The sequence below is a fragment of the Acomys minous genome (genome assembly GCF_964271855.1).
Source record: "Acomys minous genome assembly, chromosome: 13".
NCBI lineage: Eukaryota > Metazoa > Chordata > Mammalia > Rodentia > Muridae > Acomys > Acomys minous.
This window is the reverse complement of record NC_140495.1, coordinates 90,539,004-90,664,482: the sequence shown is the minus strand read 5'-3', so window position 1 is coordinate 90,664,482 and position 125,479 is coordinate 90,539,004. Positions and strand designations below refer to the sequence as shown.

General features: G+C 45.3%; 2 protein-coding genes across 5 annotated transcripts; one reads left to right on the top strand and one right to left on the bottom strand.

Moving 5' to 3' along the window:
- Window positions 1-1,690: 1,690 nt before the first annotated feature.
- SLC25A16 (solute carrier family 25 member 16) lies at window positions 1,691-23,418 on the bottom strand. Its single transcript, XM_084751984.1, has 9 exons — window positions 23,160-23,418; window positions 22,166-22,258; window positions 20,355-20,488; window positions 17,788-17,851; window positions 11,638-11,759; window positions 9,744-9,810; window positions 8,176-8,338; window positions 6,585-6,653; window positions 1,691-3,962 (listed from the first exon to the last, which is right to left on the bottom strand). Exons 1-9 carry the CDS (start codon window positions 23,287-23,289, stop codon window positions 3,806-3,808), a joined length of 999 nt encoding a protein of 332 aa, XP_084608110.1. The 5' UTR covers window positions 23,290-23,418; the 3' UTR covers window positions 1,691-3,805.
- Window positions 23,419-37,298: 13,880 nt separating this feature from the next.
- Window positions 37,299-125,198, top strand: TET1 (tet methylcytosine dioxygenase 1). 4 transcript variants are annotated; one of them, XM_084751921.1, is made up of 15 exons: window positions 37,299-37,338; window positions 38,517-38,696; window positions 41,202-41,341; window positions 43,288-45,272; window positions 59,487-59,540; window positions 84,249-86,454; window positions 91,672-91,762; window positions 92,300-92,393; window positions 104,314-104,525; window positions 110,052-110,202; window positions 110,525-110,620; window positions 112,435-112,524; window positions 114,990-115,127; window positions 115,501-115,804; window positions 119,143-125,198. In XM_084751921.1, the coding sequence occupies exons 4-15, from the start codon at window positions 43,386-43,388 to the stop codon at window positions 120,030-120,032; spliced, it is 6,213 nt and encodes a 2,070-aa protein (XP_084608047.1). In that variant the 5' UTR covers window positions 37,299-37,338; window positions 38,517-38,696; window positions 41,202-41,341; window positions 43,288-43,385; the 3' UTR covers window positions 120,033-125,198. The 4 variants fall into 4 exon arrangements, with proteins under 4 accessions (XP_084608047.1, XP_084608050.1, XP_084608049.1 ...); XM_084751924.1 differs by lacking the exons at window positions 37,299-37,338; window positions 38,517-38,696; window positions 41,202-41,341; window positions 43,288-45,272 and adding an exon at window positions 58,069-58,920; XM_084751923.1 differs by lacking the exons at window positions 37,299-37,338; window positions 38,517-38,696; window positions 41,202-41,341; window positions 43,288-45,272 and adding an exon at window positions 58,069-59,266.
- Window positions 125,199-125,479: the final 281 nt, after the last annotated feature.

Genomic DNA, 125,479 nt, shown 5'->3' with positions numbered 1-125,479 from the left:
TCCGCAGACACTGCTTTTGTAGAGGACTCTGGTTTGAGTTTCCAGTACCACATCTGGCTCCTTCCCACTGCCTATAATGCCAATATGGAGGAGCTGACGCCTTCCTCTAGGCTCCAAAGGACTCATGTACATAGTGGACACACATGTTCACAGGCAAACACACACAAAATACATCTTTTTTAAAAGTCTAAGTAAAAAATTATTTTAAAAGAAGCCATTTTGGGCTGGGGAGAAGGCTCGGTGGTTGGGAGTACTTACTGTTCTTCCGGAGGACTGGGGTTCAATTCCCAGTACCCACATGGCAGCTCACAACTGTCTATAACTCCAAAATCTGACTTCCACAGACATACAATGCACATAAAATAAAAATAAAATTTTTAAAAAATGAAGCCATTTCATAATTTTAACATTCTTTTGTTTGTTTGGTTGGTTTGGTTTGGTTTTTTGAGACAGGGTTTCTCTGTGTGGCCTTGGCTGTCCTAGACTCACTTTGTAGACCAGGCTGGCCTCAAACTCACAGTGATCCGCCTGCCTCTGCCTCCCGAGTGCTGGGATTAAAGGCATGTGCCACCATGCCTGGCTTATTTTAACATTCTTCTATTCTGGTTTTTGTGCATGTGTTCCGCCCTGTATGGACAACACCACAAGTGTGGACACCAGTGGTATGACACTCAGCGCTTTCTAAGGCTCTTCACTTTATGAGGCAGGGAAAGTCTATTTTCCTAAATCTGGCTATTATGTGGATGCTAGAAATATGAATGTAGGTTATATAATTGTTTATTACCTGAACCGCCATCTCCCTAGCCCTCCCATTCTGGTATTTGTTTAACGTTTTTCTCTACAGGGATGCAAACATTTGATTTTTAAAATTTATTTATTCTTTTTTTTTCCCCACAGACAGGGTCTCTGTGTGTTGCCTTGGCTGTCCTGGACTCACTTTGTAGACCAGGCTGGCTTTGAACTCACATCGATCCACCTACCTCTGCCTCCCAGGTGCTGGGATTAAAGGTGTGCACCACCACGCCGGGCGCAAACATTTTTTTAAAAGGTATTGGCCTGATCCAGGGGTACGTATCTACACTCCCACCACAGGAGAGCCTGAGGCTGGAAGACTGAGTTTCAGGCTAGCTTCAGTTACATAAAGAGGCTGTTTCGGGGGCTGGAAAGTTTGGCTGCTCTTTAAGAGGTCTTGAGTTCAATTTCCAGCAACCACATGGTCGCTCACAGCCATCGATAATGATGAGATCTGGTGCTCTCTTCTGGTCTGCAGGTGTACATGCAGGCAGGATGTTGCATACATAATAAATAAATCTTTAAAAAAAAGAGACTGTTTCAAAAAATAAAGGCGGGAGAGACGGCTCTTTAGTCAAGAACACTGGTTGCTTTTCTCTAGGTCTCCCATTCCATTCCAAGCACCCACATGACAGCTCACAAGCATTTATAACTCCAGTTTCAGGGGATCTGGTATCTTCTGACCTCCTTGAATACGAGGCATGTCTGTGGGGCACAGACATATGCTGGCAAAAGACTCATTCATATAAAGTAATATTAAATAAATAAAAATAAAATATAACTAAATACATCTGGCTGGGGATCCAGTTCAATGGTAGTGTTCACCTAGCATGTGCAAAGCCCTTGGCTTGATCTCAGGTCCCACAGATGATAAATAAGTAAAAGAAACCATCAAAACAAGGATTTAAAAAATTACTTTTAATATCTTATGGATTCTGTAACATAGAATGCAATTTCTTATTTTAAAAAATATTTTCAGTTTTTATTGATAATATAATTGAAATACTTATTTTATAAATTAAAATTACCTCAAGACTGAATGGAATAATTAGCTACAGTGTGGTCCAGAAATTAAAATATACAAAAGAGCTTTATAAACAGATGTATACCCACTCCTGGTACATGTACAAATCACAAGGAACATATTTATTTTAAAGTAAAGATTATAAAAATGAAAATAATTCATTCAATTTTTACCAAGACATGATAAGAAATCTTTTTTTCCCCCTGAGAAAGGGTTTCTCTGTGTATCCTTGGCCATCCTGGAACTCTCTTTGTAAACCAGGCTGGCCTTGAAATCAGAGATCCATCTGCGTCTGCCTCCCAAGTACTGGGATTAAAGGCGTGAGCCACCACACCTGGCATGACAAGAAATCTTTACAGGGGGGGAAAAAAAGCAGAAAAAACTTCTGCAGCTTAGTTTAGTAGCTTAAAGGTCACATCAGTTCTACAAACCTCTACCTCTAAGGACAGACGGGTGACTGCTTCTACTCCATGTGCCATGCTTACAATGAAAGAGGAAAGGTGCTCTAAGCACAGTGATCAGAATTCTTATATTCTAGACAACTTTCTGTAAAATGTAACTATCAAACAGGTTTTATATTTACACCTGGGAGTATAACACACTAAAGCTCACTTTACATGGAAGAACTTGCATCTTGACGTAATACCTCAGAAACATTGCTTCATCTATCTATATTCACGGTCCATTTAAATTTTCCAGTATATACCACATTATTTAAGACAAGCATCTACAATGTTGCCCTCCTTTTAGGAGCAAATATGTTTAATTTTTATTATCACTGCCTTTGAGGAATATAGTGGCTTTTAAAAACTCATGAAAATCAAAGTACCTGGTAATAGCATTTGAACAAAACCTGATAACTTCGTTTGTTGAATCTCTCCTTTTAAAGTACAACACTAATTTTACTGAGAAATGAAAGACAGCTGGGGATGTAGCTCAGTTCTACACCCCTTGCCTGGCATTTACAAGGTCCTAGATTCAATCCCCAAAGAGTAAAATAAAAATAAAGAAAATGCTTTTCAGACCAACGAAGGAAAAGGTGTCCACTATCAGCTGGAGCAGAGTTAGGAGAAGAAACATAACAAGAACTACTTGTTGCTGGGTATGTTTTCCGGAACGTAAATATTCAGTTCTCATTGAGCTGAGTAAAATCAAGGCTGCTGATCTTAATAGCATGTTAGAAGGCTGGAGATGCAGTTCAGAGGTAGAGCCCTTATCTTGCAGGACAGGCGAGAGACCCTGAGTTCACTCCCCAGCACAAGGAAGGAAGGGCAGGGTGGGGTGGGGTAAATAGGGAGCGGTGAGAGGGCCACTGGCAGTGTGCAATGAGTATGCGTGAGTTTGATCCCAGCACCTCGTTAATATAGCTCAGTGGTGTGCGCTTGCACGCTGGGGATGCGGCTTAGCAGTACAGCATGTGCTTGGCATGCAAAAGGCCCTAAATTTCATTCCAGTTCCTCCCCCACCTCAAAAACCACAATCACAACGAAAGGTTTGGAATAGTACAGTACAACTAATGGCAATCCTTTGAACTCCAATACGAGCTTTCTTTTCCTTCTACTTTAAAATTACCAAACAGGGAAGCACTGTCAGCCCAGGTGGCTCTTCAGGGCTCTAAGGTATAATGTTGGCATTGAAAAGTATGTTAGAAGAGGCATGGTGGCCCGTGCCTGGAATCTCAGTACTTAGGAGGCAGAGGCAAGAGGATTGACACAGTCTGGGGCCAGCCTGGACTCCACAGTGAGTCCCAAGCCAGCCAGGGTGTCATATGGAGATCACATCAAGGATTAAAAAAATTATGCTAAGTACTTTTGATCTATGATTTAAAAACTGGAAGAAATCAAGTACTAAAACCCCAGCGGCTCCTGTGTCAGGGCAAATGTCCTCTTCAAGTAATGTTTCCTTCACAATTAAGGTAACATATATATATATTTCCACCCCCCTCGGAGAATTTACTGAGGAAAATAACCACAGATCATAATTTTTTTCTTAGTTAAGGTGAAAAACTTGCTTCATAAGTTCGTAGGTTGTGAAAGCCACAGCTTGCGAGGGAATGCAGCGGATGTAGTTCAGAGATAAGCCACGGTACAGTCCTTTCCGAATCCCATGGTGCCCGTACACATACTTCATGGTCTCCCGCATCGTGCTGAAAGGCAGTGGGGAAGATGATGCACAACCACTGTTTTAAATTTAATTACTTTATTCAGATTACATCTCAATTGTTATCCTATCACTTGTTTCCTCCCGTTCCTTCCTCCCTGCCACTTTGACCCTTTTCCCTTACCCTAGGTCTAAGACCCAGGGGGACCTCCTCCCCCACCATATGGTCATAGGCTATCAAGTCTCATCTGGGTAGCCTGCTTATTATTTCTTTGAGTGCCACCAGGGCTCCCCACCAAGGGGAGGTTGTCAAATATGGGGCACCAGGTTCATGTCAGAGTCAGTCCCTGCTCTCCACCCAAGTGTGGAGAATGCCCTGTCCATTGGGTAGATCCAAGATCCAAGTAGGGGTTCAATGTTTACTACTTGTTTGTTTGTTTTGGTTTTTCCAGACAGGGTTTCTCTGTGTAGCCTTGGCTGTCTAGACTCACTTTATAGACCAGGCTGGCCTCAAACTCACAGTGATCCACCTGCCTCTGCCTCCCAAGTGCTGGGATTAAAGGCATGCGCCATCACGCCTGGCTCAATGTTTACTACTTGTATTGTCCTTGGTTAGTGCAAAAGTTTGAGCAGAACCCCCTGGGCCCGGATCCACCTGTCACGATGTTCTTCACGTAGGTTTCTAGGACCCTCTGGATCCTTCTATTTCCCTATCTCCTGTATTTCTCTTACCTAGAGTCCCAGTAGAATGTCCTCACATCTGTCCCAATCTCATGGTAAATGAAGACTTTCATGGGACATGCCTTTTGGGCTAGTGCCCAATTATAAGTGAGTATATACCATGCTAGCAACCATTTTTGAGGCATCAAGACAACCTTAGAGCCCAGAGAAGCTCTGTTTATTGGTTGGTTGGTTGGCTTCTATGACAGAATCTTGCTCTATAGCATAGTCTGGCTTTGCACTGTAATCTTCTGCCTCCCAAATGCTGGGGACAGAGGACTATGCCACCAGCCCCAGCTCATAGTAGAATTTTTTTCTAAAGATCTATTTATTCATTTAATATATATGAATGCTCTGCCTGCATGTATACCTACATGCCAGAAGAGGGCATCAGATCACATTATAGATGGTTGAGAGCCACCATGTGGATGTTGGGAATTGAACTAAGGACGTCTGAAGAGTAGACAGTGCTCTTAGCTGCTGAGCCATCTCTCCAGCCCACCATAGTAGCATTTTTTGTTTTTTGTTTTTTGTTTTGGTTTTTTGAGACAAGGTCTCTCTGTGTAGCCTTGGCTGTCCTGGAGTCACTTTGTAGACCAGGCTGGCCTCGAACTCACAGTGATCCGCCTGCCTCTGCCTCCCAGGTGCTGGGATTACAGGCGTGCGCCACCACGCCCGGCTCATAGTAGCATTTTAAAAAGAGGCTTAACTGGCTGTGGTTCCTCAAACTTGTATTGTTAGAACTTCAGAAGCTAAAATGGGAGTTTAAGGCCAACATGAGCTACAAAGAGAGATTCTGTCTCAAAGAAACCAATACATATTTATATATATAAATATATACATACAGGGCCAGAGAGATGGCTCAGAGGTTAAGAGCACTGACTGCTCTTCCAAAGGTCCTACTTCAATTCTCAGCAACCACACCATGGCTCACAACCATCTATAATGAGATTTGTTGCCCTCTTCTGGCCTGCAGGAGTTACATACAAGTAAAACACTGTATATAATAAACAAATATTTTTTAAAAATATATATTTACATATATATGTATATATGTGTGTATACACACACACACAAATGAGTCCAGGTGGCACCTGCCTGTACACTTAGCACTTGGGAGATGGAGACAGGTGACCAGAGATTCAAGGCTAGCCTATGCTAAAATAAATGAGAAATTTGAGACATGGCCTGGATTTGGCTCAGCAGTTAAGAGAACTTCTTGTAAACTGGGCATGGTGGTGCACGCCTTTTTTTTTTTTTTTTTTTTTTTGGGTTTTCGAGACAGGGTTTCTTTGTGTATTCTTAGCTGTCCTGGACTCGCTTTGTAGACCAGGCTGGCCTCGAACTCACAGCGATCCACCTGCCTCTGCCTCCCGAGTGCTGGGATTAAAGGCGTGTGCCACCATGCCCGGCTTGGTGCACGCCTTTAATTCCAGAACTCGGGAGACAGAGGCACGTGGATTGATATGAGTTCAAAGCCAGCCTGGTCTACAAATCAAGTTCAGGACAGCCAAAGCTACACAGAGACCCTGTCGAAAAACAAAAAACGAAAACCAAAAAGACCAAACTGTTTTTTGTTTTTTAATGTAAAGTTAGACAAAGTGTGGTGATACACACCTTTAATCCAGCAGAGGCAGGTGAATCTCTAAATTCAAGACCAGCCTGGTCTACAAAGTGAGCCCATGACAGCCAGGGCTACAACTCTGTCTCAGAAAAACAAACAAGCTGGGCAGTGGTGTCACATGCCTTTAATCCCAGCACTCTGGAGGCAGAAGCAGGTGGATCACTGAGTTTGAGGCCAGCCTGGTCTACAGAGTGAGTTCCAGGACAGCCAAGACTGCACAGAGAAACCCTGTCTTGAAAAATCAAAAAAACAGAAACAAATACTACTAGTACTACTACTAATACATTTCTAAAGATTATGAACAGTAGATTTCTGAACACTTACAGGCACTTTTCAAACTCCGGCAGGACTGTCCCTAACTGCATTCTCCGACGAGTCACATCAAATGGGTAGCTAAAGAAAAACAAGAATTAAAGGCTTAAAATAATCTCACATTTCCTACTTCACAACCATTGAAACAAAAATCTTAAATCCACTGGGCAGTATAGAACTGGGCAGGTGGAGGCAGGAGCATTTGAAATTCAAAGCAACTCAGCTACATAACAAGTTTGAGACCAGTTTTGATTACAGGAGACCCTGGTCTCGGGGTGGGGTGGGGTATTGAGAAAGAGAACGTTAAACTTTGAGTCAGCTTTGAGGAGAGGGAGGTCTAGAGGCCAGGAAGAGGACTAGACCATCAGGAGATGGTCATGAGTCCACAGAAGACGTGTGCTTGCAGCCAGGTCTCCACAGCAAAGCAGACACCTCTCTCCTTTAACTTCCCAGATAGCATCAGCTTCCACCTGAGCATGCGATCTACTTTCCCAGGGCAGTTCTTGCTCTGAGCGTCTTATCCAGCTGACGCTGGCTTTACTTGTCCCACCCTGGACTCTGCTGACAGCACTCCTCCTGCCAGGACGTGTCCTTCACCACCACAGAGGCTTTCTGATTTTCTTTCTCTGAAAAGTCCTGCTGCTTGCTTTCCAGTCACTTCATGTCTCAGTCTACTCAATCTCTCTTGGTCTAGAGAGATTTCTTGAAACCACCTTTCCAATTTTGATATAGTAATGTATTTATTATAATGTCCCCTCTAGATACTAGCATCTTTTAGGTTTTTGTTTGTTTTTTGTTTTTCAGTTTTGTTTTTCAGTCAGGGTTTCTCTGTGTTATCTTGGCTACCCTGGCCTTGCTTTGTAGACCAGGCTGGTCTTGAACTCACAGCAATCGCCTGCCTCTGCCTCCCAAGTGTTGGGATTAAAGGAGTACACCACCTCGGACAGACTGATACTAGCATCTTTAAATACAGTTAAACACTGAACTGTTTCAATAAAGAAAAATAGGACTAGCAAGATGGCTCAGTGGTTAAGAGTGCTTGCTTGGACTGGAAAGATGGCTCAGAAGTTAAGGGCATTGACTGTTCTTCCAAAGATCCTGAGTTCAATTCCCAGAAACCACATAGTGGCTCACAACCATCTATTATGAGATCTGGTGCCCTCTTCTGGCATGCAGGCTGAAGACTACATAATGGATACATCTTTAAAAAAACTTTTTATTGCAAAAGGCTCATACACATACATACACACACACACACACACAGACTACAAACCACATTCACTAAATTCTTGCGGGCAAATTGGTTAGAACAAATCAATGATCATATGTAAAGTAAGTGATTCTCTTGCTGTTTTTCAAATGAATCCATAGGAAACTGGGAGGATCTAAATTAATGTGATGTAATGGCATGTAATTACCTATAATATGCTTATAATGAAAGTGTATCTGAAAAATGGATTAAATTAATACTTATCAAAATTAAGTTATATTTTATGAGAGGTTCTGCTCTCCAATTATCTATTAGAAGAGAAAAAATGATCAATGATGTTAGACATGAGGGACATAGAGGAAGGGACTGGAGAGCTGAAAGTGAAACACTTACGATATCGTCTGTGCTATTGCTCCAGCAACACCACCACAAAGCAAGTTTATGTGAGTTTTCAAAACTAAGACATTGGGGTTGTCAGACGAAGGTCGGCCAAGCAGGGTGGGCGCATAGGAAAGCCCAACACTCTTCAAGGTGCCAAAGGTGAAAAAGGAAACACCTGAAAAGAAACAAACTCACCATGACATGACCCGAGAAAAAGAACTTCCTGACATGTTAACAAGTTAGTTGAAGAAATAAATTATGCATTTCCTCATCTAAGACAATTGCCTTAATATATTTAACTAATACTATAAATACTAATTCAAAGACATTAGCACTCATCAAAAATGACAGCATTGGTTCTCACACACTAATGTACCATGCACTCACTAAAGGAGCAGAAGTGAAGACAATTTCATACCATATAGGAACAGAATTACTGTAGTAATAATAGTTTAAAGTGACTGGAATTTAAATTCATAAATCATAACTTGGTAAGGGGTTCTGAGACAGAGTGTCATTGTAACCATGGCTGGCCTGGAGCTCACTATGTAGACCAGGATGGCCTTAGCCTCTCAAGTGCTGAGATTAAAGATAGGCACCACTACACATGACCCATAATTCTTAATTTTTATATACACATGTACACAATAAGTAGATGTAATCAGAATATTCTTAACTATAAAGACATAGAAGCCAGGCTCAGTAGAACACAATTGTCAGCCCAGCACTTGGGAGTCCCAAATAAGAGGATCTAAATTTTAAGGTCATTTCTCAAGGCTAGACTAGGGTACATGAAGCCCTAGTCAAAACTACTATCTATCTGTTTGTTTATTTATTTCTTATACAATGCTCTCCCCGCGTGTACACCTGCACACCAGAAAGGCCACCAGATCACGTTATAGACGGTTGCATGCGCCATCATGCTGGCCCCTGGACTTCTTTAAGGGCAGCCAGTGCTCAGCCCCCAAACCTGAATTCTTTTTTTTTTTAATATTTTATTTAATTTTAATATATGTGCATTGGTGTGTGGGTGTCAAATTTTGGAGTTACAGACAATTGTGAGCTGCCATGTGGGTGCTGGGAATTGAACCCGGGTCCTTTGGAAGAGCAGGCAGTGCTCTTAACCACTGAGCCATTTCTCCAGCCCCAAACCTGAATTCTTAACAACTTAAGTGTTCATTAACAAGACTTTAACTGAGTCATACGTATTAATAAAAAGGCATAAAATTGCATTTCTACTCAGTGTACCTAAATAGCAAACTTTATATAATGGACTTAGTGACCATACATGATTTATAAGTCTATCTTCATCATTAAGTAAAAAACATTTTCAGATAGTATCTTTTCATGTTGTCACTTAAAAACCACGGGTGACATAGAAACACAGTAGGATGCTGCCAAATTTTATTTTGCTTTGCGTTGGTCTGCTTTAGGTTTGAGTTGGACTCTTGCTCTGTAGCTTTGGCTGGCCTAGACCTTGCTGCATAGACAAGGCTGGCTTCCAACTCATAGAGACCTGCTTGTCTCTGTGTGCCAGATTAAAGATGTGCATCGCCTGTCTGGCCCAACTTGACTCATACCTGCATATGGAGCCATTCCTAGTATAGTAGGCATCAGCCCTCTGTAGAATCCAAGGAAGCCACCTTCCTTTGAATGAAGAAAACAGACGATTATATCATACTCATTATGATAAACACCACAGACCAAAAGCAAGTGACACCATGGAAACTGCCCTAGATTCACCTCAACACAAGCATGGGCATCTCAGGCTTACTATCACCAGCTTCCTCCCCCCCCCCCCCATGGGCATCTCAGGCTTACTATCACCAGCTTCCTCCCCTCCCCCCATGGGCATCTCAGGCTTACTATCACCAGCTTCCTCCCCCCCCCATGGGCATCTCAGGCTTACTATCACCAGCTTCCCCCCCCCCATGGGCATCTCAGGCTTACTATCACCAGCTTCCTCCCCTCCCCCCATGGGCGTCTCAGGCTTACTATCACCAGCTTCCTCCCCTCCCCCCATGGGCATCTCAGGCTTACTATCACCAGCTTCCTCCCCCCCCATGGGCATCTCAGGCTTACTATCACCAGCTTCCTCCCCTCCCCCCATGGGCGTCTCAGGCTTACTATCACCAGCTTCCTCCCCCCCCCATGGGCATCTCAGGCTTACTATCACCAGCTTCCTCCCCCCCCATGGGCATCTCAGGCTTACTATCACCAGCTTCCCCCCCCCATGGGCATCTCAGGCTTACTATCACCAGCTTCCTCCCCTCCCCCCCACCATGGGCATCTCAGGCTTACTATCACCAGCTTCCTCCCCTCCCCCCCACCATGGGCATCTCAGGCTTACTATCACCAGCTTCCTCCCCTCCCCCCATGGGCATCTCAGGCTTACTATCACCAGCTTCCTCCCCCCCATGGGCATCTCAGGCTTACTATCACCAGCTTCCCCCCCCCATGGGCATCTCAGGCTTACTATCACCAGCTTCCTCCCCTCCCCCCCACCATGGGCATCTCAGGCTTACTATCACCAGCTTCCTCCCCTCCCCCCATGGGCGTCTCAGGCTTACTATCACCAGCTTCCTCCCCCCCCCCCATGGGCGTCTCAGGCTTACTATCACCAGCTTCCTCCCCTCCCCCCATGGGCATCTCAGGCTTACTATCACCAGCTTCCTCCCCTCCCCCCATGGGCATCTCAGGCTTACTATCACCAGCTTCCTCCCCCCCCCATGGGCATCTCAGGCTTACTATCACCAGCTTCCTCCCCTCCCCCCATGGGCATCTCAGGCTTACTATCACCAGCTTCCTCCCCCCCCCCATGGGCGTCTCAGGCTTACTATCACCAGCTTCCTCCCCCCCCATGGGCATCTCAGGCTTACTATCACCAGCTTCCTCCCCCCCCCCCATGGGCATCTCAGGCTTACTATCACCAGCTTCCTCCCCCCACCCCCCATGGGCGTCTCAGGCTTACTATCACCAGCTTCCTCCCCCCCCCCCCCCATGGGCGTCTCAGGCTTACTATCACCAGCTTCCTCCCCTCCCCCCATGGGCGTCTCAGGCTTACTATCACCAGCTTCCTCCCCTCCCCCCATGGGCATCTCAGGCTTACTATCACCAGCTTCCTCCCCCCCCCCATGGGCATCTCAGGCTTACTATCACCAGCTTCCCCCCCCCCATGGGCATCTCAGGCTTACTATCACCAGCTTCCTCCCCTCCCCCCATGGGCGTCTCAGGCTTACTATCACCAGCTTCCTCCCCTCCCCCCATGGGCATCTCAGGCTTACTATCACCAGCTTCCTCCCCCCCTTCTCCTGTGCTGCTGGGGATCAATGCAGGACTGACTTGTGCAGCGTAGGCAAGTACTCTGTCACTAATCTACAGCCCTTACCTAGCATCATTAAGTCCAAACAGAGGAAAGGGTAGTTTCCTAAATATAAAAGGACAAGCTATAAATTTGAAAGTGGGGTGAAGTACCTTTGCGTAAATTGTCTTGAATGCATGGACGATCCCTGAATAGGTGTGCTCTCCTTTCACCTGGAAAGCTAGGCGCACCCTAACCACATCAAGGGGGTAAGTGCAGATAACCGCTGTCATGCCTGAGAAGAGTGGAATCATAAGTGTAAAAAAAGGGATATGTACATGTACAAATGCACACCTTCCCTAAAGTAACATTCTCAGTATTATAGAAATGGTGAAACCTGGGCTGGAGAGATGGCTCAGCGGTTAAGAGCGTTGTCTGGTCTTCCAGAGGACATGGGCTCAATTTCCAACAACCCCATGGTGGCTCACAGCTGTCTGTAACTCCAAGAGCTGACAGCCTCACACAGACACATACTTGGGTGGTTGGTTTTATGAGACAGGACCTCAGTATACAGCCTTGGCTGGCCTACAACTCAGAGATCCAGCTGTCTCTGGCAATGAGTGCTAGGTTTGAAGGTGTGTGTCACCAATCCTGGAAAGAGTTTTAACAAAATCATCAAGTTCCTCTCACTGTGAAATCCTGCTGTCAGCACCAAAATGGTAAAGCCCAAACAGATCACGGGTTTGTTTGTTTGTTTGGTTTGGTTTTTTGAGACAGGGTTTCTCTGTGTAACCTTGGCCATCCTGAACTGGCTTTGAAGACCAGGTTAGTCTTGAATTCACAGGGATCCTCCTGCCTCTGCCTCCTGAGTGCTGTGATTAAAAGCTCGTGCCACCACGCCCGGTTAGGGGGTTTTGTGTTACTAGATGTGAGATTAGTAGTAAAAATGATTGTAGGCCAGGCCACGGTGACATACATCTTTAGTTCCAACACTTGAGAGGCAGAGGCAGGTGGATCTCTGGCCAGCCTGGTCTACAGAGAGAATTCCAGGACAGCCAGGGCTATACAGAGAAACCCTGTCTCGAAGTTAAAAAAAAAAGTATAAATATTGGTGAGGTGGGAGGTCAGCACAGTAGAAGCCCTCACCAGCACAGGGCCTGACACTTGTCCAAAGGGAAATTGGGATTTATTTTGACCCCACAGGCATTGGGCATGAGCCAATTCTTAGCTACCATGTTTTCAAATTCGTCTGCATGAAATTTGGTGAAGCCCAACTTTTTTGAGATGTGGGTTTTCTGGTGGCCAGGGAATTTGGTCTACAAAGAGCCTTAATCACATGTTCCTTATCAACATAAGACCTGGCCAAAGTGAACCTGGCTACTGTGTCCTGGGGCTTCCCGTGACCCTGAATAGCTGCTGTTGGGAGCCTCCGCACAGGACAACACCCCGTGGAAGCGTATGATGTAGGAAGGGGAGAACTGCACTTGAACACTAGCGCCAGCTTCACAACTCTTCACCAGGTACTTTTTGGTGCTAATATGGATGGCCTCAGGGCCTCAGGGCCATCCATATGAAAGAAAAAGTAGATTACTTTGTTATTAACTAAATAGAATGAAAAAAATATAAACATCCAGCATTCCAGAAGCTGAGGCAAAAGTTACAAGTTCCAGGACACCATGAGCTACATAGTAAGTTCTAAGCAGCCTGAGCTACAGAGAAACCTTGTCTCAAAAAACAAAACAGTCTGGTGGTAGAACATGGAAGCATTTGAGAGGTGGAGGCAGGGAGACAGGAACAGGGCATCACCCCCATTTTCATAAACAGTGAATGTGAGACCAGCCTGGGCTACAAGCCTGGCACGGTAGCTATAACCCAGCAGGTGGAGCTCTTTGAGTTTGCAGCCAGCCAGTCTACATAGTGAGTTCTGTGTCAGCCAAAATAAAATGGAAACCAGAAAGAGGGAAGAGGAAAGAGGGCAGCAAGATGGCTCGGAAGGGTAAAGAGCCTGCAGCACAAGCATGGCACCCTGAGTCTGATCCCCAAACAGCATGGCAGGAGAGAACCAACTTCCAAAAGTTGTCAGGACCTTCACATGTGCGTGTATGACCACACACACACAAACATTAAAAAGTAAAGGGCCAGTTAGAGTACAACAGGTAAAGGCACTCGCAAACAAGCCTGACAAGACTTCAGTCTTCAGGGGGCAAAAAAACAATTCAAGCAAACTCTCCTCTGATCTACACACACACACACACACACACACACACAGAGAGAGAGAGAGAGAAAGAGAGAGAGAGAGAGAGAGACATGTAAGGATGTGCGTGTGTGCGCGCACATACACACACACACACACAGATGCAAGGACACTCACATGCACGTATACAAATGTAATTTTAATTTTTTTCTTGTTTTTTTTTTTTGGTTTTTCGAGACAGGGTTTCCCTGTGTAGCCTTGTCTGTCCTGGACTCACTTTGTAGACCAGGCTGGCCTCAAACTCACAGCAATTCGCCTGCCTCTGCCTCCCAAGTGCTGGGATTAAAGGTGTGCACCACCACGCCTGGCATTTAATTTTTTTTTAAGTTAAGAAAACATATCCTTTTACTTTGTGTTTATCTTTTGCTGTTTGATAGTATCCTGATATTTAGCCCTGGCTGGTGCAGAATTCTCTATGTAGTCTAGGCTGCCACCAAGTTTCAATGATCCTCATGCTTCAGCCTCCAAAACACTAGGATTCTAGGCAGGAACCACTGTGTTGGCAAAATCTCTAGATTAAGAAACATCAATAGGGCAGTGGGGCATGGTGGCGCTCGCCTTTAATCCCAGGACTCTGGAGGTGGCAGGGAGGCAGGATCTCTGTGAGTTCAGGCCAGCCTGGTCTACAAAATGAGTCCAGGATAGCCAGGACTACACAGAAAAACCCTGTCTCAAAAAACAAAACAAAAACTCAGCAAACAAAAAAGGACTGGAGCAATGGCTCAGAGGTTAAGAGCACTGGCTGCTCTTCCAGAGGTACTGAGTTCAATTCCCAGCAACCACATGGTGGCTCCTAACCATCTATAATGAGATCTGGTGCCCTCTTCTGGTGGGCAAGCACACATGCAGGCAGATCATTATATATATAATAAGTAAATGAAATCTTTACAAAATAAATAAATAAACCTCAGTAAGGGCTAGAGAGATGGCTCAGAGCTTAAGAGCACTGGCTGGAAAAAAAATAAAATAAAGAAAAAAGAGCACTGGCTGTTCCTCTAAAGGTCTTGAGCAACCATATGTTGGCTCATAACTACCTATAATGAGATCTGGTGGCACTCTTTTTGGCAGAACACTGCATAAATAATAAATAAATAAATCTTTAAAAAAAGAAAGAAAAAACAGAAAAATAAGCCTCAATAGTAAGCTTTCAGTGGTTTTTCAAGACAGGGTTTCTCTATGTAGCCCTGGCTGTCCTGGACTCACTTGTAGACCAGGCTGGCCTCAAACTCACAGAGATCCACCTGCCTCTGCCTCCCAAGTGCTGGGATGAAAGGCGTGCGCCACCACGCAGCCACTCCCAGCTTTTAATAGTGCACAGTCCAGGCTGGCCTCCAACTCATGATCTGCTTGTCTCCGCCTCTTCAGCATATCCTACTAGCATGGAGCACACAATCACAACCAGTGGAGCTGTCTGTTTATGTTTAGTCTTCTGCCGCGGCCCAGGGGTATGGAGGTCAGAGGATAATTGCAGCAGCAGGTTCTCTCCTTCCACCGCATGGATCCTGCATATTGAACTCAGGTTGCCTGGCTTGGCCGCAAGCATCTTTACCAGCTGAACTGCCTATCTTGCCCAGGGTTTAGTTTTTGATCCTCCTCTTTCAGAGCCAAAGCACTTACTTCTTGTTTACAACGCCCCCATCCCTGGTCTCTTTCCAGCTATAGAGTCAATGCTCAAGAATTCAAGTTTGAGCCAGGCACACACCTGGTCTACAAAGTGAGCCCAGAACAGCCAGGGCTATACAGAGAAACCCACCCTGCCCCCCAAAAAAGGGAGGAGACTGGGTTGGTGGAATGACTCAGTAGATAAAGGCACTACATGCCAAGTCTGACAGGCTGAGTTCAACCCCAGGGACAGTAGGATAGGAACCTGCTCTAGGAAGTTATCCTCGGAAGCCTGAAACCTCTGGTCTCCTGTCTCTCAGTGTGATAGCTCTCATACATACGTTCTCATACCGCTGTGATGTCATTATCCCTAAGTCCCTCACCAGGTGCTAAATAGATGGAGCCACACATTTTGAACTTTCAGCATACAAATTATGAGCTAAATAAACAACTCTCTTGTGTTTATAAAGGACCCATCCTCCAGTATTCTGCTATAGCAACAAAGAGAGCATTACAATGCATTAGAGATATTAAAAACTAAGCCACAAAGCAGAAGAAATTCCTTAGCTGTTGGGGAGAGTCCAATGCTACCGTGTGTTCTGTGGAGGTAGATGAGTGCTGTTTGTTTGAGACAGACCTCACTATGTAGCTCTGGCTGTCCTAGAACTCACAGAGATTGCCTGCCCCTCTTCCCCAGAGCTGGGATGCATTTCTTGAAGTTGAAACATACGTATGTTCTGACTATTACAACCTGGGTCTTGGTTTGTGCTTATCTGTCTGAGTTGGGAACCGGTCTCATATGCAGACCTCTGCTCTCTAGCCCAAGGCTGCAAGCACACCAGGCAATTACTTTTTCACTGAGCTGTGTTCCAGAGATCTATGTTTTCTGAACTGTATTTTGATACACATACAAACAAAAGAACCACACAAGAGTTGGGAGGCAGCTGGGATGTGGAAACAGGACATGGCTCACTGGGGTGGGATTCCCTTTCTAACATAAAGTATGAAAGACAGGCATGATGGCTCATGTCTACACCAGCACCCAGGAGGCTGAGGAGGGAGGATCTCTGAGAGGTTCAGTCCTTCTCCCTCTACATGGTGAGTTTCATGCCAGCCTGTCTACATAGGGAAACCCTGCCTCAAAACAAGCAATAGTATTTGGGAGAACCAGGATTGCTTTAATGCTAGTACTTGTGAGATGGAGGCTAAAGGATCAAAAACTCAAGATCATCTTTGGCAACACAGGAAGTTTAAAGCCAGCCTTGGGCACATGAGACCTGGTCTCCAGAAACAACCAAGCAAGCAACTAAAGCATTTGGTTTGCTTTTACTTTTTCCAGTAGTATTGGCCCCAAGCATGCAAAGTCAGCACTCCATCACTGAACTACATCCCCAGCCCTAAATACAGCATGTGGATAAGACCCGCTCCTTCCTGAGACTCTAATGCACAGTGCACAGCAATTCTAACAGTCACTGGGCTGTATGAGGTCATCCTGGCACTGCTGCCCTCTCCTCTCTGGCAACTTCTCTGCCAGCCCAGAAGGTATCCAACCCCTACACTCATGTTCTCACTATTTGGCCATGGCTGGTCTGGAAATCACAGAGAGCCCCTCACCTGCCTCTGCCTCCCAAATGCTGGGTTTAGAGGCCTGATCTCCCATACCAGGCTCATGATCTAGCTTTTTTCTTTTTTTTCTTTTTTTTTTCTTTTCTTTTCTTTTTTTTTTTTTCTTTTTTTTTTTTTTTTTTTTTTTTGGTTTTGTTTTTTGTTTTCAAGACAGGGTTTCTCTGCGTAACAGCCCAGGCAATCCTGGACTCACTTTGTAGAAGAAGCTGGCCTCAAACTCACAGCGATCTGCCTGCCTCTGCCTCCTAAGGCCTTTTCTTGTGTTTAAGTGTGTATGTGTCTGTGTGTGAGTGTGTGTGTGAGAGAGCAGGTGCCCACAGAGGTCAGAGGCATTGGATCTTCCTCAAGCCAGGCTACCTGTGTGACCTGAAGTGGGAGCTAGGAACCTCACTCTGGTCCTCTGTAGGAGCAGAAATAGGGCTGGAAGGATGGCTTAGTAGTTAAAAGCACCAACACTGGTATCCTCTTCTGGCTTCCATTGGAAGGTTTATACAGATACACAGACATAGACACACACACATACATACACAAATAAAAATAAATCTTTAAGCCGGGCTTAGTGGCTCATGCCTTTCATCCCAGTACTGGGGAGGCAGAGGCAGACAGATCTCTGTGAGTTCGAGGCCAGCCTGGTCTACAAAGTGAGTCTAGGACAGCCAAGGCTACACAGAGAAACCCTGTCTCAGAAAAAAAACAAAACAAAACAAACAAACAAATAAAAAAAAAACTAAAGGAACAGGAAGAACTCTTAGTTGCATAGCCATCTCTCTAGCCCCTAAAATTAAGCACCTTAATATAAAGAATTTATTTAACAGATATAAAATATACCTACTCATCTTACCTGCCATGGATCCAGCCATTAATCTGTGCACATGACCAGAAACTCCCAGCTTTGTAGTAATGAACTAGAAACAAAAACCAATGCATTGAATAAGATTCTAGTCTGTGTGTTAAAATAAAGTTAGAAGCTGGGCATGGTGGCGCACGCCTTTAATCCCAGCACTCAGGAGGCAGAGGCAGGTGGATCGCTGTGAGTTCGAGGCCAGCCTGGTCTACAAAGTGAGTCCAGGACAGCCAAGAGTACACAGAGAGACCCTGTCTCAAAAAAACCAATAAATAAATAAATAAATTAATTAATTAAATAAAATAAAATAAAGTTAGAGGGAGGGAATGGAAGATGGCTCAGAGTTAAGAGCACTTGATGGGTTTAATTCCTAGTACCTACATGGCAGCTCATAACTGCAGTTCTAGGGGATGACCTCTTCTGGCTACCATAGGCACCAGACATGCACAATATACACACATGCATGCACACATGCATGCACCAAAGCAAAATACTCATACACCTAAAATGAAAATGAATCTTTAGCTGGGCGTGGTGGCGCACGCCTTTAATCTCAGCACTCTGGAGGCAGAGGCGGGCGGATCACTGTGAGTTCGAGGCCAGCCTGGTCTACAAAGTCAGTCCAGGACAGCCCAGGCTAACACAGAGAGACCCTGTCTCGAAGAAGAAAAAAAAAAAAAAGAATCTTTATTTTTTAAAAAGGGAGGGGGGCTGGAGAGATAGCTCAGTGGTTAAGAGCACTGGCTACTTTTTCAGAGGTCCTGAGTTCAACTCCCAGCAACCACATGGTGGCTCATACCCATCTATAATGTGATCTGATGCCCTCTTCTAGCATGCAGGTGTACATGCAGATAGAGCACTAATAAAATAAGTAAATAAATAAAAAGAAAGGACAGTTTTAAGGGGAGAACATATCTTTAATCCCAGTACTCAGGAAGCAGAGGCAGGTGGATTTCTGTGAGTTCAAGGCCAGAGTGATCTATGGAGTGAGTACCAGACAAATTCTGAATTAAAAAAAAATATTTTTTAAGATGTATTTATTAGTATGTATACAAGGCTCTGCCTAAATTGCATGTACACCTGTAGGCCAGAATAGGGCATCAGATCTCATTACAGATGGCTGTGAGCGCCGGGCGTGGTGGCCTTTAATCCCAGTACGCGGGAGGCAGAGGCAGGCAGATCATTGTGAGTTCAAAGCCAGCCTGGTCTACAAAGCAAGTCTAGGACAGCCAAGGCTACATATAGAAACCCTGTTTTGAAAAACAAACAAACAAGCCGGGCGTGGTGGTGCATGCCTATAATCCCAGCACTCGGGAGGCAGAGGCAGGTGGATCGATGTGAGTTTGAGGCCAGCCTGGTCTACAAAGTGAGTCCAGAACAGCCAAGGCTACACAGAGAAACCCTGCCTGGAAAAACCAAACAAAAGCAAAATAAAGTAACAAAATCCTAAACTGAGGATATAGTTCTTTAGTGAAATATTTGTCTAAGATGCTCAAGGCTCTGGGTTTGATCCCCAGAACAGCAAAATATGAATGTGTGTGTGTGTCTGTCTGTGTGTGTGTGTGTGTGTGTAATTATATATGCTATGTTTATTAAATATATCACATATAGTTTTTTTTGTTTTGGTTTGGTTTTTGTTGTTGTTGTTTTTGAGACAGGGTTTCTCTGTGTAGCCTTGGCTGTCCTGGACTCACTTTGTAGACCAGGCTGGCCTCAAACTCACAGCAATCCGCCTGCCTCTGCCTCCCGATACTGGGATTAAAGGTGTGCGCCACCACACCCGGCCCACACATATAATTCTTATGTCAATTTAAAATATATAAACATAAGAATATAAATATATAACTATAAAAGAAACACCACACTGGTACTCTCAGAGAACTGGAGAAATGAGCATGATGCCCTCTTCTGGCCTGCAGGGGTACAATCAGACAGAGCGCTGTCTGCATAGTAAATAAATAAATTTTTTAAAAAAGAAAAGAAATGAGGAGACTCTCAGTTGGGAAAGTGTTGCCACACAAGCATAGAAGCCTGCACTGGATTCACAGCTCCCAGACTTTGAAAACCACCTGTGTTAGCTGGGCGGTGGCGCACACCTTTAATCCCAGCATTAGGAAGGCAAAGGCAGGTAGGTGGATCTCTGTGAGTTCCTGGCCAACCTGGTCTACAAAGCAAGTCCAGGATAGCCAGGGTTACACAGAAAAACACAGTCTCGAGAAAAAGAAAAAAAAAAGAAGAAGAAAAGAAAAGAAAGAAAATCAACATAGAGAAACCCTGTCTCAAAGGGGGAAAAAAAAGAGAGAAAAAAACTAATTTTTTACAAAGATGCAAGGGCTACAAGATGACTCAGCAATAAAGGCTGGTGCCCCCAAGCCTGACAACCTGAATCCAATATACATAGGACCCACATAATGGAAGAATTCCACAAGCTGTTCTTTAACCCCCAGAGTGCACCACAACATGTATACACACACACACACACACACACACACACATAAATAAGAACAGATTTTTAGCACTAAACAGAACACTCAAAGGCACGAAAGAGAGAAGAAACCAATTACCGTTTTATAATGCTCAAACGCCATGAACTGGATTGCACCATAGGGAAAGATTCGAATCATCATCGCGCCATTCCCCTTATACAGTCCAAGGTAGCCTTCTTTTTGGGGAACAGCACGCAGTGTGGAAAGTACTCCTATTTATGACAAGAGTTTAGAAGAAAATCACTATTAAAGTAATGAAGACTATCTAACTTTGAGCCACGCATATCCTGTCTTGGCTGCTTTGTCTTGTGCTTTTTCTGTTAGTATGTTTTTACTTATTATTGTACACCTGTTTGACACTGTGTGCACACCGGCTGAGCTCACAGGCAATCCCACTAGCCTGCCCTCAGGGTCTTGCCACCGGCTTACATCATCACCTTCAGCCACTGCTGGGTGTGCTGCCAGGTGTGACAGGACCCACCTGCCACCCCAGGTCCCTCTCGCTCTCTTTCTCTCTCTCTCTCTCTCTCATGTCTGTCTGTCCACATGGCCAGTCCTCTGCCTCTACCTCTCCTCCTGAAGGCCCCAAAGTTTCTCTCTTTCCCCTTGCCCAGATAAACTTCCTTATACCAGATTACAGCATGGCTGTAAGCACTATTACAACAGTGCTGTGCTCATGTATGTGTGTAAGTCAGTATGTCTCAATGTTCCTTCCTCTAATAAATATACCTAAATCCAACTTTCCATTAAAAATACTGATAGAAGCTGGGCGTGGTGGCGCACGCCTTTAATCCCAGCACTCGGGAGGCAGAGGCAGGCGGATCGATGTGAGTTCGAGGCCAGCCTGGTCTACAGAGCGAGTCCAGGACAGCCAAGGCTACACAGAGAAACCCTGTCTCAAAAAACCAAAAAAAAGAAAAAAGAAAAAAAAATACTGATAGAGCTGGGCATGGTGCCTCACACCTTTAATCCCAGCACTTGGGAGGCAGAGGTAGGTGGATCTCTGTGAGTTTGAGGCCAGCCTGGTCTACAAAGTGAGACCAGGACAGCCAAGGCTACACAGAGAAATCCTGCCTCAAAAAACCCCTCCCAAAAAACTACTGATAGAGATTACTAAACCATCACTCATAATGAAATTTTATTGAGAAATTACATAATTTCTTTCTTTCTTTTTTCTTTCTTTTTTTTTTTTTTTTTTTTTTTTTTGGAGACAGAGTCTCTCTGTTTAGCCTTGGCTGTCTTAGACTCACTTTGTAGACCAGGCTGCTTCGAACTCACAGTGATCTATCTACCTCTGCCTTATCAGTGTTGGGATTAAAGGCGTGTGCCACCCCCAGATAAATAGATCTTAAAAAAAAAAACAAAAACAAAAATAGAATGACCTTGATCTAGTGCCTCCACCCTCGTGCTGGGATTATTAGCATGCAACATCATGCCTGACCACAAACAATGATTTCTTTTTTTTTTTTTTTCCCTTGAGACAGGGTCTCTCTGTGTGTATCCTTAGGTGTCCTGGACTCACTTTGTAGACCAGGCTAGCCTCGAACTCACAGGGATCTGCCTGCCTCTGCCTCAATTTCTTCTTTTTTTAACTATTTATTTATTTTATTTTTGCAGACGACTGTTTTGCCTACATGTCTGTATGCATTACATGACTGCCAGGTGCCCAAAGAGTTCAATAGAGGGTATTGTATCCCCTGGGACTGGAGCCAGGGATGGTTGTTAGGCACTGGGTGGGTGCTGCCCTGTTTGAGTTCCTGAGCTGACTTCCTTTAGTGATGGACTGTGATACAGGGGAGTAAGCAAATAAACCCTTTTCTCACCAGCTTGCTTTTGCTCTTGGTGTTACAGCAATAGAAACCGGGACTAAGACAGAGTCGGTAACTCACCTAAATGTTTGTAATGGTGGTTGTGAGCTTGTAATAAAACCTTTACTCGATCCAAAGGGGCAACTGTGGTTTTGGCACAGCATCCGGCAATACCTAAAAGAAAATGGAAGGTCAGGAAGAAACTGGAGGCCACCTCTTCCTAAAGGGAAGTCAGCACAGCGCCTAGAGCTCAGTTCCTACTCCATGGGTAGAGGCGCTTAGTAACAGCGTTAGGCAGAAGACTGCCCCCCCCCCATTGCCTGTGTCTTCCAAACAGCCCTAAGAGCACACAGCAATGTAATACCCAAGGCCTGGAGAGCAGAGGGCAGCTTACCTAACTGGGAAGTTCTATTTGAAACTCTTCTTCTAGAAATGTGTTTTTTCATTAAAAACAATCTCTGCCCACAAAATCAACCAGCCACTTATAGCGCAGCAATTATGCATGCCGTGCCTACGCGGTTGCACTGGCCTGCAGGTATGTATGGACACGGAGGCATGCTTGTAGGAAGTTCACAGAGATGTCTGAGCTGTCAGCCTACCAACAAGGATGGTTCTAGACTGATCGAATAAAGGATATGGTGGCACATACCAGCATGAAGTGGGGGCTACGTGAAATATCCTCATATTATCCCGCCGTCACTCTCTCCCCGCGCACCCCCTCTCTCTTTCCAAGGGGGCGTGAGCCCAAGTTGGCCTCACCTCCAATATTTGTTTTCCTTTTAAGCAAACAGCAAAATCCAATGCTACACTGTCATTCAAGTTGTCACAGAAAGGGGTGCTCACCGTCCCACCTAAAGGATCTTTTTCTTCTCTACCATTGGGAACAGGTGCTTGGTTCAATGGAGGGAGGACTGGGGGAAGGATTAGCCCCGGCTGCAGCCGCTGAGATAAACGTCCAGGTGACTATGGCAGCGGGAGAAGCCCCGGGCTGTCACCCAGGCCGCTGGCTCTGACCCGCTTGCGGCCCGGCTTCACCACCCAGCCCCGGGTCCCAGCAGCTGACACCGACACCAACCTCCAGCCAGGAAGGAACGCAGCCAGTAGAAGTCTCGGCGCGAGGTCGGGCCTCCGCTCCCTGCCGCCTGCGGCACCGCGGGTGCAGGGTCGGCCGCAGCCGCCAGGGCCGCCGCCGCCGCCGCCGCCATCGGGACCTGCGCCACGTCCCGAGTCTCCGCTGCCAACTTACAAAACACTGGGCAGCACCATGGCTGGAGCCGGCTCTGACAGGAGCCCCGGCCGCCGCGCGGGCGGGGCCAGATGATGCCCAAGGCGCGGGGGCGCGGAATGATGACGCAGGAGCTGGGTCCCAGCCAAGAGGGTCTAGCGATCAAAGCGGAAGTGGGCGTCACCTAGGGGAGACGGGCGTTCTGCGTCCTAGTCTTCTGTCTGAAGGTTTGCGGGAAAGTTGGTCCTTCAAGATTGACCACTTCTTTATCCAGACGAGGTTATTCAGGCCGACAGCCTCGGCACTCAGGATTCTGTAGCAGGAGGGTCAACTCTAGATTACGGCCGGCTTGGGTATCTTAGTGAGTTCCCGACTAGCTGGGGCTGCAGAGAGAGAGAGAAAAACTCTGTCAAAGTGAAAGCGAGGCCAGCAAGATGGCTCAATGGCTAAAGGCACTTGCCAGTACGCTGGACGGCCTGGGTTATCTCCAGACCCGGCTTAGTTGAAGGAGACAATTGATTCCCACAAGTTGTTTCTCAGACCTCCACGCATGCACTGCTTGCGGGCGCACATACTATATAATAAAGGTTGAGGGCTGCAGAGATGGCTCAGGGGTTAAGAGCACACTTGTTCTGGAAGAATACCTGAGTTTGGCTCCCAGCACACCGTGGCTCACAAACCTTGCGTAACTTCAGTTCCAGAGAATCCTTAGACTTTGTGGGCACCATGCATGCATGTGATGCACATACATCTAGGCAAAACATATACAAAATAAGTATGTGTGTGTATGTATATACATACATATATATATTTGTTATTTATTTATTTATTTATTTATTCTTTTTGTTTTGTTTTTCGAGACAGGATTTCTCTGTGTAGCCTTGGCTGTCCTGGACTCGCTTTGTAGACCAAGCTAGCCTTGAATTCACAGTGATCTGCCTGCCTCTGCTTCTGGGGTTCAAGGCGTGTGCCACCACACTTGGCTGTTTTTTAACATTTATTTTAATTTTTTTTGGTATTTTTTTTGTTTTGGTTTTGGTTTTGTTTTTTTGAGACAAGGTCTCTCTGTGTTAGCCTTGGCTGTCCTGGAGTCACTTTGTAGACCAGGCTGGCCTTGAACTCACAGCAATCCGCCTGCCTCTGCCTCCGGAGTGCTGGGATTACAGGCGTGCGCCACCACGCCCGGCTTTAACATTTATTTTAAATATTTATTTTGAGCTGGGCCTCTGGACTGCTGGGATTAAAGGCGTGTGCCACCACGCCCGTCCAGGACAGCCAAGGTTACAGAGAAACCCTGTCTCGAAAAACCAAAAAAAAAAAAAAAAAAAAAAAAGAATAAAGCATTTTTAAAAATAAAAGTAAAGGGGGCTAGAGAGGTGGCTCAGAGGTTAAGCACATGGGCTGCACTTCTGGAGGTCCTGAGTTCAATTCCCAGCAACCACATGGTGGCTCACAAGCAGCTGCACATGCAGGCAGAACACTGTATACAAAACAATAAATAAATAAATCTTTAAAAAATAATAAAATAAAATAAAGAACTGGGCGTGGTGGCGCACGCCTTTAATCCCAGCACTCCAGAGGCAGAGGCAGGTGGATCACTGTGAGTTCAAGGGCTCCCTGGTCTACAAAGCGAGTCTCGGACAGCCAAGGCTACACAGAGAAACCCTGTCTCAAAACCCAAAATAAACAAACAAAGAAACAGATAAAAATAAAAAATAGCCAGGCAGGGCACATGGCTATAATCCTAGCACTTCAGAGGCAGAGACAGGTGGATCTCTGTGAGTTTAGGCACGGCTTGGTCTACAGAGTGAGTTCCAGGGCAGCTAGAGAGGCATAGAGAAACCCTGTATAAAAAGTCAAGTTGTTAGACTGGGTCTAGGAGCGCATGCCTGCAATCCTATCACCCTGGAGGTGGGCTCTGGAGCTGAGGCCATCCTCAGCTGGGTAGAGTTGGAAACAAAGTTGGTCTTCATGAAATCCTCCCAAAAGAAAAGAAACGTCACCAACAAAACAAACAAAAATAACTCTCAGAGGCTGGCCTGTATTGGTCACTGTCTTATAACAGCCCCTGGGGCTACCCTCTGATCCCCCTAATTCGTATTCTTTCTAGAAAACTTAATTCCTGGCTCCCCGTTCTTTCTTTTTTTTCTTCTTCTTCTTTTTTTTTTCTCCTTTATTAATTTATTCTTGTTACATCTCAATGGTTATCCCATCCCTTGTATCCTCCCATTCTTCCCTCCCCCCTCTTTTTTCTTTTCTTTGTTTTTTGTTTGTTTGTTTGGTTGGTTGGTTGTTTGTTTGGTTGGGTTTTTTGGGGTGTGGGGGGTTTTTTGTTGTTGTTTTGTTGTTGTTGTTGTTGTTTTTGTTTTCTTTTGTTTTTCAAGACAGGCTTTCTCTGTGTAGCCTTAGCTGTCCTGGACTAGCTTTGTGGACCAGGCTGGCCTCGAACTCACAGTGATCAGATTGCCTCTGTCTCTGGAGTGCTGTGATTAAAGGCTTGTATCACCATGCCCATTTCCGGTTCTTTCCAAGAATCTCTGAACTTCTATCTCTCACCACATCAGTCCTGCCTTGCCAAAGCTCCTCATTCAACCACAACTACTCCACCCACACCACTGCTGTGTGTGTGTGTGTGTGTGTGTGTGTGTGTGTGTGTGTGTGTGTGTGTGTTGTGTGTCGTGCCCCAGGCATCAACAAAAGCAGCTCAGCCTTATCTGGCATTCTTTTCTTTTCTGAGACAGACTTTCTCTGTGTAGCCTTGGCTGTCCTGGATTCACTATGTAGACCAGGCTGGCCTTGAACTCACAGCAATCCGTTCGTTAGCTGGCGTTCTTATCCACTTGCCTCTTCCACCAGTCATATCCCACTCTACCCCACAGAAAAACAGGAAATTCTTAGGAGCCTGCTGCTTTCTTCTCCTTCAACCCACTGTATTCACAATCTCTCTTCCTTTCTGTTTTATTTCCTCTCCTTTTCTCTCGTTATCCTTGCCTGACGAGGGACCCACTACGTAGGCTTGTGTGGAGGTGCTAGCAGGGTTATGCAGCTTCTTAGACCCTGTATCAAAAGCCCACCTGCCTCCGTTTGGAGAAGGTCATCCTCTTTGACCAAACTTTCGGCTTCGGAAGGGATATAAATGGAGTGGGACAAGAGAGGGAGACACCCACATGGCCAAGCAGATCAAAGTGGTGATTGGTGGAGTGACACAGGTTGCAGCCAGAGCACCCTCACGTCCACGACCTAGAACTAAATACTAACTGTGGCCCGGGCTGGTGCTGAGTCTGAGATACTTCTGCCTCAACCCTCCATTGGGTGCTTTCTGTGTCTCTTTCTGCTGTGTCTGTGTGTTTCTCCCACTCTGCCTCTGTGTGTGTGTGTGTGTGTGTGTGTGTGTGTGTGTGTGTGTGAGAGAGAGAGAGAGAGAGAGAGAGAGAGAGAGATAGAGAGAGAGACAGAGACAGAGAGAGAGAGAGAGAGAGAGAGAGAGAGAGAAACCATTGAACTCAGAACCTAGCAAATGCTAGGCACTTTTTTTTTTCACTCTATTTGCATGAATGCCTGCATGACAGAAGAGAGCATCAGACAGAAGAGGGCATCAGATCTCATTATAGATGGTTGTGAGCCACCACGTGGTTGCTGGGAATTGAACTCAGGACCTTTGGGTAAACAAACAGCCAGTGCTCTTAACTGCTGAGCCATCTCTTCAGCCCCTAGGCAGACACTTATAACCTTCATCAAAAATTTCTTTTTTTATTTTGTTTTGTTTTGTGTTTTTTTTAAAAGATTTATTTATTATGTATACAGTGCACATTAAATCACATTATAGATGGTTGTGAGCCACCATGTGGTTGCTGGGAATTGAACTCAGGACCTCTGGAAGAATGGTCAGTGCTCTTAGCTGTTGAGCCATCTCTCCAGCCCCCTTGTTTTGTGGTTTTGTTTTGTTTTTTAAGACAGGGTCTCTCTGTGTAGCCTTGGCTGTCCTGGAATCACTCTGTAGAGCAGGCTGGCCTCGAACTCACAGCAATCTGCCTGCCTCTGCCTCCCGAGTGCTGGGATTAAAGGCGTGCGCCACCACGCCCAGCTTCATCTGAGTTTCTTTCTTTTTTTTTTTTTTTTTTTTTTTTTTTGGTTTTTCGAGACAGGGTCTCTCTGTGTTAGCCTTGGCTGTCCTGGACTCACTTTGTAGACCAGGCTGGCCTCAAACTCACAGCGATCCGCCCACCTCTGCCTCCCGAGTGCTGGGATTAAAGGCGTGCGCCACCACATCCAGCCCTGAATTTCTATCTAGCATCTAGTTCGATTTAAACCTAAGTATATCATTTATTCAGCTTTCACTTTTCCACAAATAGGAACGTTGCCTTCTGTCCATAAAGGAGGAAAATCACAAACCCAGTTGGTCTCCCTGCTCTCGATTGTAGTCCTGGCTGTCCTGGACTCTCTTTGTAGAACAGGCTGTCCTTGAACTCACAGAGATCCTCCTGCCTCTGCCTCCCTGAGTGCTGGGATTACAGGCATTCAGCTAATGCAACTATTTATTTATTTATTTATTTATTTTTGGTTTTTGAGACAGAGTTTCTCTGAGTAACCTTGGCTGTCCTGGACTTCCTTTGTAGGCCAGGCTGGCCTCGAACTCACAGTGATTCTCCTGCTTCTCCCTCCCGAGTGCTGGGATTAAAGGCATGAGCCACCACATCCGGCTGGAATAATGCAACTTTTAAAAAGTATTTATTCAGCCAGGCATGGTGGCACACACCTTTAATCCCAGCACTTAGGAGGCAGAGGCAGGCGGGTCACCATGAGTTCGAGGCCAACCTGGTCTACAAAGTGAGTCCAACACAGCCAAGGCTACATAGAGAACTCTGTTTCAAAAAAAAACCAAAGAAAAAGAAAGAAAGAAAGATCAAAATAAGTAAATAACTAAAGCTTCTGATGCTCCTGTCTCTACCTCCCATAGGCTGGTCTTACAGGCATTTGCTGCCACATCCTGATTTAGGCATTAATTGGGAGTGGAGTCCAGGCCTTCACAAATGCCAGGCAAGCACTCTACCAACTGAGCTGTACCTCCAGCTACGATAACCAATTCTGTCAAAGACCTAGGTCAAGGTGATGTTATGAACAGTCTTAGCCTCAGCTAGTGAGCTGAAACTTACTATTGCGGATAATGAGAAGCTGCTGATGGCTACTTTTGGAAAAGTTCATCAGAGAGTAACAGAGAGGATGAGGAGGAGGCAGACATCGACAGACCTAGCACCAGAAAAGTTGCTTAGGAAGAGTCCAGTGATCCCAGCAAAGGGATCCTAGGGCAGAGTGTAGCGGAGCATTCTTTTAATTCCAGCATTCTACAGGCAGAGGCAGGCAGAGCCCTGTAAGGTGGACTCTGATCTATATAATGAGTTCAGGGCCATATAGAGCTATAAAGTGAGACCATGTTTTTAAAAAGTATGTTGGAGGGCTGGAGAGATGACTCAGCCAGTAAAGGCTAGGCTCACAACCAAAAATAAAAAGTATGTTGGGGACTAGAGAGATGGCTGAGCATTTAAGAGCACTGGCTGCTCTTCCACAGATTCTGAGTTGAATTCCTGCAACCCTATAGTGGCTCATAACTATCTGTAATGGAATCTGATTCTCTCTTCTGGTGTGCATGAAAACAGAGCACTCAGCCGGGTGGTGGTGGCACATGCCTTTAATCCCAGCACTTGGGAGGCAGAGGCAGGTGGATTGATGTGAGTTCGAGGCCAGCCTGGTCTACAAAACAAGTCCAGGACAGTCAAGGCTACACAGAGAAGCTCTGTCTCAAAAAACCAAAAAGAGGAAAAAAAGAAAAAGAAAAAGGAAGAAAATAGAGCACTCATAACTCATCTACATAAAGTAAATAAATAAGTCTTTTTTTTTTTTTTTTTTAAACGCTGCAGAGATGGTTCAGAGGTTAAGAGCACTAACTGCCCTTACAGAGGTCAGGAGTTCAATTCCCAGCAACCACATGGTGGCTTACAGCCATTTATAATGTGATCTGATGCTCTCTTCTGGGCTGCATGTGTACATGCAGGCAGAACCCTGTATACATAATAATAAATAAATACATCTTAAAACAAACAAACAAAAAAAAACCAGAGATTTACACAGCTCCAGGTGTTCAGGTTATAGTTTACTCTGTCGACTTCCAATCATTAGGAACCCTGTCAGTGAGAGCCTCAGCAGTAAGCAGCTGCTAGCATTAGCAGATGTTCATCATCACCTGGTCCTGTTCCAGCTGCGTCCTGGGCGTCAGAATCCTTGGAGCTTGGTGGCTAATGCTGTAGCTCTCTCTTCAGGCCTGGGCCGCAGCTCGGCTGAGCAACCCTGAATCCTTTTTGCAAGCAGAGCCTGGAGTCTTTTTTGCAAGCAGAGCCTGAAATCTCTGCTCTCTACCTTCTCCTTAGTCCTCTAGGACTCTTCAGTTGTCCTCTGTCCTCTGAGTGTTACAACTCCACACACTTCTGCCCTGCCTTGCTCCTCTGTTAGTGTTCCCAGCTTAGCCCAACCTACTATGATAAACACCAGAGAGAGAAGAAAGAGAAAAAAAATAAAACAAAAAAACCAGGGAGGTTGTTTGGGCATGGTGCACACACCTATAATCCCAGCAACTGGGAGGCAGAGGCAGGCAGATCTCTGAGTTCGGGGCCAGCCTGGTCTACAAAGTGAGTCCAGAACAGTCAAGGCTACACAGAAACTGTCTTGAAAAACAGAACAAAGCCAACAAAGAAAAAACCTCTTTGGGGGGGGGGCTTGGTTTTTCAAGACAGGGTTTCTCTGTATAGCCTTGGTTGTGCTGGACTTGCTTTGTAGTCCAAGCTGGCCTCAAACTCACAGTGATCTGCCTGCCTCTGCCTCCCAAGTGCTGGGATTAAAGGCACACACCGCCACGCCCAGCCAGGGGCTTACTTTCTACAAGGGCTGACTTCAAGTTTTCTGTGACCCTCTGTTAACCTTCTTACTGTGTAGACAGCAAACCAATGCCATTTTGTGTTCACAGCCGGAGGACTTGACACCCCACCCGACCCCCTGGAGTTTCCAGGAAGAGCCACAATATACAGCTATCACCTGCTCCTAGAAGCTTGGGGGGGGTGGGCAACCTACAGGTCACAGTGACCAGTATGCCCTGGTTCCCTCTTAGCTCTGGTTCCCCAAGCCAAACAGCCTGAAGGACAACTTTCCTATACCTCTCTGACGTATCATATAACAGCAAGGCTTGGAAACACCCCTCCCCCCCACCTCCTATAGTTTTTCCTTTAAAAACCTTGTTTCCCTAGCACTAGGGACTGCCATCTTCCCTCCTCACAAGGATGCTGATGGTCCAGGCTCTGAGCTTGAAATAATGGAGACCCTGTGTGATTTGCATCCAGCCGATTCCTGGTGGTCTTTGGGGGTTTCACAACTTGGGTATTACAGCTGTTGGGACTACAGGTATGAGTCATTATACCTGACTGCCTTATTAATTTTCCCCCTGAAACCCAGACAGGATTTCTCTGTGTAATAGCTCTGGCTGTCCTGGCCTCAAAAGATGTGGGCCACCACGTCCAACTTTTAATTTTTCTTTCTTTCTTTTTTTTTTTTTTTTTTTTTTTTTTTTTGAGACAGGGTTTTCTGTGTGGCCTTGGCTGTCCTAGACTCACTTGACTTAATTTTTCATGTGTGGTGGTGCGAGTCTGAATGCCAGGCAAGCACTGAACTAATAAAGACATGTACCACCACATCCAGCATATGTATACATATATGTGTATATTTAAGACTAGGTGTTTTAGGCCAGGCATGGTGGCACACGCCTTTAATCCCAGTGCTTGGGAAGCAGAAGCAGGCGGAGCTCTGTGAGTACAAGGCCAGCCTGGTCTACAAAGTGAGTCCAGTACAGCCAGGGCTACACAAAGAAATCATCCAAACAACAAAAGGCTCACAATTGTAATTCCAGCACTTGGGAAGGCAGAGGCATGCTGATCTGTGCAATGATGTGGCCAAAATTTTTTCAAATATATTTTATTAATTTATTCACATTACATCTCAATGGTTATCCCATCCCTTGTATCCTCCCATTCCTCCCTCCCTCCCATTTTCCCCTTATTCCTCTCCCATATGACTGTGACTGAGGGGGACCTTTTCCCCCTGTATATGCTCATAGGGTAGCAAGTCTCTTCTTGGTAGATGTGCCCAAAATTTGTTAAGTGTTTTATGGTTTGCTCTTCCTCATCCTAGTGATCACCTGCAGGGAAACTGAGGCACAATGCTATGAATCTGCTGAACCTCAATATCCTGTCCATCAATCAAATCCCACTTGAATTCACGAAGATCTGCCTGCCTCTGCCTCCCAGAGTGCTGGAATTAAAGGCGTGTGTGCCGCCACGCCCGGCCTCACAGCTGTATTTTTAAAAAACAGACCCCCGGCTGGCTTCAAAGTTTTTGATGCACTTCAGATAAGTTTGGAACCTGAGTGGTAGCCTTTTTAGGGCTGTGCCCGTGTGGTTCAGTATCAAATATAAGGGCCTTTGTTCCAGACCAAGTCACTGCACTCCCAGAACTGCAGGAGTTTCCTGAGTAAAGTGAATGTCTTTAGTTATTCCAAACAATCTTGTTAATTCCTGGGGAGTTTATGTTAAAGAGATTCAGGGTGGGGCATCCGTAGCTTGTAGGGAGGCCTACTCTGCTGAGGGGCAAACGACAGATGTTGGATTTGAACCTTTAGTTTTATCTATCAGCTTCCTGGGAAGAAGGGGACCCCTTACAAACCTTGAGCAGCAAGATTTTCTGAGTTCCTGAGGCCAGGGGATGAGGAAGGCAGTGTGCTCACGGAAGCTTCCTGAATCATCACACTTCCCCTTTTCCTTTGTCTTCATCCTTCCAACAGTAAGTAAAGCAGGCGGACCTTCCTACCAAATTACTAAACTCGAGATGGGTGGTAGGTAGGGGGTCCCTTTTTTTTTTTTTTTTGCCTTTCAGAAATGGAAATCTGGTGGTGGTGGGAGCACACGCTTTTAGTCTCAGCACTCGGAGGCAGGCTGATCTCTCTGAGTTTGAGGCCAGCCTGATCTACACAGTGAGCTCCAGGCCAGCCAAGAGCTATACAGAGAAACCTCGTCTTTAAAATAGAACAACAAGCCGGGCGTGGTGGCGCACGCCTTTCATCCCAGCACTCGGGAGGCAGAGGCAGGCAGATCGCTGTGAGTTCGAGGCCAGCCTGGATTACAAAGTGAGTCCAGGACAGTCAAGGCTACACAGAGAAACTTTGTCTCGAAAAACCAAAAATAAATAAATAAATTAATTAATTAAAAAAAAAATAAAATAGAACAACAAAAATAAAAAAATAAAAAGAGGGACCATGTATGTTTGTGTGTGTGTGTGTGCGTGTGTATGTGTTCTGTAGCCAGCCATCAAAGGATGGATTTCTGAATCCCACTTGTCTTTTGACCCCCAAATGAATATTCTGGCACCCCACCCCTCCTCGTCATAAATGCAATAAATAAAGATGTAGAAATGCTTTTACCCAGTAAGCCATCTCACTGGGCCAAAATTCTGCCTTAAATGAGGAGTGAGGAGGCTGAGGCTAGCAGATTTCTGCAGATTCAAGAGCATCTGGAAGCCTGGTGGTGGTGGTGGCTGCGCACGCCTTTAATCCCAGCACTTGGGAGGCAGAGTCAGGTGGATTGCTGTGAGTTTGAGACTAGCGTGGTCTACAAAGCAAGTCCAGGACAACCAAGGCTACACAGAGAAACCCTGTCTCAAAAAAAAAAAAAAAAAAAAAAAAAAAAAGAGCATCAAATAGTGAGTTTCCACTTTTCTTCTTTCTTCTTTTTTGTTTTTGTTTTTTTTTTTTGGTTTTTTGTTTTTGTTTTTTTCAAGACAGGGTTTCTTTGTGTAGCCTTGAGTACAGGCACTTTTTTTAAAAACGGGGTTTCTCTGTGTAGCCTTGACTGTCCTGGACTCACTTTGTAGACCAGGCTGGCCTCGAACTCACAATGATCCGCCTGCCTCTGCCTCCCCAGTGCTGGAATTAAAGGCATGCGCCACCATGCCTGACCCTAGGCACTTTTATTTTTATTATTTTTTATTTTATTTTTTGGTTTTTCGAGACAAAGTCTCTCTGTGTTAGCCTTGGCTGTCCTGGACTGACTTTGTAGACCAGGCTGGCCTCGAACTCAGAGTGATCCGCCTGCCTCTGCTACCATGCCCAGCAAGTAAAGGCACTTTCTGCCAAGCCTCATAACCTCAGTTTCATTCCTGAAGCTCATGTGGTGGCTTAAAAATAAGTTGTCGTCTGACCTCCACACAGGTGCTCATGCACTTCAATTCTCCAAATACCTAAAACAGTGTAGAACTTTGTGAGTTCGAAGCCAGCCTGGTCTACAGAGTGACCTGGTCTATAGGGTAGTCAGGGCTTCACAGAGAAACCCTGTATTGAAAAATCGAAAAGTGGGCTGGGAGCCAGGCGTGGTGGTGCACATGGTGGAGCATGAGTTTAATCCCAGCGCTCAGAAGACAGAGGTCTACAAAGTGAGCGCAGGACAGCCAGGGCTGTTACATAGGGAAACCATGTTTCAATAAACAACAACAAATATGTGGCGGGCATGGTGGCCACCACACTAGACTTGAGCATCTTGGTAAGGACATGGAACCTGTCTCTGCAGAGAAGTCTAATTGTGTAGTACACCACCCAGGTCATGGGTGCTGGATTGCTTGGTGGTTGGGAGAAAAGCCACGGATCTGGTCACAGAAAGAGCTATCAGTGCTGAGATGCTGTAAGCTGAGAAAGCAAAATGTGTTGGTTGTTTTCCTTCATTTGACCAGGAAATAACCGAAAATCCTAACTGTTGATAACTATTGTAAACAGAGCAGTAACTTCCTGCATCTTTTTTTTTCTCCCGAGAGAGAGTTTCTCTGTGTAGCCCTGGCTGTTCTGGACTCACTCTGTAGGCCAGGCTGGATTCGAACTCACAGAGATCCACCTGCCTCTACCTCCAGAGGGTCATGAGTTCAATTCCCAGCAAGCACATGGTGGCTCACAACCATCTAAAATGTGATCTGATGCCCTCTTCTGGCAAGCAGATGTTTGTGTAGGTGGAGCACTGTACACATAATAATAAAATCTTTTTTTTATTTTTTGATTTTTCGAGACAGGGTTTCTCTGTGTATCCTTGGCTGTCCTAGACTCATTTTGTAGACCAGGCTGGCTTTGAACTCATGGCGATCTGCCTGCCTCTGCCTCCCGAGTGCTGGGATTAAAGGCGTGCGCCACCACACTCGGCTCTAATAAAATCTTAAAAAAAAAAAAAGAAAAGAAAAAAGAAAAATGACAATAAAAGAACCCGTGCTGAGCTGGGTATGGTGGCTCATGCCTTTAATCCCAGCACTCGGGAGGCAGAGGCAGGCAGATCGCCATGAGTTCAAAGCCAGCCTGGTCTACAAAGTGAGTCTAGGACAGCCAAGGCTACACAGAGAAACCCTGTCTCGAAAAACAAAAAACAAAAAACAAACAAAAAAAGAACCTGTGCTGAGCCAGATGCAGTGGCATGTTTATGTGATCCCAGCATTAGGGAGGCAGAGGCAAGTGGATCTCTGTGAGCTCAGGGCGAGCATGATGCTACAATGTGAGTCCAGGACAGGTAAGGTTACACAGGGAAACCTTGTCATGAAAACCAAAACCAAAACAAAACCCCAAAAAACAAAATTCAACAAGAAAGGGGGGGAAAAAAAAAGGCCAGGTTTCCTTTGTTCTGTTCTGAGCATCTCACTGAGGCCTCAGTCCTCAACACTGAGCAGCACACTGCTAGGATTTCATTTCTGACCTCCAGTCAAGTTCCTTTATAATTCCAACATTGGGAAGGCTGAGGCAGGAAGACTGCTGACTTTGAGGCCAGCCTGGGCTGTATGTACATAGACCCCGCATTAAAAACAAAACAATAAGCCAAATGCCTGTAATCCCAGGACTCTAGGAGGCAGAGGCAGGTAGATACGAGCTGGAGACATGCCAGGATAGCAAAGGCTGCACAGAGAAACCTTGTCTCAAAACAACAACAACAAAACAAAGCAAAACAAAAAAACTTAAAACAAAAAACAGCTGGGCGTGGTGGTGCATATCTTTAATCACCTGCAGAGGCGGGTGAATCGATGAGAGTTTGAGGCCAGCCTGGTCTGCAAAAGCAAGTCCAGGACAGCCAAGGCTACACAGAGAAACCTTGTCTCTGAAGACCTAAAACAAAACAAAATTTAAAAACCCACCCTAAAACAACAACAACAAAATCCAAAAACATACTTGTGCTAGCCGACATGGAATCTGTACCCTCTCAGTGAGAAACAAATTTTATTATTTCATATAGCTGGTTCTTGTTCAAGAATAAATTTAAATGATTTTATTAGTGTATGGTGTAAGGTTGACAGTTTAAGAATACTTCTTTCCTTGGGTGTGGTGGGGCATGCCTGTAATCCCAGCACTCGGGAAATCATTGTGAGTTTGAGGTCAGCCTGGTCTACAAAGTGAGTCCAGGACAGCCAAGGCTATCGAGACCCTGTCTCAAAAAATAATAATAATAATAATAATAATAATAATAATAATAATAATTATTATTATTATTATTATTATTATTATTATTATTATTATTATTATTTCCTTGTTCTGGAGGCAGAAGCAGGTGGATTGCTGTGAGTACAAAGCCAGCCTGGTCTACAAAGCAAGTCCAGGACAGCCAAGGCTACAAGAGAAACCCCACCCCAAAAAACAAAACAACAAAATTTCTTGGGGTTGGGTGGAGATATGGCTCAGCGGCTAAGAGCACTGACTGTTTTTCCAGGGGACCCAGTTTCAATTCCTAGCACCTGTATAGCAGCTCACGGCTCTCTGTAACTCCAAGACACCCCCACACAGACAGACGCAGGCAGAACACCAATGCACATGAAATAAAAGTAAATTATTAAAAAATCTCTCGGAAAATGATCCAGGCACATTATTTATTTATTTTGGTTTTTCGAGACAGGGTTTCTCTCTGTAGCCTTGGCTGTCCTGGACTCGCATTGTAGACCAGGCTGGGCTTGATGAACTCACAGGCGCAACCGCCGCCCGATCCAGGGACGTTTATGAAGTGCTCATAACACAAGGCATGTGTGGTATGGAGGAAGAGTGTTGAGGCCCTGGGCCTTGGACAGCCTTCTTGCCAGCAGACTGGAAGTAGGTTAACCTTGTCTAAGGACTGACAGACCTGTGGAAGAAGTGACACCTATCTCAGACTGGCATGTGCCTAGCTCACTGACTCAGTTTTGGTGGCAGGCCTAAGCAGCTTCTCAGCGCGGAAATTTCCCCTTTACCGCGCACCTTCATTTCCTATGACGTGGTTAGGACAACTAGTGAATCCTCTATCAAACGGGGAAATAACGATATGGAAGACTAGTCAGAGTTTCTCATATTGTTTGTCTTTGATGCTGAGGCTGCTTTGACACTGCTCAGGCTCAGGTATGGATTTTATACCACACCTGGATGACCCTTCTTGTTTCTGTGAACATTTATTAAAATGGATCTAAAGAGATCCTCTTTTACTCTAGGAGTCCCATCAGGAGAAAGGTGGTGGCCAGTAGGTTTCAACACTCCTTTTGCCCTAAGGAAAAGGGGAGGGAATGTCGACGGAATTTTGGGAAAGGGGAGGAAGGGGTGGACAGACAGGAGGAGGAAGGGTCGAGGGACTCCAGCTCCGGTTTGCGAAAATCCAGCTCGCGTTTTGCCTCTCGCTCAGCGGTTCAGGGTCCAGCAAAGGCTGATCCCCCAGCTACACTCCTTGAGGTCTGTCCTGGGGAGACCGCTGCTCTAGGGGGCTGACCTGGCCGGGAATTGCCGCGCACTCTGCTCCTACAACACTTTGTGCACGCTGCCACGGGCGCTTCAACTCCAGGATCTGTACTCGCCCCAGGACACCCTCTTCCCTTCCTAGTCATGCACCTCTACCTGCCTCTCCACCGGGGACATTTGCGGCATAGTAGCCCACCCCGGGTGCTCGGGCCCTGACCGTGCCGGGTGGTAAGTGTCCATCCTAGGCCCGCTAGCACTCCTTGGCGCACGCCGGAGCCCCTGGCTCCATAGTTGTGCGGATGGAGACTAAGTGGAAAGTTTGTCCAAGGGCTGGTGCAAGCTTAGACCAGGGGCTACCCACGCTCCCCTGGAGTCCTGGGGCAGCCTAGGGTGAGTTGGGGCGGCCGCGGAATGCAGGGGTGCGGGGAAAAGGGCGATAAGACTCTGAGGCGGGACGGAGGTTCGGGGGGCGGATCTCGACTGAGCTGGGACTCCGTATCCAGCGTTGCCCTCTGTTGACTCGTGTGGGCCGACTCCGCGCCTTGACCCCCTGCCCCGGGCCGCTCTGGGAGTTTTGTGGCGGGTGGCTAACAATGCTCCCGGCGGGGTGTCCTTACAAGAGCTCCCCAGAAGCTTAGCCCAAGCTCGAGCGGGTTTGCACTGGGACCCCAGTCTCGGGATCAGCTGGAAATCTTGTGGAGGAAGCGCAAGTGTGGCTTCTGGGAGGTCCCTGAGCGGGTGTTCTCCGAGCCATCCACTTTGAGAAAGTGCGGGGGTCTCAGCCCGAGGAGAGGCGAACATTTTCCCAAGTTGCGGAGTGGGAAGTGCGAGCCGGAGAGTGCCTAAGTGTCTCCCGCCTTCGAGATCCCTCCCCATTCCGGGCAGGGGACTGCAGTAAGAAATACTGGGGTTGCTGGGGCGCCACTTGGGGAGTGCAGGCGACCTGGAGGTCGGAGAAGTTTGCCCCGGAATTGGGAGGGTCAAGAAGCAAGAACAGGGAAGGAGGATGTGGATGTGTTGCCAACGACTCCTATGAAAGTTTTTGGAGTGCCACTGGGTCTAGGACCCTGGAAAGGGAACTGAGGGTGTGTGCGCGCCGCAGCAGGGACGAGTGCCGAAGACCAGCCGTGCTGCACGTGAGCTCCGAGGTCCCCGCCCGGGCTGAAGGGACCACCGCCTACTCCGCGGGGCAGGGAAGCAACCTCTCTTTCTCTGTCGTAGTGCGCTTGCATTTTGATAATCCTAGTGCTCGGGATGAAAGACAAGCGGATCCTCCGTGAGTTTCGGGCCAGCCTGGTCTACATAGCGAGTTCCCGGATAGCCAGGGGTGCATAGTGAGACCAGTTTTACCAGCTCCTTTTCCTCTTTCTCTCTCACCTCCAGTGTCTCCCCACTGTAATTCACAGGACCCAGTCAAGAAAGAACTGTCAGGGTCCAGTCACCCTTTGTGAACCGAACTGGGTCCGTTTCTGACCCAGTAAAAATTGTGTCTCTAAGAAGACAGATGATGCTGGAATAAGGATAAAGATTGCCCCCACCTCGCCCCACTATCTTTCCGAGTGAATCAATCGTCTTGAGTAGCCCACGTAAGTCTCTTGCCTTGGTCCCCAGGGCTCGACCTAGGCCTTTCAATAAGCTGCTTTTCACCTCCTAAAATGACTGGTTAGTGAGGAAATGATTAGCACAGGGTGTTGGCTTGATGGGGGGGAGCTGCACGCTCACCCGGATCTATTGGAGGAGTGGGGGCGCTATAGAGCAGCCCCCTCAACCCACTCATAAAGGTATTGGTTTCTTTAGGCCAGAATAATTTGGGATGGATGCTTTTTTTTTTTTCTTCTTCGAGACAGGGTTTCTCTGTGTAGCCTTGGCTGTTCTAGACTTGCTTTGTAGACCAGGCTGGCCTCGAACTCATAGCGATCCGCCTTCCTCTGCCTCCCGAGTGTTGGAATGGATGCTTAACTAGATACTTAGGTACTTATGACTACAGTGCAGCGGCGTCCGAAAGCTTAATGTTTGTAGATCAACCAGCATTATTTAATAATTTTTTTAAAACCTCGGATTATACGGGCTTTGGTTTCTGTTTTAAAGAATCAATTTCTCACTCTACTCCCGGCTGACTTGAACCTCACCGGCAGAAGCCATCCTCGAACTTGTGACTCCCTCGGCTTTAGTCCACTGAATACTTGAGGTTACAGACATGCACCATCCTCCTGGGTATGGTTTTGTTTAGAGCGGCTTCCCCTGTGTTACCCAGGGCCTCCCGGTGGTGATACTCCTGCCTCGTTTAGCCTCCGGAGTTCCCAGCTGTGACTGCAGATTTTATAAACCTTGATTGATTATTTAGTGTAATGTCCATGTTTTCATTTCCCCAAATTAAGGGGTTTTAATTGGGTCCTTCTACCTTTCGTTCTTTCTTTCAGTCTTAAACAAAATTATGATTTCAATTTAAAAGCATCTGCAGCAGTGCTAGGATACAGTCTTTAGTAAGGCTGGACTTAAGTGCTGTGGACTCGACATTTTAATGAGTTAAGTAGCTCTCAGAGGCTTGCTTCCCTGGGAGCGGTGGGTGAGAGGTGTGGAGACACCCTCCCTACCCTTTGTCCCTCCTCTTTCTGCAACCGTTTCTTATCTAGTTCTCCTTCCCCTCCCCCACTTTTGGGACACATCCTTCCTGTCTCCATGCCTTCCCCCCCCCTTGTCCCGTTTTTTTTTCTTTCTCCCCCCCCCCCCCTTTTACCTGTAGGTCGTTTGATTCTCCCTGTCTTCTCACTTCCGTTGTCTTTCTCATTCTCACATTCCTGTGAATTCTTGGCTTTGCTCAGTCATTTGGATTTCTACCTTTTCTCTTTTTAAAATATATAAAATACTGTTTTGTGTGTGTGTGTGTGTGTGTTTTTTTTATATATATATAATCTTTTTCCTGTTCTTCTCACCGTTGTGCTTTTGGAGGGACCTCTTTACCTCCATTTTCCCCTTTCCTCTTCCCTTTGGGCTCTGTTGGCGCCCCCCCACCCCCTCGCCTCTCTGTGGGGTGTCAGGGGTGTTTTACATATGGAAGAAGGCTGCTGGTAAATCTGCTGGCTTTCTGCCTGTTCCCTGAACTGCCTCTCCAAGTGCGCCATGCTTTCACATTTCCTGTGGTAGTATACAGTCTAGGAACAGGGAGCAGTTGCTGGCCCTTCTTCCTTTTTACGAGGAAGTTAGTTGTGGGGGAAACCAAGCCCTGCAGCCCCCCCCCCAAAAAAAAAAAGAAAAGAAAAGTTTTAAGTCTTGTTTTTTTGGTCAACAGAAAAAGCTCTTAAATTCTCTGGGACTAAGCGAAGGGACTGAAATCAGGTTGCAAGTAGCTCTAGGCATGCAAATGACACTTTAGCTGGTTGGTGTTTTGGAGAGAGGATTTCTCTGTGTAGCCTTGGCTGTCCTGGACTTGCTTTTAGACCAGGCTGGCCTTGAACTCACAGAGAGCCATCTGCCTCTGCTCCCAAGTGCTGGGATTACAGGCATGGGCCACTGCGCCAGGCTGCAAATGGCACACCAGGCTGGCCTGGAACTCAACAGCAATCTGCCTGCCTCTGCCTCCCAACTGCTGGGACTAATTGTGTGTGCCACCACACCCTGGGAGACTGGTTCTAGGATGCTGCTGTCAGTATTGTAGTTTACAGACAATTGGTATTGTTTAGGAAGCTAGCCTTGTGAGACAGGAGTTTCAGCTGGACAGGGTGGCTTGAAACTCATGCTGGAAAAAAAAAAAAAAGAAACTCATGCTGGGTCATGAATCTTCAATTCCCCTGCCTCCTAATCCCAAACTAGCTTTTCATTTTTTAGGCAGAGAGAATGAATCCTTTGGGGGGGGGTGTTTCTTTCTTTCTTTTCTTTTTTCTTTGGTTTTTCGAGACAGGGTTTCTCTGTGTTAGCTTGGCTGTCTTGGACTCGCTTTGTTGACCAGGCTGGCCTCAAACTCAGCGATCTGCCTGCCTCTGTCTCCTAAGTGCTGGGATTAAAGGTGTGTGCCACCGCTCCCGGCTGTTTGCTTGTTTATTTATTTATTTATATTATAATTAATTAATTAATTTTTTGGTTTTTCAAAACAGGATTTCTTTGTGTAACAGCTCTGGGTGTCCTGGACTCTCTCTCTGTAGACCAGGATGGCCTGGAACTCAACATCCATCCACCTGACTTTGCCTCCAAAGTGCTGAGATTAAAGGCCTGTACCACCACCATCCGTCGACAGGTCTCTTTTAAACTTTCTTTCTTTCTTTTTTCTTTTTTCTTTTTTTTTGGCTTTTTTTTCTTTTTTGTTTCATTTATTTATTATTTGTATAGTATTCTGCCTACATGTGTGCCTGCGTGCCAGAAGAGGGCACCAAATCTCATTATAGATGGTTGTAAACCACCATGTGGTTTAGGGAATTGAACTCAAGATCTTTGGAAGAACAGACAGTGGTCTTAACTTCTGAGCTATTTCTCTAATCTCCAATTTTTAACTTTCTTTTTTCTTTTGGTTTTTTGAGACAGGGTCTCTCTGTGTTAGCCTTGGCTGTCCTAGACTCACTTTGTAGACCAGGCTGGCCTTGAACTCACAGCGATCCGTCTGCCTCTGCCTCCTGAGTGCTGCAATTTTTAACTTTCAAAAGCGGATCCCAGGATACCTTTTGGTTTATCCAAATTACTGGAGGACATTCATGAATTTATTTATTTATTTATTTATTTATTTATTATTTTTTGGTTTTTCGAGACAAGGTCTCTCTGTGTAGCCTTGGATGTCATGGTCTCACTTTGTAGACCAGGCTGGCCTTGAACTCACAGAGATCCACCTGCCTCTGCCTCCCAAGTGCTGGGATTAAAGAGGTGCACCACCACCTGCCTTATATGTTTCGATGTGTTTTCAGTCCTGCCGTCTTGATAGAAGATGAAAGCATACTTCAACACTGTTAAATATGTAGATATCAGAATAGATGTCATTTCATAATAAAAACAGTTATTAAAATAATTCATTGTGCCAGGTGTGGTGGAGCACTCAGGAGGCAGAGGCAGGCAGATCTCTATGAGTTGGAGGCTAGCCTGCTTTACAAAGTGAGTCCAGGACAGCCAGGACAGTTATACAGAGAAACCCTGTCTCAAGCAAAACAAAACAAAACAAAACATAAAAACTAAAAAGACAAAAACAAAAATATTCCTGGCTTTCTGAAAATAGTTCTCACAGTGTATCTGCGGATGTTGGTACATGAGTCCTGGTGTCCTCAGAGCATGGAAGTGTCAGACTTCTAGAGCCGGAGTTACCGTGCTCCTCTGTGGGTGCTGGGCAAGCACAGGTCTCCCGCAGGATGAGTACACTGAAAAGTTCACTAGACTCCCTGTGGTCTCTTTTCTTGGTTTTTTGGGAACAGGGTTTCTCTGTATAGCCCTGGTTGTCCTGGAACTCTCTCTGTAAACCAGGCTGGTCTCGAACTCAGAGATCTACCTGTCTCTGCCTCCTGAGTGCGGGGGCTAAAGGCTTGTTGCACCACCGTCCTGCTAAAATTTGTTTTTATTTGTATGGGTGTTTGCCTCTATGTATGCCGGTGTACCAAGTGCATGCCTTGTGCCCAAAGAGGCCAGACAAAGGCATCAGATCCACTGGGACTGAAGTTACAGACAGCCACGAGCCACCATGTGGGTGCTGGAATTGAGCTAGGTCCTCTGCAAGAGCAGTCTGCGCTCTTCTTCTTCTTCTTCTTTTTTTTTTTTTTTTTGGTTTTTCGAGACAGGGTTTCTTTGTGTTGCCTTGGCTGTCCTGGACTCCCTTTGTAGACCAGGCTGGCCTCGAACTCACAGCCATCCACATGCCTCTGCCTCCCGAGTGCTGGCATTAACGGTGTGCGCCATCGCCGCCCGGCTTTTTTTTTTTTTAAATCTTCAAGACAGGGTTTCTCTGTGTAATCCTGGCTGTCCTGGACTCACCTTGTAGACCAGGCTGGCCTCGAACTCACAGCGATCCCCTGCCTCTGCCTCCCAAGTGCTGGGATTAAAGGTGTGCACCATTGTGCTCTATCCGCATAATTTTTTCTTTTCTGGTTTTTCGAGACAGGGCATAATTTTTTCCTTGGCAGTAAACATTCTCAGTTTCCCAGTTATTAATCTATCTTTCTAGTAGAGTACAAAGGACTAATAATAATTTTGTTGTTGTTGTTATTTTAGACTAAATCCTCACGTGACCAAGATCGGCAACACTTCCAGATTCTCCTCAGAAGGAAGACTTTGTAAAGGACCAATGACTCTGTGTCCTGCAGCCTTGCATGTTCTACTCTGCAGCCATGTCTCGGTCCTGCAATGCAAAGCCTTCCAAATCCGTCAAAGCAAAGCTACACAAAAAGAAAAGCTGCCTGACGAAGAAGAAGACATCAAAGCAGGCTGCCAAACATGGGGCATCAGGGAAGCCCGTGAACCCTGGGAAACTGAAGCAGGTAATTCAAGGAAGAGATGGTAAGAAAGAGACAGAAGACAAAACCCCCACGCCGGCCCCAAGTCTTCTGACAAGAGCCGGGGCTGCCCGAATGAATAAAGATCGCTCACAAGTCCTTTTTCAGAACCCAGAATCCTTAACTTGCAACGGGTTTACCATGGCTCTTCGAAGGACCTCTCTTAGCTGGCGGCTCTCCCAGCGCTCCGTAATTACACCGAAACCTAAGAAAGTGCTACCTTCAAAGGGTTCTGAGAAGCAGCAGTGTAGTCATAATACCCAACGCGATACGGAGATGGAGTACTCAGAAAATGGTTCAGTCCCCAGCCAGGATGCCATCATGTCCGCAGACACAGAGAGGCTAACTGATGAACAGAACACGTCTTTAGTTGAGGATGAGAGCCAAGAGATAACCCAGTCTTGGCCTCACAGGGTAGAAGATTCCCAAAGCTGTCCTTCCGCAGATGAGAACCCTGCAGCGGAGCACCTTTCTGGGCCAGCGGAAGGAACACACTGTGAAGGACCGCTCTCTCAGGAGACAGCAGATGAAGTGAGCGCTGCTGCCCCTCAGGAGCGTGCCCCCTCGCCCCAAAGATCAACTCCCGAAGTCATCTCCCAGAATAACACTAGCAATCAGTTAGAAGACTTGGGGTCACAAGAAGAGCCTGTGAAACCATCTGTCCCTTCTCTGAATCCTGCGGAACAGGAACACAGTTGCTTTCCCGCCTCCAGCTCTTTTAAGCTTGTACCGGAATTGGACCTTAAAGCTTGCATGTCTCTTGATGGCTCTATATATCCCACAGCTCTGATAAAATTCCTCTTGGCGGGCTCACAGCCAGATGTCCTGGATACTAAACCCCAAGAAGAAACCCAAGAAGAAACCCCAGATCAAGGAGGATGCCACCCAGATCAGGTTCTGGTGGCCACTTCTGTCCTGGGACCGGCTTTCAGTACGAGCCCACCACAGTGGGGATTTCCTGGTGCTAACTTAGTTCCTGGTGAGGACCTGGCCAAGGTCTCAGACTCACCAGAGGGTCTTGGTGCTATTACTATGCTAAACCAACAAGAAATTACGGGTGCCGATATGGGCGTTTCCCCAGACCTGCCTATCTTCCTTCCCTCACCTCCAAACACAGTTGCTACCTACAGTAGTTCTTCCGGGCCCGAGCCTCACACCTCTGCCTCCTGTGGGCTTGAGGTCCAAGGTGCTGTACCGATTGTAACTTTGGACTCAGGACACACATTCCAAGCCCCGCCCATCTCGGCGTCAAGTTCAATACCTCCAGTAATCGCTGCAAACACGATACAAGCTGAGAAGTTGTGTGCAAGCCCTTTTCCAGCTAACACACATGGTTTTACAATTGTCCCCGCGGAGGAACCCCAGCACGCGCCGCTGGATCTTACCCAGGCCTCTCAGGCTGCTCCCGGCAAATTGGAAGGAGGGATTTCTCAGGTCAGCGTGACCAGCTCAGCTGATGTCAAAACCACAGGGATGCCTGGGCCACTTCCACAGGCCAGCGCCTCTTCTCGCCCATGTAAATCTACACCGCCAGCTGCGGAGAAGAGGAAACGCAAGCCCTGTGGGGTCTGTGGGCCCTGCCAGCAGAAGGCCAACTGTGGCGAGTGTACCTACTGCAAGAACAGAAAGAATAGCCACCAGATCTGTAAGAAGAGGAAATGCGAGGTGCTCAAAAAGAAGCCAGCGGCCACCGCACAGGGACAGGTAAGGAAGCAGCCAAGGACATGAGCATATCTCCTCGTTCTCGGTGCACCACCCGCAGCCTGCCCCCACCGTATAATCCCTTGTAAAAGCGGTTCGTCTTGCTATTAAGAACTTGTGCATGACGTTTTGTGGTGGAGTGATGCTGAGGATTGCATCTAGGGGTTCCCCTAAGCTAAGCAAGTTTTTTTTTACCGTTACCTGCTCTCTCAGCTTTTTTCCCCATTAAAGGTTTATTTACTATGTATACAATGTTCTGCCTGCATGTCCGGAAGAGGGCACCAGATCTCATTACAGATGGTTATGAGCCACCATGTGGGTGCTGGGAATTGAAATCAGGACCTCTGGGAAGAGCAGTCAGTACTCTTTGTTTTTTTTTGATTTTTCAAGACAGGGTTTCTCTGTGTAGCCCTGACAGTCCTGGACTCGCTTTGTAGACCAGGCCTTGAACTCACATCGATCCACCTGTCTCTAACAGTTAGTACCTCTGAGCCATCTCTCCAGCCTCTTACCTTTAAGCTTTCCGTTTTTCTCTTGCCATCTATAGCTTAGGTTGTTTGTAGCTAGCCAAGGATTACTCTTATGTCTAGTCCTTCTGCACTGGGTGGCTCAGGACTGCCTGAGGTGCCTGTGTCAGGGCACACTTGCATGCACGTGGTGCATAGGAACTCATGCAGCCCTGCACGGTGGCGCACACCTGTAGTCCCAGCACTCAGGGAGGCGGGGACAAGTGCATTGCTGTGAATTAGAGTCTAGCATGGTCTACAAAGCAAATCCAGGATTGCCACCTGCCTCTGCCTCCTGTACTGGGACTAAAGGCATGCGCCACCATGCTCAGCTAGAACCAACTCTTGAAGCTTCTCCACTGACTCCACAATGTGCATGTCAGGCTTGAGCACATGTGGGATTGGATTAAGGGTTATTGTGAATTGAGGCTAACCCGGACAACATAGCAAATTCTAGGATAACCTAGGCTACAGTGTGAGCCCTTTGCTTCTCAAAAGATTATGAACTTTAAAAAAAATTTTTTATTTATTATTACATATATAGTGTTCTACCTGCATGTACACCTGCAGGCCAGAAGAGGGCATCAGATCACATTGCAGATGGTTGTGAGCCACCATGTAGTTGCTGGGAATTGAACTCAGGACCTCTGGATGAACAGTCCAGTGCTCTTAACTTCTGAGCCATCTCTCCAACCCTGTTGTTTTTGTTTTTGTGTTTTTTTTAACTTATCTATTTTTCCATCGGTGTTTTACCTACATGTCTGTCTCAATGAGTGTGTCAAGTCTCCTGGAACAGAAGTTCCAGACAGTTGTGAGCTGTGATGTGAGTGCTGGGAATTGAACCCTAGTCCTCTGGAAGAGCAGCCAGTACTCTTAACAGCTGAGCCATCTCTTCAGTTGCCAAGATAGTGAACTCTGCCCCCCCACCCCCCAACAGGATTTCTCTGTGTAATAAATAGCCCTGGCTGTCCTGGAACTTGATTTGCAGACCAGGTTGGCCTCAAACTCTCAGAGATCCGCCTGCCTCTGTCTCCTGAGTGCTGGGATTACAGGCGTGCACCACCATGCCAGGCTGTGATTGTGGACTTTTTAAAAAAGATTTATTTATTTATTATGTATACAGTACTCTGCCTGCATGTACACCTGCCTGCCAGAAGAGGGCACTAGATCTCATTATAGATGGTTGTGAGTCACCATGTGGTTGCTGGGAATTGAACTCAGTACCTTTGAATGAACAGACAGCGTTCTTAACCTCTGAGCCATCTCTCCAGCCCCCTGATTGTGGACTTTTAATTGCATTAGCCTTTTAACTTTTCTAGACTTAAATTACCAGTCTCAAAATGCTGGCTTCCTCTCTGAGACTTCAAAAAAGGGACAGACATTGAGCCAATCCTGTGTTGATGGGCATTGAAAGTGTTTCTCCCTGGCTGGATACTTTTTGTTTTTCGAGACAAGGTCTCTCTGTGTTAGCCTTGGCTGTCCTGGACTCGCTTTGTAGACCAGGCTGGCCTCGAACTCACAGCAATACGCCTGCCTCTGCCTCCCGAGTGCTGGGATTACAGGCATGTGCCAACCACGCCCGGCTCTCGGCTGGATACTTAATGGCACAGGCACATGTTTAACCCTAGCACTCAGATGCTGAGACAGGAGGATTGCTCTGTGTTTGAGGCCCACCTAGGTTATAGCATGGCAATTTCTAAAAATACCAAAGGTGGGGAGGTGGTCAGAGAAGATAACTTTTGTTAAAAAAAAAAAAAAAGAAATCTTGGAGACAGAATCACACTGTTTAGACCAGGCTGGGCTACAATTAGCAGAGATCTCTCTGTCTCTGTCTCTGTCTCCTGAGTCCTGGGATTAAAGGTATGAACTCTCTCAAACAGCCAACAATATTCAAACCAGTTCTCACACATACGCACACACACACAGACACGCACACACGCACGCCAGTTATGAATAGATCACAAATACATCTCTAATACAATGGAGCTATCACTTGCTGGGTGGCTCTCATGTGCTGCTGAGCCTTGCCATTGCAAACTCACTTATCACCTGATAAGTGATTTGCTGTCTTTCTCAAACCCCTTCCCTGTTGGCTCAACAGCTTACCATCTATCTACATGATTATCTGCAATACAAAGCCAGCGATCTTTGCTGTCTCCTTCATCTGTGTTCTGTTGCATTACAAGGTCTAGTTTACTGGTTAAAGTCCATCATTAGAAGAAGCTAAGGCAGGAACCCAGGGCAGGAACCTAGAGGCAAGAAGGAAGCAGAAACCATTGAGAAACACTGCTAACTGGCTTCCTCTTCGTGGGATGCTCAGCCTGCTTTCTTTTTCTTTTTCTTCCTTTTGGTTTTTCGACACAGTTTCTCATGTATCCTCGGCTGTCCTGGAACTCTCTTTGTAGATTAGCCTGGCTTCAAACTCACAGAGATCCGCCTGCCTCTGCCTCCCAAGTGCTGGGATTAAAGGCGTGTGCCACCACACCAGGCTGTGCTTTCTTTAACCTGTACTACCTCCAGCCACTGTATTTCCTGGGGTGATATTCTGTTGCCATTTTATGCAGTCTTCACTGCTCCAGATCCCAAACCAGCTGTTTATCAAAGGAAAGTTAATTTCTTTTAGGGGGAAAACTGCAGCTAGAAACCTGGATGATAAAATATTATTGCAATGTTAGAAAGTTGTTATGGGGGCCAAGCAGACAGCTCAGCAGGTTGCCTCCACACCTGACAATTTGAGTGCTGTCCCTGGGACCCACATGGTAGAGCCAAGGTCCTCTGACCTCCACATCGGCACCAAGATGTACAAGCCAGCTTTACCAGTAAGTAAATGCAATAAAGTCCAAAAAGTATTACTTGGTGTTTTGAGACAAGGGCTAATGTAGATCCAGCTGGACTCAAATGTACTATCTGGCTTAGACTGGCCTTAATTTTCTGATCCTCATGCATCTACTCCCCAAGTACAGGGGTGGGTCATGACCCCTCTGCACTGTTTTATGAGACAGTGTATCACCATTCTGCATAGGTTTGCCTGAAACTAAATAGCATTTCCCTTGCCTCAAGATCTGTCTGGCCAAGCATGGTGGGAACACCTTTAGTCCCAGTTCTCTGAACGCAGAAGGAGTTCCCAGGGAGCCAGGGCTACACAGAGAAACTGTGTCTCAAAAAACAACTAAAACAAAGAGAAAGAAAGTTACATAGGGGACCAGGTGTCTGGATAACAGGCCAGTAGTAACCAGTGTTCCTCCAGGACCTCTGGCTTCAGTTGCTGCTCTGCCTTCCTTTTTTAAAAATTTGCTTTATGTAATTTATGTGTGCTGGTGTGAGGGTGTCAGATCTTGGGAGTTACAGACAGTTGTGAGCTGCCATGTGGGTGCTGGGAATTGAACCTGAGTCCTTTGGAAGAACAGGCAGTGTTCTTAACCATTGAGCCATCTCTCCAGCCCCCTGCCTTCCTTTTATTTATTTTATTTATTTACTTATTTTTGTTTTTCGAGACAGGGTTTCTCTGTGTAGCCTTGGCTGTCCTGAACTCGCTTTGTAGACCAGGCTGGCCTTGAACTCACAGCGATCTGCCTGCCTCTGCCTCCTAAGTGCTGGGATTAAAGGCGTGCACCACCACACCTGGCTTCCTGCCTTCCTTTTATAATGGGTTGTGATTGGACTGTACAAGCCGAATAAACCCTTCTCTCCCTCTAAGTTGGTTTTGGTCAGCATAGTATCACAGCAATAAAAAACAAATAGGATGCTTCCCAAAATGTTCAAGTGTTATGCTTGGTCAGGTCATTAAGCAGCAACTTTCTGGATTATATTGTAAAGTGCTATATTGATTACACTGCCATCTCTGTTGTTTTGGTTTGTTTGTTTGTTTTGGGATAGAGTCTCACTGCATCACCTTGTGTGGTGTGGAACTCACAGATATACTTGCCTTTCGTATACTTAAATTAAAAGTGTGTGCCACCAAGCCACGGTGATTACTTTTAGACAAATTCTCACTGTAGCTTTAGGCTCTTCTGTAAATTGCAACATAGCCCAGACCAGTCTCAAAATGACAAATGCTCCTGCCTCAGTCTGTGTATTACAGGCATAAGCCAACATACCCACCCAGAAATATCATTTTGATGGCTCAGATCAGATCAAGTGCTACTAGAAAGGGGGCTGGAGTGATGGCTCAGTGGTTAAGAGCACTGGCTGCTTTTCCAAAGGTCCTGAGTTCAATTCCCAGCAACCACATGTGGCTCACAACCATCTGTAATGAGATCTGGTAGCCTCTTCTGGCACATAAGCATATATGCAGACAAAACACTGTATACATAATAAAGAAAAAATCTTTTAAAAAAACCAAAAAAAACCCCACAAGGTAGCTGGCTTGGGAGGAACAGCTTAGGTTAACTTGACCTCTGGCCTCATGTGCACACATTCACACACACGTAAACATGTGCAAACACACTCCACCCTCACACGCAGCCAGGTCTTCAGTTCTTCTGTGCAGCAGAATTTTCCCTGCCTGAGCATTGTGAACTGGTTTGTTCCCATGTGACGCAGAATTCTCCTGGTGCTTTCCAGTGCGACAACCACACCACAGCCGCAGAGAGTTTTGGTGTGTCTGTGCTTTTAGACATTTATTTACATTCCACAGCTTGTTTATATATCATTCCATATGCAAATTTAGTTTGTGGTCAAGTTTCCTGTTAAAAGAGCAAAAGTAGGGTCAAGAATAGGAAGAAAAGAAAGCCTGTTTCCCGGGTATAGTGGCGCACGCCTTTAATCCTAGCACCTGAGAGGCAGAGGCAGGTGGATTGCTGTGAGTTCAAGGCCAGCCTGGTCTACAAAGGGAGTCCAGGACAGCCAAGGCTAACATGGAGAGACCCTGTCTCAGAAAAAAAAAAACAAAACCAAAAGAAAGCCAGTTTAATCCCAACACTGGGCCTGGGAGTAAAGGGTGTGTGCTTAGCACATTGTGTGTGTGTGTGTGTGTGTGTGTGTGTGTGTGTGTGTGTGTGTGAGAGAGAGAGAGAGAGAGAGAGAGAGAGAGAGAGAGAGAGAGAGAGGAGAGAGAGAGAGAATAGCATGTTCCAAGCATCACAGCCCTTGTGTGGAAGAGTTCAGAGGATACCCCTTCGGATGAGTTCAATCCGCAGTACCTTGCGGATCAGCTTGGCAGCAAGCACCTGCTGAGCCAGGTCCAACCTCATCTGATTGTGTGTTTTCCCCAGCATGGTATCTCACTACTTTGTTTAGTGTTTTCAGTTTTGAGTCTCAACAGCATTGCCTGGGCTTGTGGGCTTCCGGAACAGCTGTGTCTACGGGGGTGCCCAGTGCCTGGCTTTCACTATAATTTTCTTTCACATTTTGGTAATGTGACAATTATGGTGTCGTTCCTTGTCCTGTGCTGTGATCGTTTGCCTCTTTTGAAATGTTTTCATGCTGAGCGTGGTGACACGACTGCAGTCTTAGTACTCAGGAGGATCAGTGGCTGGATCACTTAAGCTCATGAGTTCAAGACCATCCTGGGTAACATCTAGAGACTCTACTCCTTTCAGTTAGACACAGTCTCATTCTGTCCTATTACTATTTATTTATCTATATTTGGTTTTCCAAGACAGCATTTCCCTGTGTAGCCTTGGCTGTCCTAGACTCGCTTTGTAGATCAGGCTAGCGTTGAACTCATGGTAATCCACCTGTCTCTGCCTCCTAAGTGCTGAGATTAAAGGCTTGTACCACCACACCCAGTTTTTTTTTTGAAAGATTTATTTATTATGTATATAATATTCTGCCTGCATGTGTGCCTGCATGCTAGAAGAAGGCATCAGATTTCACTATAGATGGTTGTGAACCACCCTGTGGTTGCTGGGAATTGAACCCAGCAGGTTTTTAACTCTTATTTTAATCTATTCCTTTCCCCACCCACTCCCATGGTGGCTTTTGCCAAATCTTTTTCATCCAGGATCATAAAGTGGAATTAAAAGGTCATACGGATTGAAGTGCACTTGGTCCTATGCGCTCTCTTCAGTGACAGGTTTGGGGGGGGGGGCAGGATTCTTTCTTCCATCTTCACTCCTTTACCCATTGTGCCTGGTACGTGGTATGTAGCATATAGATGCTGGTTAAATTTGGTGAGCAGCGTATGGGACTGTATGTACATATAGCGAAGGCTGGTGTCAGTGTGTATTGTCTTTTAAAAAATTTTCCCCATTATTTTGTTCCTTTTGGAAAAAGATCTTATTATGTACCCGTAGCTAGCCTCAAAGTTGGCATATAGACCAGACTGGCATTTAACTCTTAGTGCCTTCACCTAAACCTCTGGAGTCTTGGGGTTCCAGATACTATGTCCTGTCAAAAGCCAGGCAGCACTGGTGTCTTGCAACAGGTTGGCTTTTGCGTTGAGTATTTATCGGGTCTCCAGTGTTGCGGTGAACACTTGACACACTTTTGATCTCACAGTCATCCTGAAAAAGACATTCTGCCTCCAGCTATTGAAGTAACACTCTGGGGCTTCAGGAAGCCAGATGGCTCGCCTAAGGCGGTCGTTGATTGTGGAGTCAGGATGTGGCTTGGGAGGTCTGTTCACTTTATCCACCATCTCTCTGAGGTGGGCTGATGAGCGGAGTGGGAGGGCTGGAGGAGCGGACACAGCGGCAGCCTGGCCGAGGGGCAGTCACTGAAGGCGAGGTGTTGGAATCCTAAATTCCTTTTTAGGTATGACAAGTACTTCCTCTACTTCGCTGAATTTGTGCGTGCGTGCTGGTTTAGAGGACAGAGGTCAGCAGGAATGTCTTCCTCCTATTCCTCAGACTGGCTGGCCAGCAAACCCTTTATGGCTGCCTCCCCTGGGCTAAGATTACAGCCGCTTGCTGGATGTGGCTTTCTGTTTTAAAATGGTGATACTGAGAATTCACTCTGGAGCCTCAAGCTAACTAGATGAATATTAATATTCTTTTACTGAGGAATCTAACATCTCCAGACCGTGGCAATCTTTTTTTGTTTGTTTGTTTGTGTTTGTTTTTGTTTTTGATTTTTGGTGGTTTTTTTTTTTTGAGACAGTTTCCCTGTCTTTGGCCTGGCCTCACTTTGTAGACCAGGCTGGCCTCGAACTCACAGCGATCCGCCTGCCTCTGCCTCCCGAGTGCTGGGATTAAAGGTGTACCTCGCTACTTCCCAGGATGGACATAGAATATTGAGTTCTAATTGCTCATTATACTGTTCACGTGTACCTAGTTCTACTAATTATGGATAACCATAGGTTTCCCAGTGACATAATCACACCATCTACAGGTCAGTCTCATAACGGCATCAGTGGGGTGTGTGTGGGACTTCTGCAGACACATTGATCATGTGTAAGATATCACTGTCCCTGGCACTCAAGGTGATGAGGCTAGCATCCCGTCTGAGTTCAGGCCCGGCCTCAGGTCAGGTCTCAAAAAAAAAAAAAAAGGAGGAGAAATTATCCATGTTAGCAGCACTACAGGACTGGAGCCGTGACTCAGTGTTCTTGCTGCTCTTGCAGTGGACCATAGTTCTGAGAGCAACCACACGGCACACCACCCTCACCCCTAATTCAGCTCCAAGGGAATCTGATACCTCCCCCCACTACTGATCTCTATATGTAGTGGAGCCACCGTGTGGTTGCTGGGATCTGCATATGTAGTGCATATACAGATTGACAGGCAAGCAAAGCACAGAACACAAAAGAAGATACTGTTCAAATTGGTTTTGTTTTTTTTTTACTAAAATGTTTCTAACAAAAATAGTCAATTTTTACAATTTACATCAATTCCACAGTGTTAAAGAATTGTGAGGTTAGCTGTCACAGTGGCACACACCTGTGATCACAACAACTGGGGAGGCAGAGGCAGGCATATCTCTGTGAGTTCAAGGCCAGCCTGGTCTACAGAGTGAGTTCTAGGACAGCCAAGGCTACACAGAGAGACCCTGTCTCAAAGAAGAAAAAAAAAGTGAGGTTGAGCCTGAGACCTCTTGGGATCTTGCTGGCATTGCTGGGTGCTTTCCTCCTACCCCAGGTCCTGACACATGCATTGAGACAACTCTTTAACAGTTACCTTTTAAGGTGGCTGGTGACAAAAGAGCAGAGTTTATATTTTTGTTGAGATAAGCCCTTCACTCTTGACACCTACAAGCTATTTCTGAAGGGTTTGTATTGTAAAATACTAAAGAATCACTATTCTGGGTCTAGGAGTAAGAATGTAAAAGACCTTTTCCACATCTTTTTTTTTTTTTTTTTAGGTTTTTCGAAACAGGGTTTCTATGTGTAATAGTCTTGGCTATCCTGGACTCACTTTTGTAGACCAGGCTGGCCTCAAACTCATGGCGATCTGCCTGCCTCTGCCTCCCGAGTGCTGGTATTAAAGGTGTGCACCACCATGCCTTTTTAAAAAAAATTTATGTATACAGTTATGTATATAGTGTTCTGACTACATGTATGCCTACACACCAGATCATGTTATAGATGGTTGTGAGCTACCGTGTGGTTGCTGGGAATTGAACTCAGGACCTCTAGAAGAGCAGTCAGTGCTTTTAACCTCTGAGCCAGCTCTACAGCCCCCTTTTTTATTTTTTTATTTGACAGGTTGGCTACCAACCTCAGGTTCATGAGTGCTTTTTATTTTTTTATTTTAATATATGTTACTTTTGTTATTTTATATGTCTGTGTGTCTGTGTGAGTGCACACCACATGTGTTTGGGTGCCTGGAGGCCATAAAGGCAGATGCCATCAGCTCTTCTGGAGGTTAGTAACAGGCAGGTGGTTATGAACAGCTCGCAGTAGATGCAAGGAACCAAATACAGCTCCTTATCTTTGAATTTAAAGAATATTAGCTACATAATAAGTATTTGGATAACAGGAAACTTTAACCTTTGAAATTTTGCGATATATCATATCTAGACCTAGGGTAGAGGTTGGGGGTTGTTGGCTTAAGATTTTGTATATATTGTACATGTTCCTTAGAGACAAGGTCTCATTTATCCTAGGCTAGCCCCTGGATTCACAAAGCAAAGGATAGCCTCAAATTTGTAGCCTTCAGTTCTCGGGAGGCAGAGGCAGGTGAATCACTGTGAGTTCCGGGACAGCCAAGGCTACATAAACCTTGTCTCAAAAAACAAAAGAAAAGTTGCAACCCTCTAGCCCCTTTGAATGTTGTTTGTTTGCTTTCTTTACATTTTTTCCTCCCTCTGAAGAACAATTGTCATTTTGTTGTTGTTGTTGTTGTTGTTGTTGTTGTTTGTTTGCTGGTTTCAAGACAGTGTTTTTCTGTCATTCTTTTTTGGGGAGATAGACATGTTGAGACATGGTCACACTCTGTAACTATGTCAAGCCTGAAACTTGCTATACAGATCAGCTGTGGCTTCAGAGATTCGCCTGCCTCTCAGCTCATGGGATTAAAGGTGTGAGCTATTGCAATTGGCCCAGCCATAAAAATGCAATTCTTTTGTTGTTGTTCTTTTGAGACAGGGCTTCTCTGTGTATGTAGCCTTGGCTATCCTGTACTAGCTTCGTAGACCAGGCAGGCCTTGAACTCACAGAGCCTCTGCCTACCGTAGTGCTGGGATTATAGGTGTGGCATCTGCTACTAATTCCTGATTTATCCTATTAAAACTCATGGTTATCTAAGTTCTGACCCGATTCTGTCAAATCTACAAGATGCAGGCACCAGGACAGATTGCTGCAGAAGTAGACACCCTCCTACCCTTGAGCCAGTGTGCGCTCTTATCCTATCCCAGTGGTTTGATCCTGGCAGGCAGTGCAGTTCTGGGCACTTTCCTTAACTACGTATCTGGATGAAATGAGCTTTACTTTCCTTAACAACCAGTTTTGCAGAACAGTGCTGCCCCCGTGTCTCCTTAAGTCCCCAAGTGTAAACTGGGAGTGGTGGCGCACACTTTTAATCCCAGCACTTGGGAGGCAGAGGCAGGTGGATCACTGTGAGTTCGAGGCCAGCCTGTTCTACAAAAGCAAGTCCAGGACAGCCAGGACTGTTACACAGAGAAACCCTGTCTTGAAAAAGCTAAACAACAACAACAAAAGTCCCCCAGTGTAATGTTTTTATGAGTTCACAATGTCTCACTTCTCCTACCCACTCTCTGAGCAGCATTCAGTTGGGGTCCACAGGTAACACATTGATTTGAACTATAGAATCCTAGCATAATGTGTCGTGGTGAATTTACTAGATATTGAGCTATATATCCAAGGGAGGAGGCACACTCCCTGAGAGAAAAGGCACGGCCCTCAAACAAGGGAGAGGCTGCCCTGAGTGACAGGCTGATGGGATTGTACAGTGGCTAGCCTTTAGCTAGCCTTTTTTTTTTTTTTTTTTTGGTTTTTCGAGACAGGGTTTCTCTGTGTTAGCCTTGGCTGTCCTGGAGTCGCTTTGTAGACCAGGCTTAGCTAGCTCTTGTTGTCAAACCTGACCTAAACTTGATCCCTGGGACTCCGATGGTGGAAAGAGACAATGAACTCTGCGAACCAATCGTTTGTACTCCGTGTGCTATGGAGAGTGTCTCCGACACAATCACACGTGCGCAAGTAAATGCTTAGTAGCCGAAAGGAAAATGGGATTGGGGCGTCCTTCAAGGATGAACTTCAACATCAGCTAAATGATGGGTGTTACCCAGCACCCGTTCTCCAGCCTCTCTGTATGTGACAACCGTGCGCTGCCATCTGCTTCTTGGTTGCTTTGGTTCCCCCACCAAGTTCCCACTGCCTCAGCCCCAGCCCCGACACAGGGTCTCACTACAGAGCTCTGGCTGTCCCGGAACTCAAGGCTGCCACTGAACTCACAGAGAGCCGCCTGCCTCTGCCTACCAAATGCTGGGATTGGTTAAAGGTGTGTGCCACCACTTCTGGTGCCACGGAGGCTCCTGTGCTTGGTCTTATGGTTAGGTCAGAATCCCTCGGTTTTGGTATAAATGTCCAACCAAAACTTGAACACCAGGGCTGGAGAGATGGCTCAGCGGTTAAGAGCACTGTCTGTTCTTCCAGGGGTCCTGAGTTCATTCAATTCCCAGCAACCACATGGTGGCTCACAACCATCTATAGTGAAATCCAGTGTCCTCTTCTGATGTGCAGGTGTATATGGAGGCAGAACACTGGGTATGTAATAAAAAAAAAAAGTTGAACGCCGCACAGGTACTGGGATAGATAGGGTTTGTACCTTTCTTTGCTTTTTATCTCCCCACCTCCCCTTCTTTTTTTTTTTTTTTTTTTTTTTTTTTGGAGACAGACTTGCTATATAAGCAATGGCCAGCCTGGTACTTGCATTGCATCCCAGGCTGGCTTTGAACTTATCGCAGTGCTCCTGCCCAGGTCTTCCTTGGGTGCTGCAATTGCAAGCATGGACACGGTTTTTGTTTGTGGTTGTGTGATTATTGGGAGGCAGGGTCTCACTCTAGCTGAAGCTCCTCCTGCCTTAGCCTCCAGAGTGTCATAGAGTTAGTCAACTTTGTTATCACCATGACTAGCTTCAGTAGTTTCCCGCGCCCCTCCGTCCATCTGTGAATTAACCCCCGTGCCCCCCCATCTGTGAATTAGTTAAAACATTGGTGGATGGCAGGGCAGTTCAGGGCATGGTATAAAGAGGGAAATCTGAAAACAGGGGAGTCCGCAGCTCATTAGTAGAGCACTAGCTTAGCATGCACGAGTCCCTAGGTTCAAGCCGCAGTACTAATGAATAGATAACTAAATAAATGGGAAAACAACACACTGTACAAGGAAAGTGTGCTTTCGTGGCAGCCTAAAAGCCACAGAAAGGGAGGGTGATGAAACACAGGCCTTCCGGCCCTCACTCCGTTCAGAGTTTCTGGTTGTGGGAATCTGTTCTGACTCCAACTGCAAGTGGAAAACCCATTTTTGGCCTCACAGCCAGGCAAGCCATCCTGCCAATCCTGCAAATGTACTGCAGAAACTTTGGCCCCCGGGGGAGGCAGGAGCTTGGGCTGGCTTCCCAAGAGCTGTGCAGCTGTCAAGGTGGCTGTGATGGGACTGTGATCAGCCTCCGTACAGCTTTTTGGCAGTGACCTTGGGACCAGCCCAGCTTGCCACAGCTATTCTGGTCCTCTGCCACTAGAGCCTTTGCGGCTGTTAAAAGAAACGCAAGGGAGCGAACAGGAGACTGCACTTTGTTGGTGTCTGGCAGGTGACATGCATTGCCTGTTCCCAATGCCTACCATCCACTGAGCGTGGATGCAGTCCAGGTGTGTGTGTGTGTGTGTGTGTGTCTGTGTGTGTGTACACACGCAGGCGCGAGCGCGTTGGTGGCAAGTTCACCGCCACCCCCCCCACCCCACCCCACCCCCCCCATGCCCTCTCTGCTCAGGGCTCAGGTTCAGCTCTTGGGGAAGTGGCTGGTTGACCACCAAGCCCGCGCGCAGGCTGGCGCCACCTGGGAATCCAGTTGGCGGCTTGAGAAGAGAGACTTGGTTGCACTTGATGATCTTGGGAGGAGAGAAGCCAGAAATGCTTTTTCTTCCCCTAAAGGTTCAGGTTGGAGTCTGCGTTTTGGGAAGGCACGAATTTCTTTGGGCACTGAAGGTCATCATCAGTTTACATATGGCCTTCCATCTCTATGGTCAACCAAGAGAGAGTGGCAAGTGTATCTTGAAAACTCCACCCCCTCTCCTGTCCACACCCTGTCCTTTCTCTCGGTGGCCGATTGTTATTTTTCAGTCAGACTTTGTTGTTGGACATTTATTGACAGAAATCAAATCGCCGTTTCTAGGCCAAGCGCTGGCTGCACAGAGGTGTGGTTCCCAGGAATGAGCCGCGCAGCCGAACAGCTGAGCCTGCGCTGTCCTCACTTAACCTCCCTGCCTTCAATATCGCCAATATTTAGTCTTGCCTTATAAAGTCAAAATGCACAATACCTTCCAGGGTTGCTGTGAGCCCCGATGCCCCCTTTGGCTCAGGGGTATCCCCTGCCCGGTGATACAGAACAGCGCGCCCCTCCCTGCGCCGACCTGCCCTGGTGCCACCCAGAGGTTCTTGCTCAGGGAGCCTCCGCCATCGATCCGACGGTGGCGACCTGGGGGATTTGCGAACGTTGTCTTTTGCAGAAGCCTCCTGTGATTTCGGTGGCGGCGACCAGATCCTCTGCAGAGAACTCCATGTCGCAGCTTGTGGTTGCCTGTGTCCTGTGGTGAGAGCCCAGCCTCACAGGAGATCCTTTGTCTGGGATAGTGCTAGGCTGCGAAGATCTCTTTGGAGTCTCTAAGCTCTGCCTTGCCATTGGCTGCACTCTTTGTGGGGCTGTTTTTGCAAAAGGCATGCCCAGCACGTCTACAGTGCTGGCAGGCCAGGGCTGCCTTTAAACACCATGATAATGATAGCAAAAGCAGTTTGCAGAGCTGCTCTCTGTGGAGGCTTCCTCTGCAGAAGTAGGCAAGATGGCTACCTCGTGGGCTTCGCCGTGAAGAATGCAGAGCTAATTAAGACAGACTTTTAGGGGGAAAAGGGGCATTTCCCTCCATCTTTATTTATGCAAGGTTGTTTTTCTTTCCAGTGACTTTTAAAGTATACATTTTACATAAGCTCTTCAGGGTCTAAACTGACTAACATGTTGATGGCATTAAATAATATAAGTAAGTAATTGTTACAGAGAAGTAGAAAAAAAAATTTTGGGGGGGAGGGTGGGAGCTGATATATATTTTTAAAATGGAGGCTCACATTTCAATTTTACTTTTTTTTTTTTAATTTTAATTTTAGGTTACAAAAGAAAACAAGAGGCCCCAGAGGGAAAAGAAGCCCAAAGTTTTAAAGGTAATCAGCTGTTGATTAAATGATATATATATATATTTCATTTCATACAGTATTTTTCTGTCACCTGAGGGTGAATTTGCGGTACAGTGGATGTGGATTCTCCCAGGTTGTCAGGGGCTACGCGCATTTTTCACTCAGCCAGAGTCTCTCGCTTCTTCCTTCATCTCCTTATGTCCACATTAGCATCCTTTATTTTCAGCTTCTTACAAGTGTTACACAGACGAAAAGTTTATATGCAAAGTATTGAATAATCCTTCTCCTCTCCTGCTCCCTCTGTGCCACCTGCATCTGCGTGCTGGACCCCGTGGACATCAGCTCCACCGTGGGGAAGTTGACAGCTATGATTCACTGTATTAAACATTTTTTAAAAAACACCTAGAAAATACTATCGTAAAAAATCTGATTTTTTTTTTCAGTTGGGGGAGGGGATGGGTGGCATTAGAGGTTATTAGTTCAACTTCTAGTGCATTGAGACCTTACAGCTGAACTCTTAGCTGCTCCATATGAAATGCTCACTGTGTCATCTTTAATTTTGGCTGCCTTAGACTGTAAGGCATCAGCATGTTTTCCTTACTTTGTATAGATTGCATGCTGAGCTTTCAGCAGTAACCTGATTTGGTTGTTAGCTTGGAATCTGTTTGCAGCTCTGCTATGGAATGGAAGAGTTAATTTAAAAGCCTATGGTCTCACTAGAAGTTCGAGGATAGTCTTCGTCTAGCCAATTTTTGCTCACAGGTTTAAGATTTCAAGCACTGTGTACTGCAGTACTATGAATGTTAGTTAGCAAGCATTTCAATTGTAGAGGGAATATTAAACACTATCTGTAGAATTGTTCCACGTGTTTAATCTAAAAAGGATTTGAGTGTAATTATAGTTTTGTGTTTGCAAATAAAGTTTTAGCCCTCCCGCGTGCTGAATGGTGGCCGAGTCAGTCTCATTTGCTGCCGGGTTGTGTGACTTGGAACTGCTGGCACCCAGAGCCGGGCACTGCCTCGCTTGTTGGTTTCACTGACCACCTTGAGGTTTCTGTTTCCTGTGCGCACACAGAAAGGGCATGGACGTTATTCATCAAACAAGAAATGCTTACTAGACAGCGACCACAGAGTCAGCAAAGTGGCAGGCTTTGTGAAATGAGTGTAACTATTTGGCATGCATTTTCATGAGGCCTGGACAAATCAAGTAGGGGTTGTATGTGGGGCCCATTAAACCATCTTGTGTTTTTCTTCTTCATGTGAGCTATCCGCTGGCAATGTTTTATACCTCCCAACTAATACTGACTTAAATATTGCCTGGTTTGCATGTGGATTGTGGTGGCACCCACCTGTAATCCTAGCACTTTAGAGGTACAAGCAGAAGGGCTAGGCATTCAGGGCTAGCCTCGGCTATATAGTGAGTTTGAGGCTATCCTGGGTTACTGGGGACCCTGTCTTAAAACCACAAAGAAGCAATTTTGGTTTTGCTGTTGTGTTTCATAAATAAGTGCACGCCCGTGTGCCCGTGTGCCCGTGTGCCTGTGTGTGTGTGTGTGTGTGTGTGTGTGTGTGTGTATGTGTGCCCATACTTGTGCAAAAAAGAAACAGTACACACAATGATAATCATGGTTCTTAAGTTCCCTCCATGTTGGGACACAAGTTATTTAATTGTATGTTTTAAAAAAAGTTTTTTTATTTACTATATATATAGTATTCTGCCTACATATATGCCTGCACCCAAGAAGAGAACCTCAGATCCACCATGTGGTTGCTGGGAATCGAACTCAGAACCTTTGGAAGAGCAGCCAGTGAGTGCTCTTAACCACTGAGCCACCTCTCCGGCCCTAATTCTGTGTTTTATTGGTCTTTGCATCTCCTGTCACCTATTACATGTCAGAAGTAAGTGCAGCATATGCTCCTTTGTGGACTCATGCAGTAGACTGTGATCCTTTCAGGTTTTTGCTTGTTTTTGGTTTCTTTTGAGACAGGGTTTCTCTATGTAGCCTTGGACTTACTGTGTAGACCAGGCTGGTCTCAAACTCATATCCACCCGCCTCTGCTTCTGAGTATTTGAATTACAGGTTTATGCTACTGTGCCTGGCTGACCCTTTTAGGTTTTTAAAGTAAATGTCTGTGGGTGGTCTAATTTCTTCTGCCCCAGCAAGCAGAACTGAATTCTTGCTTACCTTTTTTTTTTTTTTCCTTCCTAGAATGAAAAGGTTTCTTTTGGGAGGGTGGGTTTCAAGTCAACATTCCTCTATGTAGCCATGGCTGTTGTTGAACTAGCTAGCCTTGAACTTAGATCTACCTGCTTCTGTCTTTTAAGTGCTGGGACTAAAGGCAAGTATCACTACCACCTGGCTAAAAAATGTTATTTTGAATTTCTTGTATATTTCTGTGTATGTGCAAATGACTGCAGGAAAACATGAAGTCCAGAAGAGGGCATCAGATCTCTGTGCACTGGAGTTACCGGTGCTCTGGGTCACCTGACATAGGTAAAGGTTGAGAGCGATATGCACCCTAGCTCAGAGATCCGCCTCGCCTCCTCCACTTCCAGAGTGCTGGGATGAAAGGCATGCACCACTGCAGCCCAGCTTGCTTTTTGAAAAATTTTCCTGTGCTTTATTTAAGACAGGCACTCATCTTATAGTATAGGGAGGTCTGCCTACTCTTACCTCAAGCCCCAGATCGTCTTGTCTCAAGCTTGTAAATGCAGGATTTTCAATAAGAATAGTGAATTTTGATTCTCTTCGCCTTTTCAGCATCCTGTCACGTGTATCTGCACACACACAGATGAAAATAAAAATCTTAGAAAGCTTTGTTTCGCTGCAGCCCTGCTAGAAGTACTCATTCAGAGGTGAACCATGGGTGTGTAAGACTCAACTAGAGGAAACAGCCTCACAACTCGAGTGTTCTTTGGGATATTATGCAGGGTTTAGGGGTAGGAGATAGCTCTCAGCTGAACACTGGGAGCTAGAACTCAAAGGTTCTATCTGTCTAGACCCTTGGCAGGGGCTCGCTGATGGGACTGTGCAGGTGGGATTTCTCTGTGTAGCCTTGGCTGTCCTGGACTCACTTTGTAGACCAGGCTGGCCTTGAACTCACAGAGATCCGCCTGCCTCTGCCTCCCGAGTGCTGGGATCAAAGGCGTGCGCCACTACCGCCCGGCTTGTCCCCTGTCTTACTTCTGTCATGCAAAGGTGCCATTATGCCAAAGGCCTGGCTCACCTGTTTGCCCTGGTCCCTTAGACCTTCAAATATCTCAGGGTCCCGTTAGATGAGGAACCAGATGATGGAGGAAACTGGAAATAAGGTTTATATTGCACCTTGCTCTGGCTAACCCTAACCCTAACTTCTGACTCCAGATGCAGGACCAAATTTACATCGTCTCTTTCTCCTTACTTCACCAGCCTCAGTCCCCCCCCCCCACCACCACCACCAAGGGATGGGGTGGGGGTGGGGAGGCAGGTTCTTATTATGTCCACCAGGCTAGCTTGGAACTCACAAAGATCCACCAGTCTTTGCCTGCCAAATGTTGGGATTAAAGGCATGAGCAGCAGCCATACCTGGCCTCTTTTATTCTTTAATAATAATAAAACAATTGGTTGATCCATTTGGGTTCCGTTACTTATTTATCTAAATTGATCTTTTAAAAAGTTTTTTTAGCATATTAATTTATACATAATACATTATGACCAATGTGTGAATGTTCATGTGCACACATCCGCAGAGGCCTGAAGTCCCAGTCAGATGTTTTTCTCAAATCTTCTCCAGTTTATTTTCTGGTCAAGGTCTCTCACCGAACTACAACCAAAGTCCCAGGATCCTCCTGTCTCCACCTCCCAGGACTGGGAGAGACTTTTCAAGTGGGTATTGGAGATCTGAACTTAGGTCCTCCTGCTTGTCCACTAAGTAACTTGCCAACTGGGCCGTCTGCATAGGGCATTGTTATGACATTTAGTATAGATACATAATTTCTCTGTATGGTCCCGGCTCTCCTGGAACTTGCTCTGTACACCAGGCTGGCCTCAAACTCACAGATCCGCTTTCCTCTGCCTCCAGAGCGCTGGGTTAAAGGTGTGCGGCACCACGTCTGGCTGTACACACTATATAATTTGATCACATGCACCTTTCCATTTCTCTTTGTGTCCCTCCCGCTCCTCCTCCTTCCCAGCACCTCCCCTTTTATCTGACAGTATTTCACTATGTAGCCTTGGCTGGCCTGGAACTTGCTGTCTCTTCTTCATTGAGGGCTAGGTTTAAAGGCATGTGAAACCATGCCCTGCTTTGGACACGTGCCTGTAGAGGTCAGGTGGAGGAGTAAGATCCCTAGAACCTTAGTGTCAGGTGTTCAGAGCCACCAGGTGGATCCTGGGAGTGGAACCTGGTCCTTTGCAACAGCAAAGAGTGCTCTCTACCCCCCCCCCATCTACCTGTGTCATTTATTGGCTCATAGGGTGATAGATGCCTATCATCAATGCTTCAGAGGTTTGAGCCAGCCAGTGACAGAAGCATTTTGAACCAGTGGTAGTTTATAGCTGTAATCCCAGCACGTGGGACTCAGAGTTCAACACCCCCAGGATCCACTTCCAAAAGTTGTCATTTGACCCCAAATACACATGGGGAGAGGGGACTCGGGGAGGAGTTTGTCAGGATAGAGAGGGGCTAAAATGGGATGTGTGATCAAAGTGTATTACATATGTAGGAAATTATGGGAAAATAAAAAACTACCTTGGTGTGGGGTGTGGTGGCACATGCCTGTCATCTTAACACTCAGGAGGCAGAAGGAAGTGGATCTCTGTAAGTTTGAGGCCAGCCTGGTCTACAAAGAGAGGCCAGGACAGCTAAGGCTACACAGAGAAACCCTGTCTCAAAAAAACTAAAAAAAAAAAAAAAAAAAAAAAAAAAAAACTAAAAAAAAAAAAAAATAATAATAATAAAATAAAATAAAAAGAGAAAGAAGAAAAGAAGAAGAAATAACCTGGTGTTTGGTTTGGCTTTTGAGAACTTGGTGGCCTTCTAAGAAGGATCAAAACCAAGTTAATGGAAATAGTAACAAGGGCGAAGGGCAGCTATACTAATTTTACACCTCACCTGGAAGTCTAAAGGACCTTTAACCAAGTGGGCATTCTGGGGTGGGGGCCACACCTAACTGTCTTCACTTGGATCCTGTCCCTTCATTGACTATAAAACATTATTAAGGTCTCGTTACTTGAAATAACTGGATGAATAAATACAGAAACGTCAGTGAATGTTAAACCAGGAAGCTGTCTGCAGAGGCAGCTTCTGAGGAAGTGATGTTGAAGCAAGCAACCCTCCTCTTAGCGTTTCCTTCCTTGATGATGCTGATAAAGGGGAAAACGTAAAAGGGGGTGGGGGTAACTGGACATGAGGCATCAGGCTTGTGTCACACTAGCAGAAGACAGGGCACTTGCATGTATCATGCATGTATCTATGTTTGAATGCATGGTTTGTTTGTTTGTTTGGTTGGTTGGTTGTTTTTGGTTGTTATTGTTTTTGTTTTTTGAGACAGGGTGCCCTCTGTTTGTCTTTGGCTATCCTGTACTGGGTTTGTAAACCAGACTGGCCTTGAACTCACAGAAATCTATCTGCCTCCTGAGTGCTGGGATTACAGGCCTGGGCCATCACATCTGGCCAGAAAGGTTAGGTTTTGAATGGCACAATATTCAGAATATTTGGAATTATCCCTTGTCTCATTTGAATGCTCCATAAAGATTTCTTTCTGAGCAAAAACATTAACAATAATGTTAATGCATTAACATCCAAAAAGATGTGCATCCAAAAAGATGGAGCTACAGTGGTGTTTGTGAAGTGCTCACTCTTACACACACACACACACACACACACACACACACACACACACACTCATTGTATTTCCTGCTTTCTAATAGATTAAAGGCTAACAAGGAGAACCAGGCCAGAAAACTAAAAGCAAAAAACAAGTGAATAAATAATAATTTGTGCTTACTGCTTGGAAGAGAAGGAAGGTGAGACTTGGTGCTTTTTAGGTTTTTGTTTCGTGGTGTTCTGAAACAGGATGCAGGGTGGTTACCAGAGTTTTAAGTTGCGCCTTTGAGACTGTTTCCTTCACTTGTCAGTTGTTACTATGTATTCTAGGGCTGTGTTACATAGACGTGATACTTTGTTTATTTTTGTAACCTATTATTAGTCTATTTGTTTGTAAGATGATAACAGACTAGCTAAGCATCCCACACACACTTATTTGCAACATTGTTTAAATTTTTACAAATGATTTACTTATTTTTATTTCTGTGCCTTGGTGTTTTGCCTCCATGTCTGTTTGACTGAAGGTGTCAGATCTTCTGGAACTGGAGTTACTGAGAGTTTTGAGCTGCCATATGGGTGCTGGGAATTGAAGCCTGGGTTCTCTGAAGGAGTAGCCAGTGTTCCTAACCACTGAGCCATCTCTCCAGTCCAATTAAATGTTGAAAGAAATATTGGAGGAGGAAAGAGAGGCAGGGACAGCGGTGGTGGAGCGCTCCTTTAATTAATCCCATCACTTGGGAGGCAAAGCCAGGCACATTTCTGAGTTTGAGGACAGCCACGGATAAACAGGGAGACCTTGTCTCAAAATCACACACACACACACACACACACACACACACACACACGAGAGAGAGAGAGAGAGAGAGAGAGAGAGAGAGAGAGAGAGAGAGAGAGAGAGAGAGAGAGAGTTTTATGTAACCAGATTTCCCTCTTTATAAAGTTAACGCTTGACAAGATGATCTTGATCTCTGGTGAGAAGTTTTTCTATAGAACTCACATGTAAAGGGCCGGTGGGAGAAAAGGTTTTTTTTTTTGGGGGGGGGGGGAGTGATGAGTATCCATAAGAAATACCAGTTTAGGCCAGGTACACGCCTTTAATCCCAGCACTCCGGCAGCAGAGGCAGGCGGATCTCCGTGAGTTCGAGGACAGCTCGTCTACAAAGCGAGTCCAGGACATCTAAGGCCACACAGAGAAACCTTGTCTTAAAAAACAACAACAACAACAAGGTGGGGGGGGGGAGGAGAAAAGAAAGACCAGTTTAACCTGGCACAGTTAATCCCAAGTGCTGTTCAGCAATGTTATCCATAGGCACACATGGGGCTTTTTGGTTTGCATACCCAGGACTGTGATGTACCTTTTTTTTTTTTTTTTTGCCTAGCAATGATCAGACCGATTTCAGGGCTGCTTCCTCACTAAACCAGCCCACGTGCAGCCCATTTGTTTATCACTGCAATGAAATTTCTAATAATCCAAGATGCAGGTCCAACCGCATATTGGCTTGCACATGCAAATCGCAGCACTGGAAAGGCTAGGAGCAAATGAGTTGCCTTGGGGCTGGGGCCAGCCTGGCAACCTCCGAGAGCCAGGCTAGCAATGCTAGAAACCACTCTTGTGTCCATGCTGTGATTTCTAGGAATCATTGCAGCGACCTGGAGTGTGTACAGGACAAGTAAGATTGAATGAGCTGCAGGAGCTCTTCATCCAGACACTTCCCAAAACAAAACAACTGTCATTCTTCGTCCTCAAAAGAGGTGTGTGTGTGTGTGTGTGTGTGTGTGTGTGTGTGTGTGTGTGTTCTGTAGCTGGATCTGTGGAGCCCAAGAACTCTTATGTTCAGTGTCTTGCTCGCCCCCTCTCCACTTTTTGAGGTATGAACCTGGAGCTCACAGATTGGCTAGGCTGGCCAGCCAGTGAGCTCTAAGCCTCAGCCTGTCTCCAAGGCACATGTCTCCTAGTGCTAGTGTTCCTGACAATGCTTGCACAATAAACACCTTAGGGGCTCACCGTCTCCCAGCCCCTGTATTTATCCTGATAGGACTGGTTTCGAGAGACCTGAAGTCCACCTTCCCTGATACATATTTTCCTCACATATTTATAATTCTCTATTTCAATTTTGAGACACACAGATAACTTCATCAGGGATTTGTTAATCGCTTATTCTATTGACTTTAATAATCCATTTTCAAATTATTAACATATTTATAGTAAAATGTCCGGTCTTTAACTTTGAAAAAATTGCATTGGTTTATTTGTGGAGGGGGGGAGGTTGCTGTGTGTGGCACCTTCAAGTTGTGGAGGTCAAAGAGCAGCTGTGCTAATCAGTTTCTAAACCATCCCCACCCTTCCTCCTCTCTTTTACAGTTTCATTTATACAGTTTTCATTATGTAGCCAAGCCAGTGCTAGTAGCCTGGGCTCCTCTTATACCTGTAGCCCTCTACCCTGGTCCATGACTAAGATTAACAGTGTGCCTAAACATTCACTGCCAGAATAGTTTCCAGAGATGAAATTATTATTATTGTTGTTGTTGTTGTTGCTGCTGCTGCTGTTTATGGTTGGCTTCTGAGACTGGATTTCTCTTGTGTAGCCTTCTTTGCCCTGTCACTATGTAGACTAGCCTGACCTCAAACTCAGAGAGGTCTGCCTGCCTTTGTTGGTTGAGATGAGGGGCATGTGCGGCCATCCACCTGACTTAGTGATGAGATTATTATTATATTTATTTATTTTTGGTTTTTCTAGACTGGGTTTATCTGTGTAATAGCCCTGGCTGTCTTGGAACTCACTCAGAGATCTGCCTGCCTCTGCCTCCTAGGTGCTGGGATTAAAAGTATGCACCACCGCTGCCTGGCAGTGATGAAATTGTTGTTTGCTGTATTCATAGGTGATAAAGCACCAGGGCTACTGTCCCACCATCCTTGCTGTCTGGGTCAGAGTCTTTCTTTCTTTCTTTCTTTCTTTCTTTCTTTCTTTCTTTCTATTTATTTATTTATTTATTTATTTTTTGGTTTTTTTTTTTTTTTTTTTTTTTTGGTTTTTCGAGACTAGGTCTCTCTGCGTAGCCTTGGCTGTCCTGGACTCACTCTGTAGACCAGGCTGGCCTCGAACTCACAGCGATCCACCAGCCTCTGCCTCCCAAGTGCTGGAATTAAAGGTGTGCGCCACCACGCCAGGCTTCTTTTTTTTTAAAATATGTATTTATTATTTATACAGCATTCTGCCAGCATGTGTGTGTGTGTGTTTGTGTGTGTGCACGCGTGCCAGAAGAGGGCACCAGGTCTCATTATAGATGGTCGTGAGCTACCATGTGATTGCTGGGAATTGAACTCAGGACATTTGGAGGAGCAGTCAGTGCAGTTTACCTCTGAGCCGTCTCTCCAGCTTATAGGAGACATTGCAAACGGGATGACGGGGCGTAAGAGAGGCAAGGAGGCAGGATATCGCTGTTAAGACATAGGATTCCAAATGTCTTCAGTTTTGAGGAGTAGATAATGGGGCCCGGTTGTAGCTCAGTGTAGAAATCTCAAGGCCCTCAGTTTGCGCACTTCTATTTGGTTGTTTGTTTGCTTGGGTAGGGATCTAGCCATAGCCCTGGAGCTCACCATGTAGACCTGAGATGTGTCTGGTTTGAAGGCGTGTGCCACCAAGCCTGGCAGCATCATTTAGTCATTTTTGAGACAGTCAGAGCCCACCTGGCCTCTGGCTGGTAGCACCCCATCTGCCCCACTCTCTAAACTTGGGACGACGGGCATGAGTCACCCAGCTTGTGGCTCTAGTTAATTTCAAGATGACTGCAAGTTGCAGTCAGGTGGCCACAGGGCAACCTACCTAGACAGCGGAATGTGAAAGAGCCTTCGTTCTTCCCTTATCTGCCTTGGGCGCTCACTACCTTATCTTACCTGCAACAAATAACAGAATTCCAGCTTGCAGACTAGGAGATCAACCCCCCACAGTCTGACCAGTCACCTCTCCAGACCTGGGCGGGGGCAGCTGTGAGGGAAAGATTTGCCTCAAGATAACAAAATCTGTGTGTTAAGTGTCCTTCGGGCAGACACAGGAAACAAACTCCACAAAACACCTCGTGACCGACCCCTCAGACAAATGTGTAGGTTTGCTGAGGCCAACGCTTATCAATGCAGGGTTTGGGGATTTATTTAGCTCAGTGATGGGCACAGACACAAGAAAAGGAATGCTCCATCAGATCTTTTTTTTTTTTTTCTTTCCTTGAGACAGGGTCTCATTATGTAGTTCCTCAGTCTGTAGACCAGGCTGTCCTCAAACCCACAGAGATCCACCTGCCTCTGCACCTGGAGTGCTGAGATTAAAGGCCTGTGCCACCACTACCCAACTGTTGTGGGAATTTTCAAAATAAGTGCAAATGTGCTATGCATACAGATTTTGTATTTGTGCATTCATTTTAATGCCAGATTATAGTTGGATATGTTTATGGAGTGGTGTATATGTGTGTTGTGTTTTTTTTTCTATGAAAATTTGAATTTTAGTAATTTCGGTTGGTTGGTTGTGTATTTTGTTGTTGTTTGTTTTATTTGTTTGTATTTTGTTTTGTTTTTTTCCCTCGAGACAGGGTTTCCTTGTGTAGCTATAGTTGTCTGGGAATTCGCACTGCAGACCAGACTGGCCTCACACTCACCTGCCTCTGCATCCCAAGTGCTGGGAATCTTAGTAATTTTGAAACTTGCAATATATTGTTATAACATGATATCCACACCAAGCAGTGGTGAAGCGGCGTTTTGGCTCTTTTACTTCATTTTCTTTCTTTCTTTCTTTCTTTCTTTTTTCTTTTTTTCTTTTTTCTTTTTTTTTTTTTTTTTTTTGTTTGTTTGGTTTTTCGAGACAGGGTCTCTCTGTGTAGCCTTGGCTGTCCTGGACTCCCTTTGTAGACCAGGCTGGCCTCGAACTCACAGAGATCCACCTGCCTCTGCCTCCCGAGTGCTGGGATTAAAGGCGTGCACCACCACCGCCCGGCTTACTCCATTTTCTTTTAGGTGGATCAGTGCATTCCTGGTGTTTTGCTGTTTCCACACATGGTCTTGTTGTGGTCCACCTGACCTGGGGATCACTATGTTGCCTCTGCTCAGACTTAAGGGAAATCATCTTGGGCTTCGGCTCCCAAGTACTGGGATTGCAGGTTCTAGCCAGGATACCTTATATATCGTGTTTTGTTGGTTTTGAGGTAGAGCCTCAGGTAGCCTAGGATGGACCTCTACCTTTATTATAGGTGTGCACTGCTTTTTCTTACGCTACTTGGACTAGAAACCCTCTACTTAATAGCTTTACTAGAATATATTTCCTATCTCACATACAAACATAATCCTGCAGCTTTTATTAGATTCACAGCCGTACGTTCATCATTTCAATCTATTTCCATTACCCCATCCCCTTGGCTCTGCATGCAGGCCCTTTGTTTACCTTAACCCTTGACGGTCACTAACTTGCTTAACTGTCTGTCTTGTGGATTTATCGCTTAGATAGTTCATATAAATGGGATCATACAAATCTTGTCTGTTGTTGTGTGTCTGTAAATCCAGCACTTTGAAGGATAATTATGAGTTCAAGTTCAGCTTCTGGTATATGGCAATACTTTTTTTTTCTTTTTCTTTTTTTTAGTTTTTCAAGACAGTGTTTCTCTGGGGGTAGCCTTGGATGTCCTAGACTCACTTTCTAGACCAGGCTGTCCTCGAACTCACAGTGATCCGCCTGCCTCTGCCTCCGTGTACTGGGGTTAAAGGTGAGCACCACCACACCCAGCTGGTAATACTCTTTCTTTAAAATAAAAATTAAAAAAAAAGAAAAAAGAAAAAAGATGACAGGGCACTAGAGAGATGCCTCAGTGGTTAGGAGCACTTCTTGCTGAATTTGTGGTACCTGTGTCAGCTGGCTCAGTATCCCCTATAACTCCAGCTCCTGAGGATCCCATGCCTTCTCCTGGGCTCTGATGGGCTTGCAGGGGTCGCCACCACACTTTACATCTAAACCAGGTTTTTACATCCCTTCTTCTGTCATTTACCTTTTGGGGTTTTAAAAACAGTTTCTCAACATAAAGACCTGGCTAGTTTTCAAACTCAGAGCTGCCTGCCTCTGCCTTCAGAGTGCTGAGATTAAAGGCGTGTGCTGACACGCCTGGTGGTTGCCTAGGCTCTCTCTTTTTTTTTTTTTTTTTTAAGCCTGCCCAGTGTTTTTGCCTCTCAGTGTGTGTGCCACATGTGTGCTTGGTGCCTTTGGAGGGCCAAAAAGGATGTCATCTCCTGGGGCGAGAGCTACAGATGGTTGTGAGACACCAGATGAGTCCTCTGTAAGAACAAGTGTTTTTAACCAGTGAGCCATTTCTCCAGCCCTTGATGTCATATTAAAAAAAACCAAAAACCAAAAAAAAACCCAAACAGTTTCCTAATCCAAAGCCTTTTTGGATTTTTTTTTTTACTTTTCCCTCACTGAAGTGGGGGCAGTGACAGTTACTGCAGTGCACTCTTGTTTTTACTACATCAATTTGTTCCTTCTTGTTTTGGGAGCAGCGTCCCATTGTTAAATATATACTATGCTGTGTTTATCCATTCTCTTTTTGATTGGCATTTGAATCGTTTCCCTACTATGAAGAAATCTACTGTGAACATCTTTATTCAAGGTTTTGTGTGTGCAGGGACAGAACATATGCTTTCATTTGTCCTGGATAAATGGAGGTGGAACTGCTGAGTCACAGCGATATTGTGACTTTCCACTAGCAGTAATGAGTTTCGGTGGCTGTAGGGCCTCCCTAGCAGTGGGACCTGGCAGATTTTGCCTTTAGTCATTCATTCTGAGCACAGCTACATCATTTAAATCCTTAACCCATTGTCTGCTTTGCATTTCTTTGTTTCTAGTCAGGGTTTTATGTAACCCTCCTGGCCACCAAGTGACCATGGAACAGGGAGACCTCCTCAAAATCCTAATTCTCTTGGCTCTAGCTCTTTTTTAATTTAATTTTATTTTACTTTATTTTGAGACAAGCTCTTATTGGCTAGCCAGGAAACGGGAAAGCTCTACAGACCCGCTAGCTTCTTACTTGAGGCAGCCTTTCTTCCTTTGTCTCCAAATTGTTCCAGCTATAGGTATATGCCACCATGCCTGGGTTAGGTTAATTTTTGTTTTTTGTTTGTTTGTGGTTTTTTTTTTTTTTCCTTCGAGACAGGGTTTCTCTGTGTACCCTTGGCTGTTCTGTAGTCACTTTGTAGACCAGGCTGTCTGGAACTCACAGCAATCCACCTGCCTCTGCCTCCCGAGCGCTGCATTAAGGCATGGGCTACTGCGCGCAGCCAGTTTTTCTTGTTTTTCTCTGTCATAAGAGAGGATCTCAGGAGCAAGGCCTAATGACACCATTCTCTTGCTTCAGTCAGGAATGTTAGGCGCTGTCACACCTGCCTCACAGTGTGGTTCTACAATATCAACTTCAAACTTATTGTCAGTCATGTATTTCACTGTTTGAAAATTTATTTTGAGCCAGGCAGTGGTGGCACATGCCTTTAATCCCAGCACTTGGAAGGTACAGGCAGGTGAATCTCTTGAGTTCAAGGCCAGTCTGGGCTACAGAGTGGGGGACAGCCAGGGCTGTTACACAGAGTTAGTATGCTTAATAGTGTTTATTATCAGCCCTAAAGTAATATGATTTTTAAAAAGATTTATTTATTATGTATACATGTGATTGCCTATCAGATGAGGGCACCAGATCTCATAGATGGTTGTGAGCCACCATGTGGTTGCTGGGAACCGAACTCAGGACCTCTGGAAGAGCAGGCAGTGCTTTTAACCTCTGAGCCATCTCTCAAACCCCACCCCCAATATTATTACGGCAGTATGTTCTAACCCACTGGCAATCAATCAAAACACAGACACTTCTTATATTCTAAAATAGCCTTAGTTAACCTGGGGCAGGACAGATATTAATCCCCTAAACTACCTCCCCTATTGGACCAGATATGGGATACGTTCTCCAATCTCCCATGCCATCTGCTTCTAATAATTTCTATCGAGCTACCTCCCATCCGTAATCCCAAATACTTGCTAATGCTCTTCGTCTGGACCAAATCTCCATCCATGCTTGCCATGTGCTTTTCCTCCACCTAACCCATGACGCAGCCTCTTCTTCCTCTCTCCTCCTCAGGTCTCTTCTGTCCCAGGATTCTCTCTGTCGTCCCTCCCTGCCCCACCCCCAATTTTAGCCACGCCCGCCCCATATGCCCTGCCCAAGTGTGATGGCTTTTTATTGGTCAAACAGGAATAAGCTCTTAGGCAAGGTAGAAACAATCTTCATCAAAGTGTATCAGACCAACCTCCAAAAGAGGATGGCTTTGAAATTGAGGATTTTGTCTTAGCCTTGTGAGAGCTTGGGTTGCAGAAAATCTAACCCCAAGGAATGAATGGGTGAATGTATGAATGACTTTTGGATATTTCTTCCTTAGGGTCCCTTCCAAAAAAGGGGATTTTTTCACTTTTCCTTAATAAGTTTTTGTTCTGATTAGTTTTTTTTTTTCTTTTCAAAATAGACTGTTACTGTGCAGCCCAGGATGACCCTGAATTATTTTCCTTCCTTCTGCAATAGATAGGCTCCAGGGGCTACTGGTAGAGCCATGGCTTGGCTAAGAATAACAGTTGAATTATTAAATTTTGTTGTGAGGAAAGGGGTGTCCTCTATATATAGTTTCAGGTTGGCTTGAAACTCATTATGTATATAGCAGAGGCATTCCTCAAACTAATGACAAACTCAGCATCCTGTCTCATCTTCCCCAGTGCTGGGTTTATAGGCAGGAGCCACTGCACTAGGCTTTAGGATGTACCTCTCATTATAAAGAAACCAGAGCCTGGAGGTGGTGGCGCACTCCTTTAATCCCAGCACTCAGGAGTCAGAGGCACTGTGAGTTCAAGGCCAGCCTGCTCTACAAAGTGAGTCCAGAACAGTCAAGGCTACACAGAGAAACTGTGTATTGAAAAACAAAAACAAAAACAAAAAAAAAAAAAAAAGGAAAAGAAAAGGAAACAGAGAAAGTGTATAAACTTGATCTCAGCCTAAGTGACTATCCTATTTCTTCTCTGTAAAATTAGTTTCAGTGCCAGAGCCAATCTATATGGAAAGTTCCAACTCCGGAGTATGCACGAGGTCAGAAGACAAGTTTTCTGCTCTTCATCTCTATTTGGGATTGTGAATGGTCTAGAACTTTTGTTGTTGTTGTTTCTTTTTGTTTTTTTTGAGACAGGGTTTCTCTGTGTAGCCTACACTGTCCTGGACTCACTTTGTAGACCAGGCTGGCCTCGAACTCACAGCGATCCACCTGCCTCTGCCTCCCTAGTGCTAGGATTAAAGGCGTGCACCACCATACCAGGCACTAGAACGTTTTATGTAGGACAGGCTTTGGCCTCAAGCTCAAAAAAATTGAACTGCCTCTCATTAAAGTTTTTGGGCTCGACGCCTCTCTGTGTTGTTGATTTTGGATAGAATTAGGAAATAAACCCAAGGCCTCTGTGTTCTACCACCATTTCGGTTTCATCAGCCAAAGAGAGATTTGCCTTATGAGGCTGGAAGGGATGTGTGCACTGGAGATACTGGGATAGCATCCTTTCCTTTGAGGGGTACCGCTTGCCCTCCTCTACCGTCCTGGCTCTCCTCTCAGTGGGCTCCTTGCTACCTTACTCGACCTTTAAAGCTTGCAGAGCAGCTTAATTTCTGCATAGGATATTCTTCTGCATAGCAGCCATTTGTCAGCAAATTGAGGAACGGCATAGACCCCAGGCCGACTGTTAACAATCAATGTAAAAGGGCCTCAGGTCTGAGGGGTCCCACTATTTTGATGCCTCAAGGTCAAGGTGACTTAGTAGAATGTGTAATGGGACTATCTCACTCCCCCCTCTGCCATTTTGAGAATGGGTGGGTCTACTATAGCCTAGGCTGGCCTGAAACACCTGTTCCTTCTAGTTCCGCCTCCAAAGTGCTGGGGTTATAAGTATGCACCAACCTATATGACTGTCTGATGGGGTGTGTGAGTGTGTGTGTGTGTGTGTGTGTGTGTGTGTGTGTGTGTGTGGTATGCAAGGGTCACAGAAGAGGGCATCAAATCTCCTGGGATGACAGGCGTGCTCCACCATGCCCAGCCACTTAATACTGTTTTTAAGAGTTATTTATTCTCTGTGTATGGTCATTTTGCCTCCGTCTATGTTTGTTCCACATTTGTGAGCCAACGTGTAGGTGCTGGGAACCAAACCTGTGTTCTCTGAAAGAGCAGCCAGCTCTCTAACTGCTGAGAAGGTGTCACATTTATTGGTTTTATATAAAGGTGGCATATGTTACTGTCTCATCAAAATAACATTAGGTGGGGTAGTATGCACCTGTACTCCCAGCATTGTTAGGTTTTCCAGACGTTTGAGTATTACCTGTGAACACAATGTCTGGGTGAAACACACAAAAATAATAATTAGAAATCCAAGACATTAGCCGGGTGTGGTAGTGCCAAGGGTACACAGAGAAACCCTGTCTCAAAACAAAAAGAAAGAGATAGATAGATAGATAGATAGATAGATAGAAAGAAAGAAAAAGAAATCCAAGAAGTAATCCGATATTCATCCTTCCATCCTTGTTATGTCTTCTTTGTTTGGGGTGGGCAGGTCAGAAGAAAATTTCTGAATTTAAGAAAAATGAGAGTCTGGAGAGTCTCATGCCATTATAAAGCCCATTGGTAGCATGGCCGGAGATAAAAGATCTTCACCGTGAAGAGAGACAGGGCAGTGGGAAAGAGAGAGGGAAAAAACATAAGCAAGCAACAGTTGGGTCAATGGCACCTCTAATTTCAAGCCACAGGGAGAGGGTGATATGACTCTCAAGAGAGCACCAAAGAGTAATAAGCCGTATTGTTTTATATAAAAAGCCTGTGAAATAGCCAGGCGTGGTGGTGCACACCTTTCTTCCCAGTCCTCGGGAGGCAGAGGCAGGCAGATCTCTCTGTGAGTTTGAGGCTAGCCTGGTCTACAAAGAGAGTTCCTGGAAAGCCAGGGCTGTAACACAGAGAAACCATGTCCTGAAAAATACAGCAACAAAGACAAAACTGCCTGTCAATTGTAACTTTTTGAGATTTGTTTACTTATTTTTTGTTTGTTTGTTTCATTGTTTTTTTTCAAGGTGCACTAGGTAGCCCTGGCTGTCCCAGGTGTGTGTGTCTGTGTGTGTGTGTCTGTGTGTGTCTGTGTGTGTGTGTGTCTGTGTGTGTCTGTGTGTGTGTGTGTGTGTGTGTGTTTCCCTCGGTTTTTCAAGTCAGGGCTGGAACTCATTCTATAGACCAGGCTGGCCTCGAACTCAGAAGTCCACCTGCCTCTGCCTCCTGAAAGCTGTGGCGCTGGATGTTTTGGAACTCTTTCTGTAGACCAGGCTGGTATTAAACTCAGAGAGTCACCTGACTCTCCCTCAAGAGTGCTAGGATTAAAGGCGTGTGCCACCACTCCTGGTTTGAAAATAGGTTTTAAGCTTATTACATTTTGTGTGTGTGTGTGTATGTGTGTGTGTGTGTGTGTGTGTGTGTGTGTGTAAATGATAGCTTGCACTTCCACTGTACAACATTAAAAAAACCCTGCATGTTGTGTAAATATGGGAACTATGCGGAGGTCAGAGGACAATTTGTGGATTCGGTTCTCGCCAACATTTTGTTAGGGGGCTGCAACTAGGGTCACCATGCTTGGAAACAGTCACCCAACTACACTTGCTGAGAAGTGACAGCCAGAGGCAGGGCTTTATATAGTGCAGGCTGACCTGTAACTTACTTCATCCTGGAGGGTGGCCTTGAACTAGTGCTCCTCAGTGCTTGGGATTTGCGGGCATGGACCATCCCCATCCATGTTTTCTTTTCTCCTGCCCCCCCCTTGGGTTTTTCTGAGATAGGGTTTCTCTGTGGAGTCACTTTGTAGCTTGAACTCACAGCGACCCACCTGCCTCTCTGCCTGCCAAATAGTGCTGGGATTACAGATGTGAGCCAGCTCAGCACTGACTTTTCTTTCTTTCTTTCTTTTTAAGATTTATTTATTTATTATACACACAGTGTTTTGCCTTCATATACACCTGCACGCCGGAAGAGGGCACCAGATCTCATTATAGATGGTTGTGAGCCACCATGTGTTTGCTAGGAATTGAACTCAGGACCTTTGGAAGAGCAGCCAGTGCTCTTAACCACTGAACCATCTCTCCAGCCGATCACTGTCTTTTTTCTTTCATTCGTTTTTTAAAATAATTTATTTTTATTTTATGTACATTGGTGTTTTGCCTGCATGTATATCTGTGTGACGGTGTCAGATCTTGAAGTTCTAGACGGTTGGGTGCCAGGAATTGAACCCTGGTCCCTTGGAAGAGCAGTCAGTGCTCTTAACTGCTGAGCCATCTCTCCAGCTCCAGCACTGGCTTTTCTGTTGGGAGTTTATCAGAACTGTCCCAGTGGATCTCTATTTTGTGGTACTTCTGTTCTCAGAAAGCAGGGGGAAAAATGGCGGGGAGCTGAGGGCAATATTCTCTTTAAGAAGAACTGACTGAGCCAGGTGTGGTGGCGCACATTGATTTTAAAAACAGCACATTTTGGCTCACGCCTGTAATCCCAGCATTAGGGAGGCAGAGGCAGGTGGATCTCTGGGAATTCGAGGCCAGTCTAGTCTACAGAGTGAGTTCCAGGACAGCCAAGGCTATGCAGAGAAACCCTGTCTAGAAAAAAAGAAAAAGAATGAAAAAACAAACAAACCGAAGAACTGGCTTTAGGAGTGGAATACATGGAAGAGCCAGACTTTTAGGTTCCTTGTAAGATCCTGCATGAGCTATCTGCTGGCTTTCAGGGTGGAATTTCAAGGAATTCCAGTGTTATCTTTCACCCTGCTGGAGAATGCTAAAAGGGGGGGGGGGGATGTCACAAGACATGCAGGAGAGCAAAGTCCTGAGGAACTTTTAAGCCCTATTTACAAGGAAAATGGAGTTTGGAGTTTACATTTTAGAAAAAGTTCTTAAAGTTTGCTGTTTTAGTAGTGGAAAGCCAGGGTTCCATCCCAGGTCTGCAAAGTAAGTAAGTAGTAGCCTGGTCATGTGACTCAACTCTAGTGTCAGCACTGGGCTACATAATAAAATCTTCTGTGGGGCATGAGGTGGGGCAGCCTGGCAAGTATCCTGAGTTTTCACGATCTAAATATAAACTAGGATTTATGAAACTAGTGCAATTGAGTTAATGTATCCCTGGCTCTCTTAGCAGACAGTGTAGCTAAGGCTGGCCGCGAATCCTGCTCCTGTAGTTGGCTCTGTGCCCCCGGGTAGGTGAGATTGGGAGTTGCCTCACTGAGTGAGGTTATATTTTTCTGTTTTCTGTTTGCTTTGTAACAAAATAAATGTGGTGTTCCCTCCCTCTCCCTCTCCCTCTCCTTCTCCCTCCCCCTACCCTCTCTGTTTTTCAAAACAGGGTTTCTTTGTGTAGCTTTGCCTGTCCTGGACTCATTTTGTAGACCAGGCTGGCCTCCAACTCACAGAGATCGGCTTGCCTCTGCCTCCCAAGTGCTGGGATCGAAGGTGTGCGCCAAAATGTGCTGTTTTCAAGATCAATGTGCTGTCACCTGCCAGCGAGCCCAGCAATTGGAAGGACCAGGCAGTTAGGTTACCATGAGGTTAAGGCTACCTTGGCCTAAAGATAGATCATATCTCAAAAACACTAATATGGGCTATGATGAAACGTTTTGAATATCAGAGATTATACTGTTTCATAGGTACGTAAACACTCATGTTGGAGTGTTGTATTTAAGTTGCAGGCATCTATGACAGACTCACGTGAACTCAGTAAATATTGATAGCAGTCTGTCTTCTAGGGCTGAATGGAACGTCCACTGTGTATGAATACCATATTTTCTTGATTCCTCTCGAGCAGCATGCAGGCTGGTGCCTTTTACCTTGGTTACCGTGACTAGAGCCACAATAAAGATGGATGGTGTGCAGGCATCTCTGTTCATTTAGTTTTCTTTCCTTATTTTCATTACATTTCATGTCTTGACAAAGCCAGGCTCTCTCAGCAAGCAGCTCTGCCTAGAGAGCCCTCTTGACTGCACTCTGTTCTCTGGAATGAAGATGTGGTACTTAACGTTTTCTCCATATTGATTTAATAGTGCCTGAGAATTTCCTGTGATGTCATTATGAACTCAGTTTTTAATTTTTATTTATTTATTTTATTTAGGGCTGGAGAGATGGCTCAGTGGTTAAGAGCACTGCCTGCTCTTCCAAAGGACCCTGGGTTCAATTCCCAGCACCCACATGGCAGCTCACAACTGTCTCTAACTCCAAGATATGACACACTCACACCAATGCACATAAATTAAAATTAAATAAAAAATATTTATTTATTATGTACACAGTGTTCTGCCTGCATATATGCTTGTACAACAGAAGAGGACACCAGAGCTCATTATAGATAGTTGTGAGCCACCTTGTAGCTCCTGGGAATTGAACTCAGGACCTTTGGATAAGCAGCCCAGTGCTCTTAACCTCTGAGCCATCTCTCCAGCCTGAACTCACTATTCTTAAGGAACAATGAAAATCTGGGCTATAGAGATGGCTCAATGGTTAAGAGCACTGGGCTGCTCTTCCAGAGGTCCTGAGTTCAATTCCCAGCAGCCACATGGTAGCTCACAACCATCTGTAATGGAATGTGATTTCCTCTTCTGTTGTGCATGAAGACAGAGCTTTCATATACATAAAGTAAATTAATAACTCTTTAGAAAGAAATGATGAAAGCCTTGAGGCTTGCCTGGAAACTATATGAAGCCCAGGCTAGCTTGAGCTTTCAGGGTGGTCCTCCTGCCTCTGCCTCCAGAGTGCTAGGGTTACTGAAGTGAGCCGACATGCTTGGTTTAAGGGAATTTGCATGAAGAAGAGGGTCAGCAGGCTACAAAGCTGAGAGCTCACGATTAGCTTTGTTTTGGGGATGGAGGTTGTGTGAGCGTTCTTTAACAAAGCTGTTAAAGTTTAGGTCCAAAGGGCACTCATGTTTTGAGAGGCTTGCTTCATTTCTATACTTTTTGAGGCAATTCTCTAATATAACCACCAGCCGGGCGTGGTGGCGCACGCCTTTAATCCCAGCACCCGGGAGGCAGAGGCAGGCGCAGGTGGATCGCTGTGAATTCGAGGCCAGCCTGGTCTACAAAGTGAGTCCAGGACATCCAAGGCTACACAGAGCAACCCTGTCTCAAAAACAAAACAAAACAAACAAAAAATAATAATAATATAACCACCACGCCTCCCCAGCAAGCTGGAAATGGATTTGCTTTGGCTAGGTGAGAATGAAACATTAAGGTAAAAAAGAAGTGTCTGTAGTCAAGCCTCCTGAGATCTCTACGGTGACTCACTTCAGGCCCAGATGTGCAAGAGCCTCTAGATTTTGACAGTCACTAGGCTTGAGTCTCCCTCCGGGCGCCAGGTTACTAAAGAAAAATAGGAATTGTGCATAGGAGATACCCTCTAGCACTTAGTTAGGCAGCTGACTTTTTGGTGTGTGTGTGTGCGCGCGCGCGTGCATGTTCCAGGTACACTAAGGTGTAGGATTCTTTTTTTTTTTTTTTAGATTTATTTATTTATGTATACAGTGTTCTCCTCGCACATACACCTGTAGGCCAGAAGAGGGCATCATATCACATTATAGATGGTTGTGAGCCACCATGTGGTTGCTGGGTATTGAACTCAGGACTTCTGGATGAGCAGTCAGTGTGCTTAACCTCTGAGCCATCTCTCTAGCCCATAGGGTTCTTCTTGAAGCTGGATTTATACGCAGTTGTAAACTGGCACCTGACCATGAGCCTCAGTATTCTGGCTGGGTATGATAATGCATGCCCGTAATTCCAGCACTCAGGAGACAGAGGCAGGTGGATCACTGTGAGTTTGAGGGCAGCCTGGTCTACAGAGTGAATCTAGGAGAGCAAGGGCAACACAGAGAAACTCTTGTCTCAAAAAACAAAACAAAACAATAAAGATCAGTATATCGCCACTCACTAAGCTGTCTCTCCAGCACCTTCTGTGTTTTTGCGTCTCTGTCTCAGCTGGGCCAAGCAGATGCACAGCTCAGTGATTAAATGCTTTGAAGTTCTTGAGTGGGCTTTGCATTTTACTTCTCAGAAAGGAAAAAGTTGATAGTTTGTGGGGTTTTTTGTTTTTGTTTTTGTTTTTGGAGCCCAGCTTGTTTTGTTGTTTGTTTGTTTGTTTGTTGTTTTGGTTTTTCAAGACAGGGTTTCTATGCATAGCCTTGGCTTTCCTGGACTCTTTTTGTAGACTAGGCTGGCCTTGAACTCACAGAGATTCATCTGCCTTTGCCTCCCAAGTGTTGGGAGTAAAGGCATGCACAACTACCCCCGCCTGGCATTTATTTATTTATTTATTTATTTATTTATTTATATAGGGTTTTACTGTGTAGCTTTTGCTGTCCTGGAACTAGTCACCACTGCTTGGCTTGGTTTGTGTTCTTTTCAGGAACAATGCTGCCTTTAAAGCTTTGCTTTAGGCTGGGTGTTGGTGGTGCGTGCCTTTAATCTCACTACTTGGGAGGCAGAGGCAGGCAGATTGCTGTGAGTTCAAGACCAGCCTGGTCTTGAAACCATGCCCCCCCCCCCGAAAAAAACAAACAAGAACAAAACAAACAAACAAACAAAAAACCCAAACAACTTTGCTTTAGAAAGGGTTTGTTGCTATCGCTGCTGTGGATGGAACCAGTGGCAGGGAGACAACTGAACTACATCTTCCAATCCTCAACAGAGAATTTCCGTTGTCTTTAATGTTCTTTTAAAAATTATTTAATTTTCTTTAATCGATGGCTATGAATATTTTGCTTGCATGTATTTTAAATGCATTGCACACGTGCCTGGGACTGGAAGAGGCCAGAAGAGGGAGTTGAATTACTTGGAATTACAGTTACATATTGTTAGCCTTGTGTGATGCCAGCACTGGGGGGAGGTAAAAGCAGGAAAGATTTCTGTGAGTTCCTGGCCAGCTTGGTCTGCAAAGGGAATCCAGGACAGCCAAGACAACACAGAGAAACCCTGTCTCAAATAAACAAACAAACAAGAATTGAATTACAGATGGTTATAGACCACTATGTCTTGAAAAACAGAAAAGAAAATAATAATGCTTACTTGGGGGTGCAGGCCAGTGGGAGAGCCCTTGCCCAGCCTGCACAGAGCCTCGGTTTTATTGCTTTGTCTTCTGGTATTGGTGATAGAATGTAAACTACAATGCCTAGATACTCTCTATGGCCCAGGCCCGTGAATACACATCTGTAATCCCAGCCATTGGGAGGCTGAGGCAGGAGTCCAGCCCTGGCTGCCTGGAAAGTTAAAGCCACGTGGGGCTGTATCATGAGGTTTTGTCTCATGCCCTCCTTGCCACCACTCAGAAGCAAATGGGGAGGGCCAGGCTTTTTACAAAAACTGGGCATCTATATAACTTTTACTGCCATCAGAAGATGAGCAAGTGGGGCTGGCTCAGTGGATCCAGTTTCAGTTCTGCGCATGCACGCGACGGCTCACAGTACCTTGTACTTCCCCTCCCAGGGGTTCTGACACCCTCTTCTGGACTCAGCAGGCTCTGCACACATGTGGTGAGCATTCGTGCATCCAGGCACATAATACATAAAATGCATAAATACGAAATAAGCACATTATGGGCTGGAGAGAGGACTCAGTGGTTAAGAGCACCACCTGTTCCTCCAGAGGTCCTGAGTTCAATTCCCAGCACCCACAGAGTGGCTCATAGCCATCTATAATGAGCTCTGGTGCCCTCTTCTGGCCTGCAGGTGTACATGCAGGCAGAGCACTGTTTATATAATAGATAAGTCTTCAAAAAGAGAAAAGAAAAAAGAGAAATAAGCATATTATTTCTTCAAAAGCCTTAATTCACATATATGCATAAATATAATAAACCTACTGCTAATTATAATGTATAGTAATTTGAACATAATTACTAGTTTGAACATTTCCTAAAACCACTAAAGCTGAATATGCATACAATGCACACTGCATGACTCAGAGAACTTCCTGTCCATCCTGTGTGTGTGTGTGTGTTTTACCAAAAGAGGACATAAGATTCATAGCCATATAGTTAAAATATCCAATCCTAACAATAGCCAAAATCTCCATGCCTAGTAGTATAGGTGAGTAGAATATTTGGTGAAATGAATGAAGTACACTCACACTTTACAAATGTTACAGATGTAACGCACAAGCATCATAGTCAATGAAAGGAAGTCACATGATGCTAATCTCAAGAACTGTGGTTTGCAGGCTGCATTCACGCCTGTGATGTGGTTACAGGGAAAATTCAACACGCTGTGCGCTGGGGATTTGTACCACACCCCCATCCTTTGTGATGCTAGGTATTGACTTCAGCCCCCACACATCCTTTGCAAGTGTTGCCTACTGAACCAGAAGTGTTACTGATCGATCGAATGATTGATTAGCTGGCTCTCTCTCTAGGTGCCCTTAGCTGGCCTGCATGGTACATGCTATATAGACCAAGTTGGCCTCAAACCTTGAGGTTTGCCTGCCTCTCTACCTGCCTGGGTTTACAGGTGTGCACTACTATGTGTAGTTTAAATTGGGGGTGTGGAGGCTGGGGCTTAGGCTCAGGACTTCACCCAAGCTATTGAAGCAATACCTCTAGACTCATTTTAGTGCTGTTGAACTATGGAATTCCAGCTGGGCATAGCCGCCCTCTCCTGAAATCCCAGTCCTAAAACCGAGTCAGGAGGATTGACAAAAATTCCCAAAGAAAGATGCTATCAACAACCACTACCACCACCACCACCACCACCACCACCACCACAACAACAACAACAACAACAAAAAGAAATCTTGTTATTTCGACATTTCAGCAGGTAATGAGAGTAATCTTTGTGCTTACTTTACAGACAGACATTAACAACAAATCAGTAAATGGCCCCAAATCGGAGTCCATGGAATACGGTAGATGTGGTCATGGGGAAGAAGAGCAGAGACTGGATTTGATCACACATCCTCCTGAAAATGTAAGGGAAAATGCAGGAAGTATGACGGGAGTAGAGGTGGAGAAGTGGACCCCAAACCAGAAATCACACTTAGTGGGTCAAGTCAAGGGAAGCCTTGGTGCGAATTTAACCGGGGTTGAAAATTCCCAACCCCCTGAAGATGACAAGCAACAAATTAAACCTTCCCCGACGTTTGCACAGACCATAAGAAACGGCATGAAAAATGTACACTGTTTACCCACGGACACAAACCTTCCCCTGGACAAGTTCAGTCTTGAAGAATTTAGCAAGGTATTGGGAAATAACTCCTCTAAATTGCCGACTAACCCCTCAAACTGCAGCGATGCCATGAGCTCCGTCACTTCCGAGGGGGGTTGTGATCATCTCAAGGGAACAGGGAACATCTTGCTTTTCCAGAAGCCGGGCTCGCACCGCAGATCTGGTGCAGAATCTGCCATCTTTAATAATCATGCCAATATACACAGTGCTGGTGGTCAACCTCAAACGCCTGAGAAGTTACTCAGTAAAGAGCCCAAAGACGGCTCTCCAGTTCAGCCAAGTCTTTTATCCCTGATGAAAGACAGGAGGTTAACCTTGGAGCAAGTGGTCGCCATAGAGGCCCTTACTCAGCTTTCAGAAGCTCCGTCAGAGAACTCCTCCCCATCCAAGCCAGAGAAGGACGGAGAAACAGACCAGAGGACGGCTAGTCTGCTTAACAGCTGTAAGGCTATCCTTTGTTCAGTGAGAAAAGACCTCCAAGACCCAAACTTACAAGGAAAGAGTCTTCACCGTGACACCGTCTTTTTCAATGGCCAGAACAGAGCGTTCAAGTCACCTGACAGTTCAACTTCTAACCGGGTACTTACAGAGTCACAAGGCCATTCAATTTCACCTATAGCTGATAGGAAATGTGCTGCTGGAGGTCAAGATCCCCCTCCGTTGCCGATAGAAGGGCCTAATCTAGAAAACTGCGGTCGGGTACCGAACAGCGATCAAAAATTGAAGTCCCACGATCCACCATGCCAGGATGCTGCACCCTACAGTCAAATCGAAGAAGATGTCGCAGCACAGTTAACCCAACTTGCATCCGCAATTAATTGCAATCACATAAAGCGAGAGGTCAAGGATGCTGAAAGTACACCGGGAAGCCTCGCTGCAAAGACCGCACAGCAAAAACACAGTCAGGAGAAAGGCCTGGTACAACCGAAACCACCTTCAAGTATACAGAGTAAACCTAGGGTGCCGTCAGCAAAGCCAAAGAAGAAGACCCAGAAAAAAGCAAGGCCGACCCCGTACGCAGACAAGCGGAAAAAGAAACCCCCAGTCCTGGACTCTCAAGACAATGATCAGAAGATACGAGAGCACCTGGCAAGTCAGTACAGTAAGATGCATGACATTTGGATGTCATGCAAATTTCAAAGATTCGGCCAGTCTGGTCCACACGATTTTCCTGCTCTGTTGGGAAGTATTCCTATCTTTGACCAAATACTAAAGCCGGTGACTCACAGTAACCCATCCTTGCAACAAAATAAGTTATTTCCTCCTGTCAGTCAGATAAAATTCACAAGATGCCCTGAGTTGGCAAAGGAGAAAATGAAGGTTGACCCATCGGATTCTCTGCCAGCGTGCCAATTCAAGACGGAGCCCAGCTGGCAGGCATGCGCAGAGCCAGCGGATAACTCTCAGGTACAGCCTACTGTGAATGTCAATCAGAAAGCCCACCCTCTGCCCCAGGCCCCTAACCAGTGTGCTAACGCGAACCAGTGTGCTAACGTGACGGTCGGTGCTGCTCAAACACAGCTTCATCTAGGCGCTCAAGAGAACCTGGTGCATCCGATACCACCGACGTTGCCTGGTACCTCTCCTGAGACACCCTTGCCAGACCCAGCATCCATCCTCAGGAAAGGGAACGTGTTAAGTTCCAATGGAATTACAATCGTTACTGCAAAGCGTGAAGCTCAGGCATCCAGCAATGGACCACGGGGTGATACTACCGCACACAGCGCACGGGCAAATTTTAATGAGAGCGTCATGAACTTCCTTAGCGAGCCCGCAAAAAATCTGCTAGCTGGAGTGAGTGACTCAGAAGACCCAACTTGTCACTGTCTTGGTAAGTGCTAACCTCTGTGGACATTTTCCGATGTATCTTTTTTTGAGAGGGGTGGGGTGGGGGATGGGGCATCTTTGGCCTTTTCTAGTCTAGCTGAGACTTAGTAATTCTGTTCCTGTTTTTCTCTTGAAATTTTATTTATTTTACCCAGAAAAGTGGAAATTTCAACTCATGAACTGAGGAAAAAGAGGTAAACTTTCACAAGTGGAAAATACGCTGAGTCCTCCCAAGTGGTTCATTTTTCATGACTAAGCATAAACTTCCTCAATGCTTAATTAATTACAGTTGTTTGTTGTTGCTCTGCCGATATTCAAAGACGTTTCAACCTGCAAGGATTACGTTTATTTATTCTTTTCTTGCGAGATACAATATGCATTCAGAGAATGCAAGAACAGGCAGAGCTGCAGTGATGGCTGAACTCGTCTACAGCTTCTGTGTCTTGCAGTAAGAAAGGTGCACCCACATAAAGAAATTCTATTAACTGGCTGCTGAGATGGATGATCTAGGACATCATAATCCTGCTTATTTAAAGAACTTGCACAGGCTGAAGAGATGGCTCTGCGGTTAAGAGCACTGTCTGCTCTTCCAGAGGTCCCGAGTTCAAATCCCAGCAACCACATGATGGCCCACCACCATCTATAATGAGATCTGATGGCCTCTTCCAGCAAGCAGGTGTACATGCAAATAGAGCACTGTATACATAAAATGAATACATCTTTAAAAAAGAAAAGTAAAACCAGGCATGGTGGCACATGCCTTTAATCCCAGCACTTGGGAGATAGAGGCAGGTGGATCTCTGTAAGTTCGAGGCCAGCCTAGTCAACAAAGTGAGTCCAGGACAGTCAAGGCGACACAGAGAAACCCTGTCTTGAAAAACCAAAAAAAAGAAAGAAAAAAAAAGAAAAGTGCTTGCACAGTCCTGGCCCCTGAGTTCTGTGTCCAGAAGCCATGGTGGAGGCTCTCTGACCTTTACACGTAGTAATAATAAAATATCTTGGCTTAAAACAATTTGTTAATTTTGCTCTGAAAGTACTGCTTTTTCTATTATTTTGAGAGGGTTTGATGGCACCTGTAATTGGGAAGCTGAGTGAGGAAGAAGGGTTTTGAGTCTAGCCTGGGCTTTCTAACTAAACGTGTCTCAAAAAAACAAAAATAGGGCTAGAGAAGTGACCCAGCAGTTTAAAGCTCCTGGAAAAAACCTCAAGTTCAGTTCCCATCAGTGTGTGCAGTGGCTGGCAAGCATCTGGAACTCCGCCTGCAGGAGATCCTGCATTCTCTATTGGCTACTGCAGTCATAGACTTGCCCTACCTGTCCTGGAACTCACTCTGTAGACCGGGCTGGCCTCAAATCCAGAGATCCCTTTTGCCTGTGCCTCCCAAGTGCTGTGACTAAAGGCATGTGCTGCCACCACCACCTGGCAACTTTTTTTTTTTTTTTAAAGTTGTAGGAGCTGGAAAAATGCTTCAGAGGTTAAGAGCATTTGCAGCTCTTGGGGATGACCCAGGTTCAGTTTCCAGTTGTGAGTTCAGTGGCTCACAACTATGTATAACTGTTCAAGGGGATCAAATGCCCTCTTGACCTCCAAGAGGATAGTCATGTTTGTGGTACACATATGTATACATACATACATACATACATACATGCATACTTGGAACACATCCATATATATGTATGTGTGTATACGTATACATGTAAAGAAAAAGGAAAGCTTTTCCTTAAACTGACAGATCCACATGCCTCTGCTTTCTTTCTGGGTGCTGTGGGAAAGGCATTTGCTGCCACGGCCAGCTGGACTTTTCTGAAATAAAAGGATTCTATGGTTTTTGTTTTTGTTTTTGAGATTTATTTATTTATTATGTATACAACCTTCTGCCTGTGTGTGCCTGCCTGCCAGAAGAGGACATCAGATCCCAGTATAGATGGTTGTGAGACACCATGTGGTTGTTAGGAATTGACCCCAGGACCTCTTAACCTCTTCCAGTGCTCTTAACCTCTGAGCCATCTCTCCAGCCTGGATTCTACATGTATAAAACATAGTTCCTGCTGGTGTAAAGATCTTTATTTCTTTTCTTTTCTTTTCTTTTTTTTTTTTGGTTGTTTGTTTGTTTTGTTGGGTTTTTTTTGTTTGTTTGTTTTTTAGAATTTTGCTCAATATAGAAGCCAGGTGTGGTGGGGCAGCCTGTAATCCCAGCTCCAGGAGGCAGAGACAGGGGAATCTCTGAGTCGATATTCATTCAATCCAGCCAATACAGAGACCAACAAAATAAAACACCACCATGGAGATGGCACAGATTCTGTTTCTGCAGTTTGTCTTGGTTCTTGAACCCTCTTCTTACTAAATGGAGTTTATAATATAGACCGAATTTCTTCACTGCAGGCTTAGTTATTAAAACCTAACGTTACAAGAAAGTACTTTTCTGTGTGTCTTTGCAAAAGGAAAAATAGATTTCCATTTTTTAAAAAGGGGGGCCCCCTCTATGTTTCTGTGCTAATCTAGATTCCCTGAGTACAGGGTTAACAGGGTCCTTATACAAAGACCCTGGTGGTCATTTGACAGATGGGGCAGCCCATTACTGAACACTGAGTGTGTTGCATTTTCTGATTGCTAGAAGTCAGTGGTTCTCAACCTGTGGGCTGTGACCCCTTGGCTCAAACTGCCCTTTCCCAGGGGTTGCCTAAGACTATCAGAAATATCAGGTATTTACAATTCATAACAGCAGCAAAATTTCAGTTATGAAGTAGCAATGAAAATGATTTTATGGCTGGGGGTCACCCCAGCATGAGGAGCTGTATTAAAAGGCCAGAATATTAAGAAGGTTGAGACTCACTGTAGCTGAGGGCCTTGCTTTCAGGATAGCCTTGAATAGAATAAGCCATTTCCGGATCAGTGCTTGTCCAAACCTAGTTAATAGGGACTGTCCTGCCATGTGTAATTTCATAGTCTCCCTGGCCACTTTCCAGTAGATGGAAGCCATAGTGCACCCACATACCTACCTATCCTTGACAGAACCAAAAATAATTAGAACTATTGTCAAATGTCCCTGTGGTCAGACTCACCCTGTCCTAAATCACCAAAGAAAATAATAAAGTCTTTTCTATATATCTTGCTAGGAAAGGAGCTGGAGAGATGGCTCAGGGCTTCAGAGCACTTAATGATCTTCCTCCAGAGGAGGCGAATTCAATTCCAAGCACGGAAGCTCACAACCTTCTTTAACTCCAGCTCCAGTGGACCCAACACCTTTCCAGGCAACTGCACTCATGTGCACACTCCCACAAGCATACAAACGCACCCACAGATCATTAAAAGACAAACTGGGGTTGCCCTAGGCTCATCCCTTTTGTTTGTTTGTTTGTTTTGAGTTTTTGTTTTTTTTTCGAGACAGAGGCTCTCTGTGTTAGCCTTGGCTGTCCTGGACTCGCTTTGTAGACCAGACTGGCCTCGAACTCACAGCAATCCCCCTGCCTCTGCCTCCCGAGTGCTGGGATTAAAGGCGTGCGCCACCACGCCCAGCTTGTTTTGTTTTTTAATTGTAATTATTCTCTTGTTTGTTCTGATACTTACTCCCCCACTCCCCCCTCCCAGCCCCCCACCCCCACCCCCAAGTCCTAGTGGTTCCACCTAGAGCCTGTACGCGCTAGGGAAGCACGCCACATTTGAGCCACACCCTTCAAACAGAATAATGACTTCTTTTTTTTTAAATATTTATTTATTTAATATTTATACAATATTCTGCCTGCGTGTGTGCCTGCATGCCAGGAGAGGGGTACCAGATCTCATTATAGATGGTCGTGAGCCATCATGTGGTTGCTGGGAATTGAACTCAGGATCTTTAGAAGAACAGCCAGTGCTCTTAATCTCTGAGCCATCGCTCCAGGCCAGAATAATGACTTCTGCAAAAACACCAAGGCCAGAGGTATATAAAATACAGAAAAGACTGGGCGGCAGGTGATCATAAGAGGCCAATTTGAGCAAACTACTCCCAAACTTCACAGACATTCCGAACATGTAGGTGCCTCATTCTTACATGGGCTCAATCTACAGAATTAAAGACCTAAAGAATTTAGGTCTTTAAACCATTTTTTCAGGCAGACTTTTTTTTTTTTTTGGTATGCTTTAACAAGACAATTATAGCCGGGCGTGGTGGCACATGCCTTTAATCCCAGCACTCGGGAGGCAGAGGCAGCCAGATCTCTCTGAGTTTGAGGCCATCCTGGTCTACAAAGTGAGTCCAGGACAGCCAAGGCTATTACACAGAGAGACCCTGTCTCAAAAAAACAAAAAACAAAAAAACCCCAACAGGATAATTATTATATAAGGCGGCCTGGTCTGGGCCCTAAAACACTTTTCCAGTTGCTCTTCCCCAGTCCTAGGGCTATAACTGTGCCTAATCCCAGCTAGCGGCTTGCCTTCTGCAGTGAGCTCCTGTGCGTTAAGATCGGCCGCCCTGTAGATGAGGCTACCCTCCAGCTCATTATGTGCTCCAGCATCCGAATGTGTGAACACCCCTTTCCTTTTTTCACTAAAAAAATGTCAGTGCTACTAAAAGTTTCTGGTCATGTTACTATAAAATTGCCTATCACTTATTCCCCATGAGCAGGTGCTAAAGTTGTCTGTCTTTTGAGATTACCAACAATTGCAACAAGTAACTTTCTTGTGTACTTTTATTATTATAAATACATAGTTGTGTTCGTGTAGCAGGGTAAGTCATTATCGTAGCCACTTTTAATAGGATACTGAAGCCAAGCTTTTCAGATTTATTGCTCTTTGTTAACAGTTATATGGAAAGTTACAAAGGCAGAAGAGGAAGCCAGGTGGAATGCCAGTGTTTTTTGGAAGTAGAGGCAGGAGCAGCAGGAGTTCAAGGTCATCCTTGGCTACTTAGTGAGTTGAGGCTCTCTTGAGAGGCCTCATCTCAGTAACTCAATAATTGTTAGTCATCTTACTTTTAAAAGGTAGAAAATGGGAGCATAAATACAGGTCCCCTGAACGATGTTCTCTTCTCTCTTTTGGCTGCTAGGAGAAGAATCAGGGACCAGAAGATAGCAACAGGGCAAGTCCAATGCCAGCACCTGTTGTTTCATACTTTAAAAGTCAGAACTGATGAAAAAAGAAAAAGAAAAAAAATTTAAAAATTAAAAAAAAAAAAAAAGAAAGAAGAAAAAAGCCCCCGTGCTATTTTGTAAAACTGGGTCTAATAATGTTATTCCTTCCACAGATCGAGGTACACAAAAAGACAAAGGCCCATATTATACACACCTTGGGGCAGGACCAAGTGTTGCTGCCGTCAGGGAGCTCATGGAGACTAGGTGAGGAGCTGTGCTTCCCTGTAAAACCATTCTTCCCTGTGGAGCTGGGTCAATGCAGTGATCATGAGGAGATTGAAGACGTTCAGGAGTGTGAGTCGGATGGTTCTTAGGGCTCAAGGTGTCCTGCCCTCCTGAGTCCTTCCTCCCAGGAGCCGGGGGCGCTGGAAACATGCCTTCACACAGCAGAGCGATCTGATAAACCAGGGACACGTGGCTTTTCTCTTACCCTGCAGTGGTAGAAGCAGCTCAGTTGACCACCACCAACACTATAACCCTCACGTCCCAGCGTTCCCAAGACTTGTGTTGAGGCCAGGCCTTTTTTTTTTTTTTCAGAGTAAGTAAATAAGTAATTAAGTAAATAGACATGGGTAACCAAAGCAATCTGCCACATAACGGCCGGCTCTTAGCCAACGTAAACGGACATCTGTTTCTTAACTGGTGCTTGTACGTGTCTTCACTGCTAGATGTGAAAACATGGGGTTTCAAGTACAGATTGTCATTAATTAGTCCCACCTGCCTACTGTGTTCTGTACTCAGGTATGGCCAAAAGGGAAAGGCAATCCGAGTCGAGAAGATAGAGTACACGGGGAAAGAAGGCAAGAGCTCTCAGGGCTGCCCAGTCGCCAAGTGGGTGAGTACCACCACTGGACCCTTCCCGCTACTTTGGAGAATGGAATTTTCCCCACCTGTTACATTAAAAGTTTTTTTTTTCCCCGTTTGGGCAAGAAATGGTAGACTAGAAAACTTGCCATTCCCATGGGAGGGGAAGATTAGAAGGAAGTCGTGTGTCTTCATTAGGTTTTGCATTTTGCTGGTAGGATGTTTAAACGCATCGGACAGTAAAGTAAAAGTGTAGCCCCCTCACCACGGTTTCACAGGGGGCGCTTTACAATCTGGATCGTACACTCGCTCTGGAGGTTTTGTTTCTACGGTTACTAAGTGTTTGCATTTTTTCAGTTTATTGGCTTCATGAATCTTATCTGTGTAATGAGTAAAACATACGTCAATAGATTTAATTCTCCACGAGACCCTACCTCAAAATACAAAACAAACAAACAAACAACAACAAAAACAAGGAGAAATTTTTCTCCAGAATGAAGTAGTCCCACATTCTCCTTCCACGTTCATTGTGCTTTCGTAATGGTCTCGTCTTGCCTCCCTCGTTTTTTCATTAATCCTTTTAGAATACTTCCGTTAAGATGAGTAATCAAGAGATTGTATAAAGACAACTGGCTGAAGCTGAGCGTGGCATGGTGGCGCATCATCTCAGCCTGTGAAGATAAGGCCATCCTCTGCAATAAGGGGTGGGGCTAGAGAAGGGAGAACGGATTCAGTAAAGGAAAGCCTTGAGTACCCCCCCCCCCCCCCCGGCATTAATTTAAATTTTTATTTACTTGGAAGTAAGGGCCTTGCTTAGTAGAGAAAAAGCAAATACGAAGGTCTTGGGTTAAGGGGAAGGGATCCTAAAAACAGTGAGGCAGCAGGCACCAGTGCCAGCCATCTTCATCCCGTCCTGGAGGTCGCGTAATGGAGGGGACAGAACCAGTCCTCCCAGCTTGACCCTTACACACATAACACAGCCATGAAAAGTAACCCTGGGCGGATTCAGCCTGACTGAGAACATTGAGAAGGTGAGGGTAGAACGGTTCGACGAAGCCAGGTCTGGAGTGGTTTTATTGCCGTTGTGGGGGAGTGTGGTATCGGAAAGGTCTTATGAGAGAACAGGTGAGCTTAACCCACTAGAAGACCAACTGCCCCGTGCAGGAGCTTGATTGTTGTCAGCTGAAAAGATCCTGTGAGCAGACTCTGGGAGGAGATATGTAAATGAGCCCAAAACAGGAGGCGGGGCTTTTTGGAGACTTCGGATAGTTTTGGCTTTTCATCGCTCTTCTTCAAGAGGCTCCTAGAGAGAACCTCTCGAGGGGAAGGCTTCAGGGCTCTGGCTCCTGCTGAGGTTCTGGGTTGTGGTTACTCCAAGTTCCAGCAGAAGAAATCCTGCTGATTACGCCCGGAGAGTCGTTTCTCGAAACCGATATCCTTATGGTTTTGTTATTGTGTTCTTTAATCCTCTCTTACTATTGTTTTGGTTAGTCGGGTTATAAGTACACTCAGTTAATAAGTTGTAATAAAATATATTGGTTAAGAAAATTGAGGCTACAGGGGCATTGCATATTCTGTATACAACTGCAGCCTTTGAAGCCTGTTTGATAAAGCCATGTTGTCTGGTTTCTAAGTAGAGTTTTTAGGAATCAATTGTGAATTCTTTTACTGAATGGACTTCGTTTTCAAAGCTTAGAAGCTTTGAACAAGAGAGAATTATTTCAGGTAGCTTTTATGTGGGGGCAATCATGAGGCGGGGAGCTCTGGTTGCTTCCAAGCTCGATTTCCACCAGGAGCTTCGACCCTGGGAGGAGTAGTGTGGCAGGGTCACTCGCAGGCACACTTACTGCATGAAGCCATCTTTTCACCTGGCCTGTCTGGAGAGCTTGTGTCTGTCTTGTCATCAGCAGGGTGTGGGAGGCCATGTCACTCTTAAAATTAGATTGATGTCATGATCGAAACTCAGACTTTCATCTATGTCCCACAAGCACTCTTTTTTTTTTTACCGAATCAGCCACCTCTCCACTCCTGAGGTGTTTTGTTAGGATATGACTGAGTTTGGTTGTAGCGTTTAAGCCAACTGAGTTATCAAAGTCACTAAGTCACCTTGCTTAGGCTCGTGTACACATATCTATATATGCCTACCTGTCTTTAAGTCTGTCTTGGGGCTATACCATTGTGCATGCCCACAAAAGGCACCTCCTTTTTTGAGTCTTAACATGGTTAACAAAACATGCAGCCAACGATATCTTTCTAGTAATGATAGCCATCTCTCTGAGTCACTGTTCTATTGCTGTGAAGGGGCACTTCCTCCAGTGGAAACTCTTTATTTTTTTATTTTTATTTCATTTATTTATTTATTATTTTATTTTTATTTTTATTTTTTGAGGGCTTTTCTTTGTGTCTGGGAACCCCAGCCCGCGTTTTAAAAAAAGCATTTGATTGGCTGGGTCAAGGTTTCAAAGACTTAGTCCGTTATCATCACGGCAGGAAGCATGGCCACGTGTCAGGTGTTACAGTAGTAGCTGAGGGTTCTACATCCTGGTCTATCTATAGGCAGAAAGAGAAGAGACAGAGACAGAGAGCCGCTGGGCTTGTCGTGGGCTTTTCAAACCTCAAAGCTCATCCCCAGTGACACATTTCTTCAACAGCAACGCCTCCAAATCCCGTCAAATAAAGCCACTCCCCGATGACCAAGCATTAAAATCTATGAGCCAGTCGGCAGCCCATTGTCGTTCAAACCCCCCCACCATTATGTGAGTCAGTGAGTAAGGTTAATGCGGTAGTCCCTGTTAGTCAAGCCAGCGTCAGGTGGCCAGCCCCCACTTTCAATTTACCAAGGCATACTAACGTAGCGTATTTTAAGTTAGGTTTAAGGGACAGGGCGTGGTGGTGCATGCCTTTGATGGCAGCGCTCAGGAGGTAGAGGCAGGTGGATCTCTGTGAGTTCGAGGCCAGCCTGGTCTACAGAGGAAGTCCATGACAGCCAAGGATACGCAAAGAAACTCTGTCTTGAAAAACCAATAAATAAATAAAGTAAGTTAGGTTTCAAAAGCGCCATTTATTTATTGGTTTATTAGAACGAGTGCTACTGATGCTTGTGTTGTAGTGCACATGTCTTGGTGTGCTTGTACACACACTTACCTGTGACAACGTGTCCTCAGTTACACCAAACATTTCTGAGACAGAGGCTTTCCACTGGCCTGGAGCTTGCCGGTAAGCTCCAGATATATTCCTTTCGCCACTCGCAGTGTTGGGATTACAGGTGTGATGTCGCTCCTGGTCTTTGTACATGGGTCCTGAGGGCTTGAACTCAAGTCTCTCAAACATTTCCACATAAGATATCCTATTGGGTATATCTAATGACAGAAATTGTATCTTACTCTTTTCAATTTTTAAAAATCAAATTAAAATATAATTTCATAGCCGGCCAGGCCTGGCCCACATCTTTAGTCCCAGCACTTGTTTGACTGAGGCAGGTGAATGTCTTGAGTTGAAGGGCAGCCTGGTCTACAGAGCAAGTTCCAGCACATCCAGGGCTACATGGTCAAACTCTGTCTCCAAAACACCAAACAAACAAAAGCAGGATGAGCAGCTGGGCGTGGTGGCACACGTCTATAATCCCAGCACTCTGAGAGTCAGAGGCAGATGGATCTCTGTGAGTTCGAGGCCAGCCTGGCCTGGAAAGTTGTATCCAGGACAGCCAAAGCTAAACAGAGAAAGCCTGTCTAGAAAACAAATAAACAAGCCAACAAAAAAAAAAAAAAAGGCAGGCTGCGCAAACCAGTAAGCAGCGATTCTTTGTGGCCTCTGCTTCACTTCCTGCCTCTGGTTCTGGCTTCATTTCCGGCTCCGGCTTCTCTCGGGGATGAACTATAACCTGTAATCCCAGTGAATCCATTTCCCCAAAGTTTTTAGTCATGATCTTTATGAGAGCGAAGGAAAAAAAGTAAAACATATGGTAACTGTCATAGGATTAGACCCACAGTCCGTGGAACAGAATTAATGGTTGACAGATGACTTTCAAACAACGATGCATGCCCATGTGATCCTGGAAAAAAAAAAAAAAGTCTTGCCAGTAAATGTTTCTGAAGTGGCTAGATAACTGTATAAATTATTTCTTAGAAGAAACAGTGATAGTGCAAAGGTACTAAGAAAAAGTGTGGTGGTTGATACTTGTAATCCTGTCACTGAGGTCTGAGGATTAGTATTGGCTCAAGGTTGCTTATCAAAGCAGCCGAGCAAAAGAGAGTAAACCCCACCAACATTAAATTTTTTTGCTACAGAGGTCCTACTAATAGAGAAAAGCGAGTTTAACAGGATGGGAGGAAATGCTTACGAACCATGCCTATTATAAAGGACTTATGTCATATGCATAAAGTTAAAACTAACTGAAAATAAAGCTCGGGCTAGAGAGATGGCTCAGAGGTTAAGAGCACTGGCTGTTCTTCCAGAGGTCCTGAGTTCCATTCCCAGCACCCACATGGTGGCTCACAACCATCTATAATGAGATTTTGTGCCCCCTTCTGGCCTGCAGGCAGGAAAACTGTATACATAATAAATACATTTTCTTTTTAAAGAAAGAAAATAAGAGATTTCAGTCCCCTTTTGCCACACACAGCATATAGATGGTAAAGCCTGGCAGCTTCTCAGTAGCTTTAGTAATCATTTGCAGAAAGGCACCATGCAATTCCACCAAACATGGCAAGAACCGAACAGGAAAATAAGAGAAAGGTTTAGGAAGGAGAAACCATGGGGAGCGTGTAAAACTACAAGTCACCTTTGGTCCCCACTAGACTCAAGGAATGGCGCATAATCTGACAGGCTGACTATGTAAATGAAGCTTAGGGCTGGAGAGATAGCTCCATAGTTAAGAGCACTGGGAATCTTCCAGAAGACCACATCCAATTCCCAACACCACACAGCGGTTCACAGTTGTCTGTAACTCCAGTTCAGGGATATACAGAGCCCCTTTCTGGGTGATGGGTGTCCTGTATTCATGAGGAGCAAACATGCAGGCAAAAACACTAATAGCAGGAGACTAAAGAAAAAAATTAGTGTGTGTGTGTGTGATCAGCTCAGGCTGCTCTCTTTGTCTATACAGCCCACGTCATCTGTCACCTTCAAACATGTGATGTTCTTGCCTTAGCTTCTCAGATGCTGTAATTATAAAAATGGCCACTGAGAACAAATAAATGCATGTATAAGAAAAGGGGAGCTGGGAATGGGGGTGCATACCTGTAATTCCAGCACTCAGGAGGCAGAGCCAGGCAGCTCTCTGAGTTGGAGGCTAGCCTGGTCTACAAAGTGAGTCCAGGGCAGGCAAGCCTACACAGAGGAATCCTGTTCCATAAAAAAGGGGTAGGGTTGCTGGAGAGATGGCTCAGAGGTTAAGAGCACTGGCTGCTCTTTCAAAGGGCCTGTGTTCAATTCCCAGCAACTACGAAGTGGCTCACAACCATCAATAATGCGATCTGGCGCCCCCTTCTGGCCCTCAAGTGTACATGCAGGCAGAATGCTGTATACATAATAATAAATATTAAAAGAAAGAAAGGGGGTTTTGGTTTGGGTTAATTTTTTTCTTTTTCTTTCTTTTTTTCTTCAATTTTGGTAGTGTATATGTTCATGTACACATATATGCTGAAGAGGGAACAGTCATTCTTATACCATGGGACTCAGGGACCCACGGAGCTGACCATTACTCATCTTTCCAACTCGAAATGTATTCACATATTTTCTGTTTCTAAAAGCTTTATTTTTACTTGTTCTAAGACTTGGGAGGAGCTTTAGGGTGGTTACGAAACTGCCTGGAGGCTTGAAATGTTCAGGTGGATGTCCTGAGCCTGGCTAGTGCAGAGTTGAGGAGAGAGCCCCTTAGGAGGCTGGGAGACCTCGAAATTGTGCCTGAGTTGCTCAGGGATGCTCGCCCAGAGCTGGCTGAGGCACACCAGTCTGCGTTGCCTGTGCCTCTGCCAGGCTATGGATGTTGGTCAAGTGGCCGCTCATCTTCTTAATAAGCTTCACCTATTCATCCAGGAAGTAGAAATCACACACGTGAGGGTCTATGCGGGCAGAACCCAGGAAATAAAGATCCAAGAGGGTCTGGTTCAGGTTCTTTTCTGGGGCCCAGCCAGCTTCCATGAACCCCTGGGGAGGTAGGGGCTGAGATCGTTCTACTTCCGCCTATTTGCGGAAGAAGTGTCCTACATCCTGCGGAGCCATGTCATCCGGATCAAAATAGCCCAGAGAGATGTAGGTTTAGGAGGCCTTCGGGTGCAAGCTGACTAGGTGGTCCACGGCAGCTTCTACTTCGGTGGAATAGTTCTGCTGAATATGGGAGGTCGTCACTGATAGCACAGTGTGAAGTTAACCCCAATGAGCCGAAGGCGGAGATAGTGGGGGGATCGCGGTGAGACTGTTAACTAAAAGCTAGCGGAGTCCCCCGGTCTGTTTCACCCAAAGACTGCTGAAGCAAGACACAAAATCCAAAGGACCTCCAAAGTGCTTCTCTCTTAATTGATTTTTTTTTCCGGGGGTGAGAAGGGGGGGAGATGGGGACCTTTACTAAAGTTGTCCAAGGTTTAGAAACTGTAACTTTATCCACCATTGATGGGACTGGTTTCTTCACTTTGGCAGTGTTCAGATGAAGCTACTTGCCTTGACATACCTTCTCATAGGAAACACAGATTTACACACACACACACACACACACACACACACACACACACACAAATCTGTATGTAACTGTATGTAGCAAGAATCAGATTGTCAAAAAGGTGGGAACCAAAGTCCATCAACAACGGGACGTAGCAACAAAATATGGTTATCCACGGTGTGAACTACTACTATTAACCAGTAAAAAACAATGAAATGATAGCCTGCGGTTAGCTACGATCAGGCTGACCTCACACTTAAGCTGACATTAAAGGCAAGCACCACCACTACAAGCCCAGAGAGAATTTTAAAGTTACCTATCGACCTATTTAGCTGTGATTTGAATATTGAATCCAAGACTTTACCACATGCTGGACAGATGCTATGCTATTGACACACACACACTTAAAAGTGTTAGCTTGTAGCGATCTGGTGATGGTGGTGGTGCAGGGTTTAATCCCAGCACTTGGGAGACAGAGGCAGGCAGAGCCTGGTTTACAGAGCATGTTCTAGGAGAGCCAGGGCTATGCAGAGAAGCCCTGTCTCAGTGTGGTGCTGGAGCTGGAAATGTGACATTGTACATGCTTCACTGAGCTGTATCCCTGTCCCTCAGACTGCAGGCTGGGACAGCTGAGGAAACAGGGCAGGTGTGCTCATCCGGCCCTTTATGGACCAATCAATACAAAAATAAAAGGGCAATTCTATGGCATGCAAAGTACATCTCTAGGACTGATATGGAAACAAGAGAGTGCCGGGCATGGAGGTACAACCCCTCCATCCTAGTGTTCAGGAGGCCAAAGAGGAAGACCCCAAGTACTGGACCAGCCTGCACCCTGCAGCAAGCCTCACTCTCCGGGATAACAATAGAATGCAAGACACTTTGACAACTGTTGTTAGTTTCATAATACATAGCGCATGTTATGAAAAATAAGTCTTGGATGCCAGGCCGTGGTGGCACGCGCCTTTAATCCCAGCACTCAGGAGGCAGAGGCAGGCGGATCGCTGTGAGTTCAAGGCCAGCCTGGTCTACAAAGTGAGTCCAGGACAGCCAAGGCTACACAGAAAAACCCTGTCTCGAGGAGAAAAAAAAAAAAAGAAGTCTTGGTTTGGGCGTGGTGTGTGTAGGAAGTGTGAGTGTGAGTGTGAATACGTGTCACTCATGTGTGGCAGAGGAGGGACCGCAGATTACTTCCTCTTGCCGCTACATTACTTCCCCTATCTCTGGTCTGCAATGCCCGGGCTAAAGGAGTATGTGGCCATGTTCAACTTTTGGGTGCTTGGTAGAAATTTAAATTCATATCCCTGGCTGAGCGTGGTGGCACACACCTTTAATCCCAGCACTTGGGAGGCAGAGGCAGGCGGATCGCTTTAAGTTCGAGGCCAGCCTGGTCTACAACGAGAGTTCCAGAATAGTCAAGGCTACACAGAGAAACCCTGTCTCAAAAAACCAAATAAATAAATAAATAAATTCCCATTCCTGTGTTTGCACAGTAAGCAGGCTTGTTCAGTAAGAACTGGGACTCCTGGGCCCCAAATCACACAGACAGACAGACAGACAGACAGCCATAGATAGAAGCTTATGAAGTAACAATATTCATGAGGAGACTTAAGGCGTTAGGGAAACATTTCTCTCCTCAACTCATTGCCATTTGGCTCCTACAATTTACAAGTTGACATGTCCTGTTGGGTACAAAATAAGGAGATTTGGTTTGACGGTCTCAGCTCTGCCTGGCCTTACCTGGGCCTTGGGTTTCACCTGCCTTATCCTTGAGTAAACATATACTATAATTTAGTTCTGATATTCTCTGTCTAATTAACAGTATCAGCTTTAAGGATTGAAATCCAACCCCACTATAAGACTTTGTAGGGTTTTGTTCTGTGTAGCCTTGGCTGTCCTGGATACCAGGCACACATGTCTCTGTGCATACATATTCGTGCAGACAAACATTTACACACACAGAGAACAATTTTTTAAAAAAATAATTTCTCCCTCTGTTTTTGGTTTTATGAGACAAGGTTTCTTTGTGTAGCCTTCGCTGTCCTGGACTCACTTTGTAGACCAAGCTGGCCTCGAACTCACAGCGATCCACCTGCCTCTGCTTCCCAAGTGCTGGGATTAAAGGTGTGCGCCACCACGACAGCTGTTTTGTTTTGTTTTGTTTGAGATAGGATTTCTCTGTAGCATTGGTTGTCCTGGACTCACTTTGTAGACCAGGCTGGCTTTGAACTCAGACATCCCCTTGCTGATTTGCTGGGATTACAGGCATGAGACATGGAGTCCTGCTTGGCTTGTTTAACAAGTGTTTGTGTCTGAGCTGAGTCCTGCCTTTGGAGCCTCAACAGCAGCAAGTCCTGAAACAGCGGAGAACATTCTCTGGGCTGCTAGAGAAAGCTTGTCAGTGTGTGTGAGAACCAGGACCAGTTTTCAGTGTTCTTTTCAGTGAACCCAAACCCACAAACTATGCATATCCTTAGGTATGTTTTTATGTTGCTTGGAATGTGGTCCCTTTGGACTCCTGATCCTGTTGCCTGACCTCTGAAGGGTTAGGAGTATGGATGAATGTCCCCATCCCCAGCTCATATATTTTAGAAAGTACCCTCACTGTTTGCGAGCAACCTTTAGGGGTCTTGCTTCCTGAAATACCCTAGGTCTAATACTGCGGCTCTGAGATAGGTCACTTGCCTTCATCTTATTCCACCCTACAAACAGTCCTGCTAGGGCTAGGAGAGGGGAGGGGGGAGGGTACATTTTGTCACTGCAGCAAGAATTTCCTGACCTTTGACTTCCTGTTCGTGATGGAGTTTTCTTGGTCATCAGAGTAACTACGTGGAATGTGCACACAAGGTCACTCCCTTAATGCTTTGGTATTTTGTGTCTTTTTCATTTTAGCTTTTTTTTTTTCCAAGATTTTATTTTTTGTGTGTGTGTGTGTATGAGAGCTCTATCTGCCTGTGCAGAAGAGGGCATCAGATCTCATTATAGATGGTTATGAGCCACCATGTGGTTGCCGGGAACTGAACTCAGGACCTCTGGAAGAGCAGCCAGTGCTCTTAACCTCTGAACCATCTCTCCAACCCCCTAGCTTTTCTTTCTTTCTTTCTTTCTTTCTTTCTTTCTTTCTTTCTTTCGTTCTTTCTTGTTTTGAGACAGGGTTTCTCTGTGTAGCCCTGGTGTCCTAGACTCACTTTGTAGACCAGGCTGGCCTCGAACTCACAGAGATCCACCTGCCTCTGTCTCGCTGAGTGCTGGGATCAAAGGCATGCACCACCACACCCAGCTTCATTTTAGTCTTTCTATTGGAATTTCGTGCTTTCACATTTGTGAGGGGTGTATGGTAGGGTAAGGATTTATTTTTTTCTTTTTCCCTTAAGGCCTGGTCTATGCCAAGAAAGCACTCTACAACTACGATAGGCCGTCAGATACTTTAGACAGCATTTCCCTCTGTCTGCTTAGCTGGCCAGGAACTTTGTAGACCAGGAATCCTGGGATTAAATGTGTATGTCACCAAACCAAACTCCATGTTGGTTTTGGGAAATCTAACTCAGGTACTTTTATATGCTGAATCTCCTTGCTAGTTCTACCTCCAGATTTTTGTTTGTTTGTTTGTTGGGTTTCTCTGTGTAGCCTTGGCTGTCCAAGACTTGCTTTGACGACCAGGCTGGTCTGGAACTCACAGTGATCCACCTGCCTCTGCTTCCCACCTGCTGGAATTAAAGGCATGCGCCATCACACCTGGCCCAGAATTTTTACACATGTACGTTTCTATATATGTACATTTTTGCATTTATATATAACATATGTAGTTTACACTTTTGTTATTAGTGCGTAGCAGTGGTTGGCTGGCTGTCAGTGCACATATTTCATGGCACATGTTTGTTTTCTGGAAGACAACAATCAGTAGCCCGTGCTCTGCAACGCATAGGTTCCATAGATTAAACTTTGCATCTTTTGCTCTTTCTTGGTTTTGTGGTTGTTGTTGTTGTTGTTTGTTTTTGTTTTTGAGACATGGTCTCACGGTGCAGTTCTGGCTGGCCTGGAACTCCTATGAGGAACAGGCTGGGGACAACCAGCCTCTTCCCTCCAAATGCTGTGTATGATTAAAGTCATGCCCCCCACACCTAGCTGCCTGTCTGTCCTGATGGCAGGCTCAGAGCAAAACTGACCCTCTGCGTCCCCTCTCACAAGGACAGCTAGATGATGACATTCATTGCCAAGACGATTATTACTGTTTCTTTGAGACAGGGTCTTACATATGCCATGCTTGCGTCCACCTGGACATGTAGCCAGCGATGATCATGACCCTTTCCTTCGCTGGTCCCACGTTAGGGATGTGGGGATTGCATGACTCTGCACTGGGCTCCTTTGGTGTTGGGGACTGAACACAGAGACTGAGACTCAGGCGTGCAAGGTGAGCACGCCCACCGGTTGAGCTGCGGCCCAACCAAAAAGACTGGACTTGGTACTGTGCAGGTCATCTTCCCCTTGGATCATTCCAATTCTGCATTAACTTGGTAGAAACTTTCTTAAAAATCAAATACACAGATGGGTGTGGTCACACACGCCTTTAATCCCAGCACTCGGGAGGCAGAGGCAGGTGGATCGCTGTGAGTTCGAGGCCAGCCTGGTCTACAAAACGAGTCCAGGACAGCCTAGATAACATAAAGAAACTCTGTCTAAAAAAGAAAAACAAGAAAATCAGACACACATTTCTTAGGGTTTTGTTTGAAGCACCAAGAAATCCAGACAACTGTCTTACTGTGCGGTGGGTCACTACATTTCTTTGGCCTTCAGTATTTAGAGCTCGTAACTAGTATGTTTAATTTATTTTTTCACTATAGACTTCTTCAAAGAAGACAAGTGTCCTTAATCTAAAGCAGTTTTCCTGAACATAGAGCCCCTGTCTCAGCAACAGGCAAAGCAACTTAGCCTGTCCAGTGCTATATGTTGCGTCCAGGCTTCGAGAGATGCCTCAGTAGTCTAAGAGCATTTTCTGCTCTTACAGAGGCCTCAGGTTCAGTTCCTAGCACCCACATGGAGTTCTGAAACCACATGTAACTGAGAGTAGCTCACATTTGTTAACACATACATATTCACAGGTAAAACACCACACACATGGAATTTAATGGAAAAAAAATTTTTTTCATTTTATTTATTTATTTTTTACAATGAGTCTGAGGCCTGTCCTTTAATGACACCTTTCTCGAAAAAGAGAAAAAGAAAAAAGAAAGGAAAGATAAGGACAAGTCTGCCTTCTGCCGTATAAAGCTTTAGATGAATACTTTTTTTTTTTCTTCAGGTGCTTAGAAGAAGTGGTCCTGAAGAGAAAGTCCTTTGTCTGGTGCGAGTGCGCGTAGGCCACTACTGTCAGACAGCTGTGATGGTCGTGGTTATCCTGCTGTGGGAAGGCATCCCCCGCCCGATGGCTGACCAACTGTACAAAGAGCTCACGGAGAACCTAAGGTCCTACAGCGGCCATCCCACTGACCGAAGATGTACCCTCAACGAAAAGTAATGAGAGCTGCATTTCCTTTTCCTTTCTCTGTTGTATGCGGTAAATGTATTTAAGTACTGTGCTAGGAAGGCCAGCCTTTCCCGGGTGTGGTGCTGCGCACCTGTGGAGGAGCTGAGCCTCTGTGTGGTGCTGCACACCTGTGGAGGAGCTGAGCCTGTGTGTGGTGCTGCACACCTGTGGAGGAGCTGAGCCTGTGTGTGGTGCTGCACACCTGTGGAGGAGCTGAGCCTGTGTGTGGTGCTGCACACCTGTGGAGGAGCTGAGCCTGTGTGTGGTGCTGCACACCTGTGGAGGAGCTGAGCCTGTGTGTGGTGCTGCACACCTGTGGAGGAGCTGAGCCTCTGTGTGGTGCTGCGCACCTGTGGAGGAGCTGAGCCTGTGTGTGGTGCTGCGCACCTGTGGAGGAGCTGAGCCTCTGTGTGGTGCTGCACACCTGTGGAGGAGCTGAGCCTGTGTGTGGTGCTGCACACCTGTGGAGGAGCTGAGCCTGTGTGTGGTGCTGCACACCTGTGGAGGAGCTGAGCCTGTGTGTGGTGCTGCACACCTGTGGAGGAGCTGAGCCTGTGTGTGGTGCTGCACACCTGTGGAGGAGCTGAGCCTCTGTGTGGTGCTGCACACCTGTGGAGGAGCTGAGCCTCTGTGTGGTGCTGCACACCTGTGGAGGAGCTGAGCCTCTGTGAGTTGGAGGGCAGCTTGATCTTCATGGTGGTCTAGGCCAGCTAAGTCGGCAGGGTGAGACCTCCTGTTATTTCCTCTTCCTCCTCCTCCTCACATGCATTTAAGAGTATTCTGCTGGGGCTAGAGAGACGGCTCATGGGTTAAGAGCACTGACTGGTCTTCCAGCGCTGGGTTCATTTCCCAGCATCGACATGGCACCTTACATCCATCTGCAACTCCAGTTCCAGGCCTTCTGACACCCTCACACAGATATAGATGCAGACAAGGCAGCAGCTAGCATAAAATCATAAAAAATTATTTTAATAACAAATTATAAAGAATAATTTTGATCTAGAATTTATTGAGGTGGGTCCTAGTGATTGAACTTAGGGTCTTTTCATCTTTTTTTTACTTTTTAAAAAAGATTTATTTACTTACTTATTTATACAGTATTCAGCCTGCACGTGAGCAGAGGGCACCAAATCTCATTATAGATAGTTGTTTTGTTTTCATTATAGATAGTTGTGAACCACCATGCGGTTGCTGGGAATCAAACATCAGGACCTTTGGAAGAACAGCTAGTGTTCTTAACCTCTGAGCCATCTCTCCAGCCCGGGCTGGAGACCCTTTTCATCTTAATCAGCCTATATATCTATCATGTAAATATACGCCCCCAAGACCTAGTGTGTTCTTATTTTTTGTCTTTGCATCTGATCCAACTCATCATTAGAGGATGAGGAAAGGGTCTTTAACAGAATATCCTTCATCAGAATGTGAGGCCTCTTTCTGATTCGATACGTAATTAATATGCAATTCAATGCAGAATTGACGCCAATGGGATTTCGCTTTAGCTTCCACTATTGATGACTTCACCCTGGCCCCTCCGACTAAGAACTACTTGTCATTCCTTTTTGTTTCTTTGGAGTTTCGCCCTGGCTGATCTGTAAGCCTGGATCATAAGTGATTCTTCCTCACGGCCTTTCACGACTGCTGACCCCTTGAGCTTTCTACCACTATGAATTGACGAATCAAAGCCAGTTTTCTAGTAGTTTTGTTGTTGTTTGTTTTTTAAGATTTATTTATTACTATGTACACAGTGTTCTGCCTGCATGTACACCTGCAGGCCAGACAAGCGCACCAGGTCTCATTAGAGATGGTTGTGAGCCACCATGTGATTGCTGGGAATTGAACTCAGGACCTCTGGAAAAGCAGACAGTGCTCTTAACCTCTGAGCCATCTCTCCAGCCCCCTTTCTAGTAGTTTAATTTTTTTTTAATTTTATGTGTATTAGTATTTTGATTGCATGTATGTCTCCATAAGGGTGTCAGGTCTTGGAGTTACAGACAGCTGTGAGCTGCCATATGGTTGCTGGGAATTGAACCTGGGTCCTCTGGAAGAGCAGTTGGTGCTATTGACTGTTGCGCCATCTCTCCAGCCCAAGGCCAGTTTTCTTTATTTTTTTTTAAATTAATTAATTAATTTATTTTTATATAGGGTGTCCTACCTGCATGTGTGACTGCAGGCCAGAAGAAGACACCAGATCTCATTATGGATGGTTGTGAGCCACAGTGTGGTTGCTGAGAATTGAACTCAGAACCTATGGATAAGCAGTCAGTCCTCTTAACTTCTGAGTCATCTCTCCAGGCCCCAAGGCCAGTTTTGTTTGTTTGTTTGTTTCTTTCTTTCTTTTTTTTGCTTTTGTTTGTTTGTTTGTTTTTGTTTTTTTGGTTTTGTTTTTGCTTTTCAAGACAGGGTCTCTCTGTGTAGACCTGGCTGTCCTAGACCCACTTTGTAGACCAGGCTGGCCTCGAGGAACTCACAGTGATCCACCTGCCTCTGCCTCCCTAGTGCTGGGATTAAAGGCGTGCACCCCTCACCACCTGGCTAAGGCCAGTTTTCTAAAGGACTGCTTTCCCTTTTTCTTTTTTGAGATAGATTTTCAATACATAGTACAGAGCTTGAACTTACAATTCTCCTGCCTCTCTGTAGCATGAGTTTCGTTCTGCTGCCCTTCATCTGTTATATTTTTTAATCCAAAGAGCATAAAATGAATGGCCTGGGGCTGAAGAGATGGCTCAGAGGTTAAGAGCACTGCCTGCTCTTCCAGAAGTCCTGAGTTCAATACCCAGCAACCACATGGTGGTTGATAACCACATATAATGAGATATAGTGCCCTCTTGTGGCCTGCAGACATACATGCAGGCAGAGAACTGTATACAGAAATAAACCTAAAAATTGAATGGCACAGCTGAGAATATGTAGCTCAGTGATAGATTCTTTGCCATTTGTGGGCAAGGACCTGGGTTTAGTCCACTGCACTGAAATTGCAAATAATTTGTAATACTACATATTAATTAGTAGATGACTAATTTATCCTTTAATCCCTTTAAGGATTAAGAGCTGCTAACCAGGCCAGGTGTGGTGGTGCACACCTGTTATCTCAGCACTTGGGAGTCAGAGGCAGGTGGGTCTCCGAGTTCGAGGCCAGCCATGTCTACAAAGCTAGTCCAAGACAGTCAAGGCTACACAGAGAAACCCTGCCTCAAAAAAGGAAAAAACAAGAGCTGCTAATCATTTTCTTTTGGCTTATAATGTTAAACGTGTCAGATCACTTCCCCAAAAGTTCATTCCCTGCTATTTATTTATTTAATTGTTTCCCTTGAGACAGGGTTTCTCTGTGTTGCTTTGGCTGTCCTAGTCTCACTTTGTAGACCAGGCTGGCCTCGAACTCACAGCGATCTGCCTGCCTCTGCCTCCCGCATACTGGGATTAAGGTTGTGCACCACCACGCTCAGCTCATTCCCTGTTTAATCTTCTAAATCAATCAGATGAATTTTTTTGTCTTGAGAACAAAACATTAGAATATCACATCTTAGCATTATGTCATCTTTTTAAAAATTGGACATAAATTATTATTATTAATTATATATAATAATAAGTTATTATTATGATGATGATGATGATTATTATTATTATTATGATTATTATGGTTGTGAGCTTAGCCTTTAACAGCTGAGCCATCTCTCCAGCCCCATAAATTATTTTTTTACTTGTCTATCAGATTAGCTTCTTTCTGTATCTAATCTGACCCTTTGGACCGGAATCAGTCCCACTTGTCCTTCTTTGCAACTATTGCAGAGCCTTGTGCGCTGGCAGGTGTCTTACGACACTTTGTCGTTGTTGCCTGTGCATTCTTGTGTGTTTGTTTTCCCTGTGCATCCCTGGCGGTCTTAGAACCCACTCTGCGCTGGGATTAACGGTGCAGGCCACCACCGCCTGCTTGGGCGCTTTTCTTTATTGGTTTGTGTGTGAGGCATGGCTCTTTGTGTACTTAACATCTCATTTGCTGTCAGCCTCTCAAGTGCTAGGAGGAGAGGCGACTGTATGGTTTCTGGAGCACAGGATCAACCAGCAAACCTCTTCTGTGCTAACTGTATTTCTTCCATATAGTCTTATGTCATTGTGTTGCCTTTTACATCTAAAAATAAGAAACGGTTTTGATCTATCAACTTTGTCACATTTTCATTAATTTTGAATTAAACACTGAACTTAGGAGTGTCCCATGGGTAGTGAGATACTGGCTAATTTGTGGAAGGCCCTGGGCTCAATCCCCAGCACCAAAGAAAATAAAGAAGTATATTGATAAAACTAAGATGTTAAGGATTTTCCTGCCCTCCCCCAGGGTGGAGCCAGGGCTCTAACAAAATCCTCTTCCAGTTATTTCTACTTTGCTTATTTATGTATTTATTGATTTACTTTTGAGGCGGGGTCTGGATAGCTAGCCTGGAACTCTAGACTTGTTCATTTAGAATCTACTTTAGTGCTTCATTAACACTCCAGATAAAACAGTCTTTCTTTTCATTATTGCTGTTGTATGCTTGTAAAGTCTTTTCATTAAAATTGACAGGGATTTTTGTTTTGTTTTGTTTTGTTCTGTTTTGTTTGAGACAGGGTTTCTCTCTATCGCCTCGGCTGTCCTGGACTTGCTGTGTAGACCAGGCTGTCCTTGAAGCCACAGAACAGAGATCCACCTGCCTCTGCCTCCTAAGTGCTGGGATTAAAGGTATGCACCACCACGCCTGACATAAAACTGCATTTTAAGAAATCAGAAGGGCTGAAGAGATGGCTCACAAGTTAAGAGCACTAACTACTCTTCCTGAGGTCCTGAGTTCAATACCCAGCAACCACATGGTGGCTCACAACCATCTATAATGGTGCCCTCTTCTGACCTGCAGTTGTACATGCAGACAGAGCACTGTATACATGATAGATAGTCTTTAAAATTTTGGCAGAAATTGTATACTTTCCGTATTGCACTCTCCTTTCCAGTTTCACTAAAGGAAAAAACATTATGCCAGTGTTATGTTAGAAAAAGGGAACTAGCCGGCCATGGTGACTCACACCTTTAATCCCAGCACTCGGGAGGCAGAGGCAGGTGGATCACTGTGAGTTCCAGGCCAGCCTGATCTACAAAGTGAATCCAAGACAGCCAAGGCTACACAGAGAAACCCTGTCTTTAAAATCCAAAAAAGAAAAAAGAAAAAAGAAAAAGGGAACTAAAGACAAAAAAGGAAATGAAATTATTTTCGTTTGTGTTGAAGCAAGATTTTAATTTTGTACCTTTCATTTCTCCAGTTTGTTGCCTGCTCGGCTATAGAACCTCGAACAATCATTTTAGTTGAATAACAAGCAAGAATGGGTTCGGGGGAGAGAGGATTGCTCGTAGGCTTGGGGCTAAGTGCAGCTAGGGTGTGCCTTAATGACAAGAGTTAAATGGAATACCTAAATACTGTACCCTGGCCATAAGCCTTACATGTCTCTGCGTCTCTGTGACACTGCCTAACGTCCTGCTGACGGTTTTCCAGCCGTACCTGCACCTGTCAAGGCCTCAATCCAAAGACATGTGGAGCATCTTTCTCCTTTGGCTGCTCGTGGAGCATGTATTTCAATGGCTGCAAGTTTGGGAGAAGCCCAAACCCCAGAAAATTCAGGCTCGCTCCAAATTATCCCTTAAACGTGAGTTTCCTTTTTAATTTTCAGCATACCGTCTACTATATCTAACCATGTATATAGTTCCTAAAAAGCTCACGGAAGACAGAATGAGCTGTTTGTTTTTTTTTCTTAACGTCATAAATTACTAAAATATGTATGTAACTCCTTAGATTTTAAATACGTCATGTAAAGCCTTCACCTAGTTCAGTTGTCCATGAGTCTGTCTTCCTGCTCCCTAAGCCCAGAGGGAACCCGTATTAAAAGAACTTAGCATTTTACGGGCAGCCAGAGTTGAAGAAACCCATTTGCCAACATTTGAAGTTCTAAGAAAGTTTGCTACCCACAGAACTACTATAAGAGAATTACTGGAATCCGCTCTGAAAAAAGAAGCCGTGCGAAACCTACAAAACCCAGACGGATCATTCCAGAACACAAGGCCCTGGTGAGCAGAGAAAGTAGTCAAATTTACTATTTAGGTTTTTTTTAAGTTGGAGCATGAAGTTGTAAGTTTTGTTGTTGTTGTTGTTGTTGTTTTGTCATCCTTGTTGAACAGGAAGGTGGGGCAGCGAGAGGGCTCCTGGCTGAATAGGTACTTGGTGTGGTAATGGTTTTGTTGGGGCAGAGATTATTAGGGATCACTGCCATCACTAAATAGCTACATTTGAAGTATTACGAATAAAGTACTTCATCTAGTTACCTGTACGAACGGCTTTCTCTGATGCATCTCAGTATTTTCATTGAACTGTGCTTCCCAAATTGAGTGTGGTGTCTCACATCTGTAATCGTAGCCAAAGACACGGAGGTCACTGCCATTTCTATGCAAGCCAAGGTTTCCTAGTGATATCATGTCTCAGAAAAATCACATGCTAAAAGGCTACATTTTCTGCTGTTACATTGCCTTAATACGACAGTATGAGCTCGAACTTAATGGCAGCTGTTTCTTCTGCTTCCCAGAAAACATGTTTTTGAAAGCAAAGATCAGTGGTCTTTTTTTTTTTTTTTTAAGATAGGGTTTCTCTGTGTAGCCTTGGCTGTTCAGGACTCACTTTGTAGACCAGGCTGGCCTCAAATTCACAGTGATCTACCTGCCTTTGCCTCCCGAGTGCTGGGATTAAAAGCGTGTGCCACCACGCCCAGTGATCAGTTATCTTTTAATAGACAGAGATATAAATTATGTTTAGATTAAGTCTTCAACGAAAACCATATAACTCTGCACACCGGAGTCAACCCATTTTGATGGAGGGAAATAGGAAAGTTTAGAAGTCGCAGCTGTCAACCAGCGTCTATATCTCATAGATAATTCATTTCACTGCACTGTATGTAATGCCTCAGAACAAGCCTAACGAGGTACACTTGACCTGTAGAGAAGTATAAAGCTTTGCTAAAGGATGTGCAGTATCTGTAACTCGGAGCAGGATTCACCTTGGAGCAGTATGAGATCTGTGCCCCTGAACTCTGGCAGGTTTGAGCTGGGTGTAGCGGCACACACCTTTGGCACTTCAGAGGCAGAGGCAGAGACAGGGAGATCTCTGAGTTCAAGGCCAGGCAGCGCTACATAGTTAGACATTGTTTCAAAAAACAAACAAACAGGGGCCTGGAGATGGCTCAAGGGTTAAGAGCACTGCCTGCTCTTCCAGAGGTCCTGAGTTCAATTCCCAGCAACCACATGGTGGCTCACAACCGTCTATAATGTGATCTGGTGCCCTCTTCTGGCCTGTGGGTGTACATGCAGGCAGAGCACTGTATACATAATAATAAATTAATCTTTTTTTAACAAACACGTGCTGAGATTAAAATTTTTGTCCTACACGATTACTGAATTCTTTGCTCACATATTATAAAAGGTATTGGCATAGCTATTTCTTTTCTTATACTCGAACCTTAACACTTCAATGTTAGTTAGTCTTCCCATCACCTGCCCCTTTTGGTTTTTGACCCAGGGTCTCTCTGTGTAGCCCTGGCTGTCCTGGAACTCCCTCTGTACACCAGGCTGTACACCAGGCGTTACAGACGTGTGCCATCGAACACTGCTTAGATTTCTCATGTTACGATTTCCATTTCAAGAGATATAGTTAGACCATAACAACTTCTAGTGGCTCAGATCATCACACTTATCTTCTGTTTATCTACTGCATTATGGTAATTATGACTTGTATGTCAGCCACATATGGAATTATTTGTAGTGGAGTTTTCTTATACCTGTGTCTCACTTTATGCATTTTAAGGTTACCTTACATGGCTTATCTTTTATTCCAGGAAAAAAAGCTTGAAGAGAATTTACAGAACTTGGCTACAGAATTAGCTCCACTTTATAAGCAGATGGCTCCAGTTGCTTATCAGAATCAGGTATTATTATTATTATAAGTTTTTTTTTTTTAGAATCTTTCATAATGGCCTTAAGAATACTTCAAATTAAAAAAATAAAACATAGAAAAAAAAGAATACTTCAAATTTTTATCTCAAAAAAGTTATTAACAAAAGCTTTTCAAAATTGATCTTAAATATGTGCCCTTTTTTTAGAGACAGGGTTTCTCTGTGTATCATTGACTGTCTTGGACTCGTTTTTGTAGACCAGGCTGGCCTCGAGGAACTCACAGCGATGCGCCTGCCTCTGCCTCTGCCTCCCAAGTGCTGGGATTAAAGGCGTGAGCCACCACCACCTGGCTGCATCCTCTTTTTTAAAATAGTTGTCAATTTATGTGCTTGTGTATGAATATATGTGTTTAAGGCCAGAAAGTGGGGCTCAGACTCTTCTTTAGCATTCTATACCCTTGAGACGGGGTCTCTTCCTGAACTTGGTTCTCACGCTTACTGAAAGCCCTCAAACCCCAGTGGTCCTCCTTCCCCTGTGCAGTCTCCTGGCAACAAGCATACCTTGGGAGGCAGGCTTTCTCTAAGGGCGCTAAGATGCAAACTCCAGTGTGCAGGCTTGCATGCCAAGCTTTCTCAAGCCCACAGCCACCTTATCCAGCCTCAAATGCTCTTCAAATATACATTTTCTTATTGCTAACATGCTAAGTGCTCAAGTAGGGTTTCAAGGGCACCTCCTGTGCTCCTATTTAGCTTAGACCTCACATTTTACTCTCAATGGTTGAATTATAACTGTTGGGCAAAAGTGGGGTGTGCAACTTAGTGAGGTACTGCTTTGCTATCCTCTGTAGAGTCCCCAGGACTGCCAATAATAAAACTCTAGGGGGGAACAGAACTAGGTGGGAGTCCAGCTTTGATGTATAAGCAATCTTGTTTCAAAGTAAATAAAATGGGTTTGGAAAGATGGCTCAGTGGTTAAAAGTGCCTTCTAAGCTGGGAGCCCAGTGTTTTGGAAGTCTTGTAGAGGCAGGCAGACCTCTGAGTTCCAGGCCAGCCTGGTCTTGAAGGAAACTCTTTCTCAACTGTCCACAAAAAACGGTTCCTTGCTGGGTGGTGATGGCACACTCCTTTAATTCCGACACTCTGGTGGCAGATCTCTTGAATTTTTAAGCCAAGCTGGTCTTCGGTTTGAGTTCTAGGAAAGCCAGGCATAAACAGAGAAACCCTGCCTCAAAAATAAAAACAAAAAACAGTACTACCAGGCTGGAGAGATGGTTAAGAGCACTGCCTGCTCTTCCAGAGGTCCTGAGTTCAATTCCCAGCAACCACAACTATCTATAATTAGATCTGGTGTCCTCTTCTGGCCTTCAAGCACACATGCAAACAGAGCACTGTAAACATAATAAATAAATAAGTCTTTTTTAAAAAAAAAAAACAACTACCACCATGGAAAAAGAATTCTTGCAGCTTGCAGGTTCCGTTCCTGACACGATGGCTTACAACCAGCTTTGTTTTCAGGGGATCCTAGCCAATGATTGTTTCTTGCTTCTGCATCAAATGAATGTACATGATTCGCTACACACATACCACAGACAAGACATATGTATAAAATAAGTGTACATTTGAGAAAAATAAACACAGTGTGCTGTCCTACAGACGGGCCTAGCTGCCTTTCAAAATTAAAAGGTGTGCAAGTTCACTTTATGTTCAGCTCATGAAATTAGCAGCACAGCCGTAGGTGTCCTGGAACTCACTCTGTATGCCTGGCTGGTCTGGAACTCAGAGACATGGCTGCCTCTGCCTCTGGAGTGCTGGGATTGAAGGCGTGCAGTACCACTGCCAAGCATATTCTGATCCTTAAACACTGAACATGGTTCGTGCATTCATTGCATTTGTGTGGGGGTGGGGGTGCATGCCTGTTGCTGGTTTCTGTCTCGTCACCAGACACAGGAGCAAGAGCCTTCACGCACTGAGGCATCTTGTTTGCCAGCTCGCATTTGGATTGTCCTACCTGGGTATTTGTACATATCTAGACACAAAACCAAACTCATACACAGAAATTTAGTGGGGGGAAAATCTGGGTCAGATAGATGGTTTCAGCGTTTTGAAGGAAGGCACAGGTTTATTACCCAGTATGCACAAGGTGGCTCAAAACTGTCCCTAACTCCAGTTCTTTTCCTTTAAAAAAAAAAAAAAGATATCTTACCACCTTTAAAAAAATTTTACCTTTATTTTATATGCATTGGTGTTTTGTCTGCACACATGTCTATGTGAGAGAGTGTCTTGGAGTTACAGATAGCTGTGAGCTGCCATGGGTGCAGGGATTTCAACCTGGGTCCTTTGCAAGAGCCATCAGTGCCTTTAACTGCTGAGCCATCCATCTCTCCAGCCCCCTTAACTCCAATTCTGTCACTGTCTTCCAACACCCAAATAATGCATGCAGACACAACAACCCATACACAAAACAAATCTCTGCTCTTTTTTGTTCTGTGTTGTTTAAGGTGGAATATGAAGATGTTGCTGGAGACTGTCGACTTGGTACTAAGAAAGGCCGTCCTTTCTCCGGTGTCACCTGTTGCATGGATTTCTGTGCCCATTCTCACAGGGACATCCACAACATGAATAACGGAAGCACTGTGGTACGTGCCTGAGTGCCTTTTCATCCTGTTTGCTCTAGGTGGGCTCCGAAAAAATGTAGTTGTGTTGAAAAATACTGACATATTGTGAGATAGTCAGATACGCATATAGAAAAAATATTCGTTGTTGGACGTGGTTGCGCCTGCCTTTAATCCCAACAATCAGGCGATTAAGGCCCTCCGATCTCTCTGAGCTCTATACCGGTGTGGGTCTATAGTGAGTTCCAGGTCAGCTGAGGCTAGACCCTTTCTAATATACAAGCCTTGGGGTGGGGTGGGGGGGCATTCTTTCTCGACCCACCCCGACTGCTGTCTGCGAAGCCAGGCATAGCTAGAATGAATGGATACATGCCTATTTCCCCTCCTTCTCCCTCAGGTTTGTACTTTGCTTCGGGAAGATGGCCGTGACACGACGGTTCCAAAGGACGAGCAGCTCCACGTCCTCCCTCTACACCGGCTCGCAGACACTGACGAGTTTGGCTCCCGGGAAGGGATGGAAGCCAAGATCCAATCGGGAGCCATCCAAGTCAATGGACCATCCAGGAAGAAGCAACTACGTTTCAATGAGCCTGTTCCGCGATGTGGAAAGAAGAGAGCCAAAATGATGGAGCAGAACAAGAAAGCAGCTGCCGCAGGCCACAGAAGGAAGAGGAACCCCGCCTCCAGTAAGGGTGCCGCAGGTGAGCCGGGCTGCTGTCTGTGCCCCCACGACCCCCACCCCAGGTTCCAACCCTGGAGAGGCTTGAATTTCATTTTCTTTTTTGTTTTGTTTTGTTTTGTTTTGTTTTAAGATAGTGTTTTTCTGTGGAGCCTTGATTCTGGTGGAACTTGCTCTGTACACCAGGCTGGCCTTCATCTCATAGAGAGAGATACCTCTGACTCTGCCTCCCAAGTGCTGGGATTAAAAGTGTATGCCACCACCGCCCAGCAGAATTTCAAGTTTCCTTTTTCACTCTTCTCTTTGCTGCACCCCTCGGAGAAATGACTACATTTTTATTTTTTTCGTCCTCTCAATACCTTTTGTATTAAAATGTAATTTTCTTCGCATCTTGGTTTTTTGAGATGGGGTTTCTCTGTGTAGTCCTAGACTCACTTTATAGAGCAGGCTAGCCTGGAACTCCGAGTCATCTGTCTGCCTCTGTCTCTGCCTCTGCCTCTGCCTCCCAGAGTGCTGGGATGTACACTACTATGATCACAACTTATCTTCACAGCTTTTTTAAAAAAATAAATTTATGTGCAGTAACGTGAAGGTATCAGATCCTTTGGAACTACAGTTACAGATAGGTGTGAGCTGCCATGTGGGTGCTGGGAATTGAACCCAGGTCCTTTGGATGGTTTGGAAGAGTAGACAGTGCTCTTAACCACTGAGCCATCTCTCCAGCCACATTATCTTTACAGCTTGAAGCTCATAGTGCATAATGCTTCATACGGATTTTTTGGTAAAGTTTCTGCCTAATTCATTGGCTAAGGTTTCAAAAACAATCCCTCCTTCCCCTGCCATCTTGGTCTACTTCACAAGCTCGTTGACTCCATAGTTTTGTTTTTTGGTTTTTGTTTTGGTTTTTTGAGACAGGGTTTCTCTGTGTATCCCTGGTTGTCCTGGACTTGCTTTGTAGACCAGGCTGGCCTCGAACTCACAGCGATCTGCCTGCCTCTGCCTCCTGAGTGCACCACCACACCAGGCTTGGATTTCTTTCTTTTTCTTTTCCTTTTCTTTTCTTTTTTCCTTTTTTTAATTCTCTGAATGATTGGAACAATTTCTTTCTTTTTCTTTTTCCAAGACATGTTTCTTTGTAGACCAGGTTGGCCTTCAACTCAGAGATCTGCCAGCGTCTGTCTCCTGAGTACTAATAGGATGGAAGATGTGCACAACCACTGGCCAGCAACAGTCTCTTTTCTTTTCTTTTTTGTTTTTGTGTTGTTTTGTTTGTTTGTTTGTTTTGGGATTTTTTTGTTTTGTTTTGTTTTATCAAGACAGGGTTTCTCTATGTAGCCTTGGCTGTCCTGGAACTTGCTTTGCAGACCAGACTGGCCTCCAACTTACAGACATTGACTGCCTCTGCCTCCTGAGTGCCAACAAATTCTTGTACAGTGCCTTCTTGATTCCTTTTCCTCTGCATGCTGATTAGTTTTTTCAAGTCAGGGTTTCTCTATGTGTAGCCCTGGCTGTCCTGGAATCACTCCGTAGACCAGGCTGGACTTGAACCTGATTTGTATTTTTAAAGTGCCTCAGAATGTTCATTTTCTTGTTTTAATTTATAGAGACTTTTCAAGCTGAATTGGATTTTTTTTTTTTTTTTTTTTTTTTTTTTTTTTTGAGACAGGGTGTCTCTGTATTAGCCTTGGCTGTCCTGGACTCTCTTTTTAGACCAGGCTGTCCTTATTCACAGCAATCCACCTGCCTCTGCCTCCTGAGTGATGGGATTAAAGGAGTACACCACCCTGCCTGGCTCTGAATTAGAAATTTTTATCACAGACCTAAGTGTTTGTGATAGCTTCTCTTATAGTGGAATGTCCAGAGTTTTTCTCTCACTTTGAAATGAATGTGATGAGAGAGGAGAGAGATGGCTTACTAGGTTACAGCACTGGCTGCTCCTAAGGGGAGGAACTCTTTTTTTGCCTTTTTGGTGACAGGGTTTCACTGTGTAGCCTTGGCTGTCCTGGACTCCCTTTGTAGATCAGGCTGGCCTTGAACTCAGAGATCTGCCTGCCTCTGCCTCCCGAGTTCTAGGATTACAGGCGTGTGCCACCATGCCCGGCTCACAGGGAAGAACTCTTTAAGGGGAATTGCCGAGTAAATAAGTACAGTCGGCTGTAGTGGAGCTCTGAGGTCAAGTACTTAACTACCTCTGTGGGGTGTCCTGGGATTCATCCCCTAACAGGACCCTCAAACGTTAGCAGGCTGGGTGTTTTTTTGGTTTATGCTTGTAATCTCAGTATTGAGGCGGGAGGACTCTGTAAACTGCAGGGTAACTGGTACTATTAAGACTGTTTCAGACATGCATTTTGCCTGTATGTATGTCTATGCACCGCATGCATACCTGGTGTCTGAGGAGGTCAAATGAGGATGTTGGATCCCCTGGAATGGGCAGCGGTGGTGTACACCTTTAATCTCAGCACTCGGGAGGCAGAGGCAGGGGGATCTCTGTGAGTTAGAGCCTAGCCTGGCCTAACAGTCAAGTCCTGGACTGCCAGGTCTACACAGAGAAGCCCTGTCTCAGAAAACAAACAAACAGCAGCAACAGAAACTAGTTCTCTGCAACAGCAGCAAATGCTCTTAACTGTTGACAAAAAGTGAAAAGGGCTGGACAAGTGGCCCACGCTTTTACTTCCAGTACTAGGGAGGCAGGCAGATCTCTGAGTTCCGGGCTAGCATGGGCTAGGTCAGTGCCTCTCAAGCTTCCTAACGCTGCAACCGTTTACTGCAGCTCCTCATGCTGTGGTGACACCCAATCATGAAATTATCTTCATTACTCCTTCATAACTGTAATTTTGCTGCTGGGTTGTTGGACACCCCCTCTACCCGCCACGGGTCTCTATCTGTAGATTGAGAACCGCTGTTCCACATAGTGAGTGCCAGGTCAGCCAGGGCTACGCAGGGAGACATAGTCTCAAACAAAACAAAACAAAGCTTTCTATACGCCGAATTACATCAAGTGATAGAGTGCTTGCCTACCCCGGAGCTAACACCAGGAGGCAAAAAGCATTTTAAAACACTTTTTGACAGCCAGGCATGGTGGCTCATGCCTTTAATCCCAGCACTCGGTAGGCAGAGGCAGGTGGATCTTTATGAGTTCGAGGCCAGCCTGGTCTACAGGGCGAGACCAGGACAGCCAAGGCTACATAGAGAAACTGGGGGGGGGGGGGGGGGGGGAAGAGTACTTATGGACAACCAACAAGTGCCAAATACCTTCTGTGTCTTCGTATTTGTTGCAACTTTCTGTTTGCGAACCCAAAGTGAGATAACGCAGGCAACCTACAGTCAAAATTGAAACCAAACCCCATTTTATTTTTAAAGGTTCAGACAACACTAAAAGCTATTCACCAGACTCATCGACTCCTCACCCAGAGAAAGACCAATCAACAGACTTCGGCCCCCTGCAGGCCTCCTCCACGAAAGCATCTACCTGTATGTACAATCAAACAGCCTCAGGCGCGTTTCCAGAAACAAGTAGCATTCTCCACTGCGCAATGCCTTCTGGAACACACAGTGGTGCTAATGCAGCCGCTGGGGAGTGCGCTGGCATGGGACAGCCTGGGGCAGCGGCTGTTCTTCCTCACCAGTCTCTCCCTCCAGCAGACCCCCCTGTTCATGCTGAGCCTCTCACTAGTCCGCCCGAGCAGCTAACTTGTAACCAGTCAAACCAGCAGCCCCAGGTCCTCAGCTCTCCTCATAACCTGGCTCCCGGTCAGGTGAAAGATGAACAGCGCCCTGAAGCAGATCGGCCTCTGTCAAATGACCTGTCCTCCGACGAGGATAACGTCCCTCAAATTGACGAGTTTTGGTCAGACAGTGAGGAGATCTACTTTGACCCCAGCTTTGGTGGCGTGGCGATAGCCCCCATTCACGGCTCAGTGCTGATTGAATGCGCCCGGAAAGAGCTGCACGCTACCACCTCTTTGGGATGTCCCAACCGATATTGTCCTCTTCGGGTGGCCCTTGTATTCTACCAGCACAAAAACCTGAATAAGCCCAAACACGGTTTTGATATCAATAGGATTAAGTATGAATCTAAAGTTAAAAAGAAAAAACCCGCGGACCGCGAGGGTCCTGATTTATCCCCAGAAGCCAATCGATCGTACCAAATTCCTTTCCGTGTTGCTTCAACCTTAACCCACGACAATATTGTCACTGTGTCCACTTACGCTCTCACTCATGTTGCAGGTCCCTACAACCATTGGGTCTAAAGGCTTTTCTCCCATAATGCCTTTGCTAGTTCGGTGTAGTTTTTACGGTGCTGTTCAAAAGAAAGTCATGGTGTTGTTTACTGTATCTTTCATTTCACCCGTTTTAACTCTGAGGTTAAAATTTAAACAAACAAACAAACAAAATGGGGTGGGTACTTAACTGTGACTATATTTTGAGAATCGGTAGAAGGTGCAGTTTTTCAGCAAAAATAAAATTTTTATAGTTTTAAATACATAAAGAAATCTCTTGGTTAGGTGTTGACCGTGCTAGAACCAGGGTTTGGTGCTTTTACATTAAGCTCGTTTACTATGAAGAGGATTTTAACAGGTTCCTGCAATAAGATGTAAAAACCAAGATGCACAGTGTTAACTCTATACAGTTCCTGGTGCTTTACCCACCCACATCAACACATGTAGGAATGAGCTGAACGGTTGTTTCATGGTGCCGTTGTGCAAGCATCTTCCAATCATTGCTATCACGTCTGCACATTTCTTTGAAATAAACCAATGAGATGCTTTTTTTCCCTCTTAAAATATTTCTCCTGTATAAAGGAATTCTTTATTCTAGTGATGGTTGGAGGCTGTTCGTTAACTGTAAATATATATATTTTAAAAAGCACTTTCTATTTTTAAAAGTAACTTGAAATAGTATAGCCGCAGAATCCTGTTGTCTGTTATGTGTGCATATTTGCATACCAGAGACGTCTTTTGTTCTTGCTGTGTGAGCTCCATCATGTTAACCGCAGCCTGTATTCAAATATTCTATGATTGGTGTTCTTTACCTATAAAATAGAGGATCTCTAAGAAAAGGAAAATATAAAATACCACCAATGTCAATTTCTCCTTTTGAACTAGAAAAAGTATTGTCTTCTGAAGGAACCCCACGATTTAAGTATATGACCCATGACAGGTGTTTTCAAAGAGAGAGAGGACAAATTTGGATCAGTCAAATGTTTCAAGATGAGTTTGGGTTTTTTTGTTTTGTTTTGTTTTGGTTTTTTTGAGACAGGATTTCTCTGTGTAGCCCTGGATGTCCTAGACTCACTTTGTAGACTAGGCTGGCCTCGAACTCACAAAGATCCACCTGCCTCTGCCTCCCGAGTGCTGGGATTAAAGTCGTGCACCACCACGTCCGGCAAGATGAGAAAATTTTAAATTAAATAACCTTTCCTTCCCAAATGAAAAGAAAGTATTCTGTAGAAATAAATGAAGGGGAAAAAATCCTCTCCTATCCTGGAGTCACATGGTCAGATTATTACTGTAAGCCAGCTAAGATCCCAACTACTGATTGGGTTTAGAAAAAAATGGTAACTCTGACTTCTTTAGTAATCCCCTATTTTGAAGGTGACAGACAAAACTGGCATTCTGGTTATTTTAGTGTCCCATTACTCTGCCTACTGTTTAATTGACTTATATATCAAGAAAGATTTCCCCAATTTTAGTATATGTGCTGCTCAAGCGAGCATGAAAGACTCCCCCAAACAAAAAACCTACATCCAAGAGACCTTTCAGTGGAATCCAAATGCACAGGTGCTATGACCTTCAAGGCGCTGGATTCTTTGGGAATACAGGAACCCTAATGGTGCTTCTCGGGGATGCCATAGGAAGCCCACAACAACTACCACAGTCTTGGTGCAAACGTAAACAGTTCCAGTAAGCTCTCTAGAGAATAACTTATTCAAATGATTATGGTGCCGAGTCAGGGAGAGGAAGGGGTTGTAAATAAGGAAATGTCCGCTGACATTCCATCCTGTACAAGTAGACTTATGCTTCTGGGACATTGTACAATAGGGGAATTTGTTGACCTGATTTAGTATTTTGTGTGCCTTAGATTCGCATTCTAAAACATGTCTATATTTTAAGCGTAGGGTTTCTTACACGTGTAAGTGTATCAATGTGATCCTTTATTGCTTCAGCTAGGTATCTGTTAGTATAGACCATCAGGAATATTCCCTTGTGAAGTTACCTCTGAGGTATTAGGCCTTAGCTCCCACTACAAATTGTTTCCTTGCCATTATGGGATAAAATCTTCTCCCCCCTGCCTTTATTCATCCATTGACCTACCCCACCCCCCCAAAGCACGTTTAACTGAATGCTTCTCAATTAAATTGGATCAATTGTGATTTTTGTTTTTCCTTGAGTCACCACCTACGATGCAGTCTTATAAAGAATGCTTTGCGATAATTTTCTAATGGAATAACTAATTACCTATAAACAAAGAGCTACAGTAATATATGTTATAATAAATTCCAGCTAACATGTTTTGAATGTTAAAGGCCACATTCTTAATGCTTAACTAATTTAAAACACCAGTGTTGATTAATGGGGCTGTTGGGATTTATGAAACTAGTTGCAGTTTGACAAAAATAACCAGTTTCAACAAGAGTGTTGTCCTTCCATTGTTAAAATTAACATTAGGACTGTTAGGCCTCGGCCAACAGCCCACTGTGGGAACCTCGTTCTGTTATTTTCTGTGGACTCCCCGGCGTTGTTTTTTTTTTTTTTCAGACGCCCTCTTAGCCAGTGTTCAGCAGCCCTGGCGGTCGGCTGTCTGCCTGCCGCTTGAAGAATGGTCTTTATTACTGAACAAAAATCAACTGGTTTGAGATGAGAGTTCCCACCAGACTTATCTACCACTCTTTCTGCGCCTCTGTTGTTTTGTTATAATTAGATTCCTATTCTACTCACGTGTGAAGATCTAGCTGAGACTGTGTCCATGGTGTGAACTTCGAATGTTACATAGGACCGCCGTGGTGGCCCAGCAGATGCTATAATTCTTGCCTATTATAGAATTCTATATTACCTGCCCTCTAAAAATTCCTTTTTTTTTTTCTTGGTGGGAGTGGGCTTTGGTTTTGTGAGACTGAGTCTCTGTATTCTTGGCTGTCCTGGAACTCTCATGGTAGACCAGGCTAGCCTAGAATTCACAGAAATCCTCCTGCTCCTGCCTCTGTGCTGAGAGGGATTACACCTGTACCTCACCACTCTCCTAATTGTTTTGTTATTCTTGTGCTTGTCAGCCTCATGTGTATCCTGTTTCCAACTTTCTACAAGGTACCAAATAGACCGTTTCATACCAAATAGACTGTGTCCTACATTTCATTGAAATATATTGTTGTACTTGAAGCTAACAGAGGTAAATTTTCATGACAAGTTCGCTTTTTTGTTGTTTTTCGAGACAGGGTTTCTCTGTGTAGCCCTGGCTGTCCTGGACTCACTTGGTAGACCTGGCTGCCCTCAAACTCACAGTGATCCACCTGCCTCTGTCTCCCAGAGTGCTGGGATTACAAGCTTGCTCTACTGTGCCCCGTGTGTAAGTTCACTTCTTAAAGGACTTCTCCAATGTAATCAATCATCGCATTTGTGAGCGCGTCATTAGGGAAAGCTGTGAGCCGTTCTCTTACCTTCACCCCCATTACGTAGTTAGCTGAACGGCTCTCCTTCTGGAACTGATGCCCTGGCTTGGTTCACACAAGAGTAACCTACACTCCAGAATCCTTACTCCTGACCATCTTTCCACAATTGCACGTACAAAACCAACCCCAAATCAGTCAAAGCTGTCATATTATGGCATGACATCTTCTCCTCAGCTGTGAGCACATCTACCTTTGTGCCAAATAAGTAAGTGTATGCAGTCTTTAATACACAGTTACCCTGGGGGTCACCCCTCAATGCTTGAGAATCTTTTTTTTTTCCTTTTTTTTTTTTTTTTTTTTTTGAGTCTAGATTTTTGTTTTGTTTTCAAGATAGAGTTTCTCTGTGTAACAGAGCCCTGACTCTTCTGGACTCTCTCTGTAGACCAGGCTGTCCTGGAACTCACAGAGATCCGCCTGCCTCTGCCTCCCAAGTGCTGGGGTTAAAGGCGTGCGCCACCACACCCAGCTAAATCTAGGTTTAATACAACTGAATTTTCATCTTTAACTGGTAATTACGTGGTGGCTCTCGCTGCCCCAGAAGCCTCCTTAGAAGTCCGTCTCTGCGCTCACAGCACAGATCAGCTTGTAGCTGCCTCGAGGCCACTCCGTCCTGAGGAGACCTGCACAACACAAACTTTACTTTCTCACCCATGGAGGGCTGCATCACTGAGAACTATTCTTGGTTTTGTACAAGTCAAAAATAAAACAGCTTTTCTGTCCTCTGGTGAGGTTCAGGACAAGAACAGTAGAGGTAAAATTAGGTCAAGATTCCCTTGGCTATGGATACCTTAGGCTTTGTGGGGAGAAGTTAGCTGACTTTTGCCTATGAAGCTAACCTATTAACTCTTTCCTTGCCTTTGCCATTCCCTATGGAACCTAGTATTAGGAATACATAAGGATTTCTGAAGGACTGGCTGGCAAAACAATTGAGGAAGGCATATTTCATTGTATATACTCCCTAGCCGCCCCTCACCTACTTAGGCGCCGGCGGTTAATTGTGATGTGGCTGTTGTTTTGTAAATGGGAATGCTGTGCTGTTACTTCAATGTACTAGTCACTTCGGCATATTCGGCCATGTGGTGTAGTCATTGCTTGGTTGTTGAAAACAACTAAAATTTTCCAAATGAAATGGGTGTTGCATATCGTCTTTCTACTAGCATAGAAAATAACGGCAGTCCTGTGTCGGGAAGACCACTCCAATAGAGTCTGCGTCCTCCCACAAAGCTGGAGTCTGTATATTTTCTTCAAAAGTATTTAAATTCCTAAGCATGGTTTTTTTCTTCTTCTTTTTTTTATTTTTTTAAGATTTTTTTTATTATTATGGATACAGTGCTCTGCCTGCATGTACACCCACAGGCCAGAAGAGGACATCAGCTCACATTTACAGAGGGTTGTGAGCCACCATGTGGTTCCTGGGATTTGAACTCAGGACCTCTGGGGGAGCAGTCAGTGCATCTGAGCCATCTCTCCAGCCCTAATTTTGTTTGTTTTCTATATGTTATAGAAGATGGGCCTCTGTAGTAAGTTGTAAAACTGAACTTCTGAGAGTCTTGTGGTCTTGTGTAGCACACAGTCTTGAACTATGGCTGAGGATGTTGAGAACTTCTTAGCTTTCTTTTCTTTTCTTTTTTTAAAATTTGAGACAGTGGCTGGCCTGGACTTGCTTTGTAGCCCAGGCTGGCCTCGAACTCACAGCGATCCACCTGCCTCTGCCTCCCGAGTGCTGGGATTAAAGGCGTGCGCCACCACACCCGGTTCTTGTTCCCTTTCTTTTTCCTTTGAAACTGAGTCTCACTATGCAGCCCTGACCTGGCAAGTACATCAAGCTGGTCTTGACCCTGCAGAGGTTCTTCCGCCTCTGCCTTTGACTGCACCACCCCTGGTTTCTATAGTGCTGGGGACTCAACCCTGGCTTTGTGTGCTGGGTAAGCATTCTATCAACCTTACCTCATCCTAGATCTTGGTTGTTGTTTTTGTTTTCTTGTAGGGAACTGTCATTTTTGTTTGCACTCAGCTCTACAGAATCTTAGC

Coding starts and splice junctions, on each gene's coding strand:
- SLC25A16 (XM_084751984.1), bottom strand. CDS start 23,289: ATGGCGGCGGCGGCGGCGGCGGCCCTGGCGGCTGCGGCCGACCCTGCA. Junction 22,259..23,159: donor GCGTTCCTTCCTGGCTGGAG/GTTGGTGTCGGT, acceptor ATTTTCTTTTAG/GTATTGCCGGATGCTGTGCC. Junction 9,811..11,637: donor TCAAGACAATTTACGCAAAG/GTACTTCACCCC, acceptor CTTCATTCAAAG/GAAGGTGGCTTCCTTGGATT.
- TET1 (XM_084751921.1), top strand. CDS start 43,386: ATGTTCTACTCTGCAGCCATGTCTCGGTCCTGCAATGCAAAGCCTTCC. Junction 110,621..112,434: donor TTCCAGAACACAAGGCCCTG/GTGAGCAGAGAA, acceptor CTTTTATTCCAG/GAAAAAAAGCTTGAAGAGAA. Junction 112,525..114,989: donor CAGTTGCTTATCAGAATCAG/GTATTATTATTA, acceptor GTGTTGTTTAAG/GTGGAATATGAAGATGTTGC.